This window comes from Phyllostomus discolor, chromosome X (assembly GCF_004126475.2).
Source record: "Phyllostomus discolor isolate MPI-MPIP mPhyDis1 chromosome X, mPhyDis1.pri.v3, whole genome shotgun sequence".
Classification (NCBI taxonomy): domain Eukaryota; kingdom Metazoa; phylum Chordata; class Mammalia; order Chiroptera; family Phyllostomidae; genus Phyllostomus; species Phyllostomus discolor.
In genome coordinates, this window is record NC_050198.1 from 27,614,269 (window position 1) to 27,758,447 (window position 144,179).

A 144,179-nucleotide genomic window follows, 5' to 3' on the forward strand; every position below is an offset into this window, starting at 1 on the left:
TGAGAACTGAGCATTCATTTTACCAGCCACCAGGAATGTTGGTGGCTGGTAGATGAATCCCACTCCAAGAATTTCCAAAGGCCAGAAAGATCCAACTACCTCAAGATCATGCCCCTCTCTAGGAGTAGATCTCATCCAATGATTGGTCAAAATTAGAGTGGAAAGCCTGGTACCCTTAGCTCAGAGACGTATATAACCTTGAAGGGCCATCCCAGTTCCAGAGCTCCCTGGGAGGAAAGCTAGGACCTCTGCTGTGTCTACAGCACAGTCCGCCTTAGCTAGCTCTGGTTTTCTTCACTTCTTCACAAATGCCAGTCCTGAGAATCATGCTGAATACACTTCTTGTACACTAAGGTATACACTAAGCTTTTGCTCAGAGTCAATGTAATGGGAACCTGACCTCAAATAATCCCTTATAAAATATTAAAGGTATTATGTATGCATTTGGGAAACAGAAAGGCTGTGAGTGCAAATAGCTAAACTATGAATGCAGCAGAAACTATCTTCCTTAGAATATTGTTTTAGGAGTGATACAATGAAAAACTTTGAAAAATGGTCACTATAAAATTGCAATTTGAAAAATGATTTAGCTTAGACTTAGTTTTAGTTTTAGGGATGTTTCAGTGTATGGTTAGTTTAGAACTGGAGATCCAGGTAGAAATGCTGAATTTTTGTCTGTGGTAAATTTTGCATGGGTAGAACAAGGGTTGATATTTTTAATGTTTAAGAAGCTCATATACAGAAGTAAGTATAAGCATGGATGCTTTAAAAGATATAAATGTTTAATCATATGAGTATATAACTCAAAAGCAAGCAAATATTAACAAGAAATAATCATTAGTAATATAAAATACAATGAAAACAAAGCAGTATTTTTTCTATTAACTTATCACACATTAAAAAATTATAAAATGCTTAAACCTAGTAAGATTTCACTGAAACACATTCTTATTTACTACCAATGAGTGCAAATTGGCAGTTGTTTTGGTAAGTACTTCAGCACTTCATGTTAAAACTAAGAGATTAATATTCTTTGTTAAAGTAATTCCATTTCTTGCAATCTATCTTAAAAAAAAACAATTCCAAATATGTCAAGAGCTTTGTTCTACCTATTTTTCATCATAGCATTAATTCATTTTCAAAAACATGAAAACAACTAAATGTGACTTATTAAATAACTCAATATATATGTTTGATGGATATTATACAATCATAAAGAGTGATACATAAAGAGTGATACTTCCTGACTGTGCAATGCTGGTTGAGCAGAACTAACACAACCAGCAATGCACAGTCAGGAAGCAGAACTAACACAACCAGCAGTGCACAGTCAGGAAGTCCTCGGGTTTCCCTGTTGATGGCTTTATGGGTCCAGTCATGTTGAGGCAAAATCCCTCTGATAGTTTAGTAAATAAAGTCTTCTTACTGCATATGCTGGAACAAATAGACTTAGGGCAATGATCCAGGGTCCTAGAAGCAGCAAGAGATAATGAGAAAGTTACCTACAAAGGAGTTCCCATCAGACTGTCAGCTGATTTCTCAAAAGAGACCTTGAAAGCAAGAAGGGGCTGGAAAGAAATATTCCAACTCATGAAAGGCAAGGACCTACATCCCAGATTGCTCTATCCAGCAAAGCTTTCATTTAGAATGGAAGGGCAGACAAAGTGCTTCTCAGATAAGGTCAAGTTAAAGGAGTTCATCATCACCAAGCCCTTATTATATGAAATGTTAAAGGGACTAAGAAAAAGAAGATAAAAAATATGTATAGTAAGATGACAGCAAACTCACAATTATTAACAACCACACCTAAAACAAAAACAAAGCAAACAACTAGAACAGAAACAGAACCACAGAAATAGAGATCACATGGAGGGTTAGCAACAGGGAGTGGGAGGAGGAGAGAGGGGAAAAAGGTACAGAGAATAATTAGCATAGATGGTAGGTAGAAAATAGGCGGAGGGCAAGAATAGTATGGTAAATGTAGAAGCTAAAGAACTTGTAAGTATGACACATGGACATGAACTAAAGGGGGGAATGTGGGTGGGAGGAGGTGTGCAGGGTGGAGGGGAATAAAGGGGGATATGGGACAATTGTAATAGCATACTCAATAAAATATATTAAAAAAAGAAGAGCTACACTTAATAAACCAATTAGTCCCCATGTTATTGGAACTATGTGCAGCCAGAAGAGAAGGTAATGGCTTTATGTTCTGTACAATTATTTTAGAGTAAAATCTATAGTGAGGTACTAAAAACACAAAAATGTTTCTATTGTATTTCTCTGCATTTTTGAACAATAATTCTTGAGAGAAGAAATGCTTATCAGATATCTTGGTCTGTGATTTATTAATCCTTCTTTAGCTTCATTGTCTTGGGTGAGTTTGATACATATAAAATTTTATTCCTTCATTAGGGAAGTACTTGAAAAGTTACTTACATATTACCAAGAAATGTGTTCATCTTTAAACACTTTGTTTATTTTTACATTTCAAACCAAAATATGCAGTGAGAAATGTATCATATGTACTTTTGTCACATACATTTGTAAAAATTTTTCCTAATATGTGTTAAAATGCCTTAGTTATTGAAATATGTAGTCAATGGTTTTATTTTTTATACTTGAATTTTATTCCCTTATTTTCTCTCAGTGAGATATGATTTTATTTACGAGTGTAATAGGAAACTGAATTTTAAGAGCAGGTAACATTTGCTGGAACAATATTATTTTTTGTCTCAAATAGAGATTTACATGCACCCCTCTACTAAAAAAAAAAAAAAAAAAACCCTTTAAGCTATTTTCTTTAGGTCCAATTATAGCAAGTCCATTTTGCCAAGGACATAGATGGAGGAACTGGAACTCTAGAACATTGCTGGGATGTAAACAGTACAACCACATGTAAAATAGCTTGGCCATTTCTTAAAAGGTTAAACATATCCCTACTGCAAAATCCAGCTATTTCACTTGTAGGTGTTATCCAAGAGAAATCAAAGCATAAGCCCATACAAAGACTTGTACGTGAATGTTCAGAGCAGCTATATTTGTAATAACCAAACCTAGAATCATCCCAAAGGTCCATCAGGAGATGAGTGGATAAATAAATTGTAGTATATCTATAATCATCCATCATCAACAAACACTCACTATCAGCAATAAAAAAGAATGAATTGTCAGTACACACATAGCTTGGAGGAATTTCAAAATAACATGCTGAGTGAAAGAAGCCAGATAAAAAAGAATGCATTCTGTTTAACTCCATGTATACACCATTCTAGATAATGCAAACTAATCTGGAGAGATACAAAGCCAATCAATGATTGCCTGGGAGTTAGGTATAGGGAGGAGCAGGAGAGAATGAAAAAGTGGCTCAAGGAAACTTTAGGAGCTGACAGATTTGTTCATTTTCTTAAGTGTGGTGATGGTTTCAGATGTGTAGACACATGTTAAAATGTATCAAATGACACTTTTTAATACGTGTAGTTTGTTGTCTGTCAGTTATACCTCATTAATGCCTTTAATAAATAAGATAGAAGGAACAATGTTCAATAGAACAAAGGTTGTTAAAAAATAAGATGTGATGATTGAGTTTCTTTTAAAAGGGATGTAAAATGTATATACCTATTTTTTTTAACAAATAGTTCAGAGAGCTACACAAGGAATAGCAGTAGAGTTGGAAGAATCCTGTGGAAGGGACAGTCACTAACTGACTTTGTATTCACTAGCTCATCAGCTATGTAATAACACCCATGGGAGAGACAGATATTATATAAAAATGTCAACAATACAATCTCTTCCTCAGATTTGGTGAGAACAAAGCAGAATACTGAGCAAATAAAATCCTGGTTTGAATATAATCTAAAACTCTCCATTCAAGACAGAAAAATATAAAAAATTAAAAAGCTGCCCTGACCAGTGTTGCTCAGTGGATTGAGTGTCTTCCTGCTAAAGCAAAAAGTCACCAGTTCAATTCCTAGTCAGGGTACTTGTCTGGGTTGTGGGCCAGGTCCCCTGTTGAGGACACACAAGAGGCAACTGTACATCGATGTTTCTCTCCCTCTCTTTCTCCCTTTCTTCCCCTCTCTCTGAAAAATAAATTTAAAAAAAATTAAAAGCCTCCTAGAATGCACAGCAGGCACTCACTTGACAAATTGCAGACTATGAGGTAGGCAAGAAAAGGTGGCTAGGAAGTATATGTGAGGACACATATCATCCTTCAGAATCTCTTCTGTGAATTAAACTGCACCAATGACCAATTTCCTCAGATATCCATTAGAATTTAAAACTTAAACCCAATTGAAAGATTTTACATTTCACTTAGGTTATAGCTAAGTAGAGAAAAAGAGAGAGTGATAACAAAGAAAGGCCAGAGGCCTAGGTAATCTGCAATCCCTGATTTGATGTGCCAACTACAGAAGCAGATATCCTAAGTGAGTTAGGAATATTGGATCTGCCTCCCTTCCTCCTTGAAGCAAGGGATTAATCATATTGAATATATTTTCCGTCTGAGGCTGCTTTCGAACAGCTCTTTCACTCTAAATCTTCTCTATATCCTTTTGGCAAATAGCTTTGAGAAGACTTGATAAAAATAATCTTTGGGTCTTGTTTTTAATGATCCTCGTGTAAATAGAAAAGATAGGCTCGCATCTAAAAGTTCTGGCATGGACACTGGCAAGTTTGGAAGTAACAGAAGTGTGAAACAGGCAAGAAGATGAGGATAGAGACAAAGAATACAAAAAGAGATGAAAGGAGGAAAAAAGACCCTCAGTATGATTATTTGGGGGTCTGGGGAAAGACATGAAATTGGATTGCCTAGAAAGGTAGACCATTGAAACAACTAGGACACTACAACATTTACTGATAGATACAGTTTCATAAAGAGATAGTGATTAATTTAGCTGAGAAGAATGAATATGGATTATCTAGGCAGAAATTCATATAGAGGGGAGATGCAGCACAAATAAAGGGATGACATTATGAAACTTTGTGCTGCTTTTGCTAGTGTATAGAATGTATACGTGGTGTGTGTGTGTGTGTGTGTGTGTGCGCGCGCGCACATACATGTTGGGGAGTAGGGCACATGGAGAGGAGAATGGAGGGCCAAACCAGAAAATTGACATTGACAATGCAATTAATTACACTACAACTCTTACTTGGATTTTACAAAGTAACAATATTTTAAAAATAGAAGTGTTAGCATTTCAATAGTGATATGTATATAAGTCAGGGATGACTGCTAATGACTTATGTGGACTACCACTCAAAAATAACTTAGTGATACTGGTAAGCATGTACCAACAACCTATGTAAGTACCATTTCCTGGTATAAGACAGACAGTGCCTGTCATATAGAAGTGTGCAATCCACTTGGAAAGCTGGACAATGTAAATAGAGATAAATACACAATCCACATTGTTAATGAAAGTTGAAAATGAAAGTAGTCTTCTTGTAACAACTGGAAATTTGCCTGCAGTGGTGACTACATAGAACCCAAAAATAATAGGGCACAAAAAATGTAGTCTACTGGGGTAGCACATATTTATAACTTTTATCTATTAATCTTGGCAGTTTTTGTCATTTGCTCCTCAATTGTGGAGTTTTTCAAAATGCTGTTGGGAAGGAAAAGACTCTCTTTCCTTTACCTATTTTGGGTTGCTTAGTTGGGGCCCTGTAAATTAGACTAAAAAACAGATTAAGAAAAAACAAGCACAAGTTTATTAGTATATGCATCATGCATACATATAGGAGCACTCAGTGATGAGTAACTCAAAGAAATGGTTAGAACTGGGATTCATATAATACTTAACAAAAGAATAAACAAACTTGTAGCAATGTGACAAGACAGAGGAAAAGGGGTTTAGGTTTCCAAGGGCAGCAAATTGTGGGAAGGTAAATATATGGCAGAAACTAACAGAAAATAAGGATTATTTGTGCATGTCCATTGTGGAGCTTTCTCTCTTCTTTACGGTTATAAAGCTTGCTTGGCAGGGCGGATTTATGGCAGTCCTCATTTCTCAGAAGTTTCTGCTTTTAGTCAGATGTGGAAAAGCCTGAAAGGCTTTATTTTGCATCTGTTGATTCTCATTTGCCTCCAGCTCAAAATAATCTTTATGCCAAAGTGGCATGTTTTAGTATGGTATATTCTGCCATCCTTCAATAGGAACAGGAAAAGTAACAGAGAATACATTCCTCTGTCCCCAGGGGACAGTGTTCCTAGGATTATTTTCCATGGAGGTTAATCCCTCCTATATTAAACACAAATCAAACATCTATTCTGATAATTCAATGAGCAATGACTGAAGAGGTCATTGGGACCTAATAATCAATAGAGACTAGAAAACATTCAATGATTTCAAAGTCAGAGTTGGTTGTCTAAGGCAGATGGCCTTAAAGATTTTTGTGCCATGAATCCCTCAGCAGTCTGAATGTTTCTAAATTAATAAACAGATCTAAGATTACAAAGGAAACCAATTACATTGAAACAGTTTTCAAGGTATTAACATTTTTACGCTTGATCTAGCCAAAAGGCTGAGAAGCAGTTCAAAGTATTAACATTTTTATAATACAATAATTCATGATTCTTTATTAGTGCATTAAATAGCAAGGTATAGCAGTGGGATTTGTGACTAATTTTGAAGTATTGTGATGAGTGTAAGGGAGTCTTAAGATAGCTGCAAGCATTACTATATGGCATAACAATGCCTGTAATGCTTGTTGATGACAAAGAAAGTCACAGGTACTGCTAATACTACTAATGGTATGTTACTTACATTTATAATTGAAAGAAATGCTCATTTCAGCTAGAGGTTGGTGGAAATGAAGATGTATGTTTCCTTTTCAAGTTCACAGATCCTTCTAAATTCTATTAGTTGGCCTCAAATTAAGGACCCCTTATCTAAAAATATGTCATCTTATTTTTATACCCCCCATATTGGGTCTGCTACTGTGACATGTGAAAATCCCCATTATATACCAAAATACATGCTCAGAAATAATAGTCAAGCCTTTCTAGACCCCTCCCCTATTCAAATAATAGAGAATTGGTCAGGAGACTGTGTAGGACCTGGCAACTTTGCTACTTGCATAGTATCTGGCTGTGCCTTCTAATCTTTAACTCTCTCTGCTTGCTTTATTTCTGATGTCTCCACATCACTCTCACCTTCTTTCAAAAAAATTTTATTGTAAGAATGATTTCGGATTTTAGTTTTCCCTGGGGAAATTTTTAATTTTTTTTTTTAGATTTTATTTATTTAGTTTTAGAGAGGGGAAGAGGGGGAGAGAGAGAGGGAGAGAAACATCAATGTGTGGTTGCCTCTCTCATGACCCCTACTGGGGATTTGGCCCTACTAGGGAGTAGGGCACAACCCAGGCACATGCCCTGACTGGGAATCAAAATGGTGACCCTTTGGTTCACAGGCTGGTGTTTTTTGTTTTGTTTTTAAATATTTATTTATTTATTTATTTATTTATTTTTAGAGAGGGAAGAGGGAGAGAGAGAGAGAGAGAGAGAGAGAGAGAGAGAGAGAGAGAGAGAGAGAGAGAGAGAGACATCAATGTGTGGTTGCTGGGGGTTCTGGCCTGCAACCCAGGAATGTACCCTGGCTGGGAATCGAACCTAGGACACTTTGGTTCCCAGCCCGCACTCAATCCACTGAGCTACACCATCCAGGGCCACAGGCTGGTGTTTAATCCATTGATCCACACCAGCCATGGCCCCCTGGGGAAATTTTTTAAAATTATCTTAATATATCACAGATATAAACTGGAAGAATTTTTGTGGACACAGGTGCTCTGCAACTTTTATTAGGAACATGAAGCAAATGAAAACAATGAAGCTGTTTCATGTGCATACTCACCATTCCAAACTGTTCTAAAGAATTTTCATCCTCACAAAAAAGTATCATGGTGACTGATAACAGACATTGGGTCACACCTTCTCTTTTTAAACATTATTTTCCAGTTCAGTAAATTTAGACGGGTATATTCGTGATGGATATACACTGTAATTGCAACCTATGTAAAGCACTCATTTCAAGAATAGTATATAAAAAGTTAATATAGCTTCAAAGTGTTGCTTATCAGTAGGTCATATTGATGCCATTGATCATAATCAGCATCCTGATAAGAAACACGAGACAAATTTAGATGGGATTTTGGAATAGACTTTAAAGGGAATATTTACAAATGTATGGGCTGGATTAATGAAGTCAACAAAAGATGCAGGAGCATGCAGGGTCTAGCAATGGTGGGAAGCATGGAAAAGGAATAATGTTAAGGGATCCTGGAAAAGAGCTGGAGCTGTGGAAGATGGCAGGACAGGAGTTAGAGGAAGACAAACATGGCCATGACTTTATTTAAATGGATAGGAGATTGGGGGTGGGGGAAGAGATGTTGGTAGTGATGACATAATTGCCCTGACCTTTCTCTTCTGTCCTTCAGTCTCTTTTCAACCCCTACCCCCAAGGCACAACACAAGCAGCAGCTAAAATGAATGGGTGCCAAAGCCATGTATTCCATGAAGGTCAGAGCAGAACAGAACAGAGAAAGGTAGAAAATCAATGTGGAGGAGTGACACGTAGAGAATAACCAGCACATGCTCTCAGCTCTTTTGAACGGTGTTTTATACAAAAACAAGTTGAAGAAATTGAAAGTAGTTGTCTGGTATAGAATTGAAACTCCCCTTAAGATGATGCTTTAAGGAAGGTCTTGTTTGCCTGGTTTCTACTTCTATATTGATCAAATTGTGTAGATAATTGTTTGTCTACTTTACCATTTTACTTTGACTTCCTGGTCCCAGTCAGTGGGAATGCCTGGAGCTGCATCTATTAAGTGAGGCTGATTTGAGCTTAATTGTTTATCTGTTGAAATGAGAGTACTGCCTGTTTCTTTAATCATTTCTGTTGTTCAATTTCTGTCTTGAAAAATTGAAAGTTAAAGGGATGATTTAAAGAAGAGCCTTGACTTCAAATTGCCTACAGCCACATGAGTCAGAGGGTTCTCTGACCCTCTTTAGGTGAAGGGAAGAGTAAACACGTTTATAAATGTCAGACATGGCCCCTGTAGGGGCTATTGATGCAGACAGCAAGAGCCAACATTAAAAAATTATTCAAAGGACTTGATTCAATATCATTGCTGACCAGAAGTCTGGGAAAGAAATCATTTTGATGTACTTAGAAAGCTGTACTTTTCCCTGACCCTCTGTAATTGCATTACCTCTTTAAAGGAGCCAGAAGCTTTAGCCACAGAACAGCTACAATGATATTCCCATCTCACTCTACGTCCAGTCCTTGCTCTGAAATTTAGTCACCTGTCACTTATTATGGAACTTGATCACATGCATTTATATTCTCTTCTTGTATTTAGGAGACTCTTTTGAGAATTTAATTCAATCCACACATACCATATCTCAGTGATACTATAACTGGTTATCACCACAATAATCACTGTGGTTCCTTTCTACAATGGGGCTATATTTTAAACTATTATTTTGGTTGTATTCTGTTTTTCCCCCTTCTCCCTCTTTGTTCTCACTGGTACACTGAGGGCCAATTTCACTCTTTCAATCTACATTGAAAATGAAATAAAAGTACATAAAAATATTCAAAGAAACTGAACTTTTGTGTCAAATGAACAGTCTCAGAAATGTGTGTCAGCTTTTCCTGTCCCAGAGATTAGATGAGACAGAGCCTAAACAGAGCCCCAAAAGATGGCAAAGTAGAGACTCAAATGGATGAAGAAGGACAGAAGAACACGAGGAATGAGTTCTCTATCATAGTATCCAGAGTGCTGAGTAAAAGTAATCCCCTTTCTCCTACCTTTGCCAATTCATATCCTGTGAACGACCCACCTTTCAAAAATATTGGACATTCATAAGCCCCCTTCCCCGTACCACTCTTGACCAAAAGATGGGTATGGGAGGCATAAAAAGAGAATTTCAGCCCCTAGTAAGATGAAAGTAAATAGGAATAGTAGGCAGTATCCTTCTTGAGCAGGGCAACAGCAGACACATTTACTGTTCCACATTCATTTAAAGAACAATATCAGAAGTATTAAGTTTAGCTGCCTGTGACAGAAAACCCCAAATAATAGTGGCTTAAACAAACAAAAAAAAGTATCTTTTATGTAAAAGAAGTCTAGAAACTCCTTCCATTTATTACTCTGCCAGACTCTTTATATTTCATGGTTCAAGATAGCATCATAACTTCTAGCCTTCAAGTCTATATTCCAGTAGCAGGAAGAAGAGGGGACAATGTTTCCCTTTAAGGAAACTTCCTAGGAGTTTCACATGAAATTTCCAATTATATATATTTGCAGAATGTAGGCACACTTAGCTGCAAGGAAGGCTGGGATATTATGGTCCTTATCTGTAGCATTAAAACTGTGGGTTCTATTTCTCAGGAAGAAATGGAAAACAGATTTTGGGGGATAAATGTCTCTTCCAAAAAAATAAACAGAATGATCTTTCATTTTATTAAAAAGAGGACAACAGGCCCCAAATGAAGTCACTTAAGCTAAGTCCAGTGTCACCATACTGACAATTAATTACAGTTTTGGCTCTCCCAGAAATGGAATCTTAAACAAATCAATTAAGTATTGTCTGATCAGCACCAGTTAGGTAGTCTACCATATCAATTCCTGTCATTCCCCTAAAGAAAAGTAACCTTGCAATAACCCAATAACCAGTCACTTGTTTTTTGGCCTAGTACAACTTCCTTTTTCCTGCTCCAATCTGCCTATAAAAGTTTTTCATTTTGTACAGCTCCTTGGAGCTCCTTTCTATCTGCTAGATTGGATGCTGCCCAATTCTTGTTGTTGAATAAAACCAATAAGCTTTAAAATTCACTCAGATGAATTTTGCTTTTTAAAAAACAAGGGTGGGCTGGAAATGGGAGGGAGGTGGGGAGGGCTGGGGGGGTGGGCTGAGATGGGAGTAAAAGGCAGAAAACTGTACTTGAACAATTAAAATAAAATAAAATTTTAAAAATCAATTTACAAAAGAGTGAGAAATGGGTAGAAGATTAGAAGGAGAAAGATAGATAAAAGAACAGAAACAATGCATAAATTCTTGGCATTTATGCCTTTTAAGAGTGGAGAATACTAAAAAAATTAGTACTCCATAATGTGGCAACAGATATATGAATAGGAAATTTTAATATTTATATTACTTTCAGTAAAAGATGTAATACGTTCAGTAGAACATGTAGGATCAGGGGATAGTCATTTATCCAGGATTAGAGCCTGGTCAAGGAGGGCTGCTGTCAGAACCAGCTTAATAATCCCATGGCTCAGTGAAAATGATAATGCAAAGCCCCTTGTTTGAAAAGGGCATCACTAATGCTATATGCAAATTAAGCAACAAAGAACAGATTACATGTATTTTGGGTTTATCTTCTCAGTGCACATGCATGCCCCATTGTCTCATTGGGCTTTACTTACAAATCACAAGTTCAAAAACAAAATTATTAAGGATTTCAAGACAGTGACAGCAAGGCATTAAAAGAAGGGAAGGGCCCTTCTGAATGTGAGGCCATGTAGAACTGCACAGGTCACATGCCCATGAAGCTAGCCCTGGGTGCTGTGGCAGGCATGGGGATGTGTCACTCATTTTCCCCTTCAGAAAGGACCCTCTACCAAGAAGTGAGGAGTGTAGTTAGCAGACAGCCTCTAGATGTGATTTTCTTCAGGGTTTATCTGAGATTTAGAGCCAACATCACAATACTCTTGGGGAAGTGCAAACCAATGACTAAGCAAAACAGTTTTCTTATGGCAACCCCCAGTGAATGACTGACCAAGGCACTCTGGGCTGGCCATTTCCACCCACTTTGGACTCCTTTAATTGGTACCCTTTGCCCACTGGAATAGCAGAGACTTCATTGCCTCCTGACAGCTCCTGCTCAATTTTTTCCTTTCAGGGGTCTAACTCCCAATAAACCTTTTCAATCATGATGATTGCTAACAGCTTATATGGACTATCATTTAGAAACAACTTCAGTGATATTGGTGGGCATGTGCCAATCTATGTAAGTACATTTCCTGGTCTTGATAATGTACTATGGTTAAGTAAGATGTTACTGTTGGGGGAAGCTGGGTGAAGAGTACACTGCACTTCACTGTAATGTTATTGCAACCTCCTGTGAGTTTATAATTATTAAAAAAACACAAATTTTAGCTTAATGTTTCAGTGATTCACCATCCTATACATTTTGTTTCATGCACTTAAGACTACATGTCACTCAGATTTATAATAATAATTTTCTCACACCATGAAAATTTCTTTTTTTAATATATTTTATTGATTATGCTATTACAGTTGTCCCATTTCCCCCCTTCACTCCTCTCCACCCTGTACTCCCTCTCCCACCAACATTCCCCCCCTTTAGTTCTTGTCCATGTGTCATACTTATGAATTCTTTAGCTTCTACATTTCCCATACTATTCTTGCCCTCCCCCTATCTATTTTCAACCTACATTCTATGCTACTTATTCTCTATACCTTTTCCCCCTCTCTCCTCCTCCCACCCCACTGTTGCTAACCCTCCATGTAACCTCCATTTCTGTGGTTCTGTTCCTGTTCTAGTTGTTTACTTAGTTTCTTTTGGTTTTGCTTTAGGTGTGGTTGTTAATAATTGTGAGTTTGCTGTCCTTTTACTATACATGTCTTTTCTTTATCTTCTTTTCTTAGATAAGTCCCTTTAGCATTTCATAAAATAAGGGCTTAGTGATGATGAACTCCTTTAACCTGACCTTATCTGAGAAGCACTTTATCTGCCCTTCCATTCTAAATGAGAGCTTTGCTGGATAGAGCAATATGGGATGTAGGTCCTTGTCTTTCATGAGTTGGAATATTTCTTTCCAGCCCCTTCTTGCCTGTAAGGTCTCTTTGGAGAAATCAGCTGACAGTCTGATGGGAACTCCTTTGTAGGTGACTGTCCCCTTATCTCTTGCTGCTTCTAGGATTCTCTCCTTCGTTTTTACCTTGGCTAATGTAATTATGATGTGCCTTGGTGTGTTTCTTCTTGGGTCCAACTTCTTTGGGGCTCTCTGAGCTTCCTGGATTTCTTGGAAGACTATTTCTTTTGCCAGATTGGGGAAGTTCTCCTTTATTATTTGTTCAAATACGTGCTCAATTTGTTGCTTTTCCCCTTCCCCTTCTGGTACCCCTATAATTCGGATGTTGGAACATTTAATGACGTCCTGGATGCTCTTAAGCTTCTCCTCGTTTTTTTTGAATTCTTATTTCATCATGCTTTCCTACTTGGTTGATTCTCTCTTCCTTCTGGTCCACTGTATTGTTTTGAGACCCAGTTTCCCTCCCTTCACTATTGGCTCTCCTCCGTATATCTTCCTGCATCTCTTTTATGGTAACCTGCATTTTTTCATCTAATTTCCGCCCAAAACCAACCAATTCCATGAGCTTTCTGATCACCAGTGTTTTGAACTGTGCATCTCATAGATTGGCTATTTCTTGGTTGCTCAAAAGGATGAGTTCTGGGGCACTGATTTGTTCTTCTATTTGAGCCATCGCTCTCTCTCTCTCTTTTTTTTTTTTTTTTTTTTTGGTCTGGCCGCTCTTGTTACGGTGAGGGGCGGGGCCTTAGGTGTTCACCAGGGCTGGGCACCCCAGTCGTTAGATTGTGATGTTATATGTGGAGGCGGGGGCGGGAGTGGTGATGGGAGGAAACAATGGCGGTAGTTCCGTTCTCCTGGGATCTCAGTCCCTTCTCTGGGATCCTGGGCTGCGAGCTCTGCCCTGGTCCACAATCGCCGCCTCACTGGGTCCACCAGCCACAGCTTGCATACTCAGGGTCCACCGCTGCAATCTTGCACACCAGATAGCTTTCATGCCGATTTTGCGCCAAGTTTTCCCCAACCTCCATGCGCCGCCGACCCTCGCCCGCCCGGCTTGTCCTCCCCTACCAGTCTGGATGTACAGGTCTTCTTCAACTTCTTGGCTGTCCAACTTCCATTCAGATAAATCCTCTATCAGTTCTGAGTGTTATTCTAGCTATAAATTGTTGTTGTTCTAATCTTGGTTGTTCGAGGAGGTACAGTGCGTCTACCTATTCCTCCATCTTGCCAGAAGTCCCCCGAAAATTTCTTATAAACATAATTTTTGAAGACTACATGATCTCCAATGGTGTATTTGTGACACATTCTTATCAATTTTCCTATTGTTTCATGTTTTGTTATTCTGAATTGTAGGGGTTCTTTTTGGAAGGAGTTATTATAGAATGATTGAACATAAGCCTTTTGTCTGTGTTTTTATTTTTATGAAAGACTTGCAGAAATAGAAATAATAGTAGGTGTGAATGTTATTAAAGTTTTGATACACATAACCAAATTGTTTTTCTCTTAAGTTTGTGACAATACACTCTCCCAGGAGTTAGGCATAAGAGAATCTTTCACTGTACTCTTAAATCATCATTTCTGATAAAACACATCAATAGGCTCTTCAAACAGCAGAATACTGGACAATTTGAGAAGTGAAGATTAATATAGATTTACTGTCCCCTGCAGATCTAGCAGATACCACTTGGTTACATCTAGAGATTTTGTTTTTGCTATCTAAATTTGTTATAGAAAATGAATGGCAAACAGAGACTGGAGGTGCTTTCAAGTTAAAATACATTTATTAAAAGATCCATAATTTCTAGATACTAGCCCTGAAAATGGCAAAAGATGTTTTATTGTGAAAACAAGGTATCTGGTACATATTCTTGCTTTAAATGAAAGCTATTTGTACTGATTTCTCCAGTTACCCCTCTAGATCTACTTTCCACTCTTCTGCATACTGCTTGCTGCCATGAGAGGCTGCTGTCTCACTGGCCTGTAACAGGTCCCCATATAGTCTGGCTTCTGGTTGCGTTTGTCCAGATGGGGAGTTCAGTGGGGAGATAATAGGCTAAAGGGAATAAGTTTGGGGGTACTTATTCCATGGTTCCTTCCCTGTAAGTTCTCAGAGAGCTACTGTGTCCCTCAACCAGTGCTCACAGCTCCTCTCAAGGTGGTTCTCTTCATATGAATTTGTCCTTTAAAATTTCATTTATTTTAGCCCTGCCTAGGGGTGATAACAGCTCTGCTATTACTTCCTCTGGGTTACCTCAATACGTTTTGTAGTTTCCCTACACTGTGCCCACACTTTGGTGAATATTCTGATTATTAAATTTTCCTCAAATTATCCTAATTTGTGTGTGCCTTTTATTTTCCTGATGGGGCCCTTCTTCAAATAGCGGCTAGATGCAGTAGCTCTGAGGGAGGTGGAAGCATCCCCTTGATTTCAGAGAAATGGCCCTTGTGACTGTAGGGACTGTGTTTCTGTTGGGAGAAATGGGTACTGGCTGGAGGAGAGTAAGCAGGTACAAGTTATGAGACTGATTTAGCATCTGTTAATCTTGTGGTAAATATTTTAGGCAGGTAACTGCCTTGAAATGACAAAAAGATGATGAATTTTCAAACATTCAGCTCTCAAGTGGTTCCTATGACACACATACAAGTGCTCTAGAAAAAAAAGAGGAAAGTCAATGGGGAAATCTAAAAGGAATGTCCTATGATCCCCAATGACCTGTAGGCAATGATGGCATACAGGGAAACTGAACATAGTGGCCCATTTGCATCTTCTACCTGCTGAGATGAGTAAAACCAATAAATGGGCATATTGGGGACACTCAAGAGCAGTGATGTGCCTAGACATACTGGAGCATGAAGACACGAGCAAAAAATCAATTAGTGGTCCTGTCTTTATTTAACATTTTGATTTTTGGTTCATCATGAATTTTTGCATTAATATTGATTTTTTAATCAATGCATTTGTTGAGAACCGCCCTGCCTGGTTTCAGGAGCTGTAACTCGCCCCCCACCCCCATGAGTAAGGCTGAATGAGTGACCTTCAGACCATAAGCCACTAAGGAGACAAAGTTTATCTCCCTGGCAGGGGCGCCCCACTTCTGCTCCTTTTACTTCACCCTGCCTGGCCCCCAATGCTTGATCAGTTAGCCAATGACAGGTAAGATTCCCCAAGGGGGGGATGACCTAAGACAGACACAATCATGGGGAGGCCCCAGGGAAGGACTTGGGGGGCTATAGCAAAAGCAGGTGACAAACTCTGGCCCCTCAGCTTTGACAAAGCCTGAGTCCTCATTGTGTCTGTGAGAAGTCTCCTAATCTCTTGGCTGCCTTACTTCCCCTGCCTGACTTAAGCCTGAAACAATGACAGAGGGTGGTGCTGCCCTGTGCTGGAAAGGGCATGTTCCCTAGGGTGATCAGGCCTAAGAAAGAATATGTAAAATCCTGTGAAACCTGCTTTGCTAAGAATGCCCTCAATTAAATGACAAAGGTCTGAGCAGGAAATGAGTTTGTTTCCCAAAGTTTTGTAGCCCTTTAGCTAACAGACCCTGACTCAGAATAGGCCCTTGTAGTTCTTTGTATGATATCTATTGTTTGATCCTTACTGCCTGACAATGATTAATGAACTTTACCAGTATTCCTGTGCAAATTGAAACCCAATAAAGAACTGTCAAGGCAAGGGCTGGGCACTCTCCTCTTGAGGGAGTGGCCAGGCTGCTCTGAGGCACTCTCCCCTTGAGAGAGTAGCTGTGCCATCCCTTTTCCTCCACAGGACTCAGTAGTCCATGTGAATTTATCTCATATCTCATCCATAATGCCACAGACACTGCAAGCCGGTGTCCGAGTCATGCATTGAAATATTTTTTTATCTTGATTACTCAGTGTTTGGTGCTCTTTAAGCTTTACACCTGAGTAAATTGCCTCATTTACCTCACTTTAGTGGGCCTATTTATTTTGACAGTTCTCTTTCCTTCACATCCCACACTCAATTCTGTTGGCTCTACTTTCCAAATACTTCCAGAATATAATTACATCTAGCTACCTCTACTTCTACTACCCAGGTTCAAGTCATTGTCACCTCTCACCTGGTGTTCTGGTTACTATTCATGCATTACTCCAAAATGTAGTAGTATCAAACAATCACATTATTTTTCCCATGATTTTTGTGGGTCAGGGCTTCCGGAGAGACTTAGGTAGGCAGTTCTTGCTTATAGTCCCTCATGCTGTTGTAGCCAGGTGTCAGCTAGGGCTGTAATCATCTGAAGGCTCAACTGAATTGTCTGTCCAAGAGGTCTCACTCAAAGGACCTAAGAGTTGATGGTAGCTATCAACTGTGAGCTCACCTTAGTCTGTTGACTGGAATGCCAAACACATGACCATTGAATCATGGAGATTCCTCAGTCAAACTTTTTACATGGTAGTCAATTTCCACCAGAGCAAGCTTCCTAAGAGAATCAGGTGGAAACTTCATGACTGTTTGTGACCTAGCCTCAGAAGTTACATAACATCACTTCTACCAAACTCTATTGTTCCAACCAGTCCCCAGATCACCCAGATTCAAGAACAAGGACCCTAATAGTCTATACATCAAAAAGCAGCTAGGATTATCTTTTTAAAATAAAAGTTAGATCATTTTACTCTTCTGCTCAAAACCTTGAGTGGCTTCCAATCTTTGAGAGAAAGAAAACAATCCAAAATTCTTAGCATAGTCTACAAGTTCCTATAAGATCTGCCAAACCCCTTAGTACACTCATCTACTACTACTGCCTTCATTGTTCATTCCACTGCAACATTGTGGGTTTCCTTACTGTTCCTTAAACAAGTCAGGCATATGTCTAGGATTAGGTACTTGTATTTGCTCTTCTTTGGCATGAAATGCTCTTTCCAGATATCTTCTTGGCTCTGCTCCACAATTCAGTGACATTTTTACTCAAATATCACCACATGAAAAAGGCCTTCCTTGATCACCTTATACAAAATATTAAACCCTGCCCCACAGATGGCAAACACAAGGCCCGTGGGCCAAATCCAGCCCTCTACCTTGTTTTATCTGGTCTAGCACTTTGTTTCTACCTGGCGGCAGTACCAAACTATTGCTTAACTGTTAAGGAGTAGTTACATTTATACAGTCCTAAAATTACATTCAGCCTTTTGAAAGCAACTGTGAGGCTGATGTGGCCCCCAGTGAAAATGGGTTTGACACCCTGCCTTACCCTATTACTCTCCTTCTCCTTACTGTGATTGATTTTTATTCAGAGCATTTTTTACCACTGAAATCCTATATAGCTACTTATTTATTTTTCCCCTGATTCCCACAACCCTATAAAAATCTAAGTTCTATGAGGGTAGAGACTTTATCTATTCTACACCTGATGTATCCATACCATCTAGAACAGAGAGTAGCATATAACATATTTGATAAGTAGTTATTAAATAAATAAATGATTGAAGATAGCCATGATTACTCCTGAATGAAATACACATTATCATTTTTAATGGTTATACTCATTCACTTTATAGATAAACCAAACATATTTAACTAATTTCTCCTATATTTGGATTCTTCCCAATATATCACTTGTATAACAATGAACATGCTTATAAATGAATATCTTACAATTATTTCCTTAGGGTAATTTCCTCAAGCAGAATTACTATGTGACAGTGTCCATATTTTTAAGGTTTTTAATACATGTTACCTTCAAGTAGACTACTGCAATTTACACTTCTGTCATTGACATGTGCAAGTGCTTTATTCCCACAGTCCCACCTCAGTACTATTTCTTCATTTGTCTGCTTTTGACACTATATGTTCACTTTCCTATATTTTGGGTGAGAATTCAGTTACATCATTTCCACATTCTCTCTTCACTACCATCACTACTATATTTGCTTGTTGATTTATTAATTTACTTCCTCCCTTTTATCTTTGAGCTGTATACTTAAACCTTATTTCAGTTTCTACTAATTTTCTATAGTATCTTTGGACACTTGATTAAATATTGTGACACTTCTGCATTTTCCTCTACTGCTTCATCCCTATAACTTGTCAGATGTTTTTTTTATCTTTATATTGTCAAGATTGATAACATTTATGTTATTTTCTGTAATTATAACTAAGTATTCTAAAAGTAGAAAAATCACAGATGGAACTGGAGAGTATTTTGCTAAGTGAAACAAGCCAGGCAGTGAAAGACAAATACCGTATGATCTCACCTGTAAGTGGAGCCTCATCAACAAAACTAACAAACAAGCAAAATAGAAACAGATACATGGAAATAAAGAACAAACTGAAAGTGACCAGAGGGGAAGGGAGAGGAAATTACAGGGGAAAGAAGGGGAAGGGTCAAGTCGACGAACTTGTATAAAGGACCCATGGACAAAGACAATGGGGTAGGGGAGGATTGAATGTGGGTGGGGGAGTGGGTAGGGCAGGGGAGAGTAATGAGGGGAAAAATGGGGACAACTGTAATTGAACAACAGTAAAAAATTTAAGAAAGAAAATCAATAAAACATATAATAACAGCTATGAGAATACTGTTAATTGTAGAGCTGAGTAGTGTGGCATAATTATACAGTGTTTTCTTCTCTATGGTTCCAAGGTCATGATCCCAAAGGAGAATTTGCCTACTAACAAGAACAAATGGATTTAACACATTGCTCTGTAATGTCACATTTTTTGTGTCTATCTTTAATTGACAGGATAATAATAGGCTTTCTTTACCATACTCCTAATGCCTTCCAATTTACTCATTCTATATCTTTCTACTATACTCATAGAGCTCATTGAATTCTAATTTTGACCTATTTGTTTTCTAGACTTCCAAATGGTGGTCAACTGATATTTTACTGGAATTCTAATTAGTTTCTTGTCATAGGCTAGCACTCATTCTTAGTTTTCAGCCATATTTTTCTGGAGTAAATCCTTAAAAAGTTTCCTTTCAGAAAGAGAGGTGAACATTATTTTTTTTATTTTTTGCTTGTATGATGAATTTCTTTCACCTTTAGAACTGATTAATAGCTTAGTAAAGAGTTCTGACCTCAAGATAATTTTTTCTCTGAACATTTTTCTCCTCAAGACTTAATATTGAAAAGTTTCCAAACCTACAGAACATTTAAAAGAATATTTTTATCAACACTAGTCCTCCTTTCACCTTGATACACCAATCATTGTGTATATTACTACATTTCCATCATTTTTCTTGTTTGTTAATGAATTACTTGAAAATAAGTTGAAACAGTTACCTCAAATAACTTCAGTCTGCCTATCCTAGAAATAAGAACATTCTTACACAAAACCACAGTAACTATTGCATCTAATATGATTAAAACTAATCAATATCATCAAATATATAGTCCATGTTTAAATTTTCTCAATTTTCATAAAGTCTATAGACTTTTAAATTTTCTAATCCAGAATTCAATTAGGTTTCTCACACAGTGTTTAGTCATCATACCTCTTTATTCTCTTAATTTTGCCTTTCAGGTTTTTTTTACAATATTGACTTTTTGTTGTTGTTGTACATAATTGTTTTTTAATTGTTTTTCAAGTACAGTTTGCTGCTTTTTCTCTCCACCCCTCCCCACCACTCCAACCCTCCCACCTCCCTCCCCCATTTCCACCCCCCATTGTTGTTATCCATGTGTCCTTTATAATTGTTCCTGTAAACCCTTCACCCTTTTCCCCCTTTATCCCCTCCCCTCTCCCCTCTGGTCACTGTCAGCCTGTTCTCAATTTGACTTTTTTAAAGAATCTATGCCACTTGTTTTGTTAAAATGACTTATATCTGGATTTTTCTGATTTTTTTCTCATGATTAGACTCAAGTTAGACATTCTGGTAAGAATATTACATAAATGAGGTTGTGTACTTATTGTATTACACCAAAGGACATTATATTAGATACTGATGATTGGTGATCTTAAGTTTGATCATCTGGTTAAGATGATTATCAGATCTCTTAAGTGTAAAGGAATATTTTTCCTTTATAATTAATAAAGCAATTTATGAAGAAATACTTGGTGGCCATATCTATAAACTGGTTAGTAATAGTCTTTCATTTAAGATTTTTGTCATCTACTGATATCCTTGCTTGAATCAATTACTAAAAGAGTTAAAAATGGTGATTTTTAAAAATATTTTTCCATATTTACTGATAATTTTCTCTAAAGAAGAACTTTTCCATTTCTTTCTCCCTATATTTTATTAACATATTTATTTTGGCATAACACAATGGACTAAAGCCTTTTTACTAATTGTTATAATACTTTTTGATACTCAAATTGTTCCAATTTTATTAGGCATGTTGCCTATGTAAAAATTAAGCCCTGGCTGGCGTAGCTCAGTGGATTGAGCACGAGCTGCGAACCAAAATGTCACAGGTTCAATTCCCAGTCAGGGCACATGCCTAGGTTGTAGGCCATGGCCCCCAGCAACCGCACATTGATGTTTCTCTCTCTCTCTATCTCCCTCCCTTCTCTCTCTAAAAATAAATAAATAAAATCTTTAAAAAAATTAAAGATGCCCTCTGATTAGTAAAAAGCATCTGCACTGGTAGAAACTTTAAATAAACTATATATAAATACTTGATGCAAATGTCAGAATATTGGGCTGCCCTAGGTGTGGCAACTGTTATAATTGGGTATGTCCCATATGAGCATTCCTGGATATTATGCCTGTGGAATGATTACAAAAGTTTTTGACTACTATGGAGCATGAGGCTTCTACTCCAAGCTAGGTTCCACACTTGTCTAATGTAAAACTTGTTCCCATATATCTGAACTACCATTTGGGGGACTAAAGAGAATAGCTAAAATACTGCTCTCTGGACTGCTCTATGATCTGCTGTTTCATGGACTTCCATTGAAGATTACAAAGGATAATGCTGTCAAGCTGTATCTTTCTGAGCAAACTGATGCCACATGTGGCCCATGGTTGTTTTGTGAGTCTGAAGGTTTACTTGAACCCATGAAGACCCCTAATGGGAATTGTGCTATTTTAAAATGAATACTCAGAGAAACCTCACTCACATCCCCAACGCCTGTATCCCACTCTCACACATTTTGACATTTATTATTTATCCTTCCTATGTTTCTTTTTCTTTAACTTTAGTTAGAGTTTACATTCAATATTAGTTTGTATTAGTTTCAGGTGTATAGCACAGTAGTTATGCAATCATACACTTCACAAAGTGCTCCAGTACCTACCTGGCACCATAGATAGTTATTACAATATTATTGACCACATTCCCCATGCTGGACCTTACATCCCTGTGACTATTTTGTAACTACCAATCTGTACTCCTCAATCCCTTCACATTTTTTACCCAGTCCTCCAACACCCCTCCCCTCTGGCAACCATCAGACTGTTCTCTCTGTCTGTGAGTCTGCTTCCATCTTGTCTGCTCATTTATTTTGTTCTTTAGATTCCACATATAAGTGAAATCACATGGTATTTCTATTTCTCTGACTGACTTCTAATACCCTCATTTGCTGTTGCAAATGGTAACATGTTATTCTATTTCATGGCTGGGTAATATTCCACTATATATATGTACCACCACTTTTTCATTCACTCATTTACTGATGAGCATTTGGGTTGCTTCCAGAGTTTGGCTATTGTAAATAACACTGCAATAAACATAGGGGTGCATATACTCTTTCTGAATGGTGTTTCAGGATTCTTACGGCATATTCCAAGAAGTGGAATTGCTGGGTCAAAAAGCAGTTCCATTTTTTTTTTTTTTGAGGGAACTCCATACTATTTTCCAGAGTGGTTGCACCACTCTGCATTCCCACCAATAGTGAATGAAGGTTCCCTTTTCTCCACATCCTTGTCAACACTTGTTTGTAGATTTATTGATGATAGTCATTCTGAGAGGTATGAGATGATATCTTAAACTTTGATTTTAATTTGCATCTCTCTGATGGCTAGTGATGTTGAACATCTTTTCATATGTTTATTGGCCATCTGCATGTTTTCTTTGGAGAAGTGTTTATTTAGGTCCTTTGCCCATTTTTTAATTGGATTGTTTGTGTGGTTTTTTTGGTGTTTAGTTGTATGAGTTCTTTATAAAATTTGGGTATTAACCCTTTATCAGATGTATCACTGGCAAATGTGTTCTCCCAGTGTGTTGTCTTTTCATTTTGTTAGTGGTTTCTTTTACTGTGTAAGAAACATTTTAGTTTGATATAGTCCTATTTGTTTATTTTTTCTTTGGTTTCCCTTGCCTGAGGAGATATATTAAAAAAAAATATATATTACTAAGAGAAATGTCCAAGATTTTACTGCCTATATATTCTTCCAGGAGTTTTATGGTTTCTAGTCTTACTTTTATGTCTTTAATACATTTTGAGTTTGTTCTTATGTGTGGTGTAAAAAGATAGTCTAATTTTGTTTTCTGCATGTATCTGTCCCATTTTTCCAACATCATTTATTGAAGAGACTTTATCCCACTGGAGGTTCTTGTTTCCTTTTTCATATACTAATGGACCGTATAGATATGGGCTTATATCTGGGCTCTCTATTCTATTCCATTGATCTATATGTTTGTTTTATGCCAGTACCATGCTGTTTTGACTAGTATTGCCTTGTAGTATAGTTTGATATCTGGTAACATGATACCTCCAACTTTGCTCTTTTTTTTTTCAATATTGCTGTGACTATTTGGGGTTGTTGTTGGTTCCATATAAACCTTTGGATTTCTAGTTCTGTGAAATATGCCTTCGGTATTTTTTATAGGAATTGTAGTAAATCTATAGATTGCTTTGGGGAGTATGGACATTTTAATGATAATTCTTCCTGTCCTTGAGCACAGTATATATTTCCATTTATTAGTATCAGTGTCTTATAATTTTCTGAGTACAGTTATTTTGCCTGTTTGGTTGAATTTATTCCTAGTTATTTTATATTTTTGATGCAATTTTAAATTGGCTTATTTTAGTTTCCCTTTCTGACAGTTCATTATTGGTGAATAAAAATGCAACCAATTTCTGAATAGTTATCCTTTCTGTGTTTCTTTTTGCAAATACAATCAGATATTTTTCTTACATGAAGGTACAAACACAAATAGATATACATGTATATTATATATATTCTTTCATACCTTGATTTTATCACCTATATTCTGAAAATCACTCATACAGTTTATAGAGATCACCTTAATTGTTTTTTAATGGCTTCACAGTGTTTCATTGTGTACACATATCAAAGTTTATGCAACTAGTTTCATATGGATGGGCATGTAGATTGTTCCAAATATTTTGCTATGAAAATAATTCTATAATAAATAACCTTGTGTGTGTGTGTGTGTTTCCTGTTTGTAGATGTAGAAGAGTATCATTAGGGTAAATTCCTAGATTAAGGACTGCTGGGTCAAAGGGTGAATGCATAAGTGATTTTGTTAGATATTACCAAATTCCTCTTTACAGGGGTTGTACCATCTTCCACTTGAGGTAGCAATGTATTAGAAAGCAACACATATCTGTAGACGAAGAAGAGCATTTTCAAAAACAGTTGATATTGTCCCCATAACATGCATAAAACTGAGTGTCTGTATGACAAAATTAGGAAATTATAGGAGAAAATTCATTGATGTATACATGGCATAAATGAAAAGTGAGTTGGATGAAATAAGGACGTAAAGTTAAAAAGAATACCTAAATTGAAAAGGCATAGTCAAAACCTACAGTAGAAATAATAAAGCACAGAATATGTACTGTAGAAAATTGAATCAGAAATATGAAGGCTAAATTTGATTACCTCTCTCAGAATTCAGAGGAAAACAACAAAGATGATTATGGGTATAGAAAGATGCTCTAATAACATAATTGCAGGTGCTTCTCAGGAAGAAACCACTTAAAACAGACTCAAGTCAAGGGAAGGGGACTGAGCAAAAAAGCATAATAATATTAACTTAGATAAGGAAAAAATAATGATTAAACAAACACAATAATCCATGCTAAAGTAGAAGAAAACTGCCCTAGCATAGGGATTAATAAAACCCCCCAATTAAAAGTACACAAATTGATAGGATTCAAACAGATACTACACATGCCTGCATAAATGCATGCCTGTTGTGCATTTGCATATACATACAAACTCATAGAATCCACACAAAATTGTTTAATTTGGGATATAAATAAAATGATGTCCTACAAATATCCTGGAAATATAGACATCTCTTTTAAAGATGTTAAATGAAATGATCAAATATAAATTTTCTAGATTAAAACTTAGGAACAATTATCATCTGAATTAAATTAACCAAGGACAGTTTTAATTGATGAAATTATTGTAAAATTCATTTAAATATTTAAAAATACAGTGATAGAAAGAATATGTAAGAATATTGTAAATAATTTGTAAAGAAGAGTATTGGGAAGAGACTGAGCCTTCCATATGGTAAAGTCTACTATAAAGCAAGAATAAGTAAATCAACATGCCACTGAAGGCAAAGTGGCAAGATAAGCAGGTCACCATAATAGAAGAGATGATCCAAAACCAGATCTTAATATTTATGTTATACAAGGGAAAACAATTCTGTGTAGAATAAAGAGATTTTCCAACAGTTTTGTTATGATTGGGTAACTATTTGGATTTGCATGGGGGTGTCTATTCAGACCCTCACAATAGAGCACATAGAAAATTACATACCAGTAGATTAGGTTTGAATAATTAAATTTTAAAATATCAATCAATCAGTGGCCAGCAGGTCTCGGAGTGAGTGCATGTGCACCCACTGGACCTGAGCGGAAGGAGCACCAGCACTCATATAGACATGGAGGAGCAAGGCACTGTTTAGGGGTAGAGAAAGGTTTGGGGTGAGTTCTGTCCCTGGAAGGGGTGTACAGAGCAGGGCAGGAGATGCTTTGAGGGAGGTAGAGGAGCAAGGGAGTACCCTGAGCTAGAGCAACCCACCAGTCATGGAAGTTGAAGAGACAATGGACTGTCTTCAGGAGTTCCTGGAACATCACAAAGTGATCGTGGACCAATTGAATGAACAGCAAGAACCAGACCGATTTACTGACATCACCCTGATTGTCGACAATCACCATTTTAAGGCCCACAAGGCTGTTTAGGCTGCTTGCAATAAGTTCTTCTACAAATTCTTTCAGGAGTTAACTTAGGAACCTTTGGTAGAGATAGAAGGTTTAGTAAAATGGCCTTTAGTCATTTAAGGGAGTTCACATATATAGCAAAATTAATGATACAAGGAGAAGAAGAAGCCAGTGATGTGTGGAAAGCAGCAGAGTTTCAGCAAATGCTAGAAGCTATCAAAGCACTTGAAGTCAGGAACAAAGAAAACTCTGCTCCACTGGAGGAAACTACCACAGGAAAAAGTGATACCAAAAAAAAGGATTGCAGAAACTTCAAATATCAACACTGAGCCATTGCCACCTATAGAACTGGAACCATTGAAATTGAGGCAGAGATCATGGAAGGCACCATTGAAGTGGAAAAGGAAGGTGTGGAGACACTAGAGGAGCATGTGGCTTCTGCCAAGCAGACTGTGGAGTACAGTACTTCAGAGTGTGTCTTCTTCCGACAATTCAGCTCTGGCCCTGTTGGCAGATGTTACCAGCAAGTACTGTCAAGGTGACAGAAAAGGGCAGATGAAAGAAGACAGCTGTGCATCTGACCCCACAAGCAAAAAAGGTAGAAGGTATTGATTGAAATTGTGGAACTTCAGGTGGCACATGTGGAGAAATGTGCCAACATTGTGAGAAATGTAACCATTCATTTACATTGTTTTACCATTTTAAAGAACACATGAAATCACACTCCACTTAGAGTTTCAAGTATGAAATATGCAATGAAAGGTATCTTCAGGAGAATGCATGGAAACAGCACCTCAATTGTTACTACCTTGAGGAAGGTGAGGTCAGTAAGAAGCAAAGAACTAGGAAAAAATTTCAGACATATCAGTACTGTGAGAAACAGTTTGACCACTTTGGACATTTTAAAGAGCATCTTTGAAAACATACAGGTGAAAAACTTTTTGAATGTGCAAATTGTCATGAATGATTTGCTAGAAATAGCACTCTCAAATGTCACCTGACTGTGTGCCAAACTGGAGTGGGAGCAAAAAAAGGAAGAAAGAAGCTTTACGAATGCCAGATCTGTAACAGTGTATTTAACAGCAGGACCAATTCAAAGATCACTTGGTAATACACACTGGAGATAAACCCAACCGTTGTACTTTATGTGACTTGTGTTTATGTGACTTTATGTGTTTCTGCAAGGAAATTAATTAAGGAGGCATATCAATGAATCTCATAATATTTCTGAGCATCTGGTAACTGAAGAAGTTCTTTCAGTAGAAACCTGTGTGCAAACTGATCCTGTATTATAGAACAAGTAGGTAAGGTTCATGTGTTACCACTGCTTCAGGTTTGGGTAGACTCAACACAAGCGACTGTGGAACAGGTCCATCCCAGATCTGCTCCAGGACAGCCAAGTACATGATATGCACATGAATGAGCTCCAGAGCAGATCCAAGTGAGTTACCTAGAAGTGGTTGAATTCAGACTGAAGAAGGCACTGAAGTCCACATGGTGGAGCTGCATATTGAATGGGTAAACCAGGTGCCCCTGGAAGTCCACACCAAGCTTCTAGAAGCAGGCTTGGAGCAAGTGACCCCTGACGTCATGAACCCAGAACAGAGGGAACTAAGCCAAGACTTCACTGCTGAGGCAGCTGGAGAAGTTCACAAAGACGCCATGGGTTTAAAGACCAGGCCAGTGATGGGTTCTCAAGCTGGAAGTGTGGGAAATGAGAACAGAACACCTTTGCCAGTTTTAGAATGAACAAGTGAATATATTTTTAAACATGTGTGTTGGGCTTTTGAACTGATATTGGGCAGTGTGACTGTCCCTGAGCTAACAGACAAGTGGACCAAAGTTAAATTCTTTTCTGTTGTGCTGAACTGTTCCAATTGAAACAACCTGATTTCTCCTCCTGGCTAATTCCACAGAGGAGGGATGTTTCCTGTAAGTGAATGGGAAGTTTTGAGAAGTATATTTCTGGAAACTTAAGTGGATTATATTGTTATACAGTTGGGTACTAATGTATCTATTTTCATTGTGCTAAGAGTTCCCCCTTCTTTTTCCCAGGTTGTGTTCTTTCTCAGTTTTACACATTGTAAAACCAAACATAAAATCATTAGAATATAAGTACTGGTATTCTAATGCATGTTAGAAAACTGAATATCAAGAATATAGACCACATGAAGAAAAGTACATTGTTACTGTGCAGTTAAATGTTGGCTTCTAGCTTTCCTCAGTTTGAACAACATTCTTGTCTACTCTGATAGTCACAGATGTCAGCTTTGCAACAGAAACAGAGTGGTGGCAGCAGCAGAATTTCCAGAATGTAAAAACAATCCATACTCATGTTCCTTTTCAAAACCAACTAAACTTCTATAAAGCATCTCTAGTTCTTTCAAAGTGTGTGTTACAAGGAGCAATGTAGATGATACTGTATAGTATTTATATTTTTGCTTATAATGGCAACTACCAATTCTTTTTCACTTAAGTTAGGATGAAAATTTCATTTAATGGCAGCCAGAGGGCCATTTTCAATTGGGAAAAATTCATTTCTACCTGTGGTAAACTTTATTTTGGTTGAAAAACTGCACTAGTGTTTTACCGCCAGGTAAAAAATAGATGAGCATCATTTAAAAATTAATGTATTTAAAATAAAGTACAGAGAAAAACATGTATAGAAGATATCAGGCTTTGTTTTGAGTGAATCTTTCCCCCAACCTTAATGTAAAAGTCTTGTGTTATAACTTTTAAAGCCATACAAATAAGAGTGCTAAACTGTGGACTTAAAAGTAGGTGTGTAAATATTTTTAATCAGTATTACTTGGAAAATAAAATAACACTACATTTTAAAAATATTGAACCATCAAAAATTAAGAAAACAGATTTTTATCCTTAAGGTCTCTGGGTTTAAAAACAACAGAAGAAAACACTAAAGGATAAATACAGGATCTGGCAGAAATAATGCCTGCTTAAATGTGGTTGGTAGGGCAATAATATGGGTGTAATAATTTACAGTTTTAATTTGAACATATCACCTAAAGTGTTATATGGTATGCTTGAGTGTGATATTGTTAAGTTACAGAATTACATGTTTATGATTTTGTAATTCAAAAGGGGTGTCATTTGTGCTGAAACCTGTATAAGCAAATAAACTTAAAATTCCTGTATAGAGGCTTCCAGTCAAGATGGCAACATAGGCATACATGGCTCACTTCTTTACACAACCATATCAAAATTACAACTAAATAAAGTATAGAATAGCCATCACTCAAGAATGTCAGAAATCGAGTTGAATAGAAGTCTGAATACTTACCTGGCAGGAGAGATACCATGATCACAAAGGTGGTTTTCCCAGGGGGAGGCTTATCCTTTGTACTCCGGATGTGCTGACTCCTGCAATTTCTCCAAAGGTGGGACACTTGACTGCATAATTTGTGGTAATGAGGGACTGTGAAGGAAAAAAAAAGTCTGACAACTACATAATTAAAGAAAACAGATCCATCCAGAATGGTAGAAGGGGCTACAGATGCAGAATAGGTGGGTCCCACACCCATGTGGATAAAAATTCGGGAGGGATATCTTGGAAGCGAGGAGTCCCAGACCCACACAAGGCCTCCAAGCCCAGGATTCCAGTACCAAGAAGGTAAGTTCCAACTACTTCTGGCTGTGAAAACAGTGGACATTGAGTCAGTGGAGGCCCTAAGCAGTTCCTCTTGGGGAACCCATACATGGACTCACCTACTCATATTTGCTCCCTCTGAGCTCCAGCACCATGGTGGCAGCTTGAAGGGCACCGCTGATATAGAGGGTGAGACTGAGTGTCTGGCATTGGGGTGAGCAGAGGCCACTGTCCCTTTGCTGAGCCCTTCCCACACAGAGCCAGTAGGCTGGTACTATATCTAAGACTCCATCAACCTGGCTAACACTGTAACCTACCCTGAAGTTCCACAGAAGCTTTATCCCACCCAACTTACAGGCCCACCCAAGCTGCTTTTATGTAAGAATGGCTGGTTTGGGCTCCTAAATCCTGTTAAACAAACAACAGCTGGCTTCAGTGAGCCCTAGTGGCAACCAGATTAGAGTAGCAGCTTATTTTCACCTGAGGACCTACAACCTCAGCACAAGTAGCAGCCATCTCAGATTGCTTTATAACTCAAGTAGGGTGCCCCAGGTAAAACACAGGTAGGGGATGAGCTTGGTCTGCACCACCTGGGAAACCCCAGGGCCAACATACCTAGTAGACAGCTATAGACCATGTCAGAGCACCACTACCCTGCCCCTACACAGCTGATTCTCCATGGAGGACGGAGATTGGAAGTCAGTGGGCACAGCCAGGCCTTGCAGCTGACTGGCTTGGGTAAATCCCTCCCACTGATCTGCCAAAAGCAATCAAGGCTCAACTACAAGAGAAGGGTTTACTCAGACCACACAAAGGGTGCACCTTAAGTGCCCAGCTTGGGTGATAGGGGAGGCTGTGCCATGGAATCGTACAGGACACCTACTACCTTGGGCCATACTGGCTCACAGAGTCCAAGACACAGAGTCCAAGAAGTTCTACCTAACACATAAAAACAAACACAAGGAGGCTGCCAAAATGAGAAGACAAAGAAACATGGCCCAAATGAAAGAACAGATCAAAACTCCAGAAAAAAGAGTTAAACAAAATGGAGATAAGCAATCTATCAGATGGAGAATTCAAGACACTGTTTATAAGGATGCTCAAGGAACTTAGTGAGGACCTCATCAGCGTAAAAAACACCCAGTCAGAAATGAAGGCTATGCTAACTGAGATAAAAAACAATTTTTAAAGATTTTTTAAAGATTTTATTTATTTATTTTTAGAGGGGGAAGGGAGGGAGAAAGAGAGAGAAACATCAATGTGCGGTTGCTGGGGGCAGTGGCCTGAAACCCAGGCATATGCCCTGACTGGGAATCAAACCTGTGATGCTTTGGTTCACAGCCCACACTCAATCCACTGAGCTACACCAGCCAGGGCTGAAATAAAAAACAATTTACAGGGAAACAACAGTAGAATGGATGAAGCTGAGAATCAAATCAATGATTTGGAACATAAGGAAGCAAAAAACAACTAATCAGAAAAACAAGAAGAAAAAAGAATCCAAAAGAAAAAGGATAGTATAACAGCCTCTGGGACAACTTTAAGGGGTCAAACATTCACCTCATGGAGTGTTGGAAGGAGAAGTGAAAGAGAAGAAGGACATTGCAAATCCATCTGAAAAAAATAGTGAAGGAAAACTTTCCTAATTTGGTGAAGGAAGTAGACACACAAGTCCAGGAAGCACAGAAAATCCCAATTATGATGGAAACAAACAGGCCCACTCCAAGGCACATCATTAATAAAAGGCCAAAGGTTAAAAAGAAAAAGAGATTCTTAAAAGCAAGAGAAAGGGGGAAATTTAACATTCAGCTAAATGCTCAGCTGAACATTAGCTGAGAGAGCTGTACTTATACTTGTAATTGTACAAGTACAATTACAATTGTAACTGTAATAGAATAATCAATAAAATTTAAGTAAAATGAAAAATAAAATTTCTGTATACCTAAAATGCTATAAACCATACTAAAATATAAATTGGAGTAAACTATTTGTAATGAAAATATCAAATAGAGGTTAACATCTTATTATTAAAGCACTTACAGAAATCAACTACAGAAAGGCATAGACTGTTCACAACAGAAGAAATGAAATAGATAATAAATGTTATTACTGATAAATATATTGATTACTGATAAAGCGTTTCATTGGTTATCAAGAAAACACTGATTAGAATAGGAATGTCATGCTGATTTTTCACCTTTCAAAGTAAGAAAAGTAAATAAGGATGAGAGGATCCACAATGGTGGAGGAGTAAGTGGAAACTACACTAACATCCTCCCAGGACCAATCTGGAATTACAACTAAATTGTAGAGAAATCATCCTGAATAACCAACTGAACATTAGCTGAAGATGAGCCTTGTAACCACAGGCTTCACCACATGACTGGTACGGAGAGTGGAGGAGACACCTGAGAGCTGGCTGGGCTACCACAGGTGACATTTGAAGTGCTGGAGAGAAATTCAATGGCCGGGGGGTTCCCCTGAGAAGCGTGTGGTCTAAATCCCAAGATGGGCTCCCTGGCCTATAGCACTAGAGCCAGGAAAGGACTCCAGATACATCCAGCTGGGAAAAGCAGCAGGGTTTCTGTTTGCCAGAGAGAGAGGGCTGGAGTCACATAGAGCCTCTTAAGGAGCCAATGCATGTAATTTCATTTGAAGCCACTTACTCTGGGCTCCAGCAAAGGGTAGGCAGAGTGGACTAGAGACGCTGGAGGAGAGTCTGAGGATGGAGGCTTTGGGGAAAGAACTGAGGGAACAGCCACCAGGATCCCTGTGCTGAGTCATCCCCCATACTGCAGGAGCCAATTTGATCAGGCAAAGAGCACTCCCTTCCAAGTGGCATCAGCCTGAGGGGAAGCAATAGCTTTTCCCCCAGGAGTTACTCTACTCCACACTGTGGAGCTTAAGCCTGGTTGCTGATTGCAGAGTGACTAGATTAACAATGGAAGGATTCACTAACTGTCAATCACTGGTAGTTTCCAACAGGCTGCCTAGTGCCTGACTGGGACACTATCTGACATCACCAGGGGCAGTTCCTGAAAGAGTGGACAGTGAAATGAATTACACCACTAACTTCTTTATGATTTTCATTATTTTCTCTCCTGTACATCTTTTTAACATTCATTTCTTGTCCTTCAAATTAGTGCATATTAAGTCACTAGTTTTTATATTATAATTTATTTTAAATCTCATATTTTGCTCCTCCCTGCTCTTACTCCATTTTACCTTCTTTCCTCTTCTTATTTTCATTTTAAATTTTATTTTATCTCTTGCTATGACTTGTTTACATTCCACACTCTTACTATTTCTTCCCCTTCTGGTCTCTCAAAGCCATTTTTCTTGTTATTAGTCATCTCACATTCCTTCTTCCATCCTCAAAATACCCTTATTCTCTCTCCATCTTTATCAGTCTTTGCTCATCAGTTGTGAATATGGTGGTTGTTATTTTATTTCTCCAATTTTTTCTAGATCTTCACTGTTTTTGTATTTCAAATCTCTAATTTTACTGTTCCCCTGTCCTACTCCATTTTGCCTTCCTCCTGCCCTTTCTTTTTTTCACTTTAAATTTTCCTTGTCAACCTGGTTTTTGATACTCACTCTTAGTATCCCTTCTCCCTTGACCATATCAAAATCACTTCTCTTTCCTTTAGATGTCCCTTAAGCTCTTCTTTCTTTTTTCCATTGTATTCCCCTCCCACTAATATTAAACTTTGCTCATTGTTGTTGACAGTGCTGTGGTGGAAATTTTTCTCTAATTTGGTTCCTATTTTTTTCTTTTTTTCCTTCTCTCTCACTATTTATTTATTTATTTACTTATTTAAATTCTGTTTAAACCTAATACTATACACTTCCCTTCTCTTACTCCATTCTGCCATTTTCCCTTCCTTTATTATTTATGATGTATTTTTCTTTCTTTCTCTATTTGCCTTGTCCTTATTCATTACTCTTATTATTTCTCCTCCCGCTATCCCCTCAAAATCATTTTTCTTTCTGTTAGCTATCTCATATTCATTTTTATTTTCTTATAATAGTCTTAATCTCCTTATACTTTTATTAATGTTGGCTCATTTGCTGTTGATAGTGAGATTGTGGGTGGGGGTTAATATTGTGGGTGTGGGTTTGCTTCCTGAGCTTTGTGGTTTTGTTCTGGCAGCACCTGCACAACAAACAAGATGTGGTGGGTAGAGTGACTCTCAGTCAGCCAGCTGGAGGGAAGTAGCCACCAAAGAATGGCCCAACAACAACCAAAAGCCAATTACAACCAGACAGCCAACCTAAACAGCATAAAGGGCATCCCAACAGCATCAACTTCAGGAGACTGCACCACTGAATCCCACAGGTCTCCTACCACAGATGATCATACCACAAAGACAGGGAGTCAAAGCTGATCAATCTAAAAAGCATAAACAAACAAGAGTAACCTAAAATGGGGAGACAAAGAAACAACCCTTAATTGAAAGGAAAGGAAGAAACCCCATAAAGAGTGTTAAAGGAAGTTGAGGAGAGCAAACTATCAGATATTGAATTCAAAATAACAGTTATAAGGGTGCTCAATGAGCTCAATGAGAACTACAAAGAACTACAAGGAAGCTACAAGGAACTTACTGAGAACTACATTAACATGCAAAGGGACATAGAAACTATTAATAAGAGACAGAAGGAAATGAAAAGTACAATATCTGAAATGAAGAACACAGTAGAAGATATTAAAAGCAGGCTAGATGAAGGAGAGGCTCAAATCAGTGAGCTGGAGGACAAGGTAGAAAAAATTCCTAAACACAAAAACAAAATAAAAAGAAGATTTAAAAATAATGAAGAGAGTTTAAGGGAGCTGCAAGATAACATGAAACATAATTAAATGTGTATAATAGTGATACCAGAAGGAGAAAAAGTGGAGCATGGGATACAAACCCTCTTTGAAAAAATAGTGACAGAAAATTTCCCTACGGTGTTGAGAGAAAAAGTTACAGAAGTTAAGGAAGCACAGAGGGATATAAACCCTGTTTGAAAAAAATGACGGAAAACTTCCCTACCATGTTGAGAGAAAAAGTCACAGAAGTCGAGGAAGCACAGAGGGATGAACCCAAACTGGCTCACTCCAAGACATATCATAATTAAAATGGCAAAATTTAAAGACAAGGAGAGAATCTTAAAGCAAGAGAGGGAGAAACAGCTAGTAACTACAAGGGAGCTCTGATAAGGCTATCAGCTGATTTCTCAACAGAAACACTGCAAGCCAGAAGGGAATGGCAAGAAATATTGCAAGTAATGAAAGCTAAGGCCTGCAACCAAGACTACTCTTCCCAGCAGGGCTCTCATTTAAAATGAAAGGCAAAATAAGGAGCTTCTAAGGCAAAAAAAAGAAGGATAAAAGAATACATCACCAAATCAGCATTGCAAAGAGATGCTAAAGGGACTGCTTTAAAAAGATGACAACAATAAAAAAAAAGAAATCTCAAAATATAAAGATGAAGAAAAGGAGAGACAGAGAGGAATACAGGTACAAAAGGAAAAAATGGTAATGAATAAGTACCTATCAATAATAATCTTAAATGTAAATGGAATAAATGCTCCAATAAAAAGACAAGGTAGCTGAATGGGAAAGAAAACGACTCACATATATGCTGTCTACAAGAGACCCACCTCAGAACAAAACATCTATACAGTCTGAGAGTAAAGGGATAGAAAAAATATTCCATGCAAATGACAATGAAAAAAGATGGGACAGCAATACTTATATCAGACAAAACAGGTTTTAAAACAAAGTCTATGAAAAGAGAAAAAGGACACTTCATAATACTTAAAGGAATAATCCATCAAGAGGATACAACCCTTGTAAATGTATATGCAACTAACATAGGGGTGCTCATGTATATAAGGAAAATCTTGGAGAACTTCAAGAAAGATATTGACAGCAACACCCTTATACCAGGGGATTTTAATACTACAATGTCAACAATGGATAGATCTTCCAAGCAAAGAATCAACATGGATATTTTCACATTGAACAACACTCTAGGTCAAATGGACTTAATTGATATACAGAAACTCTCACCCCAAAGAAACAAAATATACATTCTTTTCAAATGTACATGGAAAATTAACAAAAACAGACCACATGGTAGGACACAAAACAAGCCTCAAAAAATTCATGAAAATTGAAATCATATCAATTGTTGTAGGTTAAGTGGAGGCAGTCTAGCTTCCTCACCCACATGCCTGGGTAAATAAGGGAAGCAGCGATCCCATAATCTTGAAGGGGCCAGAGAGGTAGTGTTCTCAGAGCCTTGAGACTCAGGCCAATAAATTGTCTCCAAAACATGAAGTGGGCTTACATATGCAGAATCATGCTATGTTGTATAATTTTCTGGCTGGAAGCTGGCTTTGTTCTCCTCTAGTACTTAAGGCCATAGAGGCTTCTCACTAGACACACGCAACCTGCAGCATGTGTGGCTCACCCAATCAAGAATGAAGGCATGTCGAGCATCCGCACGCCTCTGTGAATTTTCTTCTGTCTCCCTGAAGCTAGAGTGGACCTGCCAGGCCTTCACAGGCTGTAACACAATTGGCATAGTTGGCAAGATTCTCATGGTGTGGAAATGGATGAGCCCATGGGCTCTTTGGAGGGAAGCCTTGTTGGGTGGGCTGATCCTAGAGGTCCATTGCAACTGGTGGTGAGCCTTCTGGCATCATGGGCCCCATTAAGAGTGTTGCCCAATGTCAAGGACACACCTAACACTGAGAAGAAATCTGTGAGAAACAATGAGGTTGGGGGCACCCTGGAGTGGCCCAGCACCCATGTGGCCATGGCCATAGGCTGGGAGTTTCTTTCAGCTTTGCAAGCTGAGACAGAAACCGAGCTTCATGACACAGCAAAACTACATGAGTCCCAAGAATGAGAAGAAGCCCTGGAAACCAGAATTGGTGCTCTGGAAGATCTGCGAGCAACCGAAGAATGGCACAATCACAGTCTCCTGCAGCAGCAGACAGTCAGAGTCAGAGGAAGATGATACTGATGCAGAACCATGTTCCTGGAAGGCCTGCCCTGTAGTGATACAAAAAATGAAATTCCAATAGCCTATGGTACCTGGGGGGAATACTGTGGGTCCTGTGCAGATAGTAGAACATACCACATATAGACCTTACACACAGGCAGAGCTGGTTGATCTCATGCATCAGTTTTGTCAGTGACCTGGGGAGCCCTTAGCTGAGTGGCTCTTGCACTTGTGGGACCTAAGGGTGATAGCATCATGTGTTCTGATGCTGAGATGGAAAAGTCAGCATCCATCACGAAACACCCCTCCCTGCACCAGTGGCTGCAGAATAGCCAGAAACACGGTAGGGGTCAGGCCTCACATTCTTTCATGGAATAGGTAATGGCAGTTATCCATACTGTCTGGGTGAATGTGGATGACATACCAGATATGGTGAGGAAGTGGCTATTCTTTACAGACTTAGTTCAAATCTTGGGGGAGTTAGGCATGCACCAGGCCATGGTCAATCCCAACACACAGGGCCCTGATGATGAATGTTTTACAGCTAGAATGAGGGATCTTGTGCTCCAGCACACTCCTCCTTCCTCTTTTGACTAGCTGATGGTGATTCTCATGCCATTTGTTGGTCATCGCATAAATGACATTATGACCATGGAGGCAGTCTGGGAGAGGTAGAGTCTTACAGCTAACAGAAAACTGTTTGCACAGCCTCTCAGACTCTGTCTGTTTTCTGGCCAAACAGCAGCCTCATTCAAGTGACTAGAACACCGATGTGGTCAGATTGACAGGAAGCCAAACGCATACCTGTTAGAGCTCTGGAAGCAGCTGAGAACTGACCAATGCTTCCTGCAGCCCTAGATGAAAAGGAAACTAATGAGGAAATCCAGGGGTGCACTCCAAGGGCCCTGAGAAGCCTGTTCAGTCTGACTGGAAGATCATCTGGCTGTGTCAACCTCCTGAGGTGAAGGAGGAGATATCCTTTGGACCTGTGGCTAGGGACAAGGCCAAGGGACCCATCTTCAGGGAACAGGCGGGGACTGGAGGCTGCATGTTGAATTGACTATTCACTGGTCCCCTGCAAATGTCCAGCAAGTATTAGTTCTTGTGGATACAGGAGCTTAATGTACTCTTTTACATGGAAACCCTGAGAAGTTTCCAGGACCTGAGGTCTCTATTGATGGTTATGGGGGATAGAATGCAAGGGTGAAGTCTTTGCAGCTCTCTCTGGGTACCGGTCATTTGCCCTCCCCACCTGTGAATGCACTGTCTATGTCTCCCCCATTCCTCAGTATATCCTGGGTATTGACATACTACAGGGTTTGTGGCTATACATTACCACAAGAGAGTTTTGCCTACAGGCACAAGTGGTAAAAGCCATTCTGCGGACATGCTAATCACCCTTCTGTGCAATTGCCACATGCGACAGGTAATGGCAGTGAAGTAATACCAGTTGCCAGAGAACATGAGAGTTGGGGAAGGTGGGAATAATTAGGGCCTCTCACAGTCCCTGTAACTCCCCTGTGTGACCAGTGAGGAACCCAAATGGGACATGGAGAATGACAGGAGATTACTGGAAGTTCAATAAAATCATTTCTCCACTACATGCAACGGACCCTTCTGTGATGGACTTGATGGACCAGTTAACTAATGAGCTGGGAACTTACCACTTTGTAGCTGACCTAGCAAATGCTTTCTTCTCCATTGACCTTGCTCCAGAAAGTCAGGATCAGTTTGCCTTCATATGGGAGGGATGACAGTGGACTTTTACAGTGCTCCCTCAAGGATATTTGCACAACCTGACCATCTGTCATTGGCTTGTGGCAGAGGACCTGGCTAAGCCATGGCCTCCAGAGTTGTACCGGTTCTGTTACATTGATGACATCTTGGTAACTAGTGATTCTCTTGCAGAATTAGAGAAAGCAGTGACTCAAGTGCTGTCACACCTGAAGTCATGTGGCTGGGCAGTCAAGAAGTCCAAGCTTCAGGGGCCTGGATTGTCTGTCACATTCTTGGGGGATGTCTGGTCGGGTAAGACAAAAGTCATCCCTGATGCAGTGATAGATAATATTCAGGTATACCTGACCCCTACCACTGTGAAATAGCTCCAGGCATTTTTGGGCTTGTTGGGGTACTAGAGACCACTTGTGCCCCATCTAGCCTAGGTCGTTCACCCCTTACATTCCTTGGTGGAAAAGGGGGTGAACTGGAATCAAACTCTGACCTCAGAACAAGTGTTCCAAGAAGCAAAGCACATGATTAAGCAGGCCTTGCATACTTTGGAACCTGCTAGATCCTGTGAACTAGATGTGCATGTGACACAGGAAGGCTTTGGATGTGGTTTGTGCCAACAATCGGAACGGCTATGTCAACCCTTGGGTTTCTGGTCCCAACTATGGAAGGGAGCAGAGGTACAGTGCTCCATGACTGAAAAGCAATTGGCTGCAGTATATGCTGCCCTATGGGCCACAGAGGCCATAACAGGAACTGCCCCCATGACACTTAGGACCACATATCCCACTGCAGGGTGGGTCCAGGACTAGATGGCCAAGACTTGTTGTAGGACAGCTCAGACACCCACATCAGCTAAGTGGGGGGGCTTATCTGCAAAAAAGAGTACTCTGTCCACTAGCTGCTTTCAAGCTGAGCTACAGGAAGTGTTAGGCCCAGTTAGTTATGTGGATGAGAAATCAACTGTTCCTGTCCCTATAGAAGAGATGGAAGCTAGCCTCTTCCACAAAGGGCAGGCACCTATTCCCTCAGATGCATTGGTACACTGATGGGTCCACCACTGATGGTACCACTGACCTTGCTTGTATGTTGCCTGAGGGCCAGCCTACCATCTGGACCACCAGAGGAATTCAACCAGAGACAGACACAATCTGATTTGAAACTTGCATGGGACAGAGAAGCCAGTGGGCAGAACTCTGAGCTGTATGACTCATGGTAGGCAATGTGGCACTGCCCCTGACTATTTGCACAGATAGTTGGGTGGCATATCCAAGGCAAACATTATGGATCTCTACATGGCATGCAAACAAATGGATGGTTATGCATAGTCCATTGTGGGGACAGGATTTGTGGTAAGACTGATCGGAGTTAGGCCACCAGAAACAAATCACTGTATATCATGTTACTGGACATGTACCTCTTGCTTCCCCTGGGAATGATGAAGCTGGTACTCTAGCCAAGGTTCAGTGGCTAGAAACAGTACCTGCCAGTCCCTCAGGAAGAGAAGTAGCCCATTGGCTACACCATCACCTCTTACATGCTGGGCAAAAGACCACGTGGTCCACCATCAAAACTTGGACATATCCTGTTATATTAGCAGAGGTACAAGAAGCTTGTGAGACCTGTGTTGTTTGTTCATGAGAGTATAGCCGAAGGCCAGTGGGAACTTCTGGTGGTGCAGGGACAGGTACCACTGACCTGGGGACAGGTGAATGTAATCAGGCCCCTACCTAGTTCAGAGGGATATAAGTATGCTATTACAGGTGTGGACACAGCCACAGGACTTTTAGTAGCTTATCCCACATGGCACCCAGATCCAAAAGCAGTAATTGCTGTGCTGAAGCTGTATGTGCTGCTTATGGATGACCCTTAATCATCGAAAGTGATCAGGGCATGCATTTTACTGGATCATTGGTACAACAATGGGCTTGAGATTTGCAGATTGACTGGAAATTTCATGTGGCCTATCATCCCCAAGCTGCTGGAATGATTGAATGGTACACTGTTCTCTTAAAGCAGCACTGGTTTCTTAAAGCAGGGCCTGCGAGCAGCAGCTGCCCTATGCTGAGGGGCTGGATGAAATGTATATGGACTGTCCTCTGGACTTTAAATGAGTGGAGTCAGAGGGGGGACCCAGCTCTAGTGGAAGCACTGCTTCCAATTTGTAGTCCAGTTGAGCTTCAGGTATAGACTAAGGATGTTTTGCTGAAACCAGGCATGAGGAAAGAGAGGAATATTCTCTTGCCTGCTCTGGAGGGCCTGGAGCGAGGGAAAACAGCCACTTGGACATGGCTTTGGGAAATAAAAGCCCCTCACATGCATTGAGTGGCTCTTATTGCCCCTTGGAATCAAGGGGTGGAGAGAAATAGTGCCCTGGATGATTGGGACAAGGCTCCCAGTCATAATGGCCTCAGGCATATCCAGGGCCAGGAGACCATGAAATGCTTCTTTGTGCCAACTTTGTGATTTCCCTATGTCCCGTTAAGAGTTTCAAGTAGATGCTGAACCCCCATTTGAGGCACAAAAGGTGTGGTGTTCACACCCAGGAAGAACCCCTCTGCCAGCCACTGTCTTATCAGCTGACTAGAAGCTTGTTTGTATATTGCCTGAGGGTCATGGCTTGCCTTTGCTGGTTCCTGTAACTGCTCTATTTTTTCATCCATAGAGTGCAAAGTAACCCCTTAGCGCTCTGGGTTCATAGCTATGCCTCAGTGGCTAACCAATCAGCATGCTGGGTCTGACTGAACTCCATCTGAGCACATCGGCCCACCCCTCATGGCACATCTCTCCTACTTCTGTCTCAAATTGGACTTGGCTTCAGAACCAGTGGAACAGTGAATATTCCTTGTGGAATGCTACCTGGACTGACATCTGTGCTGGGGCGAAGCAGCGGTATGACCGACCCAGCAATTAAGTTGCTACTCCATATGGGATGGCTCCGGGTGGCTTACAGCTGAGGCCATGGAGCTGGCTGGACCAGCTCCCCTTTGCATTGAGAACCCCAAAGGACAAGCCCATGTGGGCTGGACTCTGACAGGTCTGTGTCAGCCTCAGACTCTAGAGAATTTCTGGGAGGCACGGGATGATGCATAGGCTATAGTTCCTACTGGAGCCCTCTGGGTGTGTGGCTCACATGGGTGGCCTTACCTGCCTGGAAATTGGACTGGTCATTGTACTTGGGCATGGCCCTATTTGCCTGCTCCAGTTCAGAAAACTCTTGTAAGCTGGCCAACAAAATGAGAAGCATTTAAAGCATGACACCAGGTCAAGTGTACTCTCTGGTGGTATTATCCATTAGCTGTTTTTTCTTCTCAAGCTGCTTCTGTTGTCACTGAGACTGAAATAACTGCTTTATCTTTTCACCCTGGTCTTACATTGAATGCAACACATGATTCCTTAAGCCTGTTAAATGAAGTATATCAATTAAGAAAAGGAGCCTTGCAAAATCGTATGGCTTTAAATATGCTTACTGCATCCCAAGGTGGTGCATGTGCCCTAGTAGTAACAGAATGCTGTGTCTATATTCCTGATGTCCATTACAATGTTTGCCAAGCTTAATAGGCATTAGCCTCTGAGACCTGTGCCACTGAGCGCCTGACAGGCAATCTTTTGCAGGGATGGTGGGCATCCCTAACCACTGAATGGAGGTGGATTCTTGCTGTCCTGGGTGGCAGCAGTTGTGTTTTGCTTACTTCTTGCTGTAGCTTGTACTGCTGTTGTGGGTTATTGGTGCAGGGCTCTGCCCTTCTCATTGTGGGAACCTTGCAGAAGACATCTTCATGTAGATTTTGCAGTGAGGAACCCAGAAGTGGTAGGGTAAGTGGAGGCAATCTGGCTTCCTCACCCAGGTGCCTGGGTAATTAAGGGAAGCAGTGTTCCCATAATCTTGAAGGGGCCAGATAAGTAGTGTTCTCATAGCCTTGAGACTCAGTCCAATAAACTGTCTCCAAAACATGAAGTGGGCTCACATGTGCAGAATCATGCTATGTTATATAATTTTCTGGCTGGAAGCTGGCTTTGTTCTCCTCTAGTACTTAAGGCCATAGGGGCTTCTCAGTAGACACACACAGCTTGCAGCATGCATGGCTTTTCCACCCGTGAATAAAGACATGTCAAGCATACCCACAGCTCCATCCATTTTCTTCTATCTCCCAAAAGCTAGAGTGGGCCTGCCAGACCTTGCCAGGCTACAGCACAAGCATCTTCTTGGATCACAATGGCTTGAAACGGGAAACAGCACAAGCATCTTCTTGGATCACAATGGCTTGAAATGGGAAACCAACCTCAAGGAAAATACTCAAAAAAACATTCAAATATATGAAAACTGAATAACATGCTAATAAATAATGAATAGGTTAACAATTAGATGAAAATAGAACTCAAAAAGTTTCTGGGAACAAATGAAAATGAGCACACAACAGCCCAAAACTTATGGGACACTGTAAAGGCAGCCCTGAGAGGGAAGTTCATAGCAATATGGGCCTATATAGGAAAGAGAGATATTTCAAACAAACAACAAAATCCTACATATACAAGAACTAGAGGAACAATAACAAACAAAGGTCAGAGCAAATGGAAGGAGGGAAATAATCAAGATCAGAGCAGAATTAAATGTCATAGAGACCAAAAGAACAATTCAAAGAATCTATAAATCCAGGAGTTTGTTCTTTAAAAAGATAAACAAATCAACAAGCCTTTAACCAGACTCATCAAGAAAAAAAACAAAGTGAAAAAATATGTAAAATCAGAAATAAAAGAGAAATTACAACCAATACCACAGAAATACTAAGGATTGTCATAATTACTATGAACAACTATATGCCAGGAAATCTGACAACCTGAGGAAAAGAGACACCTTTCTGGAAACATATAATCTTCCAAAACTGAATCAAGAAAAAGCAGAAATCCTGAATAGACTGATAACAACTAGTGAAATTGAAGCAGTTATCAAAAAACTCCCAGCACACAAAAGTCCTAGACTAGACAACTTTACAGGCAAATTTTACCACAAATTTAGGAAAAAGCTAACTCCTATCCCTTTCAAACTATTCCAAAAAATTTTCAAAAGGTGGGAATACTCCCAAACTCATTTTATGAGGCCAATATTACCTTATTTTCAAAGCCAGGTAATGAAACAACAAAGAAAGAAAACTACAGGTCAATATTGCTGGAAAACATGGAGGCTAAAATCCTCAAAAAAATATTGTGAAACCAGACCCAGCAATACATTAAAAAATCATACACCATGATCCAGTGGGGTTTATCCCAGGATGTATTTATAGTATAATATTTGCAAATCAATAAGCATAGTATATCACATAAAGAAAATGAAAAACAGAAACCACGTGATCATATCAATAGATGCTGAAAAAGCATTTGATAAAGTACAGCACACATTTGTAATAAAAATCCTCAGCAAAGTGTGAATAGAGGGAGCATACTTCAACATAATAAAGCCTACATATGAGAAACCCACAGCCCAACATCATACTCAATAGGCAAATCCTAAAAGCTTTTCCCCTAAGATCAGACACAAGACAATGGTGTTTTCTTTCACTAATTTTATTCAACATAGTTTTGGAAGTTCTAGCCACAACAATCAGACAAGAAATAGAAGTAAAAGGCATTCGAATTAGAAAGGAGGAAGCAAAGCTGTCATTGTTTGCTGATGACATGATAGTGTACATAGAAAACCCTATAGACTCCACCAAAAAACTACTCAACCTAATAAGTGAATTTGGCAGAACAGCAGGGAACAAAGTCAACATTTAGAAATTGAAAGCATTTTTGTACACCAACAATGAAATATCAGAAACAGAAATCATGAAAAAATCCTATTTGCTATAGCAACAAGAAAAATAAAGTACCTAGGAATAAACTTAACTAAGGAGGTAAATGACGTGTACTTGAAAAACTGTAGAACACTGAAGAAATAAATTAAGGATGATACAAATAAATGGAAGCATATACCATATTCATGGATTGGGAGAATTAACACCATTAAAATGTTCATACTACCCTCTGGCTGGTGTGGCTCAGTGGATTGAGTGCCAGCCTGCAAACCAAAGGGTTGCCAGTTTGATTCCCAGTCAGGGTCCATACCTGGGCTGTGGGACAGGTCCCCTTAGGCCAGGTCTCCAGTATGGGTGTGTGAGAGGCAACCACACATTGACAATTCTCTGCTTTTCTTTCTTCCTCCCTTCTCCAAAGGGAGAAGTCCAAAAATAAATAAATAAAATAAAAAGAAAAACCTATTCATTTAAAATTGATGTCCATACTACCAAAAGTAATTTATAGATTCAATGCAATCCCTATTAAAATACCAATGACATACTTCACAGATCTAGAACAAATATTTCAAAAATTTATATGGAATCAAAAACAACCCTGAATACCCTCAGCAATCTTGAGAAAGAAGAACAAAGTAGGAGGGGTCACAATACTTAATATCATAGTATATTACAAGGCCACTGTAATCAGAACAGTGTCTTGCTGGCATAAGAACAGACACATAGATCAATGGAACAGAATACAGAGCCCAGAAATAAACCCATGTCTCTATGGTCAGTTAACATTCAACAAAGGGTGCAGAAGCATAAAATGGAATAAAAATAACCCCTTTGATATAGGTATTGGGAGAACTGGAATGGAAGATGCAAAAAAAAAAAAAAAAAGAAAAAAAAGAAAGTAGACCAGCATCTTAGACAATGCACCAGAATAAACTCAAAATGGATAAAAGACTTAAACATAGGCTGTGACACTATAAAAGTCCTAGAGGAAAACATAGGCAATAAAACTCCTGATATCCCATGCAGCAATATTTTGGCTGATAAATCCTCTAGTGCAAGGGAAATAAAGGAAAGTCTAAACAAATGGGACTACATCAAACTAAGATGCTTCTACATGGCTAAAGAAAACATCAGCAAAATGAAAAGAGAACCAACCATATGGGAAAACATATTTGCCAATGATAACTTGGATGAGGGTATGATCTGCAAAATATATAAAGAACTCATAGGAATCCACACCAGGAAGACAAACAATCCAATTTAAAAATGGGTAAAGGACCTGAAGAGACACTTCTCCAAGGAGGACATACAGAGGGACCATAGGCATATGAAAGGATGCTCAACATCACAACCATCAGGGAGATGCAAATTAAAGCCACAGTGAGATACCACCTCTCACCATTCAGAAGGGCCATCATTAACAAATCAACACACAACAAGTGCTGGCAACTTTGTGGAGAAAAGGGAACCCTAGTGTGCTGTTGGTGGGAATGCAGACTGGTGCAGCCACTGTGGAAAACAGTGAGGGATTTCCTCGAAAAATAAAAATGGAACTGCCTTTTGACCCAGCAATTTCACTGTTGGCATTATACCCTAAGAATCCTGAAACACCAATTCAAAAGAACCCATGCACCCCTATGTTCATAGCAGCTTTATTTGCAATAGTTAAGTGTAGGAAGCAGCCTAAGTGCCCATCATTAAATGAGTGGATTGAAAAACTGAAGCATATTTATACAATGGAATACTACACAGCAGAAAGAAAGAAGTAACTCCTACTTTTTGTGATAGCATGGATGGAACTGGAGAGTATTATGCTAAGTGAAATTAGCCAGGCAGTAAAAGACAAATATCATATGATCTCACTTACAAGGTGAACCTAATGAACAAAACAAACAAGCAAAATAGAAGCAGAGACATGGAAACAAGGAACAGATTTACAGCAACCAGAGGGGAGGCGAGAGGAGGAATAGAGGGAAAGAAGGGAAGGGTCTAATCGACAAGCAGGTATAAATACCCACTGACATGGACAACAGGGTGGGGACTGACTGCGGGAGTCCGGGCTTGGTGGAGCAGGGGAGAGCAATGGGGGAAATTGGGATACTTGTAATAGAACATTAATAAAAAAAGAAAATTCAAAAAGTTAACTTGGATAATGTTGGAGTGAGGGCAGTAAGAAGACAATCATTGTAAGACATTGCTATGAGGTATAAATTTACATGATCTCTTGGGCAAGTACTATAATTTGGTAAAGTCAAAAAGTTTTAAAATGCTTCTACTTTCTTACCTAATGATTCTGTTTTTAGGATTCTACTTCAAAGGAACTCTGACAAATATTGACAATGTTTTATGCATGAAAATGTTCATCCCATGCTATATCATATACAAATAGGAAAGTACTAAATCCATAATGTTGGAAGATAATGGTTAAGTAAATAATAGCCCATGACATGAATATATTGTAGTTTTTAGAACTTAAAATGTATGCATTGTGTAATTATCTGAGTATTTCATATTCATTTTCTCATTGATACCTCACTACAATGGTACTGGATATATTCCCTTGGCTCTTCCAGGTGCACCAACAGCTCTTCTCTAGCCTGTTCTGTCCCCTGATGCTTGACCTATAAGGACTGCATGAACGGCTTCCCTTGCCTTCTAGCTTCTGATTAGGTTAGGTCAATGGAGAAGACCAGCCAGAAATAGGAGGAGGGGAGGGAGGAAAGGGATATTGGATATTTACTTGTCCTGGCTCCCTCTTTGAGGGTTTCCTGTGGGCTCACTGCCTCTCTGAACTAAAAGCCATAGCTTGAGTCAGGCAGCCCTGCAACCCTTTCCAAAAACCTCCGTTGCCAGGTTCTGATTACTGCTCTCTTATAGTAATGGTTTCTTCCTGTCACCAGTCTGGTAACAGATGATTCCTTGTGGTTTTTCTCAATTTTGCCCGTATCTTTTAATATACTTTTTTAATGATAACTCTCTTTAAATAATCTAGAGTTTGCTGTTTCTTGCTGGAACTGATATAATTTATGAGACTGTATGGTGAGGAGACACGCACAGAGAAGTTAAATAATTTGCCCCAGGTCACACAAGGGAGGAAATAATATTTGTACAATATATGACAATTATTGCTTCATTTATCTATTTTAAAATAACTTTTATTCTTTTTATTACAAAAGTCATATGAATATACAATACAAACAATAAAATGAATAGAGAAAATACTCATATTTCTACCCATCTATTTCACCCATCATTTAATAAGACTTCAATATTTTTACCTCTAGCCAAATTCCTGTTTTGAATCTCAGGCTTACTCTATACCTTCATGTAGATGTCTCAAAAGCACTTGAAACACAACATGTCCAAAAACATGCTTAAGATCTTCCAAATCCTAGTGACAAGTCCTATCAATTTTACATGTAAATTTCTCTAATATGTCCATATCTCTCCAGTTCCACTGTTGTTCCCCACTTTAGTCCAAGACACCATCACCTCTTCTTTGAAGAATTCCAAAATTTGGTATCCCTGTATGTATTTACTCTTGTCCTCTTCAACCCATTATTCACAAGGTAGGCAGACAGACCTTTGCTAAATGCAATCTAGTCATAATTGCTCACTGCTTAAAATCTTGCAGTGGCTTACATTGCTTTGGAATATACGCAGAGATTGTGCTATGGCCCAGTGGACCTCAGTACCTTTGTCTCTGTCTTCTCCCCTTACTATAGCTCCATTGGCTGACTTTCAGCTACTCCAGTGAACAATGCTTCTACGAATGCCTGTACCTTGCCTTTGCCCACATTGTTCCCTATTTCTGGATTCATTTTTATACCCTTCCTCCCAAAGTTAACCTCCCTAACTCGTTCTTATTACTGTGGACCTTTGCAATACAACATTGATTAGAGTCTGGATTGACAATCAAGCTTGTGGTTGTCCATCTTTTCTACTAGCTCCTCTAGTGTATGATCAATGAAGGTCTCCAACTGCCTTGTGTCACCTGTGTATCCTCTGTACCTTGTCCTGCACCTAGCACATATATGAAATAAAATATTTGAATGAAAAAAAACAGGAAAGCCCTGGCTGGCACAGCTCAGTGGATTGAGCGTGGGCTTCGAACCAAAGTGTCGCAGGTTCGATTCCCAGTCAGGGCACATGCCTGGGTTGCAGGTCAGGTCCCCAGTGGGGGCCACGTGAGAGGCAACCACACATTGATGTTTCTCTCTCTCTCTCTCTCTTTCTCCCTCCCTTCCCTCTCTAAAAATAAATAAGTAAAATCTTAAAAAAAAACAACAGGAAAAAGGGGAAATTTAGATAGTATCATATTTGAAAGAGCTGAATTCTTTATATCTATTATTTCTTCTTGTTCTGCTTCAATGTCTAACAAGATAAAAATGATACCTATTTACCCATAAGTTTCAAATCCTTTTCTAGATAAGAGCTATTGAAACTGGATGAAGACTGAATCTCCATTCCTTCCAGTTTCTTCAACAAAATATTATTTGATAGAGAATGGGATGAGGGGTGAGTGGAAGATAGGTTTATAGGTGGGAACAGATAGTAGTTAATATCCTAGAGTTCTCATTATTTACTTTGAATTTATGTCATAATTACATCTATTTTTGAGGGTTCAGTGATGGCAAATGCACGTCTAGTTGGAAAAAAGCAGAAAACTTAAGGAATAAAAGTAGCAAGACAAGAAGCTTGCTGTACAGTAAAATATGTACATTAAATACTCCTCTTTTCAGTAGGATGAGGGAACATGTTTTTTGTTTTGTTTTGTTTCTGCACTTTAGCCATTGCTTGACCTTTACTTTTAAAGTGAAGATCCCACTTAATCTGTGATAGCTGAGGTGTTAATTTTCTCGCCTACTTGCTTCAATTTTGGTTAAGCACTTCGCTTGAAAAAAGTCATGGAAAACCAATAATTGCCAAGTCTCCTCCAAATGATAGCTACCTCACCTGGTCCCCTCTCTAGCTAGGGCGTGAGGCAATGAAGCCCTCGCCCGGCCCCTTGTGACGTCAAAAATGAGCTAAACCAAGTGTAGAGGCAGATCTGCTATTCTGCGTTCTAAATTCGCTTCCTTAAAGTACCCAATTCCTTAAGCCTACCCTGGCCCAGTCTCTTTGCAGTTAAATAGTACGAATAAAAGCACTAGGTTAAAACTCCTACCCGGCCACACCCACAAGCTAACTCAGCCACCCACCCACAGCAGTGGCTTCGTCCGGCCACGTGACCACTTAGAACGCTCCAGCCCGACGCTCTGCCAGGAGCTTTTGGAGTAGGCGGAGCCAGGCCGTAACAACGTGTGGCGTTCCTGGGTTTAGGCTCCGAGAATGTCCGAGAGGCCGGCATTTGTAGGGGAGGGGCAGAGAAGACCGAAACACAAACCTCCAGCAGGCACCAGGACTTTGAGCTCACTGGGTGGTGGCAGCAGGAGTGAGCCAGAGGCAGAACCAGCGCCCGAAGTCGGGACCACTTCTGACCAGATCCCGGCCCTGGCATCCACATCCGGGTCCGGTACCCAATCTGAGTGGCGGACCGTTTCTTATTTGTCTTCCAGCAGCCAATCTAACGCTTCTACACCAGATGCGGACGATTCCTGGAGCTCCAGAACGCCTTCTCAACTCAGTCCCAGTACTGGCCTAAGAACTGATACTGACTCTAACATCGGCCTTTGGGGCTTTCCCGCTTATGGCCTGACCAACCAGACCCCCTCGTCAGGCTCCCGCTCCAGCAACTTTGAGGGGGTTGCCCCCGACTCCATCCCGGGCGCCGACAATCTTTGGATGTCAGTACCTGAACTTCCTACGACCAATAACACTCCCCAAGGATCTGTACAAGGAGCCATCCAGCCCTTGATGCCTGGCTTATTCAGGGTAGCAGTACCACCAATACCTCCTATACGCAGTAACACTCCCGAAATATTAGTACCTGGCTACACCCGTTCCTCATTGTTCAGCTCTTCCTGGGATTCAGTGGAAGTACCTCTGACACCAAATAACACCCCGCGGGTGTCATTATCAGAGTCCATCCAGTCCTCAGTAACCCGCTCCTCCCAAGAATCTATATGTGGATCTTTCCTATTCTCGGGCTCCTCCAAAGCGTCTATCCAGGCCCTTGCCCCATCCTCAGTGCTCAGCACTCCACGTAGTTCGGTACAAGAACGGGTCATGCTCTTGGGCTCCTCGCTAGAGTCCCTTCAGGGGTCCCCCTCGGTCTCAGAACGGAACATCCCGCAGAGTTCCATACAAGAAACTGTCAGTGTCTATCACTCTTCCCGAGGGTTGGTACGAGACTCCAGCCCGCCCTCAGCGTCCCGCCTCCTCCTGCGTTCCGGACAAAAACCTGTTACACCGGCGAACTCCTCCCTAATATTGGCACAAAGGTCCTCCCAGCGCTCTGGACCAGATACTCGTCAAATGCTGGTGGATGGATCGGATTCGCCCCAGGACTCTCCCTGGGTTTCAAAACAAGCATCTGCTCCGCCCTCGGGGCGGGGCTCCGCCTTGCAATCCAGGGAAGAATCGGCTCCGCCCCGGAGCTCCCGGGGCGAGTCAGTAGAAAAGTCCGCAACGCCCTCGGCCATCCTCCCTTCTACACTCCAGCCCGGCGAGACTGTCAACCAAGACATGGCGAGTCGGGAGAAGGCGAGCGCATCGGGCAACGTGTTCGACGTGGTCGTGATAGGTGGTGGCATATCAGGTAAGTGTGAACCACAACGGTAGCCGGAGGGGCCCTGGTGGCCCGAGAGTAGATTCGCTGTAGCGCCCGGACGTTTGGGGAATGGGGATTGTCTCTCTCCTGCATTCGAGAGTGCAACAGTGGCCTCTCCAGCCCCCCGCCGAGGCAGGTCAGGAATGGGGTTTGTGCTAGTGTTGCTGATGGTGTGAACTGGGAGAGGCAGGAACAATACTTTATTACTACTATTAAATACTAATGTTTAATTAGCTGTTGCTGTGCAGTTATATTTAACACTTCATGTGAATTTTCTCCATCCTCAGCAGTCCTGACAGGTGGGTAATATATTCGCCTGCATTTTACAAAACCGAGAAACCGAGGTCTGGAGCATTTCAAGTCAAATCACCTAGCTGGCAAGTGTCTAAATGATTTTCTCCTACTTAAGAATCTCACTTCTAATTCCTGAGGTGGCTGCTTTGCCTCACTGATTTCAAGCCCTTTTCCCTAAAAAGCAAAGGACATCAATATGTGGATTTATGTAGTATTTATGTACTAATAGTATTATTCCAGTCCTTCGCTTTTTAAAGCACCTTTCCTTAGAAAATTTGGTAAGTGAAGAGGAAGAAGGAAGAATTGGTAAGGAAAAAATGTTCAAATATATGGCAACAAATGGAAACTAGATTTTTGGTGGTGAGCACAATAAAGTGTATACAGATATCAAGTAATGTGACATATTATAATATAATATAATAATACACCCTAGGGTTATAATATACTAATATACCCTAGGGTTAGGGTATTGTATTATTATATTATAATATTATCTACAATATAACATTTATACATAACATTGTAACCTATAATATAATTAACCTGAAACATATAATATTATTAACCTATCTTACCACAACAAAAAAGAACAGTACAAAAAGAAAAAGAGAGAGGGGTAGGCTTTTAGTTTTAACACACCCCCACCACTTTTTTATAACTTGAAGGAAGATGTAGGGCATTTATTGTCCAAAGGGAACACATTTGTGAAACTGGAGTCAAGATCAGGTTAGGGCATGCCTTGTTGTGTCCTTTAATAAGAGCTCCTTCCCCCCCTCCTCAAATTATGTCCTGGTGAGCCTAGGTTGCGCTGGTCCCGGCTTGGGCTTGTAACTGACCAATGGAGTGGTAGATGAGGCTTTTCAGGATCATCCTGGAAACCTCATCATGACTAATATATTAAATTGTCACTTATGTTGTCATAATTAATATAAATGTTTGAAATTTACAAATTGTGTTTTAGTCCTAGCTAGAATCCCACACTAATCTGTCCACAACCCAGGAGAGGGTTAATAATTTCTGAAGTATACCTGCAGGATCTGATTTAGAAAGAGGAAGAAAGGCAAGAAGGACGTAATTAGGGTGACCCCACAGTAGCCATTTTTATATATAATCCTTTTGAGAAGACTCTGAATATGTTTACCAATTAATTTTGTGTGAACATAGTTTTTTATTTGGCCTGTTGAGGGTAAACAGTCTTAATTACCAGAGAAATAATTAGCATAAGCTGTTGCTTTTACAACTCCAGCCAGTGCCAGCAAAAACATGCATGTATGTTGGAACATCAGAGGAAAGTAGATCCTGGTGGAGAGTAAGAAAAAGAAGTATTTCCCTTGCTTTCGTTCATTCATTTATTCATTCACTCACTCAAGTGCCTGCAATGAAGTGGACTGGTATTTCCAAAAACCTAGAAGCAATATGATGTTTGATCACTGGAAAATAAATATGATGATATATTGTGTAAATTGATTAGGATTTCTGTCTTCTCTCCCATCTCCATACTATCCATATTTTACAATTCAGGGTTCTTTCTGGGATATTATTCTTGTATTTTGCTTGTTCTGTGTTCCCATATTTCTTTAGGAGCATTTTGTTTTTAATTTTTCCTCTGCCTAATTACTTGCTCTTTCTCCCTTTCCATACATGGATTTACCATGCAGCTGATGACCCTTGTGCTTTATGACCTTACAAATGCAGGTCCCTTTTTGTTCTCATTCTAAATAAATAACCAGCTTCATATTGAATCTTGTATTTGTAATTTTGCATTCTTTTTTCTTAAGGAGAGCACCCAAATTCTGTGAGCTTCAGGCCCCTCAAAACCTGGATTTATCCATGGTTGCTATTAATTAAAAATTAATTTTTTAATTTCTATTTGGGGGAAGAAAAGGGAATTTCTTACACAGGGGCTCACACTCCTATTCCAAAAGCCAGCTTCCAGTCCATCAGTGACAATGGAAAAGGCACTGGGCTTCCTGTCATATCATCTCTATCAGTAAGATTTGTGTCATTTTAACACCAAAATTGACCAGAAACACTGCCTTATGACTGTAGTGCCTTCCCAGATGGTTCATAGATGCAACTCTGGCTCTGGATAAACCTTGCACACAGAGTGGGTGTTTTATTAGCAAATGAGAAAGGCATTACTTCCCAAGGGTTCTTAAGAACTCAAACACATAATTTTCTGTGTGTTTAGAAGTATCCCATGAGTGACTTACTAGTCCCTCTGTTGGTTGTAAATGTTTTGGATGTTTCTTATAACTTTTGGCAGGACTTGTACATTTTACTGTGTTACCAGCACACTTCAAATATATGACCAATATGTATCATCTGCAGTAATACTCCTGTTATACAACAAAATAGCTTCCAGAAGAGTACAAATTCTAAATGACATTCCTCAAAAATCAATTCCTTATCAGCAGAATTATCTTTCATTTTGTGTATCTTTGACTGCATTCAGAATAGCAACATCTTAATATAACTCCTTTTTGCCATTAAGATACATAAAACAGAGTATATCCCAAAGCTACAAAATCTCTTTTTCTGTACACTCACCAAATAATTTTTTTATTTCATTACATTATTTTTAAATATTTATTTTATATTTTAGAGAGGGGAAGGGAGAAAGAGAGGAGGAGAAACATCAGTGTGTGGTCGGCTCTCTCATGCCCCCTACTGGGGATTTGGCCCTACTGGGGACTAGGGCACAACCCAGGTATGTGCCCTAGACTGGGAATCAAACCATCGACCCTTTGATTCACAGGCTGGTGGTACTCAACCACTGAGCCACACCAGTCAGGGCCCAATCAAAAAATGTTTTATAGTATGTTAGTAGTTGAGAGGGGGAAACCCCCTGTTCATTTGTAGTAGCATAATGGTATCTTTTACATGCTCTCACCTTTGTCCGTCATCCATCATCTATCATCAAGTCCTTTCTAAAAGTCCTTTCATGTTTTCTGTAAAACTATTAGATCCTGAGTTTTTTTCCCACACTGATTGCTCCTTTGCTATTCCTTTCATTGTGCCCATATTCTTGTGAAATTCTAGTTTTGAAATGGCCTCAAGTTTTCACTGTTCATTATTTTTGGGCTCTTACGTACTTTCCTCCTCTCCTTCTCATTCTAGGACTATAGCTTTCCCTTATCTATAGAGTTCTTAAGTCTCCAGTTTGAATCCTTTCCTTCCTCTGAACTCCTGTCATATAGCATATATGTTCTTAGATTTATTAAACTTGAATGTCTTGTTCCTCATATTTTACATGTACCAAAGCCTCCTTGCTCTTTGATCCAGCTTCTCCACTTCCTTGACTCTTTGGCACGACCACCTTCCATCATTTTTGACACATTGTTTTCTATAGCATCTATACTCAGCCAACAGATCCTGCTAGCTCCTCTCAGGCTCTTCCTTTTCTCAATTCCCAGTGACACCTCTGTCCCTAGGACAGAAACTTGACCCCTTCAGCTCACGAGGATATGAGCATCTTCCCAGTGGCTACCTTTTACTTTGGACTTTCCTTACATGTCCATCCTGCAATGTTCTCCCAGACATGATTTAAAAAAAAAAAAACACAACTTTTTTCATCACCTCACTCCTCTGCAAGACCTTAATTGTCTATTACCAGTGCTTTAAGCTCCCCTGCACATCTCCAATTATCTGGCCCCACATTTATGGACAAGTAGAATTTCCCACTATCCTCAAAACCAACTTAAGCTTCAATCACTCTGCTCTCTTGTCCTCCTTGCTACACCAGCTATATTTTGCTCTTCCATTTCTTCCCTGTTTTTGTTTTTCTTAACATGGAAGTTCTTTCTGACCATCTGCATTTTATCTATTTTCCAATATCTGATTAAGGGTGCTTTCCTTGATCAGTGTGGCTCTCCCTTGATTTTTCTTTCACCTTATAGAGCTTATAATCTATATCTAACAATTTTAACTTATTTTCTGTCTCTATTCCTTGATTTTATTTTAAGTATAGTGGGTCAATTGCTGGCTTTAGGTGCTAGTTCTTACTCATGAATTGATGCAAAGGTAACAAATGACAGAAACCTAGTGACATAAGATTTCAAAATCTGCCCTTAACTGAATATTTGTGAATTGGCTCTCTTTAGGGAGAGATTAAAAAAACCAACACCAGGGGACAATACATACTTCAGAGTCTTTGGGCAAAAGCAGTTTTTAAATGGCAGTCTATCTAGTCCAATCACTCAAGACTTCAATCCTCTAGATAGCATCTCCTTAGTGATTATCTGTCTGTAGCTTTGAACACATTTGGAAAAGAGAATGCGCTATCATTCAAAGTCGCTCATTATAAATGCTGGTGGCTCTGGCGCCTGGAATTGGTCAAGCATTTTTGGGAGCCTCTACCATATGCCAAACACTGTCTAGATCACAAGGAAAGAGGTATTATATATAAAGATGAGTGAGTAGTGTCCCACCTTATCCTCTTGTAAGAAGTTATCAAGTGGGAAAATAATTGACATTAATGCAGTGAGAGAAATATTAATGTTACAAATATAAACAAACTGCTGGGACCTGGAAAGGTAAGTAGAATTTTTAACGGATGGAGATAAGAGGATGAAAAAAACAGGAGAGACTGGAGGAGCACAGATACTGAGTCATGAGACTGATCCATACATGAGCAGTGTTTAATTTAAGCCTATGGCAAGAGCTCCAGGGAAGGAAAATAGTTGCCTACTGTGCCCTAGGGATATGATCCTGGGGGTCATTGAGATCATTCCAGTGTGCTACATCTGCCGTTGATTTTGGTGCCTGGGTGAACTATGAATGGTTAGTGAGTGCACAGTGAAAACACTTTAGTCATAACAAGGGATAGTCCTTACTGATTAAAAAGTTTTTCCATATTTTTTGAAATGAAATTTCAAGTGTCATATATTAAAAGATATTTCTGAATAGTGTCTAAGCAATAGAGAACTCATGTATATTTTTTTATCCATGAGCGGAGCTCCACTAAAAGAATTGAGAGCACTAGCCTCCCTGAACTTGGTGCTGTGTAAAATCAGCAGGGATTGAATCTTTCTGTCATGAGCCAGAAAAGCCATTGTGCAAGAAGATTGACTGATAGTGTTTTGAATGTTAACAATTGAGTGTACAACATACCACAATTTCCCTTTTTGACATATTTTACCCTGATGTCACTTCTGCTAAAGGCATTTTAGACATGTTAACCCAGAACTTGGAAGCACATATTTGTGGCTTTGTTGTAGTTAAGAAAAGCTTACATTAAAAATGCCACTTTTTTTGGTGCCTTAGTTATTTAGATACTCTGAAGTTCAGTGCAGGCTGAGCATTAACTTTCTGCTTTTTAGGATATTTCTTTGCCCCTATTTTGGATTTTTTTCTCAAAAATAAACTAATACTTTTACTTTATAAACTTATTTTTATATTGAACAAAGAATAGAAGAAATATATTTTGGAGGGTTCTGATTTTTTGATATCTTCATGGTTAAATGAGCTTTAGGGTTTATCTCACATTTAATGGGCAATTTTGGCATTTTGCCAGTACTGATTGATTTGAATCTATAAATAGTCCTCAGCTAATATGAAAAATATATGTTAATTAAAATTTAATAATTTCAATAATAATTAGATAAGTATTATTACCGAAATAGCTATACTTCTATAATTTTATATTACTTGTTTATTTTTAATAATAATTATATTATTATAGTATAACTACAGTATAATTGGATCACAGAGACAAATTATTAAGAAAAAGGAATGTGGAAGCCTGCTGTTGGTGAATATTGGGTCATAAAATCTTTGTGCAGGTGTGACATAAACTTATTTTCTATATGACAAATCTTGCCAGTATTTGGATCAGGTATACCAAGAAAAATTGAAGTTATAAGTTTCACATCACTTGCAGGGGTTTGCAAGAGTGTAGACATCCAATTACACTTGCTTCAAGTCTATACTTTCATATATACAAAATGGATAGATTTCATAATGGTGGTGACTTCTCATTTTTAATTGTGGGTTATTAGAACTGCACAAAATGAATCAAAAGAAGTTCATTTACATTTTTAAATGCTGTAATGTTTGAGACAAGTTGATTATTAGGACTGTTTTATCTTCTTATTTTGAAAAATATTTCATAGTTTTACCAGCAATTTGTATTTTCCTTGGATAATGTATTCCTCATTATGTTGTTGTCTAACATTATGAATCAGGGAAACTTAAAATCTTCGAACCATGATTTTGCCAACTAGTAAAACTAGATATTGGGTTAAGTTCTATGTGTATAGCTTCCAGTATCTTTTTTAGTAATTGGCAGCTTCTTAAAGGTCTGTCTCTTCAGCTTTCTCTTTCAGACTCTTCCTTAACATTTTCTTCATCCATTTTGTTTTCTGGAAATGGTTTGCATCATGTCTCATATTGATATCCTACACTAACTTAAACCAGGATTTGGGTCTTTCTTACAGGTTTTCATTCACACTTTCCCTGTGGCTCCTCTGAGCCTTAGTTAAAAGCCCTTTTCTAGTTGTTGCTAGGCCAGAGTAATTAAAACCCCACTTTGCAGCAATATATAATCAATTCATTAGGTCAGAGTGTCCATAAAAACATAAAAAACAGATTAGCTTTGAGAGTTGACTTATGTTCAAGGTTACAGAATTGCAGCCTATAAAAGTTCAAAAGTACTAAAACTGAGATTCCAAGGATCAAGTGAATTACCATATGCCACAAAATTCTTAGTGGCATAACTTGACTTTTGGTCCCTAAAATATTGGCCATTAGGACAGTGTTCCTTCTATACCCTGCCTCCCTGGGCTTACTCTATAAGGTCATTCATAGAACTGTAGTAAACCTTATTGTTGCTTTACTTTGAGGCTTGATGGTCTAAAACCTAGTAGTGACTATTGTTATACAGCAATTTATACTTTAGAATATATTACATGTAATGTTACTGATTCATGAACATTTAAATGAAAAATATGGGGTACTCTATGTCAAATGACCTTTATATAAATAATTTCTTTCTTGAAGAGTTGTTCCTAGCATGTGCAAGATAGTACATAGTGATTGTTTGAATAGTTTAGATAAGTGGTTCTTAACCTTTTGGATCAAATGTCCCTTTGTATATCTGATGAAAGCTATTAGACCTTTTCACCAAAAATATGCATATTTATATGGATAGACTTTTTTTCTGCAACAAGCCAACATCTGATGTTATGTAAATTTTTTTAGTATCACTGCCCCTGTAGTGTTTATATTTTGGGCTCGTACTGAAATGTCACAAAAGTGGTAATAAATAAAAATTAAAGGACTTATTAGGTCATTAAATAGTTACTAGTAATGAATGTGTAAATAGGCAATGATAAAAAGTCAAGACATCCTGGTTGAGCTACAAAGTACCTTCATTTTCCACATTAAGACCATGATAAATGGAACAGTGAGCCTGACATGGCTTGAAAATAAATAATCTGTGGAGCCCTGGCAGGTGTGCCTCAGTGGATTGAGTGATGGCCTGCAAACCAAAGGGAGCTGGTTCAATTCCCAGTCAGGGCACATACCCAGGTTGTGGGCCAGGTCTCCAGTAGAGGGTGTGTGTGAGAGACAACCACACATTGATGTTTCTCTTCCTTTCTTTCTCCCTCCCTTCCCCTCTCTCTAAAAATGAATAAAATAAAATCTTAAAAAAATAAAATAAAAATAAATAATCTGTGGAGAAAACATTGGTGAAGAAAATGAAAGTCTGTGGTGGTTGATGTGATTTTTTTTTAGTAGTTTTCTAAGACTGGTATTTACACATCCTACATATTAAAGTGAAGCCATTGTTGCTAAATACTGTCATGTACCACTTAATGACGGTGGTTATGTTCTGAGAAAGGCATCGTTGGGCAATTCTATTGTTGTGTAAACATCATGGAGTATACTTCCACCAACCTGTGTGATACAGCCCACTACACACCTAGACTATATAATATACCACCATCATATATGCCGTCTGTCATTGATCAAAATATCATTATGCAGTGCATGATTATACACACTTATGGTTTAATATGCATGTGTAATAACTTATAAAGTTAATTGATCACTGAAGCATTTGACAAAATTCAGACCCAAATGAAAGAGTTAAGTTCTCTACTTTATCTGTCAGTTCATTTCGGTCTCTAGCAATCATGTGAGGCACAGGACCCCTTCCTTATAGGTAGTAACAATGAGCCTGAAGTGCTCTTGGTGCTTGAGATTGGTTCAGAGGTTCAGTGGTGACACAGAGAAGGGAATAAGAAATGAGTGATGGGGAAATGATTTCATGGAGGAAATGGTACTTGACAGAAGTGCTGTGGATCTTGGATAAAATCTGAAATGTAATGAAGATGACCTTTTAGGTAACCATTTCCAGGTTAAATGAGTTCACTGTGACCTGTGGCTTAAATCAAAACCCTTTATCTTGCATTTATTTGTCCATTCATTTAATAAGTATTTCTTAATTAAGTGGTCACTATATGCCTTGAGCAAAATTTATGATTTTTGCTCTCTGTTTTCCTGCTTTGGGAATATTGCTTTTGAAACTTCACTCTGAGCTGATGTTTGATGATGCTTTTTATTGTGCTCAGAGTATTCAATCCGAAAATCCAAGCATGCAGTTATATAAGAATTTTGTCAGTTGGGGCCACTTCACTGAATCATAGAAAATTTACTAAAAATCTAGTGTGATGTATACTATACACATTCCTAGGTAGTTACAACTGTCAAAGTTGAAGAAGCATGTCACTTTTAAGAATGCATGGAAAGAACTAAAAGAATCAGCAGAGCATAAGCCAGAGCTACATTAAAGCTTTATTTTACTACTCTGAGCTTGTGCTCTAGGCATTGTCCACCTGGGACCTTGTCTAAGGTAGTTTATTACTGTAAATATTTGAATAATATTTTAAGATATGAATAAGCTTTCCTAAAGTGTGTTCTGAGGTTTTTTCTTTTTTAAGGCAGATGGTAGAGAAATGCTAAGTTAAACAGGTGCCTTCAATATAGGACTTGTGAGGGTCTTTAATATGCCAGTGCACACCATACATTTTCCAGAAAGAGAAATAGTATGAGATATCCCAACTTCCATGAGCATTGATACTTTTCATGGAGCATCTTGAGGACTAGTGTTCCATAAAATATTATGGAAACTACTGTTTTAAACCACAGTGCATCTTAGTGTGCAGAATCCAAGGACAGAAGTGTGGTGCACCCTTGGTGTATTTTAAACTTCAATGAAAGAATAGGATGAAAAATGAATTAAGAAATAATTGCATTCCCTAACTTGGGTGAGATCCATTTGTCTAAAGTGAAGATGAATGCTGAACAATAATCAAAGAAATTGGGGCCGTCTAGACAACCAGTCTATCCAATTCAGGACAAATTAAAGTTAATTGTTAGTTTTTATCTCTTTATCATTTGAGACAACACTGTCTTTGAGCTTACCAAAAGGGTTAGAAGATTTAGCATTTTCAAAAGCAGAGAATTGTTTCTGAAAGGAAGCAGAATATACAGATGAATATACGGATAGATAAATGGTTGGATGAATGGATGGATAGATAAATGATAGATAGATGATAGATAGATAGATAGATAGATAGGTGATACAAATGGTTGTATGTACTAAACAAATGTGTGTGCATGTTATATTCTCTGTTCCTTTTTGCTAAAAGTTCAATACTGGTTCAAAGACCAGAAAATGTACTAGTAGTATTTAGAATCTGCTGAGTTTTAATATTTCTATTGTGCCAGGTGGCAATGTGTGCTAAGAAAAAAAAAACAGGATAACAGGATCAGATGATTATATCGCTCATCTATATTCACAATAGGATCACTGGACATTTTTATTTTGTGAAGAATGCACTATACTTCAAGGTTTGTTCTAGTTAGGGAGTGGAGAAACTAGATTGTTTGTTGTAGAAGGAAAACCAAATTAAGAACAGACAGTGACCAGAGGGGAGGTGGGAGGGTATAATCGGGGAAAAAGGGGAAGGGGTTTCAGGAACAACTATAAAGGACACATGGACAAAACCAAAGAGAGGTAGGATCAAGGGTGGGGAGTGGGGATAGCTGGGGTTGAGGGGAGTGGTGGAGGGAAAATGGAGACAACTGTACTTGAAAAAAAAATGAAAGAGAAGAAAGAAGGAAAGGGAAGGGAAGGGAGGAAGGGGAGGGGAGGGGAGGGGAGGGAAGGGAAGGGAAGGGAAGGGAAGGGAAGGCAAGGGAAGGCAAGGGAAGGGAAAGGAAGGGAAGGGAAGGGAAGGGATGGGATGAAGGGAGGAAGGAAAACCAGAAATTTAACAGGAAAAGATGGCATGAGTGAAATGGACCAATTTCTGTTTTTCTGAAATAGAGCATTGTGAATGTGCTTTAAGAGGTAACGTAAAGGAAAGATCCTTGGCGAGGTAAAGAAGGCAAGAATAAGTGTGAAGCTAGGTTCTACAGTGACAAGATACTTGAGATTTATATCTCAGGAAGCAAAGGACTATTTCCTTGAAATCTTTTCTTTCTTTTTTTAATATATTTTATTGATTATGTTATTACAGTTGCCCCATTTCCCCCCTTCACTCCCCTCCACCCTGTACACCCTCTCCCACCCATATCCCCCCATTTAGTCATGTCCATGTGTCATACTTATAAGTTCTTTAGCTTCTACATTTCCCATACTATTCTTACCCTCCCCCTATCTATTTTCAACCTACATTCTATGCTACTTATTCTCTGTACCTTTTCCCCCTCTGTCCTCCTCCCACTCCCCTGTTGCTAACCCTCCATGTGATCTCCATTTCTGTGGTTCTGTTCTTGTTCTAGTTGTTTACTTAGTTTCTTTTGGTTTTGCTTTAGGTGTGGTTGTTAATAATTGTGAGTTTGAGTCCTTTTACTATACATGTTTTTTCTTTATCTTCTTTTCTTAGATAAGTCCCTTTAACATTTCCTAAAATAAGGGCTTGGTGCTGATGAACTCCTTTAACTTGACCTTATCTGAGAAGCACTTTATCTGCCCTTCCATTCTAAATGAGAGCTTTGCTGGATAGAGCAATCTGGGATGTAGGTCCTTGTCTTTCATGACTTGGAATATTTCTTTCCAGCCCCTTCTTGCCTGTAAGGTCTCTTTTGAGAAATCAGCTGACAGTCTGATGGGAACTCCTTTGTAGGTGACTGTCCCCTTATCTCTTGCTGCTTCTAGGATTCCCTCCTTCATTTTTACCTTGGCTAATGCAATTGTGATGTGCCTTGGTGTGTTTCTTCTTGGGTCCAACTTCTTTGGAGCTCTCTGAGCTTCCTGGATTTCTTGGAAGACTATTTCCTTTGCCAGAATGGGGAAGTTCTCCTTTATTATTTGTTCAAATATGTGCTCAATCTGTTGCTTTTCCTCTTCCCCTTCTGGTACCCCTATAATTCGGATGTTGGAACGCTTAAAGATGTCCTGGAGGCTCCTAAGCTTCTCATTTTTTTGAATTCTTATTTCTTCATGCTTTCCTGCTTGGTTGATTCTTTCTTCCTTCTGGTCCACTCTATTGTTTTCAGACCCAGTTTCCTTCCCTTCACTATTGGCTCTCCGTGCATCTTCCTTCATCTCTTTTATGGTAACCTGCATTTTTTAATCTAATTTCCACCCAAAATCAACCAATTCCGTGAGCTTTCTGATCACCAGTGTTTTGAACTGTGCATCTGATAGATTGGCTGTTTCTTGGTTGCTCAAAAGGATGAGTCCTGGGGGACTGATCTGTTCTTCTGTTGGCGACATATGTCTCCCTGTTTCTCTCTTTTTTTTTTTTTTTCCTGGTCTGGTCGCCCTTGTTACAGTGAGGGGCGGAGCCTTAACTGTTCACCGGGGCTGGGCACCCCAGTCACTAGATTGTGACGTTATATGTGGGGGGGGGTGTGGAGGCAGGGGCGGGAGGGAACAATGGCGGTAGCTCTGTTCTCCTGGGATCTCAGTCCCTTCTCTGGGATCCTGGGTTGTGAGCTCTGTCCTGGTCCACAATCACCGCCTCACTGGGTCCGCCAGCCACTGCTTGCGTACTCAGGGTCCACCACTTCGTTCTTGTGTGCCCCAGATGGCTTATGCACCGAGTTCGCACCAAGTTCTCCCCGACCTCCGCGCGCCGCCGACCCACGCCCGCCCGGCTCCTCCTCTCCACCCCTCGTACCAGTCTGGATGAATGGGTCTACTTCAACTTCTTGGCTGTCCAACTTCCATTCAAATAAATTCTCTGTCAGTTCTGGGTGTTATTCTGGCTCTAAATTGTTGTTGTTCTAATCGTGGTTGTGCGTGGAGGTACGGTGCATCCACCTATGCCTCCATCTTGCCGGAAGTCCCCTTGAAATCTTTATTGAAGAGTTTTTTAAAGTTCATTTTATTGATTATACTATTACAGTTGTCCCATTTTTCCCTTTTATTCCCCTCCATGCTGCACCCCCTCCTACCAACATTTGTCCCCTTAGTTCATGTCCATGGGTCATACATAGAAGTTCTTTGGCTTCTCCATTTCTTATATTATTCTTAAATTCCCTCTCTCTATTTTGTACCTACCATTTATGTTTCTTATTCCCTGTACCTTTTCTCCCCATTCTTCCCCCTCCCACTCCACACTGACAACCTTCCATGTGATCTCCATATCTGTGATTCTGTTCCTGTTCCATTTGTTTGCTTAGTTTGTTTTTGTTTTGGGGTTCAGTTGTTGATAGTTTTGAGTTTGTTGTAATTTTACTGTTCATAGTTTTGATTTTCCTTTATTAAGTAAGGCCCTTTAACATTTCATATAAAAAGGGCTTGGTGATGGTGAACACTTTTAACTTGACCTTATCTGGGAAACACTTTATCTGCCCTTCCATTCTAAATGATAGCTTTGCTAGATAGAGTCATCTTGGATGTAGGTCCTTGCCTTTCATGACTTTGAATACTTCTTTCCAGCCCTTCTTGCCTGCAAGATTTCTTTTGAGAAATCAGCTTATAGTCTTATGGGAACTCCTTTGTAGGTAACTGTCTCCTTTTCCCTTGCAGCTTTTAAGATTCTCTCCTTATCGTTAATCTTGGGTAATTCAATTATGATGTGTCTTGAGGTTTTTAAATTTTATTCTCACCCAAGTACATGTTTGTTTATTTTAGAGAAAGGGGAAAGGAAGGAGAGAGAAAGGGAGAGAAACATTGATGTGAAAGAGAAACAATTGATCAGCTGCCCCCTGTATGTGCCCTGACCAGGAATGGAACCCACAGGCTAGGCATATACCCTGAATGGGAATTAAATCTGTGTCCACTCATTCAGTTTATGGGACAGCACTCCAATCAACTGAGCCACACAGCCAGGGCCATTGTAGATGTTAAATCCTTCTTTGGATACACTGTGTGGGTTAAATCATTTACTATACCATTGCTATGGGAAGAGTAGCCATCTCAGGATGCTGGAAGCAGTGCAGAATCTGTGGGAACACAGTTTTCATGGGCAATGGTTTTAAGAAGCTGGAACTTGGTTCAAGGTTGCCATGGCAACCTCAAAATGCTGGCTGCCTACTCTCACCCAGGCTCTGCTGATACAATAATTAGGACTATCATTGCCTGAACTATCAAATGAGGTGTGCTTTTAGTAGAGTTGCTCTTTTTTTAAACCTCCATAATCCATTAACCTACTTTAATTTGGTTTTTGTAAAATTCAAATGATTAAAGAGAGAGAAATCAGGAGAGGGATTGTATTGTTTTAAAGTCATCATCCCTATTTAAAACACTTGAGTTGCAAAATTATTAAAAATTTGCCTTGCTATAATCTTCTATTTTCCTATTTTCTGGTTTTTGCATTTTGAATGTAGTCAGATTCTTTATCCCATACCACATACATGATAACCTCAAAATGACAATACCAATACTAGTACCAATGAAATGGTTATTGAACAAAATGTTTGCTGTTCTTTTTTGTTTTTAAGATATATACCATTAGGAGTGACCTATCAAATTATCAGGTTGAAAAATCACTTAGAATAGTTCATCTCCTCTACCATTGTTATACCTGTGATTTAGGTATCATTTGTATCATTTTACTAATCTTATCCCTGGTGTCATTCTTTTTCCTCTTTCACTCTAAAGTTCTAACTAATGATTTTTTTCTCCTTGAAGTATATTTATCTCTGTAGTCTGCTTCATATTTTTTGTAATAGGAGTATAAAGATAACTAGGTATAAAATACCATTAGAAGTAAAAAATGTATATTTAAAACTAAGTGTGTACACACATATATTTTCTTACTCTGTGAGCCGAGTGGGTCTAGAAGCAGTGACACCCCAAGTAACAATGGGGCACACCTAGAGCCCAGATCTTGGTTTCTAATAAAAGGAACAAAGGCTAATGGGAGAAATGGCTGGTTCTAGGATCAGGGCAGAGAGAGACAAGATGAGGCTAGAACATCTTGTAATGCCAGAAATTAAGGAAGTACATAGACGCATATATACAAAAGTATGGGAGCATGTCAGAGAGACACAGGAGACAATTGAAACAACTCCCAGTGACCAAAGCTAGAAGAATTTGAGCAACAAAATAAGTAATGTGGTATTGGATTATAACTCAAAGTGTAAAACAGCTATTTATAAGTCCATAGTCATATAAATACATTATTAAACACATAAATAAATGGGGGAAAAGAGACAAATCTCCTGAGCAGAAGAATTCAAAATAATTTATGTCCATACTTCATCCTCAAGGAACTAGGATATAACTCCCCAATTCTTTTTTTAATTTTTATTTTTCATTATAGTTAATATTCATTATTATTTTGTATTAGTTTTTAGATGTATAGCATAGTGATTCGATAATCATATACTTTACAAAGCAGTCCCTCAATATTTCCAGTCTCTACCTGGCATCATACATACTTATTACAATATCTTTGACTATATTTCCTATGCTGTACTTTATATTCCTGGGACTATCTTGTGGCTACCAACTTGTAGTTTCTGGTCCCTTTACCTTCTTCACCCAGCCCCCCAGGCCCTTCTGGCAACCATCAGTCTGTTCTCTGTATCTTCTAAAGTGTAGGTTGTGTAAAGACTTCTGCTCAGAGTATGGCATGGAAGTCAGGGGTAACTTTTACATTAGAAAAACCTGGCAAACAATAACTCAGCTAGTTGGTCAAGATTAACATCAATGATAAGTAATGTCAATAGCATGCACCTTTGATATAATGTTAATTCACAACATTTCCCCACTTTTCTGGTATTCGTATACTGGTTTAAAATCAAGCTTTTATGAAAGTTTTTATTTACAAGTGAAAACATGTTCTCAGCTTTAAGTGAATGAATTAAGTATAAAACATAGTATCTACCTTTGGTAACTTTAAATGGAGTGGGGAAATCATGATCTGGCAAGCTTGTAATACAAGTATTACATCAAAGGAAGTGATTGTAAGGGAGTTTTAAGTTGAGAAAAGCACAGATATACTGAGATGTAGCCAGGGCAAGTTTCCAGGAAAACTTACTCTCCTGTTTATACAATCAGGATTTCTGGAAGAGGTGCACAATAGACTGATTAAAGGTGCACCAAGTTCTCTTAAATGTGATTTGATTATTTTTGAACTACAAAATATATATTTAAAAAATTATTATACTTTGCTCAACCACCCTTTGATAGATAATATATAATTATATATAATTATATAATATAACACATAATAAATATATAATTATATGTAATAATATATTATATATTTATATTTTATATATCTTTATATAATATATAATATATAATAGATTATAAAGTTAATCACAGTGCAGTCAGAATATATTAAAAAGACAGAGAAAAATCAATAGATTCTGTATGATACCCTGCATTAATTTTATGTGTAGATCTGATTAAATCTTGGATGTTTCATGTTTAGATGTTAATGTGTTCCTTGAGTCTGTTTCTCTTTTTTTTCCTTTTAGGATTATCTGCAGCTAAATTGTTAGCTGAACTTGAAGTTAGTGTTTTGGTTTTAGAAGCCCGGGACAGAGTTGGAGGTAGAACATACACTGTAAGAGTAAGTAATTTAAATACTTATATGTAATATCTCACATAAACTAGAAGCAGGATCCTTGGAAGACACAGAGCTAGAAGAGATCTCAAAAGTTCATGCAGTGACGCCATTTGTCCTCCATAACCCTAAACTACTCCATCAAATAAGTATCCTTTCTTTTCAATAAGCACTCACCAAAAGTCTGACAGTCTCTGACTTTCAGGAGCTTATATTCTAATGAAGAACATAAATGTGAACAAATAGCTTTAGCACAATATCAAAATTTCTATACTAGAGACCTAAATAGAGGATGTAGTGTCTCAGGGTGGGGTTCCAGTTTGACCCAACTCAAAAAGTAACTATACACCCATGACACAAGTGCACTTAGTATAAGTTCCTCGTTTATTTATCTAAGGATACAAAACTTAAAAGAAGTGTAGCTGCAGTGAGAAGAAACAAATGTAGCATACTTTTGCATAACTTTTTCCTTGGTCTTTGTTCCCTGAATGATATGCTGCTGCCAGAGACACTTTTTGATCAGGTAGAGTCAGCTAGACGTGACAAGAAACTCAGTTTTCACTACATCACTGCTTTTTATACAGCATACCTTGTTTTATTTGTGCCTTGTAGACATTGCATTTTTTTATGAATTGAAGGTAACAATCTCCACCAGCAAAATGTTTATTACTTGCTGAAGGCTCAGATGATGGTTAGCATTTTTTAGCAGTATAGTATTTTAAAATTACAGAATGTACATTGTTTTTTAGACACAATGCTATTACGCACACAATAGACTACACTGTAGTATAAACATAACTTTTATATGCACTAAGACTGAAAAATTGTGTGAGTCCCTTTATTGGGTATTTGCTTCATTGCTGTGGTCTGGAACCAAACCTGCTATCTCTCCAAGGTTTGCCTAAACTTGGGATTATATCACCATTCTGGAAAAATACACACTAAATATCGATGACTACTATTCAAGGAAATGGATGCTGGTGGTTGAATCTGTGGCAGCAGATGAAAGTATACACCTAGATGACATAGGGTGGGAAGGAAATAGGGCCAAAGATGGAAGTTTTGGCAGCATGCAGATTTAAGAGGGGCAGAGGTACAGGGGGACCATATTAGAACAGTGCCATGCAAATCAGTACAGGAAAGAGGAAGGTATGCTAAATAGTCAAATACCATCAGCATTTGATATATGATGAAGACTGAAAAGACCCTTGTTTTTGACAGTTAGAAGTCATTTATGAGACTCTTTGTTAGAGCACACAAATAGAGTATTAAAGGCTGGAGATTGACTATAAGGACAAAATTAAAATGTTGAAGTGACTGGAAGGAGAGGAAACATCTATCTAATTAGAAGATGTGTCAGACTTAGAACAGAATGGCTCACATCATGATAATAAAAATGGCTTAAGCAATACAAACATTCAGTTATTTTACATAAGAAGTCTGGTGGTAGGTAGTTCAGCCTAGTGCAGGGGTTGGACTTTGTCATCAAAATTATGCTCTTTTAGTTTTTCTCCTCATTGTTTATATGTTGACTTATTGCCGGTGGTAACAAGATGGATGCTGCATCTCTGAGCATCAAGTCCTCATTTAAGGCAGGAAATAGCATGAAGACGTAGCCAAGTTACCTGCCACTAAGTTTTTCCTTTACTCCAAGACCCCAAGAGACATTTGCTTGAGTTCTATTGGTCAGAGTTGGAGTACTTAGCTACCCTTAGCTGCTAAGAAGCTTGGGAAAGCAAGTATTTACCATTTTCAAGATGCATAATAAAAGCAGGCATGGGAAGGAGAATTTGAATGGGTATGGAATAGCCAAAGAGCAACATCTAAACTAAGATATTATACCAGCTGTTTCAGTCACACTATGCTATGCTCCCCTCTGTCATTTGCTTCCTACATTTTTAGATGTACAGGGGTGTATGATGGGCCTATTTTCACTTTGTTCAGCTCTAAGACTGATCTACAGCCTTAGTTTTCAAAGTGTCCTATAGGCCCCTAGCTTCAGAATCACCTTGGGGCTTGATGCAAATACAGAATCTCAGGACATGTCTCAGGCCTGCTGAAGCAGAATCTGCATTTTGCCAGGGAATACTACAGAAATGCTCCTCTATCATGTATATTTACTTGTTTGCTTACTTGCTTGAAATTAATGTATATCCAGAATAATTGTATCTAGAGAATTTCTCAGTACTTCCTCAGCTGTAGTCCACTGGAAAGCTATTGGTCTGGGGGTGAGGAGACTGGGATTCTGGCCCCTGTACTGGCTTGACACACTGTCTTACCTTGGGTCAGTCTTATTAGTTCTTTTACATCTAATTTTTCTCATCTGAGCAGTGAGATTCAATTTAAATGTACTTGAAGCTCCCTTCCAACTCAAATTCTAATTGAAGGCAAGTGTTTGTAGTTAAAAAGAAAGATTGCATATTCTGCCTGTACAACCTCGTCAGATATGATTGTCCTGTCATTTTCTGGAAAATATTTCTTCATTTTTGAGATAGTTATTAAGTTGTCCCTTAGCCCTACTTTTCTTATCTCTAAAACCTTTTGGTTATTAAATAAGAACATCAGGCATGTTGCAGATTTTCAGTTAAGAATAAATTTCTTTGTATAACGGAAATGAGAATTCTAATATGTTATTGACGCAGGCTGCTTTTTCATGCTGCATAATTTATATATGTTGACACTATACAGGAACTATTGTGTATTGATCATGATATTATAACATACCTTAGGTATATAAGAAAGGAACTCTGAAATGTTTGGAAACTAGAATTTAATGTTTAAAAGATTTCAAATGAATAGAAAAAGTAGGGCTTTAGGAAGCAGGAAAAGAAATGGGATTTAATAAGAAACTGAAATGAATAATATCATAATTGCTTCTAATAGTATAAGCAATTAGGATTACTTGGTGAGGAAATGACATAAAAGTTACTCTGGATCTTTAAGTACTGAAATGTCAAATTTAATATTGTCACTTGGCAGCTGTTCACATAGGTCTTCTATTAGTTCAGAACTTTCCAAATTTTTTTTTCTCATGTGATTCTTCTATAATTCTCAAGAACCAAATTAATTAAGTTGAAATGCCTGAAGGGCTACCAAAGGAATGATGTATTTGTTTTCTAATAAGGTTCCATGTTTGTGGACTCTTCAAAGGCTGTGTAATGAGGTTGAAATCAAGACCCTAAAAGATTGAGGAGCAACACATCAGTCACTCTGACCTCAGCAGTCAAGTTTAAGCACTGTAGGTCAGGGCTGAATCCCTCCTGGGGTGAGGGGTATCCTTTCCCCTCAGGCTGCTGCTGCTCGGAGGGGAGTGGTCTGCCTGAGCAGGATGGTTGCAGGTTGGTTCAGCACTGGGATCCAGCAGCTACTCTCTCAGTTCTCTCCCCAAGGCCACCAACCCCAGTCTCTCTTCAAGCATCTGTAGTCCACTCTGTCCCTCCCATTTGCCAGAGATCTACTGTCTCTGGCTATCTCCTTTGGTTGTTAATCTGGTCTCTCTGCACTCAGCAGTCACACTTAAGCACCACAGGGCCAGGGCAGATACCCTCCAAGGGTCAGGGCTATTGTTTCCCCTCAGGCTCCTGTCTCTCTGAGGGGAGTTGTCTGCCTGAACACACTGGCTGCTGTAGTATCCGGTATGGCTCATACCGGGGTATGAGTTCATATGAGTCACCAGGACCCTGGTGTCTATTCTCTTGGTTCTCTCCCCCAAGCTTCAGTCCTTAGTCTCTCCTCAGGCATAACCAGCCCACTCTGCCCATGCTGTTGCCAGAGCCCAGGGTAAGTGGCTGCAAATGAAAATTTGTGTGTTGGTGCTTTAAAGCACTCTTGCATCTCTGGCCATCTGTCTCTACAGCCCTGCCACTTTTTGTTGCTGGTTGATATCTGTGTCCTTTTTGGGCTCTGGTGCTCTAGGCTGGGAATCCTACTTAGGGTTAGACCCCATTCTTCTCAGGGGGATCTAACTGGTCACTTAATTATCCCTCTGGCACTGCTGCCTATGGACACCCAGCCAGCTCTCTTGAGTCTCCACCGCACTTCATACCAATCACATTTTGAAACATATATGAAATGCATATATTATAAGAAAAATATAATTTATTGAAATTAACACCTAGTTAAAAAGACATAGAAAATATGAGTAGTGCTTTTGCCTCAAAATAAATTGAATCTGTAGTTTATTTTCCCATAATGAAAATGCTAAGCCTAGATAGCTCTACAGCTCTACAGTTATCTAGGCTTAGTGTCCTACCTAATGTTCAAAGAGTTCATTCAATTTGTAGATAAACCCTTCTAGAGAACAGAAGAAAGTATGATTATTAACTTATGAGACTAGCAATACTCTAAGGCAGAAAAAAACAGACAAGGGCTGTAGAAGAAAAGAGAATCATGGGATGATCTCAATCTCATTTGTGAATATAGATGCAAAAATCTTAAACAATATGTTAGCAAAGCAAATCCTACAATATAAAGATAATATGAGGTTGGGTTACTCCAGGAAGCTGAGGTTGAATAATACTAGACAATATTCTGGAAATAACAGGTTAGGTAAATTATATAACCCTTCTACGCCTGGAATGGAAAGATTGACCTACTTTTCTCCTCACTGGTGCATTGGGGAGGGAGGAGTTTGCTGACTACTGAAGAAGCAAGTAAGAGGCTGAATAGTACTTTCAAAACTTTTACAAAAGTAGGACAACTAAAGGTCAAGCCCAAAGTTCATAAAAGTATATGTGTGTGGAGAGAAGTGTTGGTAAACTGCTCACACTTTGGGTTGGACTCTGTCCTAGCACTAAGGGCAAACTGCAAAAGGACTAGGCCATGAGTACATTCGACCTGGCTTCACATCATTCAGGCACAGAATATGCAATAAAGTTATCAGGTATTGTTAGTGAACCCAGGTGCTGGGCAGAAGCAGACATAAATTTTCTCTAAGAAAGATATTATCCTCCTAGGATTAAAATTATTTCCAGTTTTTCAGATTCAACAAATGGCATGTAATAAAAAATAATCAGGCAAACAAGAGGAGGTGACATGAATGAGAACTCATATAAACAACAAAGTAGAAACAGACCTGTAAAGTTATTACAAACACATGGAGGAATTATAACTCACCAGTATTTAATTTATTGATTAATTCATTAGGTAATGTGTTAATAAAAAAGCTGGAAAAATGCAGAACTGCATTTAAGAGGGGAAAATTAAACTTCAGTTTAAGAAAAAAGGCTTGCATATTTATAAACAAATTTGTTAGGTATATGAATCTTTTTAATGTGTTTTTGTACTCTTTTCCTATGATACATTTTTCCCTGTGTTTTAAAATAAGATCAATAGCCCATCAGTGTGGGCTAATTTGAGATTTCATCTGTTGGAAAACAGAATTAGGCGTAAGAAATCCCTAGGTGGCCCCTGCAGCAGCAACCCCAAAGAAAAGCATAGAAAATAACCTAAGTGCTTTAAAATGGTTCTAGCTTGGCAGGATGTACTACAGTGTTCTTTATTCCTTTTTTAAAATATTTTATTTAGAGAGGGGAAGGGAATGAGAAAGAAAGGGAGAGAAACATCAATGTGTGATTGCCTCCCATGTGCTCCCCACTGGGGACCTGGCCTACAGCCCAGTTATGTGCCCTGACTGGGAATTGAACCGGCAACCCTTTGGTTTGCAGGCCAGTGCTCAATCCACTGAGCTACACCAGCCAGAGCAAGTGTTCTTTATTCTTTATGTATGCTGTTGTTGAAATGGCCTCACCAATAACTATGCAAATAGGGTTGTTTGGTAATGAATGTCATAGAGAGTTGTGCCCAGTTCTTGAGTAGAATAGAAAGGGTTGTTCTTTTCAGTTGCATTTCATCAGAGATTTAAGGCACATTTAAGTTGTAAAAAGTAAATGTTTTACTATAAGACAACCTTCTTTTTCAAGTTTTAACTAAAGTCTTTTTAACACTTTTTCTCTTTCTACAGAATGAACATGTTGATTACGTAGATGTTGGCGGGGCTTATGTTGGACCCACTCAGAACAGGATCTTAAGGTTATCTAAGGAACTGGGTTTAAAAACTTACAAAGTGAATGTAAACGAGCGTGTTGTACAATATATTAAGGTAAGCCTGATATTTTATTCAAGAGACCAATGGGAGAGTATTGTATTTGGGGAAAAGTTTGGTTTTGTTTTGAGTTGTTTGTTTTTCTCAAAACAATCATAAAAATTGGTTCTTGGCTTTAAAGTAGTATTCTGCCTTTACTGCAAGTGGTCAGGCCTCAGCTTAGCCCTCCTCCACATAACCCACTGAGGTACTTGAAGGCTGAACCCCTCCCCAGTCCAACTGGAGTAGGATGGAAAGCTCTGTTTCCTTTCCTCCCCTCTCTGGAGCCAAGGGGAGGGTGCCTGCGAGAGACAGACAGACAGACACACACACACACACACACACACACACACCCTCCTGGCAGCCCCCGGCAGCCCTTAAGGCACCTGTGATACAGTTCTAAGGCCCCTAGAAACACAATAGTTTGAAGCCACTTTTTAAATACTGACAGGGTTATTCATTCTCCTTCTTACCTGACATTTCTTTACATGCCTTGGTAATTTCTTCTGCACCTAGCCTTAACTCTGGCAAAGTCTAGCCAGATCGTGTAGTTTCCTACTGTTTAAACAAGCGATTGTTTAACTTCTAAATGCTGATATCCACTAAAGGAACAGCTGCTCTTGGCAGTGTTATTCTTTCTTAGTGAAGCCAAACAGAGCTGCTGAAGTGTGGAAATATGTCTTGAGAAGTCATGTTTCCAATCTGTCATTGTAGCCCACTTCCTGGAATGAAAATCACTAGGCCAAGTGCCACTTACTCATTGTAATGCCAGGATTCCTATGCCAATAACCACATCACTTCTCAATCAGCTATCACAGCTATCTTCCACTAACATCCAGGCAATCAGGTGTGTCCGGTGTCTCCCCAGCCTTTTGGAGGTGAGAGTTAAGGATACCTGTGATGTATGCATACCAATGTTCAATCAGGAATCTTGGAAAACTGATAGCCAGGTAGTTTGGGATGCTTGGGAGAGTCTAGCAGTCATACAAGGGAAAAAAACAAACCAGTAACCTTTAGAAAAACTGTGGGTTCAGAGGTCAGTGAAGGAATGAAGAAAGCATAAAAACTTATACAAAGTGTTGAGCATTACTGGCTTCAATAGTCATAATCAAGAGGGAAAAATCCCCTTGCTTCCCCATTTTCTCCTTTCTGCATGGCATGATGTTTCTCCAGACTAGTAAGTAATAACAACAGTAAGAATAATAGCAGCTAACATATTGAGTACTATTATGTGTATTAGCACATTTAATATTGAAAGACAGACCAAATCCTTTGCATTCAAGTATTAAGTAAACAGTCTTGTAAATTCACTCTGTAGTCCAGTTGAGAAGCAAATGAAGCTGATGATTATCCTAGAATCTGAGCAGACTCATGCTTATAATCTCTTCCTCTGTAACTTTCATGTGCTGAGAGATTTAAAAAAAAATTATCTGGAACCTCACAATAAACACGTAAGAGCTTTTTATACATCAACTCATTAAATGCTTAGTTCTACCCTGCTGGGCAGGCATGGTTATCCCCTTTTTACACAGGAGAAAACTGAGGTTCAGAGTCGTAAATTGACTTGAGAGGACTATATAACTAGTAACAGTCTGCCTACCCACTGACTGCATGCTCTTAGTGATCCCAATATGTGATGTAGGGAATGAAGCTCAGGGTCCTGAATGAAATATACAGGTCCTCCAATCTTTTCTGTGGCTGAACACATATCCATTGTAAGGTATCTCACCATCTATTTCACTGAAGCCCAGCTCAGGCAAGGAATAGATACAGTTATTGAAAGAGCAAATATCTTTCCCTTACTCTTCTCCCAGTCCCATGTTCCTTTATAAACATTTTGAGAGGGAAAAACTGAAAATTTGTAGCTATGTCTTCCAACTAAGTATGTTAATCTCCCAGCTGTGGATACTCTAAAATGTGATACTAAGGTGAGATTTTTGAAAACACCACCCAGCCAAGTTTTGTAATAATTTAATTCATTGTTCCTGATGGAGGTGGGGGTGGGAGTAAAATGAGAAAATGATATTTGGGAATTTTGCCTTTGCTTTGAAAGTTATCAACAAATCATGGCATGTTGCTCAGCCTTGTTGACAGGACCTTAATGAGTTAAGCATCATTAGCTTAGGCTTTCTGACACCTCTGGAATTTACTGGGCTTCATGGCAAATGCTGCATTCAAAAGTCTAGTTCTAATCAGTCCATGCTTTGTCAGGGTCCTGCTGCAAGCATTAGTAGAAAATGAACTTGTGGAAAAACTTAAGGAAATGCTACATCAAATGCCTAAGTAAGGAAAGGGAAATCTTAAGAGTAGCATTCAGGGTCACTTTCTTTGTTGCTGCTACTGAGCCCCTCTCTCTCCAAGGTTAGGGCCACACATCCCTGATAGTCCTGTTCCAAAGAAACAGCTTTCTATAGAGCAGAGCTATTCAACTGCCACCATGTTTTTCTTTAACAAAAATATAAGTATAACTGAGCTGTCACATAACCTACTGGAAAAACCATCTTGTGGCATGGAACTTGGTAGCCAGAGGCTGCATTCAAGAATTATTAGGCATTATTAACCTCTGAATCTTTGTCATTGCATGGCCATGCATGTCAATACAATAGAAATAATGTTCTGTCATAATTATCGAACATGCAGCATGTGGCAGGCTTGGTCCTAAGACTACTGCTTAACCTGAACTTTGGACAACGAAGAGCACACTGAAATAGTGGCCACAGTGATTGATCCCTCAAGGTCAACAGCACTCCTGTAGTAATAACAACCCAAGATCACCTTTATTAAGATCCTTGTATATTCCACACTCTGTGCCAGGGTCTGTGCCTCCATCATCTTACTGAACCCTCACAAGGACCCTAAGGCAGGGGCTGTAGCCCCATTTCACAGAAACAGGCTGAAGGTCAGAGGCCAAATAACCTACTCAAGCAAGTAAGGGCCCCAGAGCTGAAATTTAGGTTAAGGCTTTTCCACTTTCCCATGTTGTCTCTTCCTATGCCAGATTCCCATGTCATGACTTTGAACTCCATGAAGTTGCCTTTGTGCTGGTCCTGGTTTTCTTTGAGGACTCTCTTCTAAGAATCATTCTGTGTCCTTCATCATGTCCCTGAAGACAGTACCGGGGATCATATTGCTCAGTCCTTTGGCCTTTGAGCCTGGAAGAGCAGTGTAGCTATCTGCCATAACACAATCATTGTGTCTTGATTATTGTGATTGATGTAGTAACTGGAAAACACTCATTTAAGTTCTGGATAATGAATGTTGAAGCTCATTTTTGAATGTTAGTATGTAGAAGTAAACACATATTTAAGATGCTAAACACTTTTTTTCATTTAAGATATAATCTCACCTAACAAAAAGATGGAGAATATAAATAACATTCAACCATCCTCTCACATACTGTAACCTGCCAAAGAACACATATTTTCAACCAAGGTAGATGGAAATATTAAGGTAAAAAAGTAGTGGATTGGTTTGCATTTATTTTAACAGAATAAGTGCTTCATTTCTGGTAGTATTTCTAATAATATCATATTATTTCAGCAATGATAAATACTCAGTGTAGTGGATACTTTTATGGTAACCAAGAAACTGTAAAGGAAACAGGCCAGATTAGAGAAAAGCAGAAAGATATTCAGTTAAATATTCCAGGTAAGATTGCTAATAAACTGCCTAGCAAAATACAAGTCTCCTTATTTAAAACTATCTTAACATTCACTGTTCTGCCACTTCTAAGAAAAGAAAAAGGACTTTTCCCCAGAACGATAGTGTATTGGGTTAATAATGCAAATGATATTATTCTCTCATGACAACCCTGGCTTCAGTAATATAATACAGTAATTCTATTTTTTTATTTTTTAACTTTTCCTATAATATTTATTTTTTAAATATATACTCTTGGATATAATTTTTCCATTACCATTTAGTCCCCTAATAACCCCTTCTCTCAGTAATCACCACACTGTTGTCCATGTCCATGAGTCCTCTTTCCTTTTTACTCAATCCCTTCATCCTCAATCCCTCCCCAACTAGCTGTCATCTGTTCTCCATCTATAAATTGTTTTTTGTTTTGCTTGTTAGTTCAGTTTGTTTGTTAGATTCCACATATGAGTGAAATCATATGGTATTTGTCTTTCTCTGACTCACTTAATTTACTTAGCATCATGTTCTCTAGGTCCATCCATACTATTGCAAAGGGTAAAATTTTCTTCTTTTTTCAAGGCCAAGTAGAATTCCATTGTGTAAATGTCCCACAGTTGTTTTATCCACTCCTATACTCATGGACACTTGGGCTTCTTCCATATCCTGGTGATTGTAAATAACACTGCAATGAGCAAAGGGGTGCTTGCATTCTTTTGAATGAGTGTTTTGAGTTCCTTCTGCTCTAGTCCCAGAAGTGGGATCACTGGGTTAAAAGGCAAATCCATTTTTAATTTTTTAAAGTATCCCCATACTGTTTTCCACAGTGTCTGTACCTGTCTGTATTACCACCAACAGTGCAAAAGTGTTCCCCTTTCTCCATATCCTCACCACACTTTGTTGTTCATTTATTGATGATAGCTATTCTGATAGATGTGAGATAGTATCTCATTGTGCTTTTAATTTGCATTTCTCTGATGATTAATGATGTTGAGCATCTTTTCATATGTCTATTAGCCATCTGTATGTCCTGTTTGGAGAAGTGTCTTCTCAGGTCCTTTGCTTATTTTTTTTAATTGGGTTGTTTGTTTTTTTGGTGTTGAGTTTTGTAAGTACTTTATAAATTTTGGATAGGAACTCCATATCAGACATATCAGTGAATATGTTCTCCCACTCTGTGGGTCATCTTTTTATTTTGTTGATGATTTCCTTTGCTGTGTATAAACTTTTTAGTTTGATAAAGTCCCATTTTTTTTTCCTTTTGTTTCCCTTGCCTGGGATATATCCGATAAAAAATTTCTACAAGCAATGTCTGAGATTTTGCTGCCTGTCTTCTACAATTTTTATGGTTTTGGGTCTAACATTTGTGTCTTTGATCTATTTTGAATTTATTCTTGCTTATGGTGTGAGAAGGTGGTCTAGTTTCACTTTTCTGCATGCATCTGTCCAATTTTCCAAACACCATTTATTGATGAAACTATCTTTAGCCAATTATATGTGTTTGTTTCCTCTGTCAAATATGAATTGACTATAAAGTATGAGTTTTTTTCTGGGCTCTCTGTTGTGTTCCATTTATCCATTTGTCTGTTTTTATGCCAGTACCAAGCTGTTTGATTCCTATGGCCTTGTAGTATAGTTTGAAATTAGGTAGCATGATTCCTCCAATTTTGTTCTTCTTTTTCAGGATTGCTGTTGCTATGCAGGGCTTTTTGTGGTTCCATATATTTTTTTAAATATTTGTTCTACTTCTGTGAAATATGTCACTGGAATCTTGACAGGAATTGCATTGAATCTATAGATTGCTTTGGGTTGTATAGACATTTTAATGATGTTAATTCATCCTGTCTATAAACATAGTACGTGCTTCCACTTATTTGTATATTCCTCAATTTATTTCTGCAGCGTCTTATAATTTTCCACATAAAGGTTTTTTACATCATTGATCAGGATTATTTCTAGGTATTATATTCTTTTTTTTAAGATTTTATTTATTTATTCTTAGGGAAGGGAGGGAGAAAGAGAGAGAGAGAGAGAAACATCAATGTGCGGTTGCTGGGGGTCATGGCCTGCAACCCAGGCATGTACCCTGACTGGGGTATTATATTCTTTATGAAGCAATTGTGAATGGGATTGTTTTCTTAATTTCTCTTTCTGTTAGTTTGTTATTGGCATATAAAACTGCAACTGATTTCTGGATATTAATTTTGTATTCTGATACTTTGATGAATTCATTTATCAGTCCTGGTAGTTTCTTGGTGAAATCTTTTGTGTTCTATATGTACAGTATCATGTCATCTGCAAATAAAGACAGTTTTACTTCTTCCTTTCCAATTTGGATGCCTTTTATTTCTTTTTTAAAAGATTTTATTTATTTGTTTTTAGAGAGAGGGGAAGGGAAGGAGAAATAGAGGGAAAGAAACATCAATGTGTGGTTGCCTCTCACATACTTCCTGTTGGGGACCTGGCCTGCAACCCAGGCATGTGCCCTCACTGGGAATTGAACAGTTTTCCTGTTTAGGTACGTTCTCTCTATTCCTACACAGGAATAGAGAGAACGTAACTCTCAAAAATTGCTGAGAGTTTTTATCATAAGTGCATGCTGGATTTTATCAAAAGGTTTTTCTGCATCTATTGAAATAATCATGTGGTTGTCATTCATCATTTTGTTTATATGGTGAATCACACTTTTTTGACTTATGAATGTTGTACCACTTTTGCATTCCTGGAATAAATCCCACTTGATCATGATGTATAATCTTTTAAAGCATTGCTGATTCGGTTTGCTAATATTTTGTTGAGGATTTTAGCATTTATGTTCATCAGTGATATCGGCCTATAATTTTCTTTCTTTGTAGTGTCTTTATCTGGTTTTGGAATTAGCATAATGCTGCCCTCATTAAATGAGTTTGGGAGCCTTCCGTTTTCTTGAATTTTATGAAATATTTTGAGAAGGAGTGGTGTTAGTTCTCAGAATATTTGGTAAAGTTCACCAGTGAAGCCGTCTGGTCCAGGACTGTCATTTGTTGGGAGGGTTTTTTTTGTTTTTGTTTTTGTTTTTTTACTGCTTCAATTTTACTAAGTGTAAACTGTCTGTTAAGATTCTTTGATTCTTCCTGATTTAGTTTGGGAAGATTGTATGTTTCTAGGAATTCATCCATTTTATCCAGGTTGTCCAGTTTGTCGGCATATAAATGTTCATAACATTTTCTTACAATCCTTTGCATTTCTTTGGTGCTGATTTTTATTCTCTTTTTCATTTCTGATTTTACATGTTTGGATCCTTTTTCTTTTTTTCTTGATGTGTCTGGGTAAAGGTTTGTCAATCTTGTTTATCTTTTCAAAGAACTGACTTTTGGATTCATTGATCTTTGTATCTTTTTTTACACTCTATTTCATTTATTTCTGCTCTGATCTTTTTTTTTAAGATTTTATTTATTTCTAGGGATGGAAGGGTGGGGGGAGGGAGGGAGGGAGAGGGAGAGAGACAGAGAGAGAGAGAGAGAGAGGGAGAGAGAGAGAGAGAGAGAGAGAGAGAGAGAAACATCAATGTGCAGTTGCTGGGGGTTATGGCCTGCAACCCAGGAATGTACCCTGGCTGGGAATCAAACCTGGGACACTTTGGTTCCCAGCCCACGCTCAATCCACTGAGCTACGCCAGCCAGGGCTTTAATTTCTGCTCTGATCTTATTTCCTTCCTTCTACTCCATTGGGCTTTGCTTGTTATTTCTTTAAAGTTCCTTTAAGTGTGAAGTTAGATTGTTTATTTGAGCTTTTTCTTGTTTTCTGAGACAGGCTTGAAATACTATTTATTTCCCTCTTAGGATTGCTTTCCCAGCATCCCTCAGATTTTGGATCATTGTGTCCTCATTTCCATTTGTTTCAAGGTATCTTTTGATTTCTTCCTTTACCTCATTGTTGACTCATTCATTGTTTAATAACATGTTATTTAGCTCCTATGTCTTCGCATGTTTTTCAGTATTCTTCTTCTTGATTTCTAATTTCATAGCATTGTGGTCAGAGAAGATGCTTGATACAATTTCAGTCTTCTTAAATTTATTGCAACTTTTTTTGTGTCCTAGCATGTGGTTATCCTAGAAAACTTCCCATGTGCACTGAAAAGTGTATCATTCTACTGTTTTGGGGAGAAATGCTCGGCAAATATCAATTAAATCAATTTGATCTAGTGTGTCATTTAAGCCCACTGTCTCCTTGTTGATTTTTTGCCTGGAAGATATATCCATTAAAGTCAGTGATGTGTTAAAACCTCCAACTATGGTTGTATTTCTGTCTATCTCTCCATTTATGTCAATCAAGATTTGCTTTATATATTTAGGTGCTTCTATGTTGGGTGCATAAGTGTTTACTACAGTTTTGGATTGTTCCCTTTATCATTATGTAGTGAAGTGTCCTTCTTTGTCTTGTAATATAGTGTTGGTTTTCAAGTCTCTTTTGTCAGATATAAGTACTGCTACCCCAGCTTTTTTTTTCTTTTCCATTTTCACAAAATATCTTTGTCCAACCCTTTACTTTTAGTCTGTGTGTATCTTTCAATCTGAGATGGGTCTCTTGCAGGCAGCATATATATGGCTCTTATTCTCTTATCCATTCAGCTAACCTCTGTCTTTTGGTTGGAACATTTAAGCCATTTACATTTAAGGTGATTATTGATAGATACGTATGTAGTGCCATTTTATTGTTAGACTCTTTTCCTCTAGTTTGTTTTCCTTTCTCTTCTTCTTCTTCAAGCAAGCCATTTAACATATGTTGTGGTACTGTTACAGTAAAGGTGTTAGCAAACTCTTTAGCTTCTTCTTGTCTTGGAAGCTCCTTATTTCTCCTTCAATTTTAAATGATAGTCTCGCTGCGTAAAGTAGCCTTGGTTGTAGGTCCTTGCTTTTCTATGCCTGTCCATGGTTGTAAGGCTTCTCTCCAGGTAGTGTTCAGGTGGTTATTCAAGATGATTTCTCTATAATTTAGTTGTAATTCCAGATTGGTCCTAGGATGATGTTAGTGTACCTTTTACTTACTCCACCACCATCTTGGATTTCCTGTTTCTTTTTTTAAATAACAACATAATGAAGTGGGTGAATCACTGGAAGATTGCCACTGTCTAGTTAAACCAAGCAGTATTATTTATGATCCAGATTGCTTCAGTTCTTCAATTTTCCTAATGTGCAGCTTGAGAGAATGCCTCAATTGTTTCTTCTGTCAGCAGTGTATAGTGCATCCAGTTTCACTTTAGTATTCACCAAAGAACTATTCTTGACCTTTGCTAGCTTGTGTTTATGGTGAAAATTTTGACATAACAATGTGGAATATGGAGCCTGAGTCTCTGTGCTGAGCACAGGGATAGATGTTTAGTGTTTTCTACCCTGTCCCTTCCCTAATAAACTGTGTCTATCTACTTCAGTCATAGAAGATTCACATTCTTGTGTTAAATTCATTCATTGGTTCAATAAATAGTTACTGGCAAGTATACTCTGTACCAGATATCATTCCAGGGTAGAAATACAGTGGTGGGCATGTGATCAAAGTTTCTGCTCACATGGAGCTTGCCATCTAAAAGGAAGGGTAAGTAAACAATAACAATAAATAATATTAGCTAACTTTTCTGTGTTTTCCTTCATGAATCTTGTAAGTAGAATTCCTATTCTAATTCTGGTTTATTAGATCCTGATTCATACATAAAATGTTCTTGCCTGGTTTCAACAGTGAACAGGTTTTATGAATTTGTGAATTTGATACAGCTTTGTTTTATAGATTTTCTCTGATTTGTCAAAGTAATACAAATTAATCATGTGTCTAAGCTAAAAGGTGGCATCAGTTAGATATGTTTAAAACATCTTCTTTAATGATTCTTTTTATTTGTATGTTAAGGGAAGCAGACGGACTTGAATGCCTCTTGGATTTATTGATTCATTACTTGCATTAGTAAACAAAATATGAGGTTATTATGATTGTTTTCTGAGTGAATTTCACTGAATTGGGGAGGTTTTTGTTTAATTTTGTAATGCCAAGTCTTGGAGAGGAAGGAGGAAATGCTTGATATTTTTTCCATCAGTTCCTTCAGATCTTAGAAATGTAGGTAGGGTGTGGAAATGGAGAACACTGCCAGAGATGGAGTAAGGCATTTTTTGGGAACTGCTTTGAAGGACAAATTGGTACATTCATGCATTCTGACTTTCTCCCTGCTTTTCACATGCTCTCTAAATAAAAGTAGAGTCTGTAAATATATACCACACATTTATTTTTTAGAGAATGGTGCAATATTTATTTGAAACAATGTAGGCTTTCCTGATAGTAACAGCTCAGGAAGCATTTTTTTCCTTGTATTTATTCTGTTCTTCCCACAGCCATTTACTCCAGGTTTCTATGCCTACAACTAATCAAAGGTTTTTCAGAATGTGTGTATGCTGGAATGCTAAGTAATTTTTGTTGTTGTTGTTGCGAGGAGGTGAACTTTGGTTTAGCCAGTAGGCTGTGTTGAAAGCAGAGGATGTATTTTTTGTTGTTGTTGGTCTTAATGTTTGCTAGGTATAACTGTGTCTTTTACCTCTTGCTTGTAATAATAGAGTGTTTATGCTGCTTTTGTAGGCTTTGAGATGAAATAGAACTGAGGCCTGGATGTTATCTCCATGGAGGAAAGGCCAGGGGAGGAAAGATTACCTTGGGGGTGAGGTCCTTATTTTCCCAGGTTTGCCCCCTGCCAGGAACTCAGGGCCTTCTGCCCTGGTGACCATCTGCACCTGGCTGTAAATTGTTCAGCCACTTTGTTCAGCTATTTCAGTTTCCCTATTCTACTTGCCAAGGAATTTTTCTAGTTTATTACTATTGTGTCTCAATTTGAGCTTCCCAATGATCCTGTGAAGTAATAAACATTTTTCCCCATCTTAAAGATGAGAAAACAGAGGCTCAGAGAATTTTAGGGGCCAAAGTGAGGTTTTCCAGCTCTTAAGCTCAGGGTTCTGTGAGCTATACCACATTGTCCCTTATTACATGGGCAGAAAGTCAACTTGTGAACCTTTAATAAACTGCTCCAAGATGTGACAAAAATTACCTGCCACTTTGGTGGCAAGGGCTCCTGTGGACCTGAGGGGTAAAGTGTGTGCCTGGAAGCCATATGTGGTACCATTCACCAGAGCGGCTTCTCTTGTCTTGAGAAGATCCTGAGTTACAGATCTGGGGTCCCTCTGGCTTTCATGAGCACCTGACACCAGAGCAACCCCAGGCCATGGCAATTAGTCCCAGTAGGCTGAAAACTACAGATGGATTTTATTATTATGTTAAAATACTAAGTACAGGGGTCTAGAGCATGGTTTGGAATTGTTGGCTATACTTTTTGATAAATGATTTATGTAAACTTATTAGCCAAAGTATGTCCAAGAGTATTTGATGCCATTATATTCTGCCTGGTTAAAAAAGAAAGTAAAAAGAGGATTTAAAGTAATTTTTATAAATTAGGATAGGAGATAAAGAGAAGACAATTAGGTAAGGCAAGTGGTAGTGGGCCTGTGCTAATGATAAGAAAGTTTGTTTTAATTGTAAAAATGAGGTAATACAAGAAGGATTATTTGTTTTCTCTCTAAATTACACTTGTATAGGTTTTTAAAAGCAAAGAGTCTAAAAAGTTTACATATTTTTACTTTGATATATCAAGTATTCAGGATAAAGATATATCAACATAGCTTATAAAAAGTAGTTTTTAGTAACTTCCTTTGTTTTTCCCCTCCACTTTAAAAAGACTTCATTTTACTTCTTGTGGTCACAGGAAAGCTTAGTGACAGAAATTACTCTTAAAGCGTTGTACTATTTAGAAAGCTCAGTCAGCATTAGCCATTTTCTTTCAAAGGCTTCTTTCTGTTTCCTATAAACTTTCAGGGATAAGTCTCTGATTTAGTTGCACTTCTGCTCAGCTGAAGTGACATCCCAATATATAGCAAAGTCAGGTTAATTATTAATTTTTCCATTAATTTTTAAAACAATTGTGAAATACACATAAAATTTACCATGTTAACCATATTTAGGTGCACATTTCAGTGACATTAAGTACATTGTTTCGCTACTGTCATCCATCTACAGAACTCTTCTAATCTACCTTCTATTCATTTTTAGTAGGGAGTTTATTACCACATAAATTGTTTTCTAATCATTCATCAAGAAGTTATCTACAGTCACCCTCCTACCTTGGTTTAAGTCAGACAAAGGATTTCTCTCACTAAGGCTCTGGAACTTTGTAAGCACCTCCTCAAGTGGGGCCTCAACATGTTGGCTAATGGCAAAAAGAACCTTGTGAATGGAATGAAACATTATATAAGCAGCTTCCTCAAGATAATTGCTCTAGTCTTCATAATAACTCAACTCCTGGAGGTTTTGATCTTTCAGATTAGAATGTAGTTACCAGTTTGAAGTTAGAATGTCCCCATTCCTGCCTACTGCTTGCTTTGTACTTCTTCCCTATTCCACCCTTTTAAAGCCACTACCTTCATCCCAGATCATACATCCACTAACTCAGCCAAAAGGCTTAATCAGGGCTTTGAAGTTTTCAAACTTTTGCAGAATAGCCTTCTAATAGTTGAAATCTTAAAAAAAAAAAGTTGCTAATGTACTGTGAATCCCATACCTTCTCCATTCTGGACACTTCCTGAAGAAGGGAAGTTCCATTGTCCCATAAACACACTCTGACCCAGCCAGAAAATCTTTTCAGCCATTACCCTGTCCTGCCACTTAATAGTATTAATGCTGCTACATAGCCCTCTCCCTCAGGTGTGAACTCCAAGGTTTTTCACTACTGTGTCAAACTCAAATAAGGACAGTTATCCTTACTTTAGAGATGGGATAAAGTTCAAGTTCCTTCAGAAGTGTATCAAAGACAGACAGAGACAGACAGATAGATAAATGTAAAAATCTAGTTGATAATTAGCTTTAGCAAACACAGAACTTGAAACTGAAAAGAGAAAAATAATGATAATGTTGATACTTTGTATTTGAGCAGTCCAATACTATTTTCATAGCATTTCATTTTATTTTTTGCTTTGTGTTTGAATTTAATGCAACCAGAAGAAGAAAATTCTAGGTAGGATCACAGAAAATGTGTGTTATTATAGTTAAATGTAATGAACACTTTGATCCTGAAAGCTGTGAAGCGGAGCCCTTTTCATTTAAAAGACTTTTCTCATGTCAAATTTTTCAAACAAAGAGAACAATTACTGAAATACTAGTTCATTTCCTTTCATTTCCATAACTCTCATGTAATTTGTCTGGCTCAAATTACACACAGTGAACTTCAGGCCAAGATTTAATTTTGTGTGTTAGCCAGTGGCCTAGTTTCCATGGCCATATTCAGCAGATAAACATCTCTGAGAAAGTATCAGGCTTTCCAGATGTTGGGAAGGAATCACTATTGGTTCACACTTCCTGACCAACAGTGATTGATAAAAAGTAGCTCCTGGGGCACAGACATGATGAAGTTGCTAATCTACGTAATTATTTGGGCCCCTACCAAAGAAGTCTTGAGTGTCTGTGACTTTTCCCAATGTGTAGATTCTCTTAAAAATAATTTTCTGATGTACAAATGTTGGGAAGAATGTGCTAGGAATCTGATGGCCCCAGGTCTACCCTCCCTCCCATTGTAAGTCCTCATCATGTCTTCACCATTGTGATCATAGAAACCATACCTGAGGTAACTCCATCCAGTAGAAGGTCAGGGTTGTGTGTGCCTAGTCACCAGGATGCAAAAGGTGAATGCAGTCAGTTAATACCCCTTGACCCTGTTGATCTGTTCTGATGCACTTTCTCTCTGTATTACTCAGTTCCAACTGGCAGAAGTCCAACCCAAGACTCAGCATAGAGCACTTTCAGTTTTAGGTAGATGTGCAAGTGTGATTTTATTTTACATCTGTCATTCAACTCATTGTTGCGGGATGAGGTACTCTGTTGTCCAGGAGAGGTACTCATGAAAATATATTTCAATGTAGCATTTGGAAAATAAGTCTTCTAGTTATTGCAGCTTCCCATGTTTTCCCATGTTCTCTCAGGCTTGTGCCAATGCCAGCCAGAATATGAAGAAAGAATGCTTAAGGGAATATTTTCTTAGCAACATAACTCCCAAAAGTTCTTTGCCAAAGAGGGGATTTGTTGGGCAGATAGATTTTGGAAGTGCTCCATATTCTGTCTTTGAGAGCCAAGATGTCCATTAGCAAATTAGGAGTCCTATGAGGATTGGCAGTAAAAAAAATTTTTTTAAGTTGTTTAACTATAACCTGAGATTCCCTAAATTTATTACCATGGAACCTGTTTTCATATAACAGCCATAAAGATCAGAATGAGAAATGCTAACATAGAGAATGCTTTTAGAAGTTTAGGTTTCCTAAGGAACTGAGTCTTCTTTTTATTTTCCCTTCAACATCCTACACATAGTGAATTTTACTAAATTTGATGGTATACTGGTATGGCTATTTTAGAAAAGGCATGTATGAGGAATTAAAAGTTAGTATTAAACTGACATTCATTAGAAGGTCTTGTCTGAGTTGGGAAAAGAAAAAGTCATTTGCATAGAAAAAACTGGGTGCTTAGAGCTAAATATGATATGAGGTGGGCTATAAAAGCAAGAATTCCACATTCCCTTTTATTTCTTCATTTATGGTACATTTCTTGGAACCTTGTTATTTACAAGGCAGTATAGGAGATAATAAACACATGTGAAACATTGTCCTTCTTCTCAGATGCATTGAGACTAGTCAGGAAAGTAAGACGTACATAAATCAATTGAATACAGTGTAGGAAATGGTGAAGTACCATAGGCCACTATCTTGTGCCATGAGATAAGCAACAGTGTGTGTGAATTACAAAATGAGTGCTGCTTCACTTTACTTATGCTAACTCTCATATAAGAATCCGTCTTGTGACCTACCCTAACCAGAAATGTATAGGAAAGAAAAATCTGGGAAATCCAGTTCAACTTGAACAAGTTGATGCAGTACAAAGCCATCACACCATCTCTTTCCACTGTCACTTTCTAAGTGGGCCCACATACAAAGTGTCATGATGTGAGGATGGACTGACTCAACAGTATGACCTTCTACTCATTAAGCATGATTTAACTTTGACCATCATTTGTCATTAGGGAAATGCAAGTCAAAACTACAATGAGGTACCACTTTGTACACACCAGGATGGCTGTCATAAAAAAGACAGACAATAACTAGTGTTGGTGAGGATATTAAGAAATTGGAACCTTCATAATGTAAAATGGAATGTAAAATGATGCAGCTGCTTTGAAAAATAATTTGGCAGTTCTTCAAATGGAGTGGGGGATAATGGAGAATGACTATTAATGAGTGAGGGTTTTTTTCCTGGGGTGAAAAAATGTTGTAAAATTACATGTGATGGTTGCACAACTCTCTGAATATATCTAAAACCATTATATTAAATGTATAAACTATAGAGCATGTGAATATCTTAAAGCTGTTAAAAATGCTCTGTCAATTATCTTTACTTACTCAACAGCCTCCAGAACTCCTATTATTTCTATCATAATTGCTTTGTTTGTAATTACTGTATATAACTAGAATTCCTTGGGGAAAATGGCATAACTATTTATTTGAAACCTTTCATTCTTGATGATGTGTCATTACTTATACCTGAGCTTAATGGTTATCCTTTCCTAAAGATGGGACTGTACAATTCAAGTGTCCACTGTGTTAGCTGATAGCTCTGCAAGTCCTGAGAAGAGAGGTTGAGAATAAGATGAAATACCAGGTCATGAACAAATATTCAGAAACATGCTGCCAGCTCTTGAATTTGTGTGAAAGGTTGTAGATAACAAATTGGTAATACTCATAAACATAAAGGGAGCAGAAGCATGAAAATGCAAACCATAATAGTGTACAAATATAATAACAAACCCAGATGATGGATGAGTTCCCCAGGGAAATGCCTGGACAGAGGAAAAAAAAAGTCTGGAGTTTGGACCCTGAGGGAGTCAGTAGATGGGAGAAGGGAGGGTCTTGAAAAAAATGGGAACTGGGTGCAGACTTGGGAGAACCAGCACATTCCAATGGGATAGATTTTTTCCATGTCAATAATTCTGTACTATATTTTTTCTAGGTAGAGTAGAACTATGCATGTTTGAAGAGAGCTGAGTCACCTACATTTGGAAAGAGAAAGAAAATTATTTTAATAACTATTAATACAACATAACAGTGCCATCCTGTTGAATGGATCTCTTTTTAGATTATTTCATTATTTAAAGCATTATTAGGAACTATAGAAAAGAAATCACTAAAATTTTTATATAGGCTTCTCACAAAACAGTGGGACTAGAAGGGTGTCAAGGAATTCATATGGGTTACAGACATATTCTTAAAACAATCCAGAACATACCTGTTTATTTTCAAGGTGATTAAAGAAAAATAGTTGGCAGCTTTCCACAGTGGCCTTTGATACCCTTTAATACCACTCATTTCCTTTTGTTTAACTAAAAAATAAAAATACAGAGAGATGAAACTCTTTAACATACCAATGCTACTCATTTACTATAAACTTGGCTTATCTTATATGACTAAAACTAAAGAATGATGTGGGAGCCATAACTTGTACTCATCTGGCACTAGTCTCTTGTTTTTACGGATGTTGGCAGATAAAGGATGTGATTGCTCAAAGGGAGTTAAGTATTTTGGGCACAATTCCAGGGACATTGTGTTCTAGTAGACATCAACAATTTCTGCTGTATCAAAGACATTTATTTTCCTCTAAAGATTAAAAGCCAGCTTGGAAGGGTAGGAAGGTTTCAGAGTACAGGCACAAAATAAACTTGACCTTTGGTCAAGATTTAAAAAAATTATTTCATTTTTATTTTTTGTATCTTTTAATATATTTTATTGATTATGCTATTACTGCTGTCCCTTTTTTCTCCCTTTATTCCCCTCTGCCCTGCACTCCCCCTCCCACTGTCATCCCCCCCCCCGAGTTGATATCCATGGGTCATACATTATAAGTTCTTTGGTTTCTCCATTTCCTGTACTATTCACTACCTCCCTCTATTTTGTACCTACCATTTATGCTTTTTATTCCCTGTACCTTTTCCCCCATTCTCTCTTCTCACCATCCCCAATGATAATCCTCTATGTGATCTCTCTATTTCTGTGAATCTATTCCTGTTCTAGCTGTTTGTTTAGTTCTTGTGGTATTTTTAGGTTCAGTTATTGATAGTTGTGAGTTTGTTGTCATTTTACTGATTGTATTTTTTATCTTCTTTTTTCTTAGCTAAGTCCCTTTAATATTTCATATAATAAGGGCATGGTGCTGATGAACTCCTTTAACTTGTCTTTATTTGGGAAGCACTTTATCTCCCCTTCCATTCTAAATGATAGGTTTGCTGGGTAGAGTCATCTTGGATATATATTCTTGCCTTTCATAACTTTAAATACTTCTTTCCATCCCCTTCTTTTTTTATTTTTTATTTTATTTTAATTGTTATTCAAGTACAGTTTTCTGCCTTTTACCCCCAGCCCTCCCCACCTCCCTCCTGTTTCCACCCACTCTTGTTATTGTCCATGTGTCCTTTATACTTGTTCCTGCAAATCTTTCCCCTTTTCCCCTGAAATTCCCTCCCCTCTCCCTTCTGGTCACTGTCAGCCTGTTCTCTATTTCAGTGTATTTGGTTATATTTTACTTGTTTGTTTGTTTTGTTGATTAGGTTCCTGTTAAAGGTGAGATCATTTGGTATTTGTCTTTAACCACCTGCCTTATTTTGCTTGGCATAATGCTTTCCAGATGCATCCATGCTGTTGCAAAGGATAGGAGCTCCTTCTTTCTTTCTGCTGCATAGAATTCAATTGTGTAAATGTACCACAGTTTTTTGATCCATTCATTTACTGATGGGCACCTAGGATGCTTCCAGCACTTGGCTATTGTAAATTGTGCTGCTATGAACATTGGTGTGCATAGGTTCTTTTGGGTTGGTGTTTCAGGGTTCTTAGGATCCAGACCCTTCTTGCCTGTAAAGTTTCTTTTGAGAAATCAGCTAATAGTCTTATGGGTGCTCCTTTGCAGGTAACTGCCTCCTTTTCTCTTGCTGCTTTTAAGATTCTCTCCTTATCTTTAATCTTGGGTAATTTAATTATGATGTGCCTTGGTGTGTGCTTCCTTGGGGCCAACTTCTTTGGGACTTTATGAGCTTCCTGGACTTCCTGGAAGTCTATTTCCTTTGCCGGATTGGGGAAGTTCTCCTTCATTATGTTTTCAATTTCTCGCTCTTCCTCTTCTCCTTCTGGTACCCCTATGATTTGGGCATTGGAATGTTTAAAGTTGTCCTGGAGGTTCCTAAGCCTCTCCTCATTTTTTGGAATTCTTGTTTCTTTATTCTGTTCCAGCTGAATGTTTATTTCTTCCTTGAGTCTCAAATCATTCATTTGAGTTTTGGTTTCCTTCCTTTCCCTGTTAGTTCCCTGTACATTTTCCTTTATTTTACTTTTCATAGCCTTCACTTTTTTTTTCCATTTTGTGACTATACCCAACCATTTTTGTGAGTATCCTGATTAGCAGTGTTTTGAACTCTGCATCTGATAGGATGGGTATCTCTTCATCACATAATTGTATTTTTTCTGGAGCTTTGATCTGTTCTTTCATTTGGGCCATATTTTTTTTTGTCTCAGCATGCCTGTTATGTAGTAAGGGGCAGAGCCTTAGGTATTCACTGGGGAAGGGCAACCCACTTAGCTGCATTGTGGGACTGTATGTGGGGGAGTGGTCCAAGAGGGAAAAATGCCAAATTGTCAGCTCTTGGCCAGTTTTCAGCCACTTGCTCACTTTCTGCTGCTAAGTGGTTTGGGATTGAGAAACTGCTGACACCTTTGTGACAAAACTATGACATTACATTTAAGAGACTGAGAAGATCTGGTTAGCAGGCAGTTCTCAGCTAATGGACATTGCCAGGCCCTCCCACTGCACTATTTTTGGGATTCACACATGCAAAAAGTAGTCTCAGCAGTTATCTAATTTAGAAGCAGGGTATGGGAGAAATAAGTCTCCCAGGAGCTTTTGAGAAAGGAGGAAGTAACGTGTAAGTGACTGTTTCCACATAGTATATGCATTTCTTTAGCAAATTTAGGTTTTTCTGTGGAATAAGAGCAGAGAAGCCAGAAAATGCTAAGAGTAATTACTAAGATCCCTTTATCTACTTGGTGCTTTTCTCAACAGGATAAAGATTAATGCCATGGCAGGCCTTTATAATCTTCTAGGAATATTCCATGGCTCCCATTCCTACAAAGATTGCAAGGCTAGACATTTCTCTCTAGCTGGACTCTTCAGTTCTGCCACCTCTGTTTAACAAGGCTTAGATTATGGGGTCCATAGGACCTTGCATGAAATCTTACTGTGGTTGGCCTTGTCCTGAGAAGAACTTCGTTAGATGTGGGGCATATTTTTTGAGTTATGTTTATAATACTTTTCTTAATGCTCCCTGACAATTGCGCATATTTAACTTTTAAAAATATTTTTTTCAAAACAAAATCAGTGTTTTATGAGACTACTGACTTGAGTATAAACTCATCTTATAGAGAAAATATAGATTTCCCCCCACTTTTAATTAAGGGCAGAATTGTAACAAGAACCAGCTGTTGTAAATGCTGCTTGTGAGCTATTACTTAACCTCATTCTTTCCCCTTTCAATAGCTACTTTTTGTGTTGTGGGTAAAATGTCTCAGCCCATTTCTCTCAGAACATGTTTTGGCATTTTCCAAAGTTGATCCTATTTGCTGAGCGATCATCTTATACCTCAGAGCTTTTTAGACTCCAGTTTTACTCTTTAGAATTATAAAAAAATATGAGTGGAAGGTTTATAAATTTTACATTTCAAGGTTCTCTCTATTTTAAAAGTTGGGAAGTTTAAGATGTCTTTAGAACAAGCCTAACTCAACATTTCATCAACCATATGGGGGCCCAGAAAATTTAATGTTTGTGAGCAACTGCTTTGGGAACAGGAAATTTCTATTCTTCTATTTCCTAACTAATATCCTTAGGCTTTAATTTCCTCATTTATAAAATGGGAATATTAACAGGGCTTGCCTCTTAGTGTTGGGATAAGCATTACATATGATAAAGCATATAAAGAGCTTAGGCCAGTGCCAGGCATGGAGAAAGATCTTAATAAATGTTAGTGATGATAGTGGTGGTAATGATAAAGATTTTGGAGTCCCCAAAAGTATTACAGCATTACAACATAGTGTTTTCAGATAAGAAATTGGGTCATGGACTGCCAGCCAAGATGGAGGCACAGGTAGACGGACACTGTGCCTCCTCGCACAACCAAGATAGGGAGAACAACAATTTAGAAACAGAATAACAACCAGAACTGACAGAAAATTGAACTGTATGGAAGTCGGACAACCAAGGAGTTAAAATAGACACGTTCATCCAGACCGGTAGGCCAGGCGGAATTGGGCAGCCATGTGCAGGTCGCTGCACAGAGAGCAGAGAGCATTGGGACCTGGCACGTAAGGCATCTGGGGTGTGCAAGGCCACAGCAGGCAGACCCTGGGCACTCAAGCAGCAGCTGGCAGACCCAGCGAGGCGACGACTGTGAAGCAAGGTACTACGCACAACCCAGGATCCCAGCGCTGGTAAATAGAGCCTTGGGGGACTGATTGAAAACACCTGTGGGGGTTGAGGCATAGGGACTGACTCCCAGCCTCATAGGAGAGATCTTTGGAAAGTCCCACAGGGTGCACAAGCCCACCCACACAGGAATCAGCACCAGAGGGGCCCAGTTTCCTCAGGGGAAGTGGCAGAAGGGACTGAGGTCTGACGGAGAGCTGAGCAAGTGCCATTGTTCCCTCTCAGACCCCGCCCCCCACATCCAGCATCACAACCCAGCCACTGGGGTGCCCTGCCCTGGTGAACACCTAAGGCTCTGCCCCTCATACATAACAGGCACGACCAGACCAAAGGAAAAAAAATGATGGCTCAAACAGAAGAACAAATGAAAGCCCAGAACCAGTACTTTTAAGCAACCGAGAGATAGCCAGCCTATCAGATGCACAGTTCAAAGCACTGGTGATCAGGATGCTCACAGAATTGGTTGAATTTAGTCGCAAATTAGATGAAAAAATGAAGGCTACAATAAGTGAAATGAAGAAAAATGCACAGGGAACCAATAGTGATGGAATGAAAGCTGGGTCTCACATCAATGGAGTGGACCAGAAGGAAGAAAAAAAACATACAATCAGAAAAGAATGAAGACATAAGAATTCAAAAAAATGAGGAGAGGCTTAGGAACCTCCAGGACATCTTTAAATATTCCAACATCCGAATTATAGGAGTACCAGAAGGAGAAGAGGAAGAGCAACAAGTGGAAAATTTATTTGAACAAATAATAAAGGAGAACTTCCCCAATCTGCAAAAGAAACAGACTTCCAGGAAGTCCAGGAAGCTCAGAGAGTCCCAAAGAAGTTGGATCCAAGAAGGAACACACCAAGGCACATCACAATTGCATTAGCCAAGGTCAAAATGAAGGAGAGAATCCTAGAAGCAGCAAGAGATAAGGAGATAGTAACCTACAAAGGAGTTCCCATCAGACTGTCAGCTGATTTCTCAAAAGAGACCTTACAGGCAAGAAGAGGCTGGAAAGAAGTTATTCCAAGTCATGAAAGGCAAGGACCTATATCCAACATTGCTCTATCCAGTAAAGCTTTCATTTAGAATGGAAGGGCAGATAAAGTGCTTCTCAGATAAGGTCAAGTTAAAGGAGTTCATCAGCACCAAGCCCTTACTATGTGAAATGTTAAAGGGACTTAGCTAAGAAAAAGAAGTTAAAAAACATGTATAGTAAAATGACAGCAAACTCACAATTATTAACAACCATACCTAAAACAAAAACAAAAACAAACTAAGCAAACAACTTGAACAGGAACAGAACTACAGAAATGGAGATCACATGGAGGGTTAGCAACTGGGGAGTGGGAGGAGGAAAGAGGGGGAAAAGGTACAGAGAATAAGTAGCATAGATGGTAGGTAGAAATAGAGAAGGGGAGGGCAAGAATAGTATGGGAAATGTAGAAGCTAAAGAACTTATGACACATGGACATGAACTAAAGAGGAGGAATGTGGGCGAGAGAGGGTGTGCAGGGTGAATGGGAATGAAGGGCGGTAATGGGCAATTGCAATATCATAATCAATAAAATATATATTAAAAAAGAAATTGGGTCATGTTATCTGCCAAACTTATTTGAATTTGTTACTGTTGAGAAGAAAATTTCTTGTCACTTTCTAGCTGTGTATATTTTTACTTGGTTGGAGTGTGTGTGCACAAGCTTGCAAGTGTACACACATGAATGCAAATACTGTTACATCTTGTGTCCCTGCCTTGATGGTCAGGAGTTTTGATTTAGCCCCTTTTGAAAAATTCAACACAGTTGTTAGTGTTGTACAGTGCATACAGTAGGCTTTCTGCAAATATATAATGCTTTTGGTTTTTATTTAATTAATTAATTTTTAGGCAGAGTGGAAGGGAGGGAGAAAGAGATGGAGAGAAACACCAGTGTGTGGTTGCCTGTCATGCACCCTTACTGGGGATATGGCTGGCAACCCAGGTGTGTGCCCTGACTGGGAATTGAACCAGTGACCCTTTGGTCCACAGGCCAGTGCTCAATCCACTAAGCCATACCAGCTAGGGCTCTAATTTTTTTATTTGATAAAAAATCAAAATCTCATGCTTAATTGTTTTAGTAGGTATTATGACCTTATGAAAATTCACAATGTGTTTTGTGTTTAAAGAAAAATAAATTAAATTAGTAAATAAGACCTTAAAAGCTACTTAGACTTGTTGCTTTTGACACAGGTAGCAAACACAAGGCCCACAGGCTGAATCTGGCCCTCCACCTTGTTTTATCCATCCCTCCACCTTGTTTTATCTGTCCCTCCACCTTGTTTTATCTGCCCTGGCATCTTGCTTCTACCTGGTGGCAATGCTAAGTGGTCGCTTAACTGTTAAGGACTAGTTACATGTATACAGTCCTAAAAGTACATTCGGCCCTTTGAAGGCAAACACAAGACTCATGTGGCCCCTGGTGAAAATGAGTTTGACATCCCTTCAGTAGAGGATTCTGTTACTTTGAAAATGGCTCATACATTGGTTGGTTTTTAGTTTTTAAAATACTATCCTCATTTAAAATATTATCCTTTGTTTTTATGTTACAGGGGAAAACTTACCCATTTCGGGGTGCATTCCCTCCTGTATGGAACCCAATTGCATATCTGGACTACAACAACTTGTGGCGGACAATGGATAACATGGGAAAGGAGGTAAAGTGTGTGTTCAGTTTGCACATGACCTGTTTCTGTTGTAACAATAGCAGCTGTTTAATATCCTTCTACAGTGCAGGGAACATGGCTCTGGATAATGATGCATATCATTTCCAATGCACCCAACAACTCTGAAAAGTTTGCAGTATTTCCACTTTACAAATGAGGAAAATAAGTGCCAAGGGGTTATTTGATTTCCCCAAGACAACACAGCAAGGGAACCAGGGTTCAAACCCATATCCATCTAATACTAATGCCTGTGTACTTTGCACTCTGCCACTGAGAATCTATGTAACATATGTTTGCTAGGTATCCTACTTATACGATGCCACTTTAGTAGTAAAGGAAAGACAGATTTGTTTCCTTAAGGTTTTTTTACTCAGGCTCTTTAACATCACTCTGAAACTTAAATTGGAGACTTAAAATGGGTGTTAACGTTCAATAATGGTAATTATCATTATTATCAAATTTCATTAATTTATATGTTCACACTACATATTAATGTATTACAAATTAATACATGCATGTATATATTGCCATTATTATTATTATTATTATTAATTATTCTAGCAACAGCATTAAGACATAGAATCTAAAGAGCTATACATTGAATGGTATGCTAATCACACACTCCAACATGGACAGAAAAACCAGTTTTCAGAGGTTCTTCTTAGGGCATTTTGGCAGGGCAGTGGGCAGTAACCATCATACCTGGATATGAGCCCTTCTTTCTCTGCAGATTCCAGCTGATGCGCCATGGAATGCTCCCCATGCACATGAGTGGGACAGAATTACGATGAAAGACCTCATCGAAAAGATCTGTTGGACACAGTAATATTGACTATTTAAAATTACTTTTTATCTTCAATTCTGATTATTTCTATCCTAGCTTGAACTGCAGCATTTTTCCTTCTAAATTATAGGAAAAGAGTTAAGAGGAAATCTAATGTTCTTTCAGTCAATAGCAACATTAAGGACATTTAGAGATTTCAGAGCATGTTTGAACATAAAATGAACCTAAAGCTTAAGAAGAAAATTAGGTGAATGAAGTAGAACATTTTTAATGAAAGAGTTTTATGATTTGCAGTAAAACACAAGTGATCTGCAAGTGATTATGTTTTCAGATTATATAGCAGATATAGAAGCAATTTGGAAAGTAAAGTAATTCCATATAGATATAAAAATATGAAGCTGGAGGGACACTAGTATATTTTAACAAAAAATATAAATTATAATGTTTTCTGTGAGAATCTGTGTATTAGCTGAGTTACTTACAGATTATTCAGTGACCATTTGGGGCTCCTATGTGAAAGCACTGCACCAAGCAATGCTTTCTGAAGAATGGTGGTGATTTTGTTAAACAAATCCCCTACTCTCATGGAGTTTACATTCTTCCATCAGGAGACTGGCATTATAGACAAAATTACATGATGCTAGGATAGTGACTGTAACAGTGAATCTGAAATGTCAAAGAATAAAGGAGAATCCTTTAATGAAGCAGTCTTTAAACAAACAAAAAAGTTGAAGCATCAACTAAAAACAAACCACAGAGGATAGGAGGAAACAAGGAAGGGTAAAAGGTGTTGGGGCATGGTATCTTTCAGGAATGTTCCATAATGAATAAAGAGACAGTAAAGATGTATAGTGTAAGAAGACAGTATGTTTCCAGAATGAGTGACAATGGACTGGGAAAACAAGATATGTGGATGGTGTATGCAGATGGTATATTTTAGGAATGAACCATAGTGGATGGAAGGAGACATGAAAGATGGCTGGTGTGTTTGGATAATATCTTCCAATAATGAGCAAGTTGTTGGGGGGAGAGAGGAAGAGTGAATGGTATGAGGAATTGTATATTGCAGGAATGAACCTCAGTGCATGGGGAGGAGACAGGAAAGATGGGTGGTGCAGTGGGATGCCATATTTCAGGAGAAAGACAAGAAGAGTGGATACTGTGGGGGATTGGTATCTTCCAAAACTGAGCCACAATGGATGGGTGGAGACAAGTGATGGGTTATATGGGAGGATGGTATCTTCCAGGAATGAGCCATGGGGGATGGAGCAAGACAGAAAGAGATGATGATGTGAGGGGATGAGCCACAGTAGATAGGAGTAGATGGCTAAGGATGAATGTTGTGGGAGGGTAGTAGCTTCCAAGAATGAACTGCAGTATATGAAGAGAGACAGTAAGGATGGATGGGTTGGTTAACCAATATCTTCTAGGAATGAGCCTCAGTTGATGGGGGGAGACAGGAAAGGTGGATGTTTTGTATAGATGATATCCTCCAAGAATGAGCTAATGAATGGTGTGGGGCATACAGGGAGACTGGATGGAGTAAAAGAGGAGTATCTTCCAAGAATGAAGGAATGGTATCTTTCTGCAATGAGCCACAGTGGATGGGGTTGAGGAGAGACAGGATAACTGTATGGTGTGGGGACAGGTTATCTTCCAGGAATATGCCACAGTGGATGGGGAAACAGGGAGGCTAGATGGTAGATGGCATGGTATCTTCCAGGAATGAGCCACAGTAGATGGGAGTGGGAGAGACTGGAAGATTGGATGGTGTGGGAGGTGGTATTGGTATCCTCTCAGAACAAGTGACAGAGGATGGGGTGAGAGGAAGGGTAGATGGTATAGGAGATGGTATCTTCCAGGAATGAGTCATAGTGGATGGGGAGGTACAAAAAGACAGGTTGTATAAGGGAGTGGTGTAATCTGGGAATGCTTAGTGACTGTGAGGGAAGACAGGAAGAATATATGATATAGTGGGACGGTATCGTCCAGGAATAAACCACATTTTATGGGGGTATACAGGAAGGTAGGATTCTGTTGAGGGGGGAGATGGTGTCTTCCAGGAATAAGCCAGAGTGGATGGGATGGGGAGGAAAGACGGGTGGTATGGAGGATTGGGTATTTTCCAGGAATGAGATAGTAGATAGGGTAGGGGAAAGACAGGAAGACTGGATGTCACGGGGGATGGTATCTTCCAGGAATAAGTCACAGTGTATCAGGGTGGCAGGAGAGGTGGATGGTATTGGGGAGTAGGTATCTTCCATGAATGAGCCATAGTTGTTGGGGGAGACATAGGAAATGGAATACATGTTTAGATGGTACTTGTAGCAATGAGCCACAGTAGATGGGGTAAGAGAAGAGCAATAGATGGTGTGTGAGAATGGTATCTTTCAGTCATGGGCCAGTTGATATGGAGACAAGAAGAATGAATTGTATGATTGGATGGTGTCCTCCAAGAATGAGTCACATTGAATGGGGAGTAGATGACATGTATACATGGTATCTTCCAGGAAGGAGCCATAGTGTATGAGGAAGACAGGAAGGATGGATGATGTGGAAGGGTGGTATCTTCCAAAAATGAGTCACAGTAGACTGGGGGGAGACAGAAAAGTTGAATGATGTTTGTAGGTGGTATCTTCCAGGATTATACCACAGTAGTTGGGGTATGGTAGGGGATACCTTGATGTTATGAGGGGATGGCATTTTCCATGAATGATGTACTATGGATGAATGCAAACCTGAAGGATAAATGGTCTGATGGGTGGTATATTCCAGGAATAAGCTGTAGTGAACAGTGTGCATTATGAAGGGTGGATATTTTAGAAAAGTTATTTTCAAGGTAAAGAGAGCAGCAAACAGCTTTTATAAAGGCCATGAGGTTAGAAGATTGACATGTTTTAGCAAAGTGTGGACAGTATTCCTGGACCATAAAGAGGCCCTGAGAAAGTGATATAATGACAGATTGGAGAACTGGTTGATTTGCTGATGGTGCAAGATTAATTGGCCATATTTGAGACTTTTGCCTTTTTCTGTGAAGACCATTGAAGGGTTTTTAGTGGAGTGGAGTTTTTTGTTTTGTTTTGTTTTGTTTTGAGCTGTTAAAAGAGATCATTATCTATAATTTGGAGAAACATGAAGAGGGAATATAAGATGACCAGGTAGGGCCAACCATGAGCAGCCATGACTATAACCCAGGTGATAGTGGTTACCCTGGACCAGTTTGGGGGCAGTGGAGGTGGAGAGTAGAGAACGGTTATTCAAATATGTGAGAACAGATATCCTTAATTATCCCTGAGAAGCATATTGATCCTTAAGACTACACTGGGATTAGCATATTTGAAGCTGACCCATAACTTCCTAAAAGCAAGGGAAAAGTTAATTTTTCCTAAGAGTTAAAATATGCCTTCCTTCAGAAACTGAGTTCATGAGGGTTTTTTTTCAAAAGCCATAGAAATATTTTCTAACCACACTAAATTGTGTTTTAAAAACATGATGTCCAGTGAAGCATATATGTATTTACCTCTGACATCCACTCTTATTCTGTGACCAGGACGGCTAAGCAGTTTGCATCTCTCTTTGTGAACATCAATGTGACCTCTGAGCCACATGAGGTATCTGCCCTGTGGTTCTTGTGGTATGTGAAGCAGTGTGGTGGCACCACTCGGATATTCTCCGTTACCAATGGGGGCCAGGTATGGAGTGTCCATTTGCAAATATAACTTTATTTGAAATTTTTACCCCTACCCCCAGATCACTGTCTCAATAATTGCTTCTGCATTTTGAAACATGAGTAATTAGCAGCTTAAAATGATCTCAAAACACTTCTGAAAACAAAAGTTTTCATTTCCATTTCTCATTCCTGAAAAATAAGTTCACAGCTAAAGAATATTTCTTTTTGAATTACATACGTTTTGGGAATTCAGTTCTTTCCTTTTGAAGGTAGGTAAAATTGGGCTACTTATGTAAGGCGAAGCTAAATTACTGAAATAACTAATTTCCAAAAATGTCTAGTACAGTTGCCCCCCTCCACATCCATGTTTCATGTGTCATAAGTTTCAGTTATGTATGGTCAGTTGCAGCCTGAAAATATTACATGAAAAATTCCAGAAATAACCAATTCATAAGTTTAAATTGTGCAACACTCTGAGATGCAAGATGAGATCTCATGCCCTCCCAGTGTGTCCCATCTGAGACATGAATTATCTCTTTGTCTACTGCCTTCACACTATAGATGCTCCCTGCCTGTTGATCACTTAGTAACCATTTCAGCTGTCATGGTATCACAATGCTCATGTTTAAGTATCCCTTATTTTACTTAATAATGGCCCCAAAGGGCAAGAGTAGTGATGCTGGCATTTCAGATATGCCAAAGAGAGGCTATAAAGTATATGTATGTATAGGGAAAATATAGTATACATAAGGTTTGATTCTCTCCATGGTTTCGGGCATCCATTGTAGGTCTTGGAACATACTGCACACAGATAAGGAGAGAATAATTGTACTTGTAAAATTATTGTGTTTAAAGTCATCTCTGCTCCAGACGTAAGGCTATTTGTCCCATTCTGTGTCTCAGTTATTCTTTTATGTTAACTATTATAGAATGGAAGTGACTATTCTTTCTTCTAATTTTCATAATAATATATGGCCACTCTTTCATTAATAAATTCTATATTTTGGATTCTAAATTTTTGCTGCCAACTAGAATTTGGCCCCATACCACTTCTGTTATGGACTCATTTAGCTTATTGTATGGACACACAGAAAACCATTGATGAGGCCAGACTCCTAATTCCCCAATTGTTTAGCCTCTGAGATTGTTTCAAGGCTCACCCTTATCCAAAGAAGATGGGTCTCTCTTTTCTAGGAATATTATGCTTCAATGGGATGAGGTTTAATTAGGAATAGTTTACTTATAACTTTGCTGTGTTCCATAGTGCAAAGTATAGAAGAGTTCTTATCCACTAAGTGAATTATTTTTCTCCTTAGGAGATATCCAGAAGTCCCCAAGTTGCCCTATGGCCCCAAGAGTTAATGTCAATTTGACCTTTACCTTTAGCTAATACAGGACAGTTGCATTTTTTTATGCCTTTACATATAGGCAGAAATAATACATTACTCCCTTAAACCTGTATTTTACTTTCCAGTGTATCTTGACTCATTCAGAGGAGTCAAGGTACTTCTAGCCAAACTCTACGTGGACTTTTGGAAAGCACAGTTCATATTATGACTCTCAAACAATTATCACAATGTCTTTATAAAGAACTTAGATTTATTCTTTAATAATTTAATTCGACCAATACTAAACATAGAGGTGTAGCCAGTGAACAAGAGGAAATAGTTCCAAGATGAACAAGTGGAAAGAGTCCATTTCCACTATACTAAAATTGAAAGTAAGTCTTGGAAAACAGAGGTCAAATTATAAATTAAATTGTCCCAGTTTCTTGAGGAAAGACAGATTGTGAATTTAAGTCTAAACTACTATGGGTATATTTTTATAAAGAACTTTGATGGTGTCAGAACAATAGCCAATTATGAAAATCATAAGATCATTGTGTGGCTGCTGATGCAAGGTTTTGTAGAGGAGCATGACTGAGGTACCTAATTGTCAAACGTTGGGCTGTGCCTCAGTCTGTCTACATGTATTTGTAACCATTCAAAGAATCTTCTACAGCAGGCTAGATATAGTCCCCTGGTTCTTACAAAATGTGTTGTATTAAGGACTTACCTTCTTAGATTAAGCTGGAACCATTTCCATGGTGAGTATAGCAGATCACAGTGGGGAAGAGCACTCATGGTCTTATAGGGCTGCTCAAGTGAACTATTTAACAATGTCTGAAAGAACAGGCAGGTGTTTAGGTCTTACCCTTCTGCCCCCACATTGAAACTTGGAGACATTTTTGCAAAAAGTTACTCAATATCTGAGATTTAGAGTCTTAGAACATCATTGGGTGATGACCACATGTTTTATAAGAGTACTCTGAACCTGTTCCCTCAGAGAACATTTTAATCTGCCTAGATAGCTCTTAGCCGGGGCTTTAAGAAACCAAGGGGAGTTATGAACTGCATCCCCATTTCAATAAAACTAAAAAAGTTAATTAATTAAAATAAACCATATCCTTTGGGAGAAGCACCTACACTTCCCCAGGATTTCCTCCATTCACTGCACTCTTGGGCATTTGAAGCCCATAGACTTGATGATATTTGCATTCAGTGAATGGACCAGTATAGGGGAACATTTCTTTTAATTCTGTGACTTTATAAACTAGTAACTGCTTTGTATTGCCAGAAACTGCAGAACATGAGAATCAAGGTCTTTCAGTAGACTTTGTCTCTGACCTAATGAGTTCTTCCAATGGTTGAGTATACAGAGGGTAATGGTATGGCCTCTGACTTTCTGGAGGTTTTCTAATCAGTGGCAAATACAATAGTCCTTCCTTCAGCCTTTCTGATGTTTCTTGCCTGCCTTCTCCTGTAGGAACGGAAGTTTGTAGGTGGATCTGCTCAAGTGAGTGAAAAGATAATGAGCCTTCTTGGGAACAGAGTGAAGCTGATGCGTCCCGTTACCTGCATTGACCAGTCAGGTGACAACATCATCATACAGACGTTGAATCATGAAGTTTATGAGGTAATTCAGTTTAGTCAAAAGGATAATATATTAAATAGGGCTTGTATCTTCTGTAGCTTCTAACCAAATATAATCCAAGCAGTGGCATAATTAATACTGGCATGTTTCCAACTCAGTCTTCCAAATGACCAGTCTTGGCTGACCTGCCTTATTGTTTTTGCCTCACACTGGCCTCATTTTGTATACTCTTACTGTTCAGTGTCATTCAAAATGATAAATATCATGTTTTACACCCTCTGCAAATACTCCGACTCATGCCTGAGGTGGAATTTTGTATTTGTGTCTTTTAGTGCAAATATGTTATTAGTGCCATCCCTCCTACTCTGACAGCCAAGATTCACTTTACTCCAGAGCTGCCACCTGAGAGAAACCAGTTAGTCCAACGTCTTCCAATGGGAGCTATCATTAAGTGTATGATGTATTACAAGGAAGCCTTTTGGAAGAAGAAGGGTAGGTTACATTTATTAATGTTTAAATTGTATTTAGAGAAGGAATTGCACTTTCTTGGGAACATTATACTAGACACTGAACAGAAAAATGGCAAGTGCTTTCAAATTGGTAGAGAAAGGTACAGAAATCTCAGTCTGTTCATTTCCATATAGCCCCTCATAACACAATATGACCTTAATAAAACTTGCTGGCTGTGAAAGGGAAGGAAGAGATTCCACTAGTTGCAGGGCACCATTACTCTGGCTCCTAGCATATGTCCTCCCACTTACTCTTCATGAGCTAAGTGAGACAAAGGGGCACTGTGGAAAGAGTACTGCTTTAAGTCACTTTTTCCTGAGCTTCACTTGCTTACTAGCTGTGTGGCCTGTGGTGTGACGCTTCACCTCTCTCAGCATCAGTCTCCTTGTGTAAAATGGTAACAATGAAACCTACTGTCAGGGTATCATGAGGAGTAAATGAAGCAGGGTCTGGGCAGATATGGTAGCAATTGTTAATAAGCCTTCTGCTCATACTCAAAAGGATCACTTCCTGCCATTTCTTCTGTGAGTTCATAGGAGTGATTCCCTCTAACACAACCCTCTCCTTCCCTATGTATTCTAGGGCTCCAATACATAGGTAAAGATCATCTTTAGGTAAAGATCATCAAGATGGGCCATTTTCCATGTGTCTGAGTGAAAAATTTTGTATAGTTAAGTGTGTATTTGATAGGAAATAGCTTCTAGAAAGTTGGGGCAAAAAGCAATAGTTTAAGCTTTGCATATCTCTTAGCATAATGGTGTATATATGTGTATATATATATTTATAAATATATATATAGTATATATATAATTTATATATATATACTATATATACTATATACAAATTTATATAATTTATATATAAATACTTTATATATATATATATATAAAATTTCCCCCCTAAATCTCTGATGAGGTCAGTCTCAATATCATATTGATTTCCTTCTGGTTAAGACTACTGTGGTTGTATGATCATCCAAGATGAAGAGGCTCCAATTTCGATAACCCTAGATGACAGCAAACCAGATGGATCTCTGCCCGCTATCATGGGGTAAGCTTGAGTTGGGTGTTCTGCATTTTCCAAATGGTGTTAGTGTATTTGTATGGGTACTGTCAGAGCATATTGTTTTGAAATCAAGTTCAAGCAATGATAAATAACCCTACAGAAATATATTATATTTCCATGTATTAAAATATTAATGTTTTATACATAGCACAAGAACACTGGGAAGCTTTACAAAAATTGGCACCATTTGAACTTGTTCCCATGTATTTCTTTCCTCCATAAAACATATATATATATCACAGCAAAAGAAGCAACATTAACTAGGTGGTATGGTAGACAACCCTGCTTAGAGGAAGAATGTCCACAACCATTTTGGAACGAGAACTGTTTTATTCTGTAAAATCTTCTGAAGATACGGTTTCTGGGATTGAACATTTTCTCCATTCCAAGCATTGCTACATAGCAAATGTTAATCTGTTCATTGTTTCCCTGGGATATAAGATGCATGACTAATTAGGAAGTACAGTTTGAAGCAGTGCCAGTCATGAAGCCAATGTCACTTGTTCTAGCAGATCACGCTATAGCCATCCTTCACCAGGGATGGTCCAGGGAGAAGTTCTGTGTTTTGAAGAGGAGAGCTCTTCCCCTCTCTTCTGAATCCCACACACAGCTGTCCTGCACTTTGAGTATTAGGCATCCAGAGAGGGAAGGGAGGCTCCCAAAGATTGCTAAGGAGTGCAACAGCCTCCAAGTTGCCATGTATTTTAGCACTCCTCATAGCTGTACAAGCAAAAGAACTATTTGGTCTACCAATGGCAACAAAAGAGCACAGATTATATAGCAGTCAAGTGACTTAGGGACCTGTGATTTTCCCTTTCACCCCTGCGAGAGTTGAGCTCATGTGCATTGCATCATTAAAGGGAAATTACAAAATCAAGAGGAATAGACCCATGACCCAAGGGACTTAGAAAACTGACTGTGCTACCAGATTGCCAACAAACCATTTTGTAACCACTTTTATGGTTATAACATATAAGAAACAGATTAGCTCCCCTGGAAAGGGCAGAAGCTCACAACATAATGGCCATAGTGACAATTCATGCTCTTCATCTCTGACCACTCTGGGCAGGAAAGTATACAGATTGTTTGTGCAATTTGGTATCACCTCTACATGCCAAAAAAAAGCAGGAGGTTAAAGTAGAGATTTTAGGAGACTCAATCAACATTAGTCCACCTGTGGATGTAAGAACATTGATGTTCTCTTACCCTGGGAGTTAGATATTATAGCATCTGCCCTTCTGGGCTTTCTTCAGCTGTACTAATAAGGACATGCATGGCAGAAGCCTTCCAGGTGGTAATGAGGTTATTTAGGCAGTTTATAAAAAGCTTTATCTAGACAATCGCCCCTACTCTGTTATTCCCTTGAAACTATATTGCCTCCACCCGGCTCTTTGCTCTGGGCAGGGAAAGCTTTGAAGATAGGAATATTAATTGCCCAGTACTGTTTGTGATAATTAGTGCCTTTTGGAAATTAGAAAGGAACTTGTACTTTAGAGCTGTGAAATGTTCCCACCCCAAAGCCAGCATGTTTGATTTCCTCAATAAAACAACAAAGAAACTTAAAGGATAGTTGTCCATATAGAGGTAGATCAAAAATGTTATTTCATTCTTCACTTTAGACTCAACAAAAATAGCCAACACTAACTGCCCTTTAGAAAAGGAACTATAAAAAGCACCCAAGATCTGAAAAGGTTTTCAGCTAAATGATTTAATCTTTCATCAGATATTGGTGATTCTCATTGAAATAATCACATAAGTCTAAAATGATAGATTTTGCATTAACCTAAAATTTAACTAAAATTACTAGCAAGCCATAACATAGGGTATTAAATCAAGCAAAATTATGAGTACCTCCCGTAAAGTATGACTTCCTCTGAAATACTATATTCTGTATTAACACAAATACATTTTTATATCTTTGCTTCCTGAAGTGATCTCAACAGCTCTAAAGGAATGTCCAAATAAAATTGAGAAACAGTTTAATTTGGGAGTGAGGGAGAGGACAAAGTACCTGTTTTTAGTCCTTGAATTTTCAGTGCTGATCTGGTTGTCTTTTATGGTTATAACAAAAGAAATGCAATTTCTTAACTTTTTTAATGGAGAAATAATTTCATTGTCCCTTAGCTCATTTAGATTTTTGAAAAAAATAATTTTCAAGTAATATTATAAGGACTTCTTGTCACAATTCAATTATTTAAAATATACAAGTTATTAATAATGTCAGTATAATAAATAGAATCTATTTGATTAAAAGGAAGCAGACAGATTATAACTGAATTTTATTCAATTACTGAATTTCATGAATGTGCTAGGCAATTTTCCCTGGAAGCCAACTTGCAGATAAAGATTTGGGTGTAGAAGGTTCATTGGGAAGTGCTCTGGGATCACTGCCTGTGAGGAAGGAATCAGGATCAGACAGGAGAAGAGATTGGTTTCCAGTGTTGATCCAATGAAGGTCTAAGCCATCCTACAGCAAGCTCTGGAGTTGGATGACCCTTCAGAGATATCCTCCAGTCCTCAGCTAGTCAGACTGAGGAGAGGCAGGGGATTTTGAGGGAGACAGTTCTCTGCTGCAGAATACAATTGCTGGAGAAGGGTTCAGCTGTGAGCTGAGGGCAATGAATGCTCTGGGTGTCCCACCATGGCATCCACTACAGACATGCATTTATATTTGTTTTTCCAGCTTTTATCAAGTATTTGGCAGAAGGCAATCGTCATTACCAGGATAATCATTTAATTCAACATCAATTTTTCTGACATTTGATTTCCCACTGTATGCCAAGAACTGTGCCAAACTTTGGGGGTAAAATGTTGAGTAGGATGCCACCTGTCATTTAGGAGCCCACAACCTAGCAGGGGTTTTGGATACAGAGGCAGATGAAAGACAGCATGGCATTTGTTCTAGCAGAGGGAAATATTGGGAGGGTGTGGGATATTTCATTAATGCTGAGTCATGGAGGCAAGAACACTTCCAAAAAGGGAGCTCTTAAGATAAACTATTGTCTCCTAATTGTTTAAATGTAACCTCTCTCTGCAGTTTCATTCTTGCTCGAAAAGCTGTCCAACTAGCAAATCTCTGTAAAGATGAAAGGTAAGAATTTACTTCTTAAACATATGTAACAGGTTACCTTTATATTGTACTTATTGTACTAACAATATAATAGCATTATGAAAAATAATAATTCACGAATATTCTCAAAATCCTAATAAATTGACCTTTTTGGATTTTGCTACAGCTCCCTTGACACAGCCCTTGTCCATAAGCATATATTAATTTAGTTTTACATATTTGTTCTTATTTTACAGTGATTGAGAGGTTAGGGTTTCTTTGTGAGATGGATGAAGAAAAATCATAGAAAATGTTACTTATGAAAAAACTGTTAGAGACCCAGTTTCAATAACCTTGCAAGACCCTATCCCTTTACCAAGTTTCTCTGACATGCACTTTTTCTGAAAAGCAAATCCGTGCATATGTGTTTCAACCTATTTCAACTTATGTACATAAAAGTATTCCCCTTTTATTAGGATAATTAGCTAGATTATCTAGGACATTGTGATGTTTCCTTCTCTCAAGAGCTTCCTAGTATAAAAGAATTTAAAGACATGGATTTTTCTTTCTTTCTCCCTTTCTCTTTCTGCATTGTTGTATTTTTGCTTTGTTTTGTTTTGCCTTGGAGTTATTTGTTCAAATAAAATCTTACCTGGAAACAGTCATTTGGCTTTTGTGTGGCTACCTCGGGGAATTTCTGGACTTCCCCTCTTTATGGTAACCTTAAATCCTTCATTAGCTTTTGACAAGAACCAATATATACACAATGTACTTCTCTCTGTATTTAATTTAAACATTAAACAGCAAATCCACTAACAGCCCTTGCTTGAAGAGTTACTTGAATGACCCTGGGAGTCAGGAAAAGCTGCAGAAGTTACCACATTTACACATGGATTCAGTTATTTGAATTTCCATGATATTTGCTGTCAGGAAGGGAACTATTTTAGTGTCCAGCTACTCACACGATAGAGGAAAAATTGTGGGGTCCAGTGGTGGGGAAAAATTTGGCCAATGCTCCACATCTAGTTTATGACAAAGTCAGGAATAGCATCTAATGCATACTTTCTTTCATTACACCACACTAAGCTTGACATTTTCTTTTGGATTTCCTGCTTCTCCTTCCATATTAATAGTAAAGTAAATACCAGCCCAGGTGTAGACATTTGGTTATGATTCCACATGGTGACTGAACTTCTCAAAAGTTTTTATAAGACAAAACCTTTAGCAGTCTTAATGTTATTGACTGGAGCAACAGTTCCCAGAACTGACTGCATCAAAATCTCCCATAGAATGCTTGATGTGGTGCATACACACACATGCACACACACACACTGGAATATTATACGGCAATAAAAAAAGAGTGAAACCTTGCCATTTGTAGCAACATGGATGGACCTAGATGGTATTATGCTAAGTAAAATAAGTCAGACAGAGAAGGACAAATACTGTAAACAAACAGAATTAAAATCAAACAGACTCATAGGAGCAGAGAGCAAAGGGATGGTTGCCAGAGGGGAGGGGTATAGGGGGATGAGTAAAAAGGGGAAGGGGAATCTACTCAATAATATTGTGGTAAGTTTACACAATGACAGATGATTACTAGTGGGGGATTACATTGTAAGGTATAAAAATGTCGAATCACTATATTATACACCTAAAACTAATATAACCAATATATGTGTATACCAACTCTACTTAAATTTTAAAAAAGAATGTTTGGAAAATATATATTGTGTGAAGCTGATAAGTCATGATTCAGTAGGTTAGGGGTGAGGCCTGAGGATTTGTATTTTTTAAGGAGCTTTGCAAGTGATTGTAATGAGCATCTAGATTTAGAAACCAGTGGGTAAAATTAACTACAAAATGATTTACACAGTGACCTCTTTGGGCCATCATTAAAATGTGCCAACATTTTTAGAGTCCAACTAATCAGACAGTGCATTGCTCTGACTGGCTTATTTTACTTTTATAAAATGTTTTTAAATTTTCCCTGGCTAGCGTAGCTCAGTGGATTGAGCTCGGGCTGTGAACCAAAGCATCGCAGGTTCAATTCCCAGTCAGGGCACATGCCTGGGTTGCAGGCCACAGCCCCCAGCAACTGCACATTGACATTTCTCTCTCTCTTTCTTTCTCCTTCTCTTCGCTCTCTATTTATTTATTAAAATAAATAAATAAAATCTTTAAAAAAATAAAATGTTTTTAAATTTAATGAGAGGAATGAGTGGGGAAGATAATTTCCTGATATAGTTGTATGAACTTATTCTTCACTTATCTAATAATATGAAATAATGTCAAATGGCTTATATTTCTATTATAACTGGTTTATCATTCATGATTTTAAAAATAGTTGCCTGTAGTTTCATTAGATGTTAGGTTTCACACTGTTTTAATAAAGATTTTATTACATATTCCCAAAATAAGTTAAACTTCATTAAGCTTTTCAGAATGATTGTGAATACTTTTATTTTCTAATTGACTCAAAATGTTAGCATTATTCCTTGTAACCTCATGTGAAGTAGCTAAGAATCATTCATCTATATCTCTATCTATATCATGGAGGGTGTAATACTAGGCTGAGGATAGATTTGGGTTCAGTAAATTTTTATTGAGCACTAACTACAGGTAGGATGCTCAGGAGAGTTCAGCCTAGGCCCTGCCATTAATTAGCTGAGTGATGTGGAACAACTCTGTTCAGTGCACTGAGCCCTAATCTCCTCATCTCTGAAATGAAGGGCTTGAATTTGACAGAGAGAGACAGATAGGAGGATAGTGGTTTTAAGTCTTCTTCCAGTTCTCCCTTTCCTTTATAATTATTGATCTACAGTATAAACAGCTCCTTGAAGGGAAACCAAACTTTTTCTGTTTGTCCTGGAACTTAAATAATGACCTGACGTTTCATGACATTACCTCAGGAGTGGCATTTGTCTCCCCCTTAAAACATTTGATGGTAACATGGTTGCAATAGGCAGTATTTATAGTTCCACCTCATCCTCCTGCTGTCTTAACACTGTATATCCACAAGATGGAAGTTCTGACAGTTATATAAATGGTGTAAACATGAACATTTGGGTAAATTTATAAAGTTCCCTTTTTTCCAACATTATTCAGAGACACTAGGAGAATGTTTTCAAAATATTTTCTAGCCGTGGCTGGTGTGGTTCAGTTGGCTGGAGCATTGTCCTATAATTGAAAGGTTATGGGTTTGATTCCAGGTCAGGGCACATTCCTAGGTTGTGTGTTGGATCCCAGCTCCCTGATGCCAGGTCCCCACACATGCACATCATATGGGAGGCAACCAATCGATGCAAAACATCTATGTTTCTTTCTCTTCCTTCCTCTCTCCTTTCTTCTCTCTCTAAAAAGCAATGGGGAATAAACTGACCTCAGGTGAGGATAAAACAATTTTTAAAAAATTTCTAATGTAATTGGAAACATAAAAGTGTCACCTTTTAAAATCTGTTTTATTACTGGTAAGTATAATCTTCCCTTCCCTCCCTCTCCCCCCCCATTTTTGGCCATTTTTCTTTTTAGCTTTTTAAAAAAAGATTTAATTTATTCAGTTTTAGAAAGAGGGGAAGGGAGGGAGAAAGAGAGGGAGAGAAACATTGACTCAACAGAGAAAAAACATCTATTGGTTGCCTCTAGTACAAGCCTCATTGAGGGGGCCAGACCACAACTCAGCATGTCCCCTGCCTGGGAATGAAATCAGTGACCTTTTGCTTTGCAGGACAATGCCCAACCAAGCTATCGAACCACACCAGTCAGGACTGTCTTTTCAGCTTTTAATGATTGCCTTGCATATTTGAATTAAACCCTTTGCCACATTTTAGCAACTTTTTTCCTGTTTCCTGTTAGCCTATAACAAATATTTTGGAGCACTTTCAATGTTTAAACTATATAAAGACTAAAGAAGGTAAATACCAAGAGTATATAACTGCATAGTATGAACCTGTTCCAACAACTCCCAGAATAGAACCATTCATTTCTAAAATAGGCAATTTTAGTATATTAGAACTTTTAAGTTTCGCTAAGTGTGGTTGTGAGTTCAAAATATATCTTTTCCAAGAAATACTTAGGTAAATGAAGCTACTGATTTTTAAAACATAGTATGTGCCATGATCTGTGTTAGTCACTTACATAAGGATTTATGAGGGTAACCAAAGATTGTGTTTGAGGTAACATCACATTATGCTCATTCCCCAGATGCCCTTTGGAACCCTGTGTGCACAAACCATTCTCTAAAGTTACAGATTACTAGACTAAAATGACCATAGGCATCTCCTGGTCTAGCATAATTTATGTTCTGCTTAAAAGATTAAATGAGCTTTATATGTTCATAGTATCTGTAAAACAAATATAGGATGGTTAAAAAGCTTATGTACTACAGACTTATAATAGAGATTATTGTAGAAATGTACATATTCTAGAAAACTAACTTAGAATCAATCTCTAAAACGACTGAATTTAATTTAAAATTATTTTCCCAGTTTTAATCTTGACTACCTATGACAATGGGCAGTAAGAGGCAAACTATAAAAAAGAAGGAAAATGCTGTTAAATCTTTAAATCAAATAACTGTATTGAGGCATAGAGCTACTTGGAGTGAAAAGATTCATGGAATTGTTTATTTTGTGTGGTTATAGAAAACCATTTATTTTATCTTTTCCTAGATAAATCTGGTTCATTGTCAAGAGCCCTGGAACTCGTAGTGTTTATTCTATACTCACTGGTTATTACTTCCTTAACATTTTTGGTTCTTTTTTTTTTATAGAAAGAGAAAAATCTGTGAGTTGTACTCCAAAGTGCTTGGATCTGAAGAAGCTTTACAAGTAAGAACACTCAGCTTTAATACCTGGCAGGTTGTTCTCTGTTTGCTCTAAAGGATAAAACAAAGCAGATTCTGGTTCCCTGACAGGCTTATGAAGAAAATATAAAGGGCTATGCTTACGGGAGGATTAACTTCAGCTATCACAGAAGGCTATTAAAAGCTGCTGATAGGTGCAAGAAATTTTTGATGCAGTGGTTCCTTGGGCCATTAAAATATTCGCTGAATAACTGGCAGCCAGTTGTAGTCAGAGCCTGGAGCTTCAGGTATTATCTCCAGGATGGATGAGAGCAGTTCCCACAACCAAGAGCCTGCCCTCCTGTCAAAGTCAACTGACTGCTGTGAAATAAAATCCCAGATATATCATCATTTGTTGGTGAAGGCACTGCAGTATACACTTGACAATATAACTGAATCTAGACTCTTTGCCCAGGTCAAAGTCATATTAATTTATTTTTCCATTTGTAGACTCAATTCACAGCTCACTTGGGAATTTCAGTGCTTTCAATCCAGCACTGAAAGCAATTATGCAAGTGAAATTCTTTCTGAAGATCCTACCAGGTAGCTTAGGGCTCTTTTAAGGGATTATATCTGAACTGTTCAAATAACAAATTTGCAGAATGTGTTAAGGAAATCAGAGAAGGTTCTCTCATGTCCCTTGAGAAACATCTTAATCTTTAATTCTCCCCTTTTTATCAGAATTCCTATCATTCAGTTTTCTAGCTTGGGGAAGTGGTTCTGAAAAAAAAAAAACTCATTCATAGACACTGTATTTATCTTGTACCTCCTCCCTTCCAACCTTTTCTTTCAGCAGTAATGCCTTGGTAGATGGGGAAGTAAAATCTGTTATTTAGAGAATCCAGAGATTTGACTAGACCTTACTAGAACCTGATTATTGATGGGGTATTCTGTAGACTTAGGTCTAAAGACTTCAGAATCTGCCTGGAGATGACCTGTGTCCAGAGTAAAGAGGTTGAGAAAGTCAAAGTATACATGTTTAGTTGCTTGGTACCTCACAAAAGACCATTACGTTACTTGGTTCTGTTATATTTCCCCATAAATGTGCTAGAAAACGAGGTCCATCTTTTTTTAAAAATGTAAACTTTTTAAAAGTAAAATACATGAGGACTTTCATTGTTGACTCACAGAATTTCAGCTGTGTCTTTCCTTTGGAATTTTCTCCTCATTGAATTTCAGCCAGTGCATTATGAAGAAAAGAATTGGTGCGAAGAACAGTACTCAGGGGGCTGTTATACTGCCTACTTTCCTCCCGGCATCATGACTCAATATGGAAGGTACTACCCAGACACAAAACTTACAAAAATAAGCAAAGTTCAATGGGAATTTTAGGAATAGTAGTCAGCATTCCTATTTGTGTCTCAAGTAGTGAGCTTGTATATTTCTGGATGTCCATAAGAAAATAAGTTATGTTGGTACATAGAAAAATAGCTGTTAGCACAGAGAACAATAGCAGAATACTGGTGAGGATTTTAGATGTCAGCAGCACATGTGAGAATTCTCCAAGTTGCAGTGCCCTTAAAGGGGATTTCTTGAGCTCCATACACATTTAGTCTCACATGACTACCCTAGGCTCCTGGCACCAGTCTACACAGAAGGACATGGACTAAACAGCATCTTGCTAGCAGAGCAGTATTATATATTCCTCTTCAGGTAGAGGGGTCTCTGCTATATGTGGCTAAGGTGTGAGTGAGGAGATGATAGCCCTACAGGGTAGGGGAGTCCATCTTGGTTTAGAAGCCCAGTAGGAACCATTGTCTCTTGTAATAGCCTAATTGGCATAGTGCCCAGGGTCCCTGCAAGGGATATGTCCAGTCACAAGAGGTACCACACTCATTTAAGCCCAAAGTGATAGCCTCCTACTAGGTATTTACAATTCATGCCTGTCTTCCCCACTCAGATCCAGTTGTTGGGCTGGGGGAGACATTTTTAGCATAAGCAGTGTTGCCCAGTAACATAGATGGCATTGTACCTTCATCAGGTTTCCAAAGGAACAGAGTTAGAAAGTTAACTGAAGGTCGCATTTGTCCATGAAGGAAAAGGAATTTATTAACCCTTCCCTTACATTGGATTTTTTTGTATTAATTGAGGTGAAGGCCCTTGGGGTAGAGATGGGCAGCTTAGGAGATTTTGTGAAAGTGGCTATAGACATGGTAGAAGTCAAACCCAACAAGGTAGGAAAGAATAGTTGTTCCTTCAGCCCAGCCCATCCATGGTTCTCTTCACTGAGACCTCTTTGTAAGAGAAGCACCATTTCCTGCCCTCGGCCAGTCTCCAGATAAATTCTTAGATGCTAACTGTACAGAGGTTTTTTGTTTTTTTTTTTTAAGACATAGATTAATAATCCCTCAGGTCTTTCCTTGACATAAATCATTTAATCTCCTTATCTTTCCACTTGCCACTACAGTTCCTCCTGGAAGCCTGGGAGTGCCTGCCTGACTGTGGTCAGTGATCAGATGAGATCTCTTGCAGAATGCACCCCTTTGGAAAGACAGTGTAGGGAGAAGACTGGATTACAAACAGGAAGCATACAACAAATAAATCTGACTGTGAATTCAATGCATGTTCTTATATTCCAATTCTGGATGACTAGGAAAAGGTCAACATCACCTTTAGTGATTGATCCTACAGCCTGATTTTCTCTGGCTTGAAAGTTCAGACCCTTGGGTGAAGGCCCAAGAAACAAGAGGAGCCTTTCACATTTGGCTGAGGCACATGGGAGTTTTCAAAACAATTTGAGTTACCTTGTGTTCTGTGGGGTAAATGAGGGCAGTGATTGACTCATTAATTTTCAGTGCCTTTTCAAGCAACTGTGACCTCTCTGTTCATTTGAAGGGTGATTCGTGAACCAGTAGGCAGGATTTATTTTGCCGGAACAGAGACAGCCACACATTGGAGTGGTTATATGGAAGGAGCTGTTGAAGCTGGAGAACGAGCAGCCAGATCGGTAAGGGAGGAAGCCAAGTTACCTTCCCTCCTGGGACCAGCATTGTTTTTGTATCTGACCTTTTTAGATCTTGACATGAATAAATATATATGTCTATTTTTTTGCCCTTTACTCCACTCAGGGGGCTCATTGGTGGCTAGCAGTGCCTTGAATATGTCAAAACTATAGAGCTTCATTTCACAATACCATTGCTGCTTTCTTCCAGATCTTATATGTTATGGGGAAGGTGGCAAATCTAGATGTTGAAGAACCTGAATCAGAGGTAAATTTGGCAGCTTCCTCTCCATATACCAGTAACTGTATATAGATCTCATATCTTTCATCTTCTAGCCTCTGGTATAATTGTAGCTGCCATTCACCAAGGCATATCCATGCACTCATTTTGCAGATATGTTTTGCCCCTCCTTGTCAGTGCAGGAATCTTCTGCTAATGATCTGTGTTCATTCATCTAGGATGTTCCAGCTACTGAAATCAGGCATACATTTTGGGAAAGACATCTCCCCTCAGTGCCAGGCCTTCTGAAGATCATTGGATTTTCCACATCAGTAACTGCCCTGTGTTTTGTGGCATACAAGTTTAGGTTGCTGAAATGATCCTGAAGTACACCCTCCGCTTAGTCTTTTCTAGTACTATCAGCAAGAAATTGTCAACAAATTAATGGCTGTGTCTCATTAGACTGTTGTTAAGTGCACTGGATGTAACACCTTAGTTTAGTCTGTGTTAAAGTAAAAACAACTCACGGAATCACCTCATTAAAATCAGTAAGCGCAAGCTCCATCTTATTTGTCTGTGTAGACTAATTCGTGTTGATTGGTAGAATAAAACCTTGTGATCATTTTTTTAAATTTCAAGTTCAATTATTCATCAGAAATAATTTCTATGTCCTGTTTTTCCCCTTTAACATGAAATGCCTGATGATTGCAAAAATAAAGCCTTTAACTTTCTATAGAGGTTAAATAGGTGAAGGCTCAGCTTGTGACTGATCTTTTCAGTCTTTAGGAAATGGAGAAGTGTAGGTCCAGAGCACAGGGGGTCACAGCTTCTTGGGGTGAGCTGATTCCACCTTGGGTGAGGAAATAGTACATGAAAGCAGTAAAGGTAGACCAGTAAGGTGGGGAGGGGCATTTTGTAGGCTGTCGCCTCAGGAATCTCAGGACTGCTTCTAATCCCTATAAAGTTTCTAGACATCTAGTCCCAGTGTTAGCTCACTTGTATATTTTCCCCCTTTGCTTCTTAAACAGAACAGTGTTTACCAAGGCATAATGATTAAAGTGACTTTCTGTGACTTCTGTACATCTCCCCAGGAGAGCAGAATAAACTAGTGCCAGGATTGTTCCCAAGAGGCCTCCCTGACTAGCTCTACATGAGGCATCTTCTCTTCTTCCTGGAATATGGCTAGATATCACTTCACTCCTCATTGATGATAACATTCTCTACCAATTTCAGGAAAGCAGTATTTTCCTTTCTTTCAGGTAGACCCTGGCTATCTGAAAGCCCTTAGTGACATTTTTTTTCTTTTTTTCCTATGACCATAGTAGAGTTAGACAAATCTGTTAATTTCAATATGTTTTAAATATGGTTACCCTACTTACTAGTAGCACGCCAGTTTCTCTCAAATAACTAAAATAGACATTAAAAATTTCTTATTGTTATCTGTTGAGACTATAACATACATAAAGAAAATTATGGCTCTATATTATAAATTCACCTGCTTTAGTTATTAAGTTTTATATAAAACATGAAATTGAGTGATTTTACATATGAAAACTAAGTTCTCTAAGGAGTTATGTGGTCCCAGAGCAGTTCCACCTCTTGCCTTTCCCATTTTAAAAACTATCAGATGTTTAAGAGCCCCTTCCAAAGGTTTCAGCCATAAACCACTTCTTTTTTCAATATAAATATCTGGAGAAAAATCAACATAGATGTGATCAAATAAAGCAATTGAGAAGATTCAGTGGATTCAGGTACACAGGTGGTAGATACACAGTAAAACCTTATTGTGCAGCATCAATGAATGAACGTTTCATTTCAAAGGAAGTTTCTAGATAGCCAAAACTTACTCTTTTATGTGCCAAAATTTTTAAATAAAAATTTCAATGAACATATTTCTATGCAGTATTAAACAAGCTACATCCAATTAATTTTTTATTGATAAGGTCAATCATTATATACCTGAATTATATTATGCTTTTATAATAGAGTAATACTATCATGCTTGCCCTTCTACAAAATGTCACATGATTGTTTTGTAGCTGTTGAGTAAGCTACTTCTTCTGTCTTCTCCCATATTCAGCATTTTATTTCATATCCTATTTGTTTCCTAACACCCATTAACTAAATCTATTTTTTATTGAATGAGAATTAAAGACTGCCAAAGGAGACCAACCCAAGTTTATTATATAATCAACCTTATCATAAATCTAAAATTAAGTTATGGCCATGGTGTGAGGAGTTAAGGTATTTGTTTTGCCTCGCCTAAGAGCAAAGAATAAGATTTTTCTGCTGTTCTTTAACTTTCATTTGAAAAGTATTTTAGCTAATTTAGGAGTTTTGGCAATGCCTTGGATATGCTCTAGTACATAGTGAGGTGCACATACATCAAACCACTTAATAGAAATCACAACCCTGATCTATTTCAGTTGTTTCTGTTCATTTACTTATTAACTTGGCTCTGACACACCTTTTGGCAAAATCTCAACTGGCAAAAGTTTTAATAGTAATCAGGTTGATAGCATATCCAAGTCTTGAATATTGAAGAACTGAGTATTCAGTTACCCTCTCCTCAAACTTTTTAAGAAACCAATTAATTTATTATAATTAGATCAGCCCTATTAAGCTACAGATTGCGTATTAAAATGGATGCCAGTCCAGATGTGCATAAACATAAAGTTGGAGCTGAAAACTCCCACCATATAGGAGATTGTTCAACAACACGAAGAAAGATACCATAGGTCTTTTCTCCATTCCAGAGAAGCTAGTCAATTTCCACAGCTGATAGAGCCAGGCTCTGTTAAGGCATCTGCCTCACAGTTCTGAGGGCTGAATTGGTCTTACTCCATTGTAGGATTGAGAATTAGATTTTAAAAGTTATCTTTTTATCACAACTATTAAATAAGGATTTATACTACACTGAAGAAAAAATATTGAAGGACCATGAACTACATTTAGTTTGATTGTAAATTTGATGCCTAATGTTCTGTCTGAAATGTGCCCAAGTGCTACCTGTGGGAGTATGCATAAGTGTTTATTTTGCAATTGAAATATGATTTTGCCTGTGTGGTACTGTTTGGTTTGTTAATAAAGTGCACTACCACCCCTGATTCAGACCTTGCTTCTCTATTTACTTGATAGTCCCAAGGTTAAATGGCTTTTTATAGCAGGAGGTCACAATGAGGCATTATCCATGGATGATGGGTTTAAAAAGTCACTTTGTATTGATTCCAACTTCTCATATTTTGGTTTGACTCTCATGTTTTATCAAGTATTCCTGGGAGCTGATTAAATGCTATAATATTGTCTGCCTGGGTAAATTAGTCAGTGATGAGTATAATCAAAGATTTCTCACCTAATTAGCATATAATACCTTGAGCAAATCACCTTAGTTCTCTGCTTCAGTCTCCCCATCTGGAAAAGGGTGGGTTGCACTTGATGGCGTCCAAGGGTTCTTTTCATGGCAGCATTATGTGATTTATACATTTGTTGCCAGCACTCTATGTTTGCTTATCAATATGCAAGCAGGAACAAGTGGCACATTGGCAGGAACAAGTCACTCTGCCTTCTGTATCTTGGTTCACTCCTTTGTCCTAGGTTAGTTTTCCTGGAAACAGACTCTGAGATGCAGAATCAGGGCAGAAAGCTTATGGGAAACAGCTCTCAGGAAATACAACTACAGAGGTGAGGCAAGCAGGATTGGGCAGGAGTTGACCTACAAAGCAGTTGCAACTGAGGCCTCAGCAGATCCTAAGAAAGAGATGGGAAGGCCCTTCAAAGTTGTCCCCCATTCAGGCAAAGGGGTCTGGCCTCTGTACCCCTTCAGTAGCCATCCTCTGCAAAGGGGTGCTACCTTGAGTGAGAACTGCAGCTGTGACCTAAGATCAACCTGCATTCCCAGCAGCTGGAGAATCACCCACAGCAGCATTTATTTTATTCTCCACCCCCAAAAATATATGTTGTCCTTTGTCATGTAAAAGATTCAGATTTGAGGTTTGGTTTTGACAAATAGAGTGAAGCTATTGCTGTGAAACTGTCCCTGTTAGGTAAGGTAACTGCTTTTAGAAGGTTATGTTTCTGCACTATTTATGTGGAAGGAAAAAATTGGAATTGGAAGGAACTCTGGAAATATTTCAACTTCTGTCTCAATGAAGGAACACCCTTCTACAATTTAGTGATAGATCAAAGTGGGTGGTGGGGAAGAGTGTGCATTTATAAGCATGAGTCCAAAATCTAATATCTTCAGGAGTCAGGCAGCCAAAAATGAGCAGCAGGTATGAGACATTAGGGAGTGTTGGAAACTGGCTGATCTGGGGAGTATCTGCCCCTCAGAAAAGCTTTTATATTCAAATTTCTTTAAAAGATTGCTAACCAATTAAGACACATTTGAAGGCTTTGTTCACGTGTCCAGATTGTTCTCAAGTCTCATAAATAAGTGCAAGGTTTTGTTTTATAAATGATAAATTCTTTTTGGATGTCTTTGATTTCTTGAGAAATGAGTACCAAGACCAGCAATCATTTTGTAAAACTTCTTGGAGCAGGCAAAAAGACAAGGGGTAGGAGGAGAAAGGAAAAAAAAATCCCTTTTAGATCAGAAATCTCCCTCGAGAAATAACCCTTCCCCCCAGTGCATCCCAAAGCAATGCCTATCACCTACTATGTCAATGTCATGATTGACAAGAGAAGTTCCAAACTTTATTGGAAGAAAAATGCATCCTCACTATAAGGTAGAAATCAACTATTGTTAGTGGTTAATCTCTGTTGACTATGATATAATTCCAATAAGCAGGACACTAACATTGAATGAATGAATTTTTTTAAAACTATTCTTGTTACCAAACAGGGGCCTGATCCTGACTGGGTTTGCCTAGGGCCAGCTGTAGTGTGTGGATTTGTAACCAGAAAAGACACTGGCATTCTGGCTGCCTGTCACTACCAAACCCAATAAGCAATTACAGTGATTGAATCTTTTCTGAGTGCTTTATTCAGATGGCCAGTGATCTGAGAAGATGGTGGGTTCATACCCTAACAAACCATCTTCCCTTCTCTTTCCTGGCCAGATCTTTTATAAGGGGGTGGGGGAGGACAAACAAGGTGCAGTGAGGGCTTTGAGATTCAGAAACTGCAACATTCCTGTCATCAGCAGTTAGCTGTTTCCAAGGTGCGGGGGGGTCACACAAAAGGCCCGGATGCCTCCAGATTACTTGCCCCCAGGCAGTAATCTCTAGCCAGTGCCCGAGGAGGTCCGCTGTTTCCCAGAAGCCAGGATAGGCCTTGTCTGTAGTTTCTGAAACAAAAGCTTTAACATACACATTACTTGGTAGACTTATAACTTTTTACCCTAAGCTAAAATTTTCCAAGTCTTGAGTCCCCTATCAGGTTCTTGATTATGTGGGGAAGATTTCACAATACATGTCCAGGTGACTATGAGGGTGCATTTATTAAAGCTGGGGACAGTGAAACAAGAAAGGGCCTAGTATAGAAGAAGCAACAGGAGAGCCTGGGCTGGGCTGCCTTAGCTCACTGGGAAGTCAGAGAAAAGGGGACTTTGGAGACAGGATCAGGGGATTAGCCTGCGAAAATGTGCCAATGGTCCATTGCCTTAGCTAGCCTTGTGTGTGAGGGAAGAAGAGTGGAAAGGGAATGGCTCAGGCTGCTCCCCAGAAGGAGAGCACAATAGAGCAGAGTCCTTAGTCTTCGGGCTTTTCTCTTTTTTTTTTTTTTTTTTTTTTTGCCTGTGGGAATCTTAGGGGAGATCTCAGGGGAGGGTTTCGGCAGAATATTCATCAGTTCTCCAGATGTGCCCTTTCAGGGTTTTGGTCTCCACTGATTGGTCAGTGACAGAGCAGGGGTCATGTTAGTCATTTAAGCTGATCCTGGCATCACTCATGATTTTTCAGCTTTTCTCGGCTTGAAGCTGAAACACAGCTGAGGCCTAGATGTTACTTCAGAGAGTAAACACCAGGGAAGGAAATGCTATCCTGGGGGCGAGGACCTGGTTTTCCCAGTTTTGCCCCCTACCAGGCACTGGGGCCTTCCCTTAGTGACCATCTGCACCTGGCTATAAATTGTTTGGCCATTGTGTTCAGCTGTCTGTCTCAGTTTCCCTATTCCACCTGCTAAGGAATTTTTCTACCTTCCTGCCTCATGCTGACCACTTTACACCAAGGTGGTAATAAAAATGAAAGGCAATTGCCTTAGCTTAGAGACTTTGGAGGAACTAGGTGGTAACAAAGGAGGGTATTGAGTAATAGTAACAATTCCCTTTCCTCTATCAGAGTTCAGGTCTTGGTTTCCTTCCTTGACCAAGGCTGTCGTCTCCAGATTCCAAATGCAGGTCTCAGAGTGACAGCTGGTGTAAACTTGTCTTAGCCTGGATCCAAGTTTGGGAAGGCAACTTTGGGGCCTCACATGAAAAAACTGGCTTGAGGGAACTAGGAATTCTTTCAAGGTGGGTCATGAGCCACTCAAGCAAGACTCCACTCAATGCACGTATGAGCCATACAAGACTATTATTTATTTACAATCCTTTACAGTCACACCTCAGTGGAAACCATGTTTTTCTATTAAGGGCCTCAGATATTTTCCAAGAACCATCAAGATCCATATGTGAATTTGTGGTAGAATGTATTGGTGTGGGTGTGTGCTTGGTTGGTGGGGTGGGAGCAAGAAAAATAGAAGGGAAATTGAGGGGGGAGAGGGTTGCTTAAATGTCCACAAAGCAACATGATGACAATTTTGATAGGTTGATACCACCAAAGTGAATAGGGTACCCCTGAATTTTGTGTCATTTACTCTGTAACTCAGAGGACTTGCCTTATAGAGTTGCTGGGAAAAGTTAGGTAATGAAGGTAAGGGCTTAGCATAGCAAATAGTAAGTATTAGCTATTATCCATTGACCTTTTAGAATAGAAGCACAAAGAAGGTAATTTTAAAATTTTGTGAGCCCTGTAGTTTTGTAATCATTCAACACATACTTACTGAGCATCTACTATGTGTTGGTGGGCACCATGCTAGAATTCAGCAGTGAAAAGAAAGAATTGTCTTCATGGAACACATAGTCTACTGTATATACCAAGCAACACATTTGTTTGGGCTCTGGCCAGTGCTATGGAAAACATAAAATACTATGAATGCAGAGAAAGTTTCTAGAGGGTCATGAGATTTAAAGACAGCTTTCTGAGTTCTGTCCTTAAACTTCCATAGGTCACTGTGTAGCAAGTCAGTGAGGGGAAAGGAAATAAAAATGAGATGGGGTTTTGCTATAACAAAATCCCATAAACTGGGTGACTTATAAACAGCAGACATTTATTTTTCACAGCCCAAATGTCAGCAGATGTGGTGTCTGGTAAGGGCCTGCTTTTTGGTTCACAGATTTTTAGCTGTAACTTCACAGGATAGAAGGGGCGAGGGATATCTGTGGAGCCTCTTTTATAAGGGCACGGATTCAATTCACAAAGTCTCCACCTTCATTTCCTGATCACCTACTAAAGGCCCTACCTCTTAATACCATCGACTTTTGGGTTAGAAATTCACGATTCAAATGGGCGGGAGCACAAACATTCAGATCACATTAGATGGCATGGCTAAGGGACGAAGAAAATCACAAGCCTCATCAGTAAGTGCTGAATGTTAAATCCCACTTGTTCCATTGACCATTGTTCATCCTTCTGATCTTCTGTTGTTCCTGTCTACCTAGCTCTTCACTGCAATCTGAGATATTTATCAATTTGAGACTATCTTCCAGCCCCTTGTGCTAAGAGCCACCTAAATTTGTTTTAAAAGGGTGCCATCTTCTGGCCAAACACTGCTGTTTCCCTCCAATGAAAACCCTAAAGTATTCAACTCAGTTTTGTCTTTAACGGAAACTAAGAGTTGTCACCTCCATCCAGAATTTCCTCCAAACATATTTGCCTGCTCTTTCTTACTTTCCAGTTGCAACATGAATAAAAAATATTAATGTCTAATATCCATAGTCTTTCTTCTGCCCTAATATCCCAGGAATATTTTTTGCTAGAGCTGCTTGGTTCCTCAGCCTCTGTTGTATCCATTTGAAAATGTGTGAGGGGGGAAATTTGTGGGAGCTGAGAGAGGAGGAATTCCTTCCATCTTAGATTGGGCAAGGAACTAATCTGGGAAAAGCAGAAGAAAGGGGGTGGCAAGAACAGGAGAAATTTTCAAAAAGTCAACTTGTAGTTATGGAGTACAGCTGGAGGGAAGAAGGGATTTTCAAAAGCTGCCTTGACAGCCCAGATAGACAGAAAGTTAGGAAGATTTTAAGAAAGTTTGGCTAAGATGCATGTGGTGCAATATTTGCACTGCTGTTTATGTTTTGGGAGTCAAAATTGTTTTTCTTTTAGATAGTATATTGTACTGAGACCGCCTTAGAGGTTCCCCAAACAGCCTATGTTACCCTGACCTATATAAATTCAGAAAAGAGATGGGTAGTAGTTTCTGGCATCTTCAACAGTGCCTAAAGAGTTCTATAAGTTCATTTGTGGGATCTCAGTGGAACTAAAGATAAAAGACCTAAAAAATTCTGCTGTGAAAAAACCAGGCTCTAATCTAGTAAACCATACACCCCAAACTGGATAGACGCATAATAGGTGTGGCAGTGAATTCGATTTATATTTTTTAAAAATGAGCAAAGAAGGTCTGCTTATCCTGTATGTATATTCAGCCAGCTGCCACTGTATCACCATCAAACAGTAAACATGGTAGATGCAGATGTGGGCTCTTTGATGGACCCAATAAGGCTGCTGGTGTTTGATGGGATTTGTGTTTACACTGCGAAGAGCCACAGTGTGCATCCTAAAGACAAGTTCACTGGCAAGTGGGGACAATTCAGACATGCCAAAGGGAGTGAGGGCAGGTTAGTTTCTCTCACAAGGAGCCCGACCACATTTGCTATGTAAGCCATTTTAATTTCATGGGCTGTATTTGTTTCCCATTGTAACAAATTACCACTAACTTAGTGGTTTAAAGCAACACAAACTTATGATATTTTATTTCTGGAGGTCAAAAGTTTGAAATGAGTCTTACAGGGCTAAAAAACAAGGTGTCAACAAAGCTCTTTCCTTCTGGGGGCTCCAGGGGAGAATCCATTGCTTACCTCTTCTAACTTCTAGAAGTTCCAGCATTCTTTGGCTCATGTCCATATCACTCTACTCTCTTGCTACCATGGACACATCACCTCTTCCACACTTCGACTCTTCTGCCTCCTTCTTATGAGGACACTTATAATTATATTGGGACCACTTGGATAGTCCAGGGCAATCTCTCTATTTTTTGTTCCTTAACTTTTTGTGATGTAATGTAATATATTCACAGGTTCTGGGGTTAGGATATGAACATCTTTTCACAGCCATTATTCAGCTTAGCATACAGACCAAGAATTAAATGTCAGTATTGACTTGTCCTCAAATTCCCGAAATTCCAGGCACCTACATTTGGAGCAATAAGTGTAACATTTAATGATTTAAAACCACATGGGCTCTCCCTTGGCCCCAACAATATCCCCCATCTCCTGCACCACCACACACACAACTTAATATAGCCTTTTTCAGTTTTGTCTTCTAGATACAGAAAGTTTGGAATATGATCCTCAAAAGCAATTGTGTTTGTCTTGTATAAGCACAAAACTAAACTCCAATTTCATACATTTAAGAAACTAGAGAACAGATATTTCTATGCACTAATTCAAATTCGCTCACACTCTGTATATGAGTAAATATTGTGTTCTTATATGAACCTTCTCAGGCCTCCTTTTAGTAGCTGGAGGCTCAAAGCAAAGTATCCTATCAGACACTTGTCAATTGTTGACCTCCCAAAAGACTACCAGAAAACATGCCAATCAAGGAAAGCTAAGTTTGTTAGACACTGCAGTAACAGAGAACATCACACTGACAGTCTTAATAGTTTCTCAAAAATTAGGAGAAATTAGGGTAGGGTTCATAGGTTTATGGGGTTTTAAAGTATGGCAGGGTTATTTTTAAGGTCAGTCTTGCAAGGCAGAAAACTGGTTGGCATTGGTAGAATCTCTGACATCATAGCTCAGATATGATAGGCATACTGAGGTGAGGGTCTTGAAGTGAATCTTGAGCAAACAGTTAGTGTTTATAAATAATTTGTGTTTTTTTTTCATTTCAAAGTTTTATATTCCAAAAAAAAATATTTCCTTGGACAAGTAGCAAGTTATTTTGACTGGTTCCCATATTGTTTAGCTCAGGGACAGGAGGGTATGTTGGTTTCAGTTCTTACATTTAGCAAAGATCTCAGAATACTTATTATTGCTACATGCATATTTACATATTTCAGTTTTAAGAATTTTCTTTGGAAACAGATTCTTTGTTAAATCATCCTCCTTTGTAAAAAGATCATACATGTTAAGAGCTCAGGTTTCTGAAATCAGCTAGACCTGGGTTTGAATCTTGGCTTTGAACATGTTTTCTCATCTGTTAAATAGAACCCTGAAGTTTTTCTGAGCATTAAATAGGACAATGAAGACAAACCTGTTAGCAACAATAAATGTTAGCCTTAAAAGAAGATGCAAGACCTAGCTGGGTAGCTCTGCTGGTTGAAGCATCATCCTGATACAATACATGAAGGCTGTGGGTTTGATCCCTTGTCAGGGCACATACAAAAGTCAACCAATGAATGTGTCAATGAGGGGAACAACAAATCAATGCCTCTCTCTCTCTCTCTCTCTCTCTCATCAATATATAAAAATTTTAAAAAGATTCGAGATCATTTTATGGTCTACTCTGACTCCTATTTCTAAAATACATCTTGAATTGCTTCTCTCTTCTATTATCATCTCTCTAGTTAGTCATCTACTAAAATGTCCTGGTTTCTCTTTTACCACACCACATGAATAGCCTGGAAAATCTTTTTTAAAAAGTGTTAATCATATCCTGTCAGTCGGAGGTTAAGTTCCTTTCTAATAGCTTGTCCTTGCACTTTGGATATGATGCAGGATGGCTCACAAGGTCTTGTACATTTAAAAACTTTTTAAAAGATTTTATTTATTTTAGAGAAGGGAAGGGAGGGAGAAAAAGAGGGAGAGAAACATCAACACGTGGCTGCCTCTCACATGCCCCCTACTGGGTGCCTGGCCTGCAACCCAGGCATGTGCCCTGAATGGGAATCGAACTGGTGACCCTTTGGTTCGCAGGCCAGCACTCAATCCAGTAAGCCACACCAACTGGGGCAGGTCTTGCACATTTTATCCCTTGCCTGCTATCCTATGTGTGCCTGGAGCCACTGCCGTTTCCCTTAGGAACTTCCAGCCTTCTAATTCTGCTTATATGTCCTCAGACATATACAGTCCTTTTCTCCCTGGAAGGTTCCTTCCTCCATTCTTCACTGGGCTAAATCCTTTGGGTCAGCTGATGCTATATCACTTCCTCAGAGATGTCTTTCCTGACAAACCCTTCCCCACAATTGATTCTCCATCATAATTTCTTATCCTTGTCTTTATTTCCCCCTGTAAAGATTTAAAATTACATATTTGTTTAAATGATATTTATTTTTAAAGTATATTTTATTGATTATGCTATTACAATTGTCCCAATTATTTTCTCCCCTTTATCCCCCTCCTTCCCATACCCTCCACCCTTCTGCATCCTCCGCAACCACCACAGTTCATGTCCATGGGTTGTACATGTAAGTTATTTGGCTTCTCCATTTCTTACACTGTTCTTAACCTCCCCTATTTTGTGCCAATCTATTCTTTTTTTTTAATATATTTTATTGATTATGCTATTACACTTGTCCCATTTCCCCCCTTCTCTCCCCTCCACCCTGTACCCCCTCCCACCCACATTTCCCCCTTTAGTTCATGTCCATGTGTCATATTTATGAGTTCTTTAGTTTCTACATTTCCCGTACTATTCTTGCCCTCCCCCTATCTATTTTCAACCTACATTCTATGCTACTTATTCTCTATACCTTTTCCCCCTCTCTCCTCCTCCCACCCTCCTGCTGCTAACCCTCCATGTGCCCTCCATTTCTGTGGTTCTATTCCTGTTCTAATTGTTTACTTAGTTTCTTTTGGTTTTGCTTTAGGTGTGGTTGTTGATATTTGTGAGTTTGCTGTCCTTTTACTATACATGTCTTTTCTTTATCTTCTTTTCTTAGATAAGTCCCTTTAGCATTTCCTAAAATAAGGGCTTGGTGATGATGAACTCCTTTAACTTGACCTTATCTGAGAAGCACTTTATCTGCCCTTCCATTCTAAATGAGAGCTTTGCTGGATAGAGCAATCTGGGATGTAGGTCCTTGTCTTTCATGACTTGGAATATTTCTTTCCAGCCCCTTCTTGCCTGTAAGGTCTCTTTGGAGAAATCAGCTGACAGTCTGATGGGAACTCCTTTGTAGGTTACTGTCCCCTTACCTCTTGCTGCTTCTAGGATTCTCTCCTTCGTTTTTACCTTGGCTAATGTAATTATGATGTGCCTTGGTGTGTTTCTTCTTGGGTCCAACTTCTTTGGGGCTCTCTGAGCTTCTTGGATTTCTTGGAAGACTGTTCCCTTTGCCAGATTGGGGAAGTTCTCCTTTATTATTTGTTCAAATACGTGCTCAATCTGTTGCTTTTCCCCTTCCGATTCTGGTACCCCTATAATTCGGATATTGGAACGTTTAAAGGTGTCTTGGATGCTCTTAATCTTTTCCTCAATTTTTTTAATTCTTATTTCATCATGCTTTCCTGCTTGGTTGATTCTATCTTCCTTCTGGTCCACTGTATTGTTTTGAGACTCATATTCCTTCCTTTCACTATTGGCTCTCCTCCGTGTGTCTTCCTGCATTTGTTTTATGGTAGTCTGCATTCTTTCATCTAAATTTCGTCCAAAATCCACCAGTTCCGTGAGCTTTCTGATCACCAGTGTTTTGAACTGCGCATCTGATAGATTGGCTAATTCTTGGTCGCTCAAAAGGATGAGTCCTGGGGGACTGATTTGCTCTGTTGAAAACATGTTTTTTTTTCCCCCTGTCTCTCCTTTTTTTTTTTTCTTTCCGGTCTGGTTGTTCTGGTTACAGTGGGGCGCGGAGCCTTAGGTGCTCACCAGGGCAGGGCACCCCGGTCGCTAGATTGTGACATTATGTGTGGGGGCGGGGCGGGAGCGGGAGCAGGGCGGGAGAAAACAATGGCGGTAGTTCCGTTCCCCTGGACTCAGACCCTTGTCTGGGCTTCCGGGCCACGAGTTCTGCCCTGGTCCACAATCGCTACCCCTTTGGGTCTGCCAGCCGCAGCTTGCGTACTCAGGGATCACCGCTGCCTTCTTGCGCCCCCGATGGCTTTTGCGCCAATTTCGCACCAAACCTTCCCCCGACCTCCGCGCGCCGCCGACCCGAGCCAGCCCCGCGCCCGCCCGACTGGTCTTCTCATACCAGTCCGGATGAATGCGTCTACTTCAACTTCTTGGCTGCCCGACTTCCATTCAGATAAATCCTCTGCCGGATCTGGGTGTTACTCTGATAGTAAATTTTTGTTGTAAATTATTGGTTTTCTAATCTTGGTTGTACGAGGAGGTACGGTACGACCACCTATTCCTCCATCTTGCCGGAAGTCGGTAGCCTTTGTGCCAATCTATTCTGCTTCTTGTTCCCTGTACCCTTTCCCCCCATTGTCCCTCTCTCCCTCCCTACTGATAACCCTCCATGTGATCTCCATTTCGGTGATTCTGTTCCTGGTGTAGTTGTTTGCTTAGTTTTTGTTTCTGTTTTTAGGTTCAATTGTTGATAGTTATGGGGTTTTTTTTTGTTATTTTTCTGTTCATATTTTTTATCTTCTTTTTCTTAGATAAGTCCATTTAATGTTTCATATAAAAAGGGCTTGGTGATGGTGAACTCCTTTAACTTTACCTTATCTGGGAAGCACTTTATCTGCCCTTCCACCCTAAATAATGACTTTGCTGGATAGATTAATCTTGGATGCAAGTCTTTGTGGTTCATGACTTTGAATACTTCTATCCAGCCCCTATTAGCCTGCAAAGTTTCTTTTGTGAAATCAGCTGATAGTCTTATGGGAACTCCTTTGTAGGTAACTGTCTCCTTTTCTCTTGCTGCTTCTAGGATTCTCTCCCTCTTTTTAGTCTTAGGTAATGTAATTATGATGTACTTTGGTGTGTGCTTCCTTGGGACCAAACTTCTTTGGGACTCTGAGCTTCCTGGACTTCCTGGAAGTCTATTTCCTTTGCTAGATTAGAGAACTTTTCTTTCATTATTTGTTCAAATAAGTTTTCAGTATCTTGTTCTTCCTCTTTTCCTGACACTCCCATGATTTGGATGTTGGAACGTTTAAAGTTGTCCCAGAGGTTCCTAAGCCTCTCCTCATTTTTTTGAATTCTTGTTTCTGCATTCTGTTCCAGTTGGATGCTTATTTTTCCCAAATCATTGATTTGAGTCCCAGTTTCCTTCCCTTCACTGTTGATTCCCTGTATATTTTCCTTTATTTCACTTTGTGTAGCCTTCATTTCTTTCTTCATTTTGTGACTAAGCTCAATCAATTCTGTTAGCATCCTGATTACCAGTGTTTTGAACTCCGCATCAGATAGGTGGTCTACATCCTTGTCACTTAATTATTTTTCTGGAGTTTTGATCTGTTCTTTCATTTGGGCCATATTTGTTTGTCTTGGCACACCCATTACATGTAAAGGGCAGAGCCTTAGGTCTTTCCCAGAGCAGGGCAGCCTTCTTTGCTGTGTTGTGGCACTGTCTGTGAGGAAGGGGTCAGAGAAGGAACAATGCCCCTTGCTCTGCTCTCTTTTCCTTACTTCCCTCCCTTTTCACAAGTGTTTTGTGCCCTTTAGGTGCTGATTTGCAAGCAGGTGGGTAGGATCCTGTGGGTTTCTCCAATGAACTCTCTTGTGAGGCTGGGTGTCTCTCCCATCATCACAATCCCCACATATCTTTTCCACAGCCTATGGTTTTGAGTCTTTAGTTTCTTGCTCTGAAACCCAGCATTTTGTGATCCCTCCAGCTCCCCCACTTTCCCTGGGCTTGTCTGCGCATGAATGCGGGATTGCCCATAGAGTACACCAGCCAATGCTTTGCCTGCCTCAGTCCTCCAGCCACCACCTTTCTATATCCTCTCTGCCCCACAATTCATCTCTGCCCCTCCTATCATCTGGTTGAATGTTTCTTCAACTCCTTGGTTGTTGGACTTCTATACACATGTTTTCTGGCAATTCAGGTTGTTCTTTGTTTTTAAATTGGTTGTTATCCTTCTTTTGGTTGTGTGAGGAAGCAAAGTGTTTCTACCTATGCCTGCATCTTGGCCCCAGTACTGTCTTAAATGGTACCTAATGTCTCCCCAAATGATAGGTCCTGCCACAAATGGGTTATGTATGTGTAGATGTCTATAAACTGTCAGCACTCTGGAAAGAAGTGCAGGGTCTTTGGTGGCTGAAGCCCCCAAGCCTCTCAGTTCCAGTCATGGAGTAACCTTATGCATTTATCCATTATGCCATACAAATATAATCATGTTTTTTTCTGTGTGATATAATACAGAAAAAGTTTTGGAATCACTGCCTTAAGCCAGTATTTTTGGTACACATAGAAATATAAGGAAACAAAGATCAAAGATCGTGGTTAATGTTCAGATTTTACTATAAAACATCACTTGTGGAAGAAAAATTAAAACCCACTATCATTTCCCCAGACCACAGTTTCATAAGGTACCCAGTATCATAATGATAATGGCATAGTTTCAAAGGTATCCAACCACAAATTCAAGTTTGCTGCTCTTTATTTTACTGCCATTGTTACATGTCCTCCAAAAAAAGAAAAGGAATTTAAATGAGCCAATTAGTTACCAGAGGTCAGTCTGGAAAAAAATAATTGATAAGACGAGTCCTCAGATCTCACCAGGGCTCCTTGGATTTAAATTGGAATACAAGAGAGAAGCATTTATTCATTATTTATTTCACTTGATCATTTATGAAATGGCCAGTCTCAAAGTGAAGCTGGGTATATAGCTGAAATACAAAATTAACAAGTTAAAATTAATAAGCACAGAAAAGAACAAATCTAATCTCTCTCTGGATCACTTCAAGGGCTAGGACTGACACTGGGCATACCACAGTAGGGCACCCCTGGCTTCTTAAACTTGGGCCAACTTTCTCCTCCAACCCTTGCATGCATTAGATGGGTGCTTTCAAGCACTCAGCAGATAACATCCTTCATGAATCAGTGCCTAGGAAAACTGGACCTGTGTGGTCAATCCTTCTGAGACAGAAAGAAGGAGCACATGCCTGGCTCAAACCTATCCCTTGGGGCAGAACCAATATAGTGGGATGGCAAGGGTGGGCAAAGGGAAACGATAGCCTAAGTGGTCTGGCAGTGTTCAAAGTAAAAGCTGGGTTTGCCATGGAAGGGTCCAGCCATCTTCAGTCTTGCTTTCCAGGGTGTTTCAGGGTGTGACAGAGGATGAAAACAAGTAATCTGGATCTGAGTCAGGGTACACATTCAAGTATAGGCAAGAGGGCCCCCCCACACACAAGGAGCAGAGGCAGGGCCTCTCTTGGAATTCCTGAGAGACTGCTGATGGCTACTGAGCACAGAGTCTCAGTCCTGTCCTCCCAGGCAGACACGTCTTTGCGAAAGGGTGAGGTCTGACACTTAGTCCTAGGCCACTGGTCTGCACTGGGCCCCTTAACTACTTTATTCTCACCACATCTCCCTATGAGACAGGGATATAGTTGGAACCCAGGTGCTGTCAGTCTCCTATCCTCTTCACCTACTCCAGCTGAATATGACTTTTCATATCCTTACTGAGTTCTAGGCCCCTGAATCCACTGGACTAGTCTCCACAGAACCTTGACTGAATCACTTGTAAGCCCATCCTGGGATCCTGCTGCTTTGGTTCACTCACATATCTGGGTCACCCTACCAAGCCATGCATACTGTGTGATTGGTCCTATGAACCTAGATGTGTTGAGGTTAGGAAAGAGCCTCACTGGACCCAAATGGTTCTCCATTCCTTGGCTTTCTGAAGAAAGAAATTCTGAAGCTGAGTAGCTGAAGAAAAAATGTAGAAATTCTCCAGGCTGACAACAGGAGTGTATGCCCAAGGCAGAGAAAATAGTACTACTTTTAGGCACAAATCCCAAAGGAAGGTTCTCAGGTCACAGTCTGCTGAGTGGACAAAAGGCTAGGATAGTAGAAGTTATTGTAGTCTTCCCTCCTCACCTATCTTTATTCTGGTTCTCTCACCCATCTGCTTTTCCATAGAGCTCTTTCAAATAGGGAACCCATCTTTCTGAGGTCAAGCTGTGAAGAATATTTTTTCAGCATTCTCCTGCTGGCCCACAGGAAGCACTAGACACATTAGGGACCCTCTTCCCTCCATCAGCAGGATCTTGGAAGGAGATTGTCCACTGAAAGTACTCCAGGAGAAAGCCAAAGACAGATACGAGGAAAAGCTGACATTGAGAAGGTGGGCAGAAAGACAAGCCCAGGAATGTTATGGGGAAGGAGGAATTACTGGGTCTTCCAATATCCTGCAGTTACCTTGTGATGATGTAACCCAGAAATTAAACTTTAGAGCTGATTTTATATCTGGGTTGACCACATTTTAATGAAGCTTATTCATGCTAGGTGAGACAAGCCAAGAATTCAGTTGGTGGGCCAGATGTGCATTTGAGAGACCCCAATCCCAGAAGCTTTCTGATGTAGTATTTCACTGTGACAACATAAAACAGAAACATTTCAGTCCTAGTCAATGTGTCCTTGTTGGAGTCCCTCAGATTCCCCACCTAGATGGCAGCTGGCCTTCCCTGTGTCCAGCTGCTTTTCTGCCTTCTCCTCACCCACTTATTGCTTACCCACCATTTCTTTTTTGAAACAAGTCTAGATTTTCTGTATTGTTTCATTAACTTCATGTTTACTTGCATTGCTGAATGTTTCCTCAAATTCTTTGGGAAACAGACAATAAGAAAATACATGAATACAGCAGCGGATTGTTTAACCAGGTGTCTGAAAAACAGAAATATATAACATAAAATTGTGATTTTTTAAAAAAATAATCACTCATTTTTTAACATGAGGTTGTTATATTCATTGAAAAGCTGTAATAATGTAGCTTACAATGCATGATCATAGTGAAATCACAGTAGTGTTTTTTAATACACAGATTGTGATGGTTCTTATATATGTTCCTTTTAGGGATCACAGCTGTTTCTAAGTGAATATATATATATATATATATATATATATATATATACATTCTGTATGTAAAGCTTGTATGTCACAGGGTTTATGCTCAGACATTTATCTATTCTCAATCTCATGTCTCCCCAAGTTATATTACCAGCCCCAAACTCTTTCCTAAACTCTGACACATATATTCAACAGTCTATGGGGGCGGGGGGGGGGCGCGGAAGATGGCGGCTTTACTCTAGGCAGCGTTTTTCTTGGCTTCTGTGAAGAGGAGGGAAACTCCCGGATTGGTGGAGAAACAGACCAAGTGGACTAGGTTACCTAATCACTTTTGAAAGCAGGACATCAAAAATTATTGCAATCACTGAAAAACCAGACGGTAAGGAGACTGCTTCAGGACAAAAGGGACCCAGGGATCAGCACGGAGTCTAGGGGTGTGCAGTCCCCAGGCCCGGTGCTCCCGGGTCTGCCTCAGGGCTCCCGGGAGAGGGGAGTCGCCGCTCCCTCACCCGAATACGGGGGGTGAGCAACTCCAGGGGAGAACGTGTTGCTAGAAGGAACACATTGGCCAGTTGGACTGGGAAAAAATTGCCCAGGGACTGTGAACACCCGCCCAGAGACCTGGGAGAAGTGAGGGCCTCTAGCCGACATGACCAGGGGCAGCCTGGAAGAGCGCCCGCACCCCTAGCGCGGTGGAGAGCACAGAGCCAGGCCAGGCTTGGCTCGCGCCCCATAGGGAGGCCTGAATCACGCGCTGTGATCCCGGGAGGGACGTGGCGCTTGGTGCATTCCTGCAGTAGTGGCTCAGAAATTTCCAGCCAGCATGACTGAGGGAGCCGGAAAAGGTGCCAACACCCCTAGCCCGGTCAAAGTGCGGTTCGGCGGGGAACACGGAGCTGGAAAGGGCTTGGATCGCACACCATCAGGAAGACTGACTCTCGCACTCTGTGAACCCGGAAGGGTTGCGGCGAGGTACTTAGGGCAATCCTAGACCCCGAATATCAAAAGTTTGGGGGAGGGGCACGCCCTTTTATGATTCCCAGGGAGGGTGCAGTGAATCCCAAAACGTGGCGGGTGCCTCATGAGATCACAGAGCTGGAACCCTGCAGGACCCCGGAGTCCAGAAGAACATGGAAGTGAGATCCAGAGAGCCAGTGTGCTCGGGAGCGCCCAGGGTACCTGACAGACTTGCTGAGATCTGGCTGGGAGAGAGAGAAGCATTTCAAAGGTCCCTCAGCCAGTTGAAGCCAGCAAGATCAGAAAAACTGGTCTGGCCAGTTAGAAACCAACAAGAGGTGTTTTTTTTTTTTTTTTTTATTTTGTTTTGTTTGGTTTGGTTTGGTTTGTTTTGGTGGCTGTTGTTGGTTGATTGATTTTATCTTGTGTTTTATGTGACATTTTATTTTTCAATTCTTATTATTTTTATACCTCGCAATCCCTTATGTTTCTCTTCCATTCATCCTAACATTATTCTTTCCACTCCAAATTTATCACTCCTGCACTACATCTTCTGCTTTTCTTTCCTTTTTTTAATCTTGCAAGTTACTGTAAATTTGTATTATCTTTTGCTCACTTTTCCGACATTTTTTATTTCAATAATATTTTGGTATTCTTTTTCTTTTTGTATAATCTTCTTTGCTTGGCTGGTTATACTGTCATTTGATAGGTTCCCCCTGGTATCTCAGTCACAAGGTGTTGATAAGTTACTATCCTTCATCTGTGTTCCATTAATACACCTCTCAAGGTTCTATACTCTTTATTCTTGTTATCTAGACCTCATCGATTCTGCCACAAGACTGTCACTTTACTATTACTGTTAGTAAGACCTAGTCTATACAACTGTAAATACTACTCAATACCCCTACCTGAGCTCAGCCCACTTTGCAATTTTCTGAACTATACTATTGTGGGGGTTCTCTCTATTCTTTTACACACTACTCCTATATACTAATCTTTAATCCAACCCTACCTTAGAATCTGACCTCCCACAGCCTCACAGCTTTCTAGATCCAACTAACAATCCTCTCATCCCCAATAAGAGTCTTAGCCTCTTTCCATCCTTTCTAAAACGTGGATAGTGGGGTAGAGGATCACGGTTAACACTATAAGGAGCCAAAGGATAACCCATCTCTTCTCTACTGGCTGCTAATGTATATATCATAGTAGATTGTATTGCTGACTTAAACCATTTTGCCTTACTACTCCAACTGATCACAAAAAAGAGCAGGGGGAAGCTGTGAACACCAGGATACACGAAGGAGATTGCACCACTGAATCTCAGAAATATTCTACCACAGAAGTTCACACCATAATTAAAGGGAATCAGAACAGATCAATTTAACAAACAAGAAGAAAAAAGAAGAAACGCACGAACAGTGAGAAAACAAAGAAACAACCCCCAATTAAAGGGAAAGGAGGAAGCCTCAGGAAAAATGCTAAATGAAATAGAGGCAACTCAACTATCAGATAGTGAGTTCAAAACAATGATTATCAGGAAGTTCAATGAACTCACAATGAGCTTTCAGAAATTAGAGGGAAACTACATCAATCTCACTGCAAACTATATAAACATGAAAAAGGAAATAGAAACTCTCAACAAAGGTCAAGAGGAAATGAAGAATACAATTTATGAACTGACGAACACAGTAGAAGGAATGAAAAGCAGGATTGAGGAAGCAGAAGATTGAATTAGCGAGCTGGAGGACAAAGTAGAAAACAAAATCCAGAAAGAGCAAGAAAAGGAAAAGAGGCTCAGAAAGAATGAAGAGGGATTAAGAGAAATGCAAGACAATATGAAATGTAATAATATCCGTATAATAGGGGTAACAGAAGGAGAAGAAGAAGAGCAAGGGATCGAAAACCTAGTTGAACAAGGAATGAAGGAGAACTTCCCTAATTTGATGAGAGAAAAAGTCACACAAATCCATGAAACACAGAGAGTCGCAATCAAGAGGAACCCAAAGAGGCCCACCTCAAGACACATCATAATTAAAATGGCAAAATTTCAGGACAAAGAGAGAATCTTAAAGGCAGCGAGGGAGAAAAAGGAAGTAACATACAAGGGAGCCCCAATAAGGCTAACAGCTGACTTCTCAATGGAAACACTTCAATCCAGAAGAGAATGGCAAGAAATGCTCCAGGTAATGAGAACCAGAGGTCTCCAACCAAGGCTACTATATCCAGCAAGGCTCTCAATCAAGATAGAAGGCCAAATAAGAAGCTTCTCAGACAAAAGAAGTCTAAAAGAATACACCTCCACCAAACCAGCTCTGCAAGAGATTCTAAAGGGACTGCTTTAAGGAAGGGAAGGAAAAGAGAGAGAGAGAGAGAGAGAGAGAGAGAGAGAGAGGAACACATGTACATAAAAGACAATGAATAAGTACCTATCAATAATAACCTTAAACGTAAATGGATTAAATGCTCCAATCAAAAGACATAGAATAACCGAATGGATAAGAAAAAATGACCCACATATCTGCTGTCTACCAGAGACCCACCTCAGGATAAAAGACTTACACAGGCTGAAAGTGAAGGGCTGGAAACAAATCTTCCAAGCAAATGGACAGGAAAAAAAAGCCGGGGTAGCAATACTCATATCAGACAAAATAGACTTCCAAAAAAGGTCCATAAAGAGAGACCCAGAAGGTCACTTCATAATACTCAAGGGAAGAATCCATCAAGAAGACATAAATATTGTAAATATATATGCACCCAACATAGGAGCACCCAAATACATAAAGAAAATCTTAGAGGACTTCAAAAAAGATACAGACAGCAACACAATTATAGTGGGAGATTTTAACACCCCACTATCAAAAATGAACAGATCTTCCAAACAAAATACCAACAAAGATATTGTGGCATTGAACAATACCCTTGATGAAATGGGCTTTACTGATATATACAGAGCCCTCCATCCAAAAGAAGCTAAATATACATTCTTTTCAAATGTACACGGAACATTCTCAAAGATAGACCACATGATAGGACACAAAACAAGCCTCAAGAATTTCAAGAAAATTGAAATCATACCAAGCATTTTCTCAGACCACAAGGGGCTGAAGCTAGAAACCAACCCCAAGGAAAAAAACCCAAAACACTCAAAATCATGGAGATTAAATAGCATGAATAGCATGCTATTAAACAAGGAATGGGTCAAGAATGATATTAGGGAAGAAATCGAAAGGTTTCTGGAAACAAATGACAACGAACTCACAACAACCCAAAACTTATGGGACACAGCCAAGGAAGTCCTGAGAGGGAAGTTCATAGCGATACAGGCCCACCTAAAAAGGTTAGAAACATTCCAAACAAACAACCTAACCCTACGTCTACAAGAACTCGAGGAACAACAACAAAGGCAGCCCAGAGCAAGCAGAAGGAAGGAAATAACCAAGATCAGAGCAGAATTAAATGACATAGAGACTAAAAGCACAATTCTAAGGATTAATGAATCCAAGAGATGGTTCTTTGAAAAGGTAAACAAAATTGACAAGCCTTTAAGCAGACTCACCAAGAAAAAAAAGAGAGAAGACCCAAATAAACACAATCAGAAATGAAAGAGGAGAGATTACAACAGATACCACAGAAATACAAAGGATTGTAAGACATTACTACAAAGATCTATATGCCAAGAAATTTGAAAACCTAAATGAAATGGACAAATTTCTAGAAAAATATAATCTTCCAAAACTCAATGAAAAAGAAGCAGAAAGCCTGAACAGACCAATAACAACAAAAGAAATTGAAGCAGTAATCAAAAAACTCCCAACACACAAAAGCCTGGGACCAGCTGGTTTCACAGGAGAATTCTACAAAGCATTTAAGGAAGAGTTAACCCCTATCCTTCACAGACTATTCCAAAAAATCTAAAAAGATGGGAGTCTGCCAAACTCTTTTTATGAGGCCAACATCATCCTAATTCCAAAACCAAATAAAGACACGACAAAGAAAGAAAACTTCTGGCCAATATCACTGATGAACATTGACGCTAAAATCCTGAACAAAATACTGGCAAACTGCATCCAGCAATACATTAAAAAGATCATGCACCATGACCAAGTGGAATTCATTCCAGGGATGCAAGGATGGGTCAATATTCGCAAGTCAGTAAATGTAATACATCACATAAACAAAAGCAAAGACAAAAACCACATGATCATATCAATTGATGCAGAAAAAAGCATTTGATAAGGTACAGCACCCATTCATGATAAAAACATTCAGCAAAGTGGGAATAGAGGGAGCATTCCTCAACATAATAACGGCCATATATGAGAGACCTACAGCCAACCTCATACTCAATGGGCAAAAATTAAAAGCTTTTCCACTAAGATCAGGAACAAGACAAGGCTGTCCACTTTCACCACTTCTATTCAATATAGTACTGGAAGTTTTAGCCACAGCAATCAGACAGGAAAAAGAAATAAAAGGCATCCAAATCAGAAAGGAGGAAACAAAACTGTCACTGTTTGCAGATGACATGATAGTATACATAGAAAATCCTATAGACTCTACCAAAAAACTGCTTGACCTAATAAATGAATTTGGCAAAACAGTGGGATACAAAGTCAATATCCAGAAATCAAAGGCATTTCTGCACACCAACAATGAAAAAGAAGAAGCAGAGATCAAGGAAAAAATTCAATTTGAAATACCAAAAAGAAAAATAAAATATCTAGGAATAAACCTAACCAAAGAGGTAAAAGACCTGTATTCAGAAAACTATATAACACTCAGGAAAGAAATCCAGGAAGACACAAACAAATGGAAATATATACCATGTTCATGGATTGGAAGAATTAATATCATCAAAATGTCCATACTACCCAAATCAATTTACACATTCAATGCAATTCCCATTAAAGTACCAATGGAATATTTCACAGACATAGAACAAACACTTCAAAAATTTATATGGAATCATAAATGACCCAGAATAGCTGCTGCAATTTTGAGAAAGAAGAGTAAAGTAGGAGGGATCACAATACCCAACACTAAACTATACTACAAGGCTACTGTAATCAAAACAGCCTTCTACTGGCATAAAAACAGGCACATGGACCAATGGAACAGAACAGAGAGCCCAGAAATAAACCCAAGTCTCTATGGTCAATTAATATTTGACAAAAGAGGCAGCAACATAAAATGGAATAAAAATAGCCTCTTCAACAAATGGTGTTGGGAGAACTGGACAGCCATGTGCAAAAAAATGAAACTTGAGCACCAACTTACACCATATACAAAAATAAAATCAAGGTGGATAAAAGACTTAAATATAAAACATGACACCTTTAAAGTCCTAAGGGAGAACGTAGATAGGATAATTTCAGATATTTCTCACAAAAACTTTTTTACTGACTTGTCCCCTAGAGCAAGGGACATAAAGGAAAGAATAAACAAATGGGACCTCATCAAAATTAAAAGCTCTTGCACAGCTAAAGAAAACAGTATCAAAATTAAAAGAGAACCAACTGTATGGGAAAACATATTTGCCAATGATACCTCCGACAAGGGTTTGATCTCCAAAATATATAAAGAACTTACAAGACTGCACTCTAAGAAGACAAGGAATCCAATTAAAAAGTGGGCAAAGGACTTGAACAGACACTTCTCCAAGGAGGACATACAGAAAATCCAAAGACACATGAAATGATGTTCAATATTGCTGGCTATCAGAGAGATGCAAATTAAAACCACAATGAGATACCACTTCACACCAGACAGAATGGCCATCATGAACAAAGCAACAAACAACAAGTGTTGGAGAGGTTGAGGAGAAAAGGGATCCTTAGTGCACTGCTGGTGGGACTGCAGACTGGTACAACCACTATGGAAAGCAGTATGGAACTTCCTCAGAAAACTAAAAATGGATCTGCCTTTTGACCCTGCAATTCCACTGCTGGGACTCTATCCTAAGAATACTAAAACACCAATTCAAAAGAACCTATGCATCCCAATGTTCATAGCAGCACAATTTACAATAGCTAGATGCTGGAAGCAACCAAGATGCCCATCAGTAAATGAATGGATCAAAAACTATGGTACATTTACACAATGGAATTTTATGCAGCAGAAAGAAAGAAGGAGCTCCTACCCTTCGCAACAGCTTGGATGGAGCTGGAAAACATTATGCTACACGAAACAAGCCAGGCAGTGAAAGACAAATACCATATGATCTCACCTTTAACAGGAACTTAAACAACAAAACAAAGAAACAAGCAAAATATAACCAAAGACACTGAAATAGAGGTCAGGCTGACAGTGCCCACAGAAGAGCATAGAGGGAATTTCAGGGGACAGTGGGAACGGTTCATGGGAACAAACTTAAAGGACACATGGTCATAAACTAAGGGGAGGGTGGTAATTGGAGAGAAGTGGGGAGGGTTGGGAGGGGGGCTGGATTGGGAGTAAAAAGGAGAAAACTGTATTTGAACAATGATTAAAATAAAATAAAAAAAAACAGTCTATCCAACATATCCACTTGGATGTCCACAGACATTGAATGGATATCTCAAATCTACTACATTAGACCAAGTCACCAAAATTTCTGGCTTGGACAACTTCCCTGGCCCAACTAGTCTCCTGCTTCTACCTTTACTGCATAATAGTCTGCAGTTAACATTGCAAAGTGTGTCACAGGCTGAATTGCCCAGAAAGTCAACTCTGAGATGGAGATTTGCATGCAGGAAGTTTATTTAAGGGTCCCCTTGGAATTAACACCTATGAGGGAGTGAGGGAATCAAAATTGGGCAGAAGGGGAAGTTGAACTTTGATGAAATTGCACTAGAGGCATCTGCTGATCCTGTGAAAGCCCTGGAGTTGGAATAGTTCTTTGTACCCTCCCATTGCCCAGTCATTGAATGTATGGTACCATTAGAAAGGGGCATGTCTTGGGCCAGGGGGCCTTTTTCAGCCCACAGAAAGGGACACAGCCATGAGGCTGTCAGCCTCCCAATTTTCAGCAGCTGGAAGAATAAGTGCCTCTGTCCATAAGGAAGGATCTGGGCATTGCACCACTGCATCCCCTACAGAGTGATTCTTATAAACATTTCCAAGACCTACTCCCTTACTAGAAATCCTCCAGTGGATTGTCTTCATATGTAGAATAAAAGCCAAAGCCTTTACTATGTCCTGATACTTCCTAAATTATTCTGGCCCCTGTCTAAATCACCAACCTCATTTCCTACCACTAGTTTCATGTTACTGTTGCTCTTGCCATACTGATCCCTTTTCTGTACTTTAATAGTCCAATAATACTCTCACCTCTGGGACTTGCACTTGCTGCTTTTCCTTCATGGAATGCTCTTCCCCTGAATAGTATCATGTTTCATGACCTTACTTTACTTAGATCTCTGTTTAAATGTCACTTTCTCTGAAAGCATTAACCTGACCACCCAATCCACAATAACCAGCCCCCACCACATTACTTTCTTGCCTTGCTTACATTTTCTTGATAACACTTCTATTCACTGACAGTATATATAACAGCGTTTATTTATTCACTCACTCATTCATTATTCATTTGCTGTTATTATTCTTTAATCCATATAATAGAATAGGCAAAAGAACATTATCAAGAAGAGGTCAGGGTTAGATTGAGTGGTAAGAGGGCAAGAAAGACCTCTTTTGAAAATAAAATATCTAAGTGTTGGTAATACCAGAAACTCAGAAAGATCAGGTTCTAGGTATTCTGTATAAGTGTCTCAGGGAATAGAGGCAGTGCAGATAACACTCACAGGTTTAGTACAATTCCCAGGTGGGTTTGAAGCCCATGTCCTCCTCTTACTAATTCTGGAACCTTTACTTTATAGCATCTCTGAGACTCAGATTCCTGATCTGTAAAATGGAAATGATGGATGTGATTTCAGGATAAAATGAGATGATGTATAGGGTCATGTCAATAACATATTTCATGAAAAGTAGCTATTATAATAATATAATTAATAACGAGCATGATTATTAGCCAAATTCTTGTTAAGTCTTTAATTTTGACAAATCATGTGGATTTTTAGGACACTCGACTGACTGTAAGTACCAGAAAACTTGTATCCAAACTTGTTGAATTTATTTCCCATATGAACATCCATCCCAAGACAGGGTAGCCTGTAAACATGGTACATCAGGTCTACAATTGGGTTTCTATGACATTTTTGGCCTTAAATTGTTCTATATATGGCCCTTATCCTCAGCCTGAAAGTTAGATGGCTGCAGTGATTACAAGTGTTGTATCACATATGAGAAAAGGTGGAATGGGTCTTTTTATTTCATAGGTCTGTTTTTAAGAGTGAAGGACACTTTCCCAGAAGCTCCAGCCCCACTGCTCCCCAAAAGACTTTTGCTTTTGTGCCATTAGCCAGAATTGTATTATTATTACCCAGGTTTAAGTCAATCACTGACAAAGAAAATACGCCCACCACAACTAGCTTAGACTCACCAGTGCTAACTGACTCTTGAGGGTATGACCAATCTACCTATCCTGAAGTACAAATGAAGTTGAATAGTTGAACAAAATCAAGTCATTAGAAAGAAGGTGGAAGAAAAGATGTTGAGTGAGTCTAATACCCAACATTCTGTACTTACTTGTGGCTCAAAAGAAATTACCATTGTCAATGGGAATAGTCTATATAATCTAGAGCCCCCTCTGTGAACCCTCTTCCTATGCTGCTCCTTTCTATGACAGGTTTCATTGCCTACATTGTCTTTTGCTTAAGTAGTACTTGTGGCATTGGGCACCTAAAATAAAAGGGGATCAAGGATGCAGGGAATTGGAAGGGAGGTTCTTTTATTAATTAAGAACACAAAATTTATATCCTGGTTTTAACATTCCAAACAGCTTTTAGAAAATATTATTTTAAAGACAATCCTGCCCTTGCAGTACTCCCAAAACATAGGGATGCATAGTCCTAAGGGCCAACCTCACCAGTCAGCCTTCATTTTAAAAAAGTTATATTTATCCAAACTCAGCCTTGACCAATAGACTGGGGGCTTAAGCATTTGG

At 39.0% G+C, this 144,179-nt stretch overlaps 1 protein-coding gene and 2 pseudogenes across 1 annotated transcript; all 3 read left to right on the forward strand.

Moving 5' to 3' along the window:
- The first annotated feature begins 25,651 nt into the window (after nucleotides 1-25,651).
- On the forward strand, nucleotides 25,652-28,718 carry LOC114505284 (annotated as a pseudogene).
- Nucleotides 28,719-29,187: 469 nt separating this feature from the next.
- On the forward strand, nucleotides 29,188-29,334 carry LOC114505908 (annotated as a pseudogene).
- Nucleotides 29,335-49,278: 19,944 nt separating this feature from the next.
- Nucleotides 49,279-119,130, forward strand: LOC114504692 (amine oxidase [flavin-containing] A-like). The gene is made up of 15 exons (XM_028522515.2): nucleotides 49,279-50,713; nucleotides 66,914-67,008; nucleotides 72,965-73,102; nucleotides 95,915-96,019; nucleotides 96,759-96,850; nucleotides 100,363-100,504; nucleotides 103,288-103,437; nucleotides 103,728-103,887; nucleotides 104,859-104,955; nucleotides 108,008-108,061; nucleotides 112,791-112,848; nucleotides 114,042-114,139; nucleotides 115,698-115,809; nucleotides 116,015-116,071; nucleotides 116,263-119,130. The coding sequence occupies exons 1-15, from the start codon at nucleotides 49,345-49,347 to the stop codon at nucleotides 116,401-116,403; spliced, it is 2,868 nt and encodes a 955-aa protein (XP_028378316.1). The 5' UTR covers nucleotides 49,279-49,344; the 3' UTR covers nucleotides 116,404-119,130.
- The last annotated feature ends 25,049 nt before the right edge of the window (nucleotides 119,131-144,179 follow it).

What these genes read in the sequence shown, in the direction of transcription:
- LOC114504692 (XM_028522515.2), top strand. Translation starts at nt 49,345, where the DNA reads ATGTCCGAGAGGCCGGCATTTGTAGGGGAGGGGCAGAGAAGACCGAAA. An exon ending in TCTCTGCCCGCTATCATGGG is followed by an intron (nt 104,956 to 108,007) that starts GTAAGCTTGAGT and finishes CTCTCTCTGCAG; the next exon opens with TTTCATTCTTGCTCGAAAAG. An exon ending in ATCATGACTCAATATGGAAG is followed by an intron (nt 114,140 to 115,697) that starts GTACTACCCAGA and finishes GTTCATTTGAAG; the next exon opens with GGTGATTCGTGAACCAGTAG.